We start from the raw sequence: 120,940 nt of genomic DNA, 5'->3' as shown, positions 1-120,940 counted from the left end.
TAGCAACATATTGTTTCTTGCTGTTATAATATTTTAAATATCAAATACTAAATATACTATTTTTCTTACACAAATAAATATGCCATCATAATTGATGACTAATTTATATAGCAAGTAATCGTCATTGCTTTTTGTCGATGGCCAGAATAGTGCTGCGCAATGGTGTTGATATTCAACGATATTGCACATAATAAATATCCGGTCTATTAAAAAAAATACTTCAGATTTTTAGTGCTTGTGTCAAAGTAATAACAGTAAATGAATTGAGGATATGCAAAAATCTGCAGCTTTAGAAATGGGTAAAACTCGATATTACAGGTCGAGAATTATGTTCAAGAATATTTGAATTAAATTTCGCATAAAATGGAATCATTACTGTTTTATAAAAATATATAAAACAAGCTGTTACGGAGTGAAATTGTTTACAATAATGTTGACAGTTCCTTCATCGAAACATCTCGTATGATAGAACATTCGTTTTGATCACATGAAAAGTTTGATAGGTACTTAATCGATACATATATTGTATTCCATAAATTATTTGCTCGGAATAACGGCTTAAAAAACAGCCTAGGTGGATATAGATTTTTTATTTTATTTTATAAATTTAGTTTATGTCAATAATTTCTAAGACATTTTTGAGCGAAGCATTATCAAAACATTGCCGAACGGGGGAAAAACCCCTGAAGTATATCGCTGACAGTGAACTATCTCTTCTTGCCTGAGATGTTTGGAGGGACTGGGCCACTAACAGCGAAGTTATTGTCATCATTAGCAGCTCGCCTCACCGAGGTATCTGGTGATGTCCGTGAGGGTACCTGGCTTTTCCACGTCTTAGCCTCGCCAACGCCCATGGTAATGCGAGCGTGCTGGCTTGCTTCAGTAGGGACAGTTGCATCTTTTGGTGTGCGGCCAACTGAAGCACTTGGTGCTGCATTGTTGTTGTTTGTTTGTTTTTTTTCTCTCCCCTCCCCCTTTTTTTCTAGTTATTCTTTTGTAAAATATATTCCTGCTCATATTTTGAATAAATTGAACAACTAATGCTTATTTCACTGACCAGAAGAAAAACTCATCTAATATCCGAAAATATTTCGAAAGATAATTCATAAGATTGTTTTGAGGTTACCGGTGAATGACAAGAATATGTGCTTTAAAGTAAAGTAGTCCTTTCTAAAGATTATCTACAACTATTACAGAAAATCTATGAATAGTCAAGTGCAAGTTTTTGTCTTAGGTATGTGTGTATGTATTTATGTATGTTTAATAACAAAATTTGGTTTTAACTTTTTTTTTCGTATAATTCTCTAAAGGATGAATGTATTAAGGAAAGATATTTAAGGTAAACAACAGATGTATACAAACTTTTGAAACTATAGTGTAAAATTTAACATTAAAAAGTTAAATGCCTTATCTTTTTATGTCAAGGTATTCTACATTTTAGTAAACTGATAGTTTTTATCTTGAAACTAAAATGAAAGTCAAATGTTCTAGTCTTACGTGCGTAAATATATATTTTATTGTTTTAGTAATTAGACTGCGACCAAGCAGGATCTACCCTAGTAACTTAACCTGGTTCCCGTTTTTAACGATTTCTCTTTACTGACTGGTTGAGTTCACCTATTGAGTTACTTTTAGAGAGTTATCTCCCTTCGGTGGCGTAAACCCTTTACTGTATTTGCGCCTACATCTCTCCTCCACCCCATCGTGTACACATATATGCACACACTATACACGAAGGGCTTCCACACAGTTTTCATCCACCAAATTCCACACGCAATACATTGGCGAACCAAAAACTATGGCAGAAGAAACATAAAGTGCTGTGTTGGGAAAGTGAACCCTAATCAAATAGCCGTGCTTTTAGAGAATGTTAGATATAGGTTTGACAATATTTGGTGGATATTGACAAACATTTATGCTGATAGATTTATTTTATTACTTGATGATATCTTGAAACTACATACTCGAGAATTCTAGCCTATTGATTCACATCGCTACATAGTAGTATCATCATTTTATATCTACTTTCCATATTGGCATGGGTTGGATAGCTCAGTGTAATCCAAGACAGTTTTTATTTGGCATTAGTGCCATGTTAAAAGCACCCAGCACACATAGTAGTTGATGTTAAGAAGGGCATCCAACTGTAGGAGCCAAACCAAATCAGACTGGAACTTGGTGCAACTCTCCTGCTTGCCAGCTCTGGTCAAACCATCCAGTCCATGCCTGTATGGAGAAAAGACATTAAAGGATGATGATGATGATGTGATGGCAGTTTTTTCATATCTGAAGATCATGGGAAAAAGAGGCACGCCCTCAAGTGGTTACAAGGGGTGTTGAAAAGTTCTAGCTTTGGGTAAAAAACAAAATACAGGAGGATCAGTTAATTATGATCTTATTCAACATATTCCCCTCTCAGATTCACATTTTAATGTGCTGATTGTATACTGAGTTTAGATATTTTAAGTTCTGCACAATGGTATTGATATGCAATGACATTGCACATAATAAATATTCAGTTTATTAAAAAAAAAACACTCTTCTTGTTCCAATTTTTAGTGCATGAGTTAAGGTGATAACATTAAATGAATTGAGGTTATGCAAAGATTTGCTGCTGTAGAAGTGGGTAAAACTTGATATTACAGCCCAGGAAATCTGTAATTAAAAATTATGTTCAAGAATATTTAAATTAAACTTCACATAAAATGGAATCATAATTGTTTTGTAATATCAACTCCCAAATTCACACATTTATTGTAGAAGTCCTTCAGTTTTTTCTAAGCTTTGTAAAAGAACTGGGAAGGTTGGACCTCCAAGCAGACCTTTCACAATACCCTTAAAAGCCAGGAACTTTTCAGCAACTCCTCATAATGGATCCTTTCATGCATACTAAATCATCACTGTACTCATTGGTCCGTATCACTTCCCTGGCTGCTTTTCTGTACATGGTGGCTTGCATTCTCTTTCCAACTAGTTTCCCCAACAATCCTTGATGTTGCAGGGTTTTTCCTTCTTGCCTGCACTTGGTAGTTTTAAAGTGAGAATCAGTTCATGCAATCTAATTTCACTCTTTAGACTTGGAGGTCTGACCACAGTTGCTCAGTGGACTAAGACAGCTGTGGTAACCTGCAAGCTGTAGGTTTCACATTGGAGTGGCTTTCTCCTAGTTGAATTACTTTACAGGGCTGGAGAACTCCACCTACCTTGGAATTGCTAGAAGGGCATCAAAGATGTCACCAGACTGCCTGAGGGACTCTACACCCTGATTTACTGCTGTGGTTGACTCCCCTAACCTTTCATTTCCCAAGGCTGTGAGAGTTTATGTTTGGAATTTCTTCCATGACATGCTAATTAACCCATAACTGGAAACCTGATATTTGCTGCTATTCTGGGTCAGAGTAGACCTGGGAACAATAGTGGCTGAGAGGTGGTTCCACACTCCTCCAAACCTTGGAGCTCTCAAACCAGGGTCCCATTACTGGATGCAATTTAAAATCATATTTGTTACTACCCTCTTAAATGGGTCAGATGGATATGTCTCACTTGTGCATTTCATTTCTCGCTTGTTTTCTATGATTGAATTCCTTTCCTGTCACTAATCACTTCACAGAGTGTACTGGGTGCACAGAGTGTACATGGCATTAGCATGAGTAAGGTTGCCTTCTATCACACAAAACAAAAGAGACCTCCTTACTTGGTGATGTGTCTGTTCACTGAAAGCAAAGGGACCAAGGTGGTGGATAGTGGTTAGGGCAATGACAAGGAAAACCAAGATAAGTGAGTGAAGGAACAGCAGTATGATGGTAGAAACAGTGGGATAAGGATGCATAAAGATGAACGTTGGCAAAAGAAAGTTTAAAATCAATAATAAGTGATCTGAGAAGTGGGAATGATGACTGGTACTACAGAAAGACTGGTGATAGTGAATTGAGTACAAATGGATCTGAAAGCAATGCATAGGCCTAGTGATAGAGAAAAGAGTGATATGGTTGATGGTAATAGTAGTAGTATGGGGGCATGTGTTGTAACAATGTGTTGCTGCATCCACCATTTGTTGGTGCTTTCCTACTCCTGGTAGATGACACTTTTGCACCCCTCCAACCTTCCAACACTTGGGTCTGTTTGCATATTTGTTGATGAGGGTTTTACTAGGTCAGAATGCAAAACCTACTTTAACCTCTTTTTGTCACCTTTTACAACATGCAGAGGAAACGTTGGGTCTTTTCTTTGACATTGTCATCTCTACACAGTTGACGAGAGGGTTTAGGCAGCAAACAGATTTAACAGACACGCAGGACTTAAATGTAGATGTACTTCCCAGCCTTCTTCATTACCAACATTTTAATATACTCATTTCACCATACTTGCATGGGTGGGTGAGTCCTTTCCAAGACTGCATGTCACTCATCATTGGGGTCCTTTGTTATCTCTTTGAGGCTTAACATCCTGAGATCAGATTTAACTACTTCATTTCATGTCTTCTTAGGTTTCCCTCTTCCACAGTTTCCATCTATTTTTAAAACATGGCACTTCCTTGTTCAACTGTCATCCCCCATACATAACACATAGCTATTCCAGCACAATCTTCTCTTTTACACTCCATTTGATTCCTCTTATATCCAGGTTTTCTTTCAAATCATTTGCAGTCTATTTATATTAATATTATGCATCCAGCAAAGCATGCTTGCTGCTTTTCGTTCTAGCCTTTGCAAACCCTCTGCATCAGGCCTTGTGCCATATTTTGATGTAGCATCACATTTGTCCACAAACATCATACAATCTATCCTCCCCAAGAGAGAAACATTTGTTACCAGTAAAGTTAATAGGTCCCTGAAATTTTGTCCAACCTCTACTGTAACTTTTTATGCTTTCAAAGCATACCTACCACCTACACTGCTAAATTGGGTCACCTTGGTAACAGAAGTTATCAGCTACTTCTGAGGGACTATCAGAACATTTCAAAGAATCTATTTTACATGTTCTTGATGCTTACTGCCACCACATGTCTACTTTTTTCATTAGACTACTTGTAATTCCACTTTACCTCTTGTGCATCTACAGTTTACACTTAGCATACCCTATAGAATTTTCTACCACTCCTTTTCTACTTATAAAGTACAGCCTTTTCTGGTGGTAGCAGAGTCCTGTTTTCTTTCCTACTTACTAATACTTTAGTTTTTGTTAAGTTTAATTGAAGAGCTCTCAACTCTAGGTTTTGCTTCCAAGTCTGGAATTTCTTCCCTAATTCTTCTACAGATTTAGTTATAAGAAGTAGGTCATCATCAAGTAGGAGTTTTCTTAAGACAACTGATCTTAAACTCCTTTGTTATCACTTAGACTACTATGGTATATAGGGGACTGAGAACAGGCCTGATGGATCCTTACATGCATACTAAATCATCACTGTACTCATTGGTCCGTATCACTTCCCTGGCTGCTCTTCTGTACATGGTGGCTTGCACTCTCTTTCCAACTAGTTTCCCCAACAATCACCAGAGTGAGGAACCGTGACAGAGACCTTCTCCAGGCCTATCAAATGCTGGATGCACTGGCTTACTCCTAGCCAAGAATTTTTCTTACAATTGTCTCACTATGAAGAGGGTATCAGTAGTACCTCTTCCCAGTAGAAATCCAAACTTCATCTCATCTCATCTAATTCTTTTCTTAATCAGTTATGCTATAACTCTATAATTTTCAAAACTTGGCCGTCAGTGTTATGATGTGGGTATACATGTCTGGTGTAAAATGGTATTACACAAATAAATACTTGCCTGTGGTTATCTAAAAATAACTTTCTTAAAAATAAATTTCTTTTTCCAGCACTCAGAATTCCTTTCATATTTTTTAATAAATTCATCATTTTCTGCTTTTAGTTTGATTTCTTCTAATGTAACTGGTAATTCTTGTACAACATTACATAAAACATTTTTAATTTCTTTTTCTGTTCACAATGCTGCAATCACGGTATCCTCAAACACTTCAGTATTTTTTTTTGCATCAATTTTGATAAACAATCAGCATGTCCTAATTTCTTAGATGGTATAAACTGCATCTTAAAATCATAATTTAGTTATATAGTACCCCAGCATTGCAATCTATTAGCAGTATGGGTAGGCATTCCTTTCTTCCACCCATCATCATCATCATTGTTTAACGTCCGCTTTCCATGCGAGCATGGGTTGGACGATTTGATTGAGGACTGGTAAGCCAGATGGCTACATCAGGCTCCAATCTGATTTGGCAGAGTTTCTACGGCTGGATGCCCTTCCTAACGCCAACCACTCCGAGAGTGTAGTGGGTGCTTTTACGTGCCACCCATATACATATAATAATGGATGATGGTCAGTCTGTAGTTGAAAACTTCTACTGTGTAAGAATCTGAAATTTTTTTATGGCAAAAATAATTGCTAGATCCATTTTTGTCAATTTGGTTGTAATTTTTCTCTGCTGGTAGCAGAGAACATGAAGCATGGGCCATGGCCCTCATGTAACCATTCTCGTATTTATGTAGAATTACTGCTCTGATACCAAACTCACTGGCATCTGAAGCTAATAGAATCTCAATGCAGGATCGAAATGTGCTAAAGACAAATCTGATGTTAATATTTTTTTTAATTTTGTCGAATGCCTTCTGACAATTTTCAGACCAATTCCACTTTAAATCTTTTTTTAGTAAATTATTTAGTGGCGCTCTTACCTTGTGCATATTTGATATATAAATCTGATAATAGTTTGTAAGTCCAAAAAAATCTTGTAAGGTAGACCTATTTGTCGGAGGGGGCATATTTTTAATCATATCTGCCCTCGACAGATCTGTTCAATGATCATTCTTATCAATAATTTATCCTAAGTACTTAATTTTAGGCAAGAAAAATTTGCACTTCTCTTCACTCAGTTTGAAACTGTAATCTCTTATTTTTTCAAAAACATATTTCACATGCTCAACATGCTGATCTCAGGATTCACTCTTAATTAATATATCATCCAGGTAGGCCACTGCAAAATCATTCTCTGCAAGCATTTTATCCATCACTTGTTGGAACATAACCGGAGCAACTTTTATGCCAAACGGGAGCTGGTTAAATTTGTACAGACCTTTATGGGTATTAATTGTTAGTAGCTTAGTACATTCATCTTTCACTATTATTTGTAAGTAAGCATCAGAAAGATCTAATTTTGAGAACAATTTACCACCATTTAGTTTCGGGAAGATTTACTCAGAGCTAGATAATGTGTAGTTATATTGTCTTAAACATTTGTTTAGTCTCATTGAGAAATCTGCACATACACGAATTTTATTGTTCTTCTTTTTTACATACACTGTTGGAGATCTGAATAGTTGATCTTTTCAATCACTCCCATTTTTTCCCTTCTGTCTAATTCTTTGTTCACTTATTCCAGTGCTGCAAACGGTACAGTGCATTTGAGTTTGAAAACTGGTAATGAATTTTCTTTTACCTGAAATTTTGCTTTCAATTTATTGCAACTAACCCAACACGTCTGAAAAAAAAACACATCAGGGAACAACCTTTTCATTTCTGTTTATAAATTTTCTGACTCTGTATTTGAACTGGTGCACAACCTCATTACATTTTTACCAAAATTATTTATATGTAAATCCCATAAGTCAAACAGCTCTATCCAGTCAGTTCCAAAAAGGTTGCTTGTATTTTTTAATACACAAGCTTTTGCTTTTATAGTCTTACTGTGGAATGTAACATTACTGATAATTTTGCCTTTAAAAATTTATTTATTCCTTGAGACTCCACATGCAATCTTCAAAGTTTCTGTATTGTAGGTTTCCCAATTGTTTTCCATGTGTTTTTATTAATTAGGGTAATGTCACTACCTGTATCTAACTGTAATTTTACATTTGTATTATTAATTTTTACATACACAAATTTCCTTTGAGTCTTGTTTGTATTTTTTGTCGCTGTTAAACTGTTTCCACGATTTTTTCTGTTGAACCATTCCCTAGGTTTTATTTTACAGTGTGATTCTTTATGACCTATCTTACCAAACTTGAAGCATTTTCGGTTTTTATAAGGACAGCCAAATCTGTAGTGTAATTCTCCACATCCAAAACATGGGTTAATTTTCTGCTTTTCATTTCTTACTTTTGGTTGCCCTGCTTGTATATGAGAGTTAATTTTCTGCTTTTCATTTCTTACTTTCAGTCACACTGACTATATGAGAGAAGTTTCTCATTTCAATTTGCACCGTATCATGCCTTAGGTTTATTATTCTCTGGCATTCCTCAGATATTTCTTGTAGTGTTAGCTTCTGATTCTGTTCTAGTTTAGTCAGAATTCAGTTACAAATTTCCACATCTTTCTTTGCTGTTAAACCTTGCACGAAAATTAAGCATTTAAACATATTTGTTGTTAGTTCATTAATTTTTAATTTCTTGCATTCCCTATTAACGATTCCAGCGTATGTAATAAAATCTTCGTCCTCTTTTTTTGTAATATTCATGCATTGCCAAACGTGTATTAGATAAAGAGCTTTTTCACTGCAACCTTTGATAGAATATTTACCATTTCTTCAAAACAGACTTCACCTGGTTTCTTTGGTAATATGTAATTGCAATATTTCTCATGCTTGACTGGTGCCAACTTTCTCAACAAAAGTCGATTTTTCTTTTCCTCGTCTTGCAATTGGAGCATTCTTCACTAAAAATTTCCTCATACCTTCTAAAGTAAGCAAGAAAGATGGAGTTTGCAACCATGTCAAGGGTTAACAAACTAGATGTATTTTCTATTTCCTTCTGTATCAATTGTACTAACAGTTACTGTTGCTGTTGTTGTTGCTACTGTAATTGAATTACTGAAGCTAGTAAACCTTCCATGTTCCAACAACAATCTGTCCAGTATGAGCTTCGAATAATCTCATCACCAAAAGTGTTATAACATGGGTATACACGTCTGGTATGAAATAGCATTACACAAATAAATACTTGGTTGTGGTTATCTAAAAAATAACCTATCTCAGAAATATATGTTAACACAGAACGCACTCCATACTACTTGAATGTAGGTACTATACTCAGTATTCACTGTACTACTACTGACTGTTAAGCCAACATATGTCAAACTAACACGGTAAACCAATACAGTCGGACTAACACTGTCAAACTATGCTCTTGACAGTTCACTCAGCTCTTATTTATTGTAATCGGTTAGTCCAACTTCAGTCATGTGGGGGTGTTCAGAATTCTTCCATAACAGTCAACTTGATGCTTCTGTAATTTCTTTTGGCTTTGTAGCCATTGATGATGATACAGCTATGCCAATCATGGCTGTGACTGTAATAAAATCTTCCTGATTTACTATGCTCGTAACTAGTGCATGTTCCAATTTGCCAAACATTTCAATCATCTCAGCAACTGTACTCTCATATCTTAAATTGTTCTATCAACTGTACTGCTGCAAGTCTACTTGGAGTAAGACCTCTTTCTCTCATGTACACTCCTCATTCAACAACCTTTTATAATAGTGTTTCTGTCTCTTAATCAGTGTTCAGTACATATGTGCCTCTTTCACTCTGTACATACCTCTCCCTAATGACATTGATTTTCCCCAGCACACTGTCTTGTAATCTAGAATGCCTCTGGTCCTCTTCCTGTTTCTAGTATTCTTTGGTAGCTATTTGGTGTCACTTTCTGTTTCCCTCTTCCAGTCTTGTCTTTCTAAACATGTCTCTTCTCTATTATAACTCTACCTCACTATTTCACTACCATATCACTTTCAATTTGGTTGGGGGCTTTTCTTTGAACACAGATTTGATCAGCAATCCTCAACAGATTACTTTAAAGAAATTTCCGGTTTTGCTCCATTTTATAAATCTCTATCTCCTCTTTTCTGTCATAAGCTACAAAATCTCTGGATTTACAACCAGCTGAAGGCACTCTTAACTTCCAATGTCTTCTCTTTTGAAGTTGCTTTTTGTTTCTACTAATAACTATTTATACAATGGGTGTTGATCTTTGTCAATTTTGTAAATACATTAGCAGGAAAGCAAAAACATCTGTACCACATTCACAGCCTATATCTCATTCCAATACAGCATCACACTTTGTATTCAGGCGTCATACACTCTGCCTCTCTTACTCTCACTCTTTGATACTAGAGCTCACAAAGTGCGTAACATAAGACAAATATATGAACATGCATGTTCCACATACATGTACATCCATAAAATATATGGAGTTGTGCAATAACAATTCTTCCCCAAATTCTATAAATTTTTTACTTTTTAATTTTTTAGAAAATTTCTTTTTATCTTTTATCTTTTACTTGTTTCAGTCATTTGACTGGCCATGCTGGGGAAATGCCTTGAATTTTTAGTTCAATTGACTCCAGTGCTTCTTGTTTAAGCTTGGTACTTATTCCATTAGTCACTTTTAACAAACCACTAATTTACAGGTATGTAAACACACCAACACTGGTTGTCAAGCAGTGGGTGGGGGACAGATACACACACACATATATATGATGGGCTTCTTTCAGTTTCTGTCTACCAAATTCACTCACATGACTTTGGTTGGCCTCAAGCTATAGTAGAAGACATTTGCCCAAGGTGCCATGCAGTGGGACTGAACCTGAAACTATGTGGTTGGGAAGCAAGCTTTTTACCATGCAGCCCCCCCACACACACACACACAATGGGCTTCTTTCAGTTTCCATCTACCAAATCCACTTACAAGGCTTTGGTTGTCCTGAGGCTATTGTAGAAGACTTTTGCCCAAGGTTCCATGCAGTGGGTCTGAACCCAGAACCATGTGATTGGAAAGCAAACTTCTTGCCACTCAGTCATGCTTGTACCTTTAGAAAAGTTCTTTGGCTTTCCATATTTTAAACACTGGAGATTATAATGATTCTGCAAAAAGAATAAAAACACAAATTCTATGTTTTTATAATCACTAAATTTAACTCTAATGCTAACCTTATTCTCAGTTTAATGATTAATACTAAAAACTTGAGCTATTTCTCAGTTGGATTTTTGAAATTGATACTGGCTACAATTACATACTCTTTACTCTTTTATTTGTTTCAGTCATTTGACAGCGGCCATGCTGGAGCACCGCCTTTAGTCAAGAAAATCGACCCCAGGACTTATTCTTTGTAAGCCTAGTACTTATTCTATCGGTCTCTTTTGCCGAACCACTAAGTTATGGGGACGTAAACACACCAGCATCGGTTGTCAAGCGACGTTGGGGGGACAAACACAGACACACAAACATATACACACACATACATATATATATATATATATATATATATATACATATACATATATACGACAGGCTTCTTTTCAGTTTCCGTCTACCAAATCCACTCACAAGGCTTTGGTCGGCCCAAGACTATAGTAGAAGATACTTGCCCAAGGTGCCACGCAGTGGGACTGAACCCAGAACCATGTGGTTGTTAAGCAAGCTATTTACCACACAGCCACATGTAAACTCTTCTACAATTTTTCTCTCTGGCTTTAATTGTGTTTTATCAAATTAAAATGACAATCCAATACCTCAAATTCAATTCTATATTTCTGAAATGAGGAATTTATATATAATGTATACTGTTCATAAAGATTGACCTATAAGAACCCTCTGCTGGCACCACATAAAAAGCACCCGTGCCAGCTTCACATAGTAGTACTTGTGGTGGTGCCACATAAGGGCACTTGTGCTGATGCTATGTAAAATGTATTCATGCTGGCGCCATTTAATAGCACCTGTACCAGCGTCATGTGAGAGCACCCATGCCAGTGTCACATAAATAAAACACACTCAGCACACTCTGTAAGGTGGTTGGCATTAGGAAGGGCATCCAGCTGTAGAAGCCAAGCCAACTCAGACTGGAACCTAATGCAGCTCTTCTGCTTGCCAGCTCTGGTCAAACCGTCCAATTCATGCCAGCATGGATGTTTAAAGATGATATTGATGGTGGTGGTGTCCTTATTTTGATTGTTGCTTTCACTACATTTGTACACGCCAGCCTTCTTCAGGTGTCTTGTGTTGAACTTGGTTGTTGTGTCGGAATTTCAAACCTAAGCCTTCAACGCTGAACACCTGAAGAAGGCTGGAGCATACAACAGCCAAAATGTAGTGAAAGTAACAATCAAGATGAGGGTGTCAGTCTGACTAATATAAACAGTATACATAGCACAGAGTCAAGGCATGTGGCTTAGTGGTTAGGTTATTCGGCTCATGATTGCAAGCTCATGAGTTCAATTCCTGGTGATATGTTGTGTCCTTGAGCAAGGCACTTTATTTCATGTTGCTCCAGTCCACTCAGCTAGCCAGTCTTGTCACACTGAATCTCTCTGAGAACTATGTTAAGGGTTCATGTGTCTGTGGAGTGCTCAGCCACATACATGTTAATTTTATGAGCAGGCTGTTCCATTGATTGGATCAACTGGAACCCTTGTCGTCGAAACTGACGGAGTGCCAGTTTGCATAGCACAAACTCATATATGTACCTACAAAGAAGCGAAAACATTTCTAATTTTAAAAAAAGTCTAGGGTAGCTAAAAACCTTTTGTAGGTCACTGTTTGTGTGTATGTGTGTGTGTGAGAGAGAGAGAAAGAGGTGTTTGAGTAGGTAGTTCCATGGTTCTGTGTCCAATGTAGTGAAGAATCGGGGGGGGGGGATAATTTTTTTACACCTTTAGTTTACAATAATCTAAATTTATTTAACCTTTTAGCATTTACATTATTACTCTGTCAAATGTAATGTTTCTTTATCCCCATTGTTATGAATAAATCTCATAACTTTAAAACTTTGATGATGTGTGTGTTTATTTTTAGAATGACACTGTAAAATAGGTGTGAGAGCCTGGATCCGGTCAGTTTGAAATATAACTAGTAAAATATTTGGGCCAGATATATGCAGCTTAAATGTTAATGGGTTAATGCTTCACATTTTCTTCAATATCTATATCTAGAGACATTTTTGCATTGTTGCGCTTCATGAGTATGGAGGACTAACATATGATTGTTAGAATTATTATAATAGCTGTTTGTGTTACTATTTTATCATTATTATATTCATTACTAATATTGTTATTATCATGCTATTATTGTTGTCATCTTTATTATTAATCTTGTTATCATTATTATTGTTGTTGTTGTTAGTATAATTAAAATTATTGATACCTACTCTTTCTCTTAACATTAATGATAGAAATAACTAGATTCTACATACACTGACCCGAAAACCCAAAACAATACCTCATCTGTGTGTTTATAACCATTCATACTCAAACTTCTTCCAACTACTAAACATTGACCCAAATGGCATTCCCCAACTCCTTATTTTTCCAGCTCTCAACCCCCCCCCCTCTATCCCTTCCTTCTACAGGGAAGCAGTAACAGATGCCAATATGCTATATTCAACACCCACTGCTAGTGAGAACAACTCATTGAAGCTCCTACACAAAGTGACCACCCCTTTTCCCCTTAACAGTAGTTCTCAACCATTTTTTGTAGCTATGGACCCCTTTGATTCCTATTTTATTGGGGTGGACTCTAAAATACCCTATTATTATATTTTATGATTAAATATTATTAGAGATTGTATAAAAGAAATTAAAACATTTTCTGTATTGTAGAAATAGAACCAGTTTATTGTACATAATTTTTAATGAACAAAATCTTATATGGACCTTCAAGGGTCATATGGACTTCACTCGAGAACCACTACCCTTAACCTATCATTTGGTTATCCACTATATTGTTCTGGTTCACTTTGGCTTTGAAGAAATACAGGATCTATTTCAAAACGGGGGCACCAGTATTTTCTTAACGAAACACTTTGAAACTTGGGACACTGGTAGAACGTGTCATATAAAACATCTTTTACTCTTAGTCTTCTTAACAAAAAAACGTACATCGCAAGTTATTCCATGTTAAAGTTGTCGTATTTCTGTAATTTCAACCAATCACTGACGTCTATTCAGCTGAATAGAGTTACTGCTGGGCGGTCATAAAAATGTTATTCCCTGTGACATATTTCATCCGGTTTAATCGTAATTTATACGCATATATTGTTTATATAATAAATTACGCTGTGCGTATCTATGTGTGTAACAATTTTAGAGTTCAGATTCTAGAGTTAGGGTTAGGGTTAGGGTTAACAGTCTAGTTAGGGTTAGAGTTAGGGGATTAATACGATATACACCGTTACAGCGCTAACTGTTTTCAACTGAATAGACGTCAGTGATTAGTAGAAATTATCGAAATAAGACAATTTTTTACATGAAATAAATTCGAATACAAAAATGTTTTTCTGTTCTATAACACAAAATAGATAATTATACGAAGTTTGAAAGTCTTTCGGTACCAAAAACACTACGTAAAACATAAATGAAAACTGGTGCCCCCGTTTTGAAATAGATCCGAAATACAAGTATGTATTAAAACAATTGTATGATTAAAAGGCATCACCTTGTTAATATGTATAATTATACATACAAAGAAAGTATTGGGGTTGATTTGTTTGACTACCTACCACAACTACTGCCAAGGCTTTGGTTGGATCGACACTGTAGTAAATGGTGTCACACAGTGGGACTGAAACCTGAACCATGTGAGTGGAAAACAAACTTCTTACCACACAGCCACGAGCCAAGAGTAATAATTCAAGGTAGCCAATGGCATGTATTTGAACAACAAAGATGAATAAGGGTAAATGAAATATCAAATAAGATAAATTCTTGATTTATTGAAACTTTCTGCTTCCAAAGAAGGTAGAACAATTAATTGCTTGGCAGTAATTGAAACCAACTCTAAAACAAGAAGAAGTAATCTCAGGAATCAAGAATCTCTGAAAGTTGATATACTAAGGAAAAGACAGTTTGATTATCCAGAGACAAAAGAACAACTGTTGACATGTTTCTTCCTCAACAGCTGTCATCAGCATAGCAGTTGCCATGATGTGTGTGGCCCCATTTTAATGTTTGGCTCTTAAACTGATATGTGCATTGAGATATATTTGAGTTGTATGTGGTGAAAATCCCTTTGTATAGAAATAGTATCTAGAAAATGACTTGGGTTGTGTATTGTGATTCATGTATTTTGGCAGTATCCCATATATATTTCAATAACATTGTTATTAATAGCTAATTGGCATAAGACATAAATTCAAACAATTGAGTGTTTTATGAGTACATTATATGTAGAGTAGAAGCTGATGCTTGTGTTGTACCTGTTAGCAAGATTACAATGATTAACCGAATAATTTTTTTTTTTTTTCTTTTTTGGTATGTGGTCCCAGGGCGGCAGTTACATGGTACTGCATTGTGGGGATTATTCTCAGGAATGGAGGAAGTAATACTGTCTAAGGAGAGGTTAGAGATAGGGGTAGATTGGTCCATGTTAGTAACATTATTATTATTTCTATCATTTCTATTATTTATCTTACCTGTATTTGTGGTGGAGGTCAGGATACTAGTATTCGGGATAGTGTCGGTACGATTGGTTGGGTCTTTGTTATGGTCTGAAGCAGTGTTTCTCAACCTTTTCACCCTTGGTAACCCTTAAAATAAATTATATGTCTCAAGGAACCCCTGCACAAAGAAATTATATACTATATCTCTCTCATATATTTTGCATTGTAGTTCACGTGGTAAATATCATGAATATATATATATATGTGTGTATATATATATATGGTTGTTATATTTTTTGATAACATAATAGGTTAGATAGGATGATGTCTATATTACAATAACCAATAATATGTTGTGCATGTATAGTAATATTACGATCATGAAATTAGCATTAGCTTATCTCACTCTTTCTTGTTGAACCCTAGGATTCCGGGGAAACCCCAGTTGAGAAACGCTGGTCTAAAGTATTGGGTTCAATGCTGGAGCTATGTATGTGTTAGGCGCTAGTGTATTCAAGAGTTGTTTTGGTGTATATTTTGATAGTAGAGAGAATCTTTTCGTCTATTAGAGGCTGTTATAATAGACTCTAAATTGGGCAGGGAAAAGTAGGATAGCTTTAAAGTAGATCTATTAAAGATAGAGTAATATTTATGTTGCCAAGAGAAGTTGGAGTCTAATATATTAAAAAAGGATTTGGCTAAGTTCTTAACGTTTAATGAGAAGAGAGACGTATACCATAGAATAGAACGTCCACCACTTTTTTTTTTTTTTTTTTTTTGGTTGCCCATATTTTTAGATATTAGAGGCAGGTTATAGGGCCCATTATTGCTAGCTGTTTTTGATTTTGATTAGTGTTATGTGTGTGGGTGCTAAGTTGTCTTAATCTGTGTTCTCCCAGGGTTCTAGTATAGTGCACATATAGTCTGTTATAATTATGATGGTTAGCATGTCGTGGTGATATAACTTGAGATATATGTTGTTTGAGCCTAGTATTAGTGATGTATTTTATTTGTTGGGAAAAGCCAGAAATTTGGAATTGTGTAAATGTATGAATTTTAAACATACACACACACACACACACAGAGAGAAAATCTACCTTTTATAGATAAGATACGTATTACAATTATGTATATTTTAGTACATGAAAATTGTAATATATTTTATATGGAAACTCATTTATATTGATTTCAAATTTTGGCACCAAGCTAGCAAGTTCAGGCAGAGGATAAGTTGATTACATTGACCCCAGTGCTCTACTGGGACTTACTTTATCAGCTGTGAAAGGATGAAAGGCAAAGTCGACCTTGGCAGAATTTGAACTCAGAACGTTAAGGCAGATAAAATGCTGCTAAGCATTTTGCCCTGTACAGTAATGATTCTGCCAGCTCTTTGCCTTAATGCTTTTGTTGTGATATTTCTGTTGAGATGCTCTGTGTTTCTTTCAATCAATTTTAAATATAACAAAGAATTTAGTAAAATCACTTAGTTATCATTAAGCTAGTGGCTAGGAACATAAATTGTGACTAAGGTTTGGTGGAAGATTTTAATTCAGAACTTTTGAAAACAAGACATTTGTACTACAGAGCCAGAGGTGGCTGCAGTCGGGTTGGTTTCAAAAGGGTTAATCTTTTAGCTTTTAAACCACCTATATCTGGCCAAAATAAAGTCATTGAAATTTAGAAGCTACAATATAACCCATGAATAATTAAAAACAATGTGAATAAATAAGCGTCACATATGACAGAGTAATCTGAATGCTAAAGGGTTAACTCATATTAACCATAGGAAGTATGTGCAGTGAACTATATTGAATAAAATATGTGTATTGTGATGTATATATATATTTCATTGTAATATCTTTAAATGTATTAAAGTATGTCGTAATGTATTAAATGTATGTCATAATGATGTTTTTATTATATTTGTATGGAATGCATGCTACACTGATTATTGATAGTATACACTACTTTTGGTAAATGAGCTTTGATCATAACGTAGCTTGGCTATGTATGTTTTTTAACAAATATATGGAAATGTATGGTATGTTGATGCATTTAGCAAATACCTGTTTTAGCTTGCTTCTTTTAAAAAGTTTTACGGTATGTGAGTATGTATATTCATTATTAAGATTAAAACAAAATGTTGTGATCTACAATTTCTAACTCTGCAGTGGTTTTTATTTTATATTTTACTTCCATTTGGTTTTCATTTTAGTTCTAATACAGTTCTTATACTATTTCATTGTATAGAAGATATTTTCAAACAAAGTTTGTGTGAAAATATACCATGTACACAAACACACACTCTTTTCCTCGCTGGTAGACAATCTTTGCTTGGTGTAACACCAGCACCAGGTACCTTATGTGCTGTTAACAGAGACCAGTCTGTTGGAAGCTTTTGGGTCAGGTTTGAGGATACTATTCTCCCCCTCTGGGGGCGGGGCTGTAAAGTGTCATGAGCTTTGCCTTCTCTCATATGTGTGTGTATGGGGAGGGGACAAAATTAGTAACCAGGGTAAAATGAGTAATTTCTGGTTTCTAGTTATTTTCTCCCTACCTGTTTGAAATCATTAAATCACAAGTATTGCATCATCTTTAGGAGTAAAAATTGGTCAGCATAGTTGCTGTCGTTGAAGTTGAGGGAGTCTGAAACATAGTGAAGTGACGGGTACTTTTTTTTTCAAGAAATTTTTCCTCAACTTTGACCTGATTGTAATAGAGGTTGCTAATAAAATATCTGGATAATTTGGGGTGTTTAACAATCAATATTCGTTTCTCTATTGGATTCCAAGTCAATTTTTCCTTAAGGTTCCAAAAAATAATGTCTAAAATGGGGTAAAATGAGTAATGAATAATTTCTTCTCTTTAACTGCATGGTATGTAAATATATCACAAACAGACACTCCAACACATCATGAAGAAGCTATAGAGAGTATTTTATGCTGAGGTTTTTTTATATTTCATCAAGTTTCATTAATTTCATATCTTGTGTCATTTTTCCCTGACCTCTTTCATTTGACCTAGATATTTTAATTTTTTTCTTTTTAATATTTTGCATTTCTGATGTCTATTGATGTGTATGAGTCTGTTTTCAAATGTTATTCTGGAGAATTGAAGCGGCAAATTTACCTTTCTTTGGCTTACTCATTTTGCCCCCGCCAAATTTGTCTTTTATATGCTCAAAGAGAACGGCAATAATTTTCTGAAATAGTGTTCAGATTATGTTATAATGTTTTTAATGCATTTAGGGAAGGCTATTTGCTTAGCTGATATAGTTTTTTCAGGCTTTGTGCCTTTATTATTATTATTATTATTATTATTATTATTATTATTATTATTATTATTATTAAGATGGCAAGCTGGCAGAATCGTTAGCATGCTGGGCAAAAATGCTTAGTGGTATTTCATCTGCCACTATGTTCTGAGTTAAAATTCTGCCAAGGTCAACTTTGTCTTTCATCCTTTTGGGGTCAATAAATTAAGTATCAGTTGAGCACTGGGGTCGATATAATCAACTTACCCTTTCCCCAAAAATTTCAGGCCTTGTGCTTATAGTGCAAAGGATTATTATTATTTTTATTATTAAGGCGGTGAGCTGGCAGAATTGTTAGCACGCTGGACAAAATACTTAGCGGTATTTCGGCCATCACAACATTCTGAATTCAAATTCTGCCGAGGTCGACTTTGCCTTTCATCTTTTGGGATCGATAAATTAAGTACTAGTGAAACACTGGGATCGATGTAATCGACTCGTCCCCTCTCCCAAAATTTTAGGCCTTGAGCCTTCAGTAAAAAGGATTGACTTTGCCTTTCATCCTTTAGGGGTCGATAAAATAAGTACCAGCTGAACACTGGGGTCGATGTAATCGACTCATGCCCTCTACAAAATTTCAGGCCTTATGCCTATAATAGAAAGAATTATTATTATTATTATTATTATTATTATTATTATTATTATTATTACTATTATTATTTTTAATAAGTTGGCAAGCTGACAAAATCGTTATCGCGCTGGACAAAATGCTTAGCAGTATTTTGCCCATCGCTACATTCTGAGTTTAAATTCCGTCAAGGTCAACTTTGCCTTTCATCCTTCTGGGGTCGATAAAATAAGTACCAGTTGAACACTAGGGTCAGTGTAATTGACTCATCATCTCCCCCAAAATTGCTGCCCTTGTGGGTTTGTGTTTGGGCTCCTGGAGATGCAGGTCAATACTATCAGGTGGTGTTGTTGGACGCTGGACCAATGGACCAATTAAACTGCTCAGGGTCTGGTTTGGTCCCAACCTCCATAAAGATAAGAACTGCGATGAGATGGTGAACATGGTGGCCAGTCTTACCTAGAAATGGGCTGAGAGTAAGCTGTCACTAAAAAGTCAGGCAAAGGTGGCGAATGCCTACATCACCTCTGTTATCATTTATTGTCTGAGCATCGTGCTTTGTCCCGGTTACTACTTGACCAGGTTGGAGCATCTCTTAATTAAATTCTTGTGAAAGGGACACGTTCCAATGGTTAGGTGGTCAATCTGTTGCCAGCACCCTCTGAGTGACAGATTAGGTTTGCCGTAGCTTCTAATGTGCAGACATGCTCTTAAGTTGCGTCACCTGCAATGCTTTCTGGATGGCAAGCGTGTGTGAGCTCCGTTTGGGAGGCACGTATTTCTGTAGTACGTCTCTTTGACAGAGCTGCAGTCCTGGGTGAAGAGAAGACCGAGACTGGGTGCTTGGCACATAAAAAGTCGTCAGGTGCTCACAGCTTCCTACCAGTTGGTCAGTGGGATCGGTGAATGTTCCACTTTAGAAATTTATAGAGGATTAGTGGCAGAGAAATGCAACGACATTCTTGGGGAGACTCTAGACATCGACGAAATCAAATTGGCCAGTCTGTTCCAAAGGACTTTCTGGTCGGGAACTATCATGGATACCTTCCAGCAATGCTACCAGGGTGGGAATTACTGATTCGAGATAAACTTTACAGGCATGGATGTCCTGTCAGACAGGCTTGTCCAAGATGCGTGAGGAGTGACGAAACCATTCTGCACACACTTGTTCCGTGTCTGGGCATTGCTGACTTGTAGGATTATGTCCAACAGCTGCTATCACGTGTCCATAGTGATGATTGCCCTGCTGCCCTCCTTTAATCGGGCAGGCAATGCAGTTTTCCTTTGCCTGGTAGCTGTGGTGAAAGAGGTCTGGTGGACGAGGCTGAAAGGCATGAGAACAAATACATTCCTCTTTAGTAGAGGTCTCATTGACTTCTTCAAATTTCACTTGAAAAGGAAATTGGGGGGGGGGGGGCGCAAGGGAAGTTGCTATTCTCAAGTGAGTTTATTGAAAGGTGAGTGAAAGTTGCAAAAATGGCAAGAGTGGATGGTACCTCTCTAAGTGTAGACCTGTGAATTGGAGAGGGCACTTACCCTTGGTATTCTGGGAGATCTTGGAAATGAGGTTCCTCGGTTACTCCTAGAAGTCATCCTATATCATGAGGACTACATCTCCCCCCCTTTTATGTTGAGCTTTGTATACTATATATATTTCCCTTCCTTTTCATTGTATACCGTGTATACTTTTATTTGTTTATTTATTTTATCATTTTATTATATATAAACTCCCATACTTTATATCTCTTTGTGTTGTCCCCCTCATCCTTCACCCTGGTGGCATAAAAGAAATCATTATTATTATTATATGTTTGACTTTTGCTTTGCATTTGTACAAGTCGGCTCCAAGTCTCACCCAGAGACCTCAAGAGACAACAAGTTAGAAGTTCATGTTGGTGTTATGCCTTGGGTGTCATATATTTGGTTTTGTATATAGTATTGTTCTCGAGAATGTTTAAGAAAACAAGAAAATTATGAGTTTGTTTAAAAATTTGAGATTGCATAGATAGTATTTTACATAGGATATGGGCAGTTCCCACGAGCACTATCTTTTGAATTTCTGCCATTTTGGGGTTTCCTGGTATCTGAGCTAGATAGCAATCAGTCCCTTTTGCTAGGACACCTATAACAACAGGTATTGTTTTAGTCTTCAGGTTCCACATTTTGCCAATTTCTATTTCAAGATCTTTATATTTGCTCAGTTTTTGGTAGGTCTTGACAGATACATTTATATTGATTGGGACAGTCATATCAATGAAGAGGTATGATTTTTGTCTGAAGTCTTTCAATATAATGTCTGGCCTATTTGCATCTATCTTTCTGTCAGTTTGAATGGTTAAGTTCCAGAGGAGTGAGATGTGATAATTTTCAAGCACTGGAGGTGGTTTGTGTTCCAACCAGTTTTTATCATGGGGCAAGTCCAGGTTTTTGCAAATTACCCAGTGAATATATTATGCTGCTCTATCATGCCTGTTGAGATACTCTGTAGGTGCAAGAAGACTGCACATGGAGACAACATGATCAATGGTTTCATTTTGTTGTTGACATACACGACATGTTGGGCAGCTGCTGTTCTTTAATATGTTGGCCTGGTAGTTTCTTGTAGGTAGGCATTGATCTTGGACTGCTATGATAAACCCTTCTGTTTCTGATTTTAAGCCAGAAGCCATTAACCGTTGATGGGTAAGGGCTTTGTCAACATCAGCATTATTAGCTCTCTTTGGGTATTTATTATTATTATTACTTAAAACGTCGCACAGTATCCAATGTCGTGATGTTGTTGATTGAAGATATTGTGTCTACCTGGGGTTTGTACAGTCTGTCAAGTCCACAACAAGGACCTCAGACAGACAGTACTTTACGCAATATGCATGCAGTCCCAAGTAATGCTGATTTTTGCAATACACCTAGATTGTAGGGTATTTCTGAAGTTTTCAGATGTTTTTTTCAGGTTGGGTGGTATTGAACCCAATGCTCCGATGACAATATGGACAACCTTTGACTCTCGTAGCTGCCACTTCTTGGCGATCTCAATTCTCAAGTCTCCAGATTTATATTATTATTATTATTATTATTATTATTATTATTATGGCGAGCTAGCAGAGTTAGCACACTGGGCGAAATGCTTCGCTGTATTTCTCCCGTTGCTACGTTCTCAGTTCAAATTCCGCCAAGGTCGACTTTGCCTTTCATCCTTCCAGGGTCGATGAAATAAGTATCAGTTCAGCACTGAGGTCGATTTAATCGACTGCACCCCTCCCCCAAATTTCAGGCCTCGTGCCTATAGTAGAAAGGATTATTATTATTATTAACAAGGTGGTGAGCTTAGCAACATTTCATCCGTCTTTACGTTCTGAGTTCAAATTCCGCCGAGGTTGACTTTGCCTTTCATCCTTCCTAGTTCGATAAAATAAGTACCAGTTGTAATCGACTGTCCCTCTCATTGCTGGCCTTGTGCCAAAATTTAAAATCATTATTAGTAGTAGTAATGATAATAATATACATATACATACGCACACATATACACATACATATAAATACATGTGTGTGTGTGTGCAGATAGACATTAAATTATCGAGTAGACGTTTGACAAGCCAGATAATTTATTAAACCTGTAGAGTAAATATCAACTGTATCATCAACAGAAAATTAGGAGAAAAAATGTAAGCAAATTATATTCTGTAAAGTTGCGAACGAGAAACAATACGAAAAGGGAAAACGACAATCAGTCTGTGGAAACATTGATTGAAAACCTTGCTGAAGATTACGCTTAAAGTGAAATTGCATGCCAATACTGTTTTTTCATGGACGCAAAATCACTTTCGTATTAAAAATCGATCGTTAGTTGATCGATCGTTCTGAAAAGCAAAAGGGTTTGGTCGTAAATACTAAAAACAAGCACACATCCTGAAAAGTCAACTTTCATTACTATTCAGTGACTGCAAAACCATGCTAGTGTGTTTCACCAACCAAATCTTTATCGGATTTTGGTATTCGATATTTGGGGGAGATGCTTTATAGATTTCTCAGCACCTCCTTATTAACTTCCCATCTCTTGTCCTTTTATAAATGCCGGCTTGACGGTCTTATATTATATCAGTTCTTAAAATCAAGTCAGAGATGGATAAAAATATCTACAATAGGTCAGCATTCTGTTCAATGGAGATTAGTATCTCATACTAGAAAAATTGTTATCGAACTCTCCTTGTGCATCACTTAATGTTCGTGAAAAGCAATCTTTTATTCTAACTATCAAAATAGCGCTGCTAAATAAATTAATAAAGAAATTGACAAAATCTTATCAAGCTAGTGAAAATAATATTTAATGATCTTCATTTCTTTTTCATGCTTGTTTCATACTCTGTCATCATTCTATTTGAATTCTAGTTTTCATTTTGTGAGTCTAAAAATGCAGTGTTTGCGTGTAAAAAAAAATGCATTCATTGTGTGTACTCGTGTTCATTATGTAATGACTTTCATTTCTCTTAGAAAAAGTATTCATTAAAATTTAGAATACACATTAATTTCTTCTGGCGGGACGCAAGCGTCTTTGTAAGAATGATATGGTTGAACAATTCAGCTGCAGTTGGATATTTATTTCAGGATTTTAACTCGGAAATGTTAATGTAGCTAAATATATAGTATGGAAATAGCTCGTCTGGTTATTTAATTAATCATTTGCGCCACTTCACTTAATCTAATAATAATTGTCCTTGTTGCATGGCAAATAGTACTGAAGTGACTGACTGGAGACTAGGGGGTTATCCAGACTGTCTGGACTGTTGCTATGTAGGAGTGTAGTGGAAGTTAAGGCAGGTTTCATTCATTTTGCAGCCTGATTTTTATATATAAGATCAAAAGCTTGTTCGTGCATTTCATATTTCCTTGGGCCAGACAGAAAAGTATTTCTATAAAGAATTGTGTCGTGTACTGAAGCATTTGATGTTGACATGTTTGTATGTAGGTGGGCAATGTTGTCAGTCAAAATTCCAGTAAATTGCAGCTACAATTTATATGGTATCCTTGGTTCCAGACTTGTGCCAGATTATCCGTTTTTTAGTGGATTAGCGGAAGACATAAAAATAATCCGGAATAAAATACTAGTAGACTGCTGCCAGGTTAAACTTCTTTTCTTTTTTTTCGTTACTGAATCTTCACGGCACCCGTTTCTTTATTCACTAGAAAAACATTATAAAGGTGGAAATATGCTTCCAATCCTTCAGCTGTAATAATGTGAAGGTGCAACTATTTAAAGCAAAGTCTAATGCCGTGCTCTAACTTCCTAACCACCGGTACCCTATCTAGAAACATAACTAAAGGGCATTACTTTTTCCATATTTAATAACGAACCATGTAATTCACACTCTGGAAAATGTATTTCTGTAAAATTTCCGAGGGTTCCATTTCACCCCACCCTGTTTTCCGGACCCAAAAAGGGTCACCGGAATTCATTCAACGAAAAAAAAAAAAAAAAATCCAATGCATAGGCACAGGAGTGGCTGTGTTGCTTACCAACCACATGGTTTCGGGTTCAGTCCCACCGCGTGGCACCTTGGGCAAGTGTCTTCTATAGCCTCGGGCTTATGAGTAGATTTGGTAGACGGAAACTGAAAGAAGCCTGTCGTATATATATGTATATGTTTGTGTGCCTGTGTTTGTCCCCACACCATCGTTTGACAACCGATGCTGGTGTGTTTACGTCCCCGTAACTTAACGGCTCGACAAAAAGAGACCGATAGAATAAGTCCTGGGGTCGATTTGTTCGACTAAAGGCGATAATCCCTCTTTTTTTCCGAACAAAAATAAGGGGTTTGCAGCATATTAGATTCCACGCCAAAAATCCGAGTTTTTTTGTTTTTTTTTTCTTAGCGAAAATCGTGCGGGTGTGCTTCCCAATGGGGGTGGAGGGAGTGAAATTTCCAAGGCTTCCACCCCTCCCAAGAGGTCACCGGAATTCATCCAACAAAAAAAGAAATTTCCAATGATTCCGCAATTGAAGGGGGGAGTCCCCTTTTTTTGCTGAGCAAAAATAAGGGGTTTCTAGCATATTAGTAGGTCCGGGTACTTGATACCACGCAAAAAATCAGGGTTTTTTTTTTTTTCTTTCTTAGTGGAAATCGTGCGGGTGAAAGTATCAAATAATACCCAAAGGTGTGTTGCGAAAAAGTTGTTAGTTGATAGTCACGAGAAATTTAAGTGTCCTCACGGAGTTGTGTCCGGATTAAAAGAAGTATTGGACCACCAATTGCCTGGAAATCGGTGGTGTATATGTATAAGCATAAATCACAATTTGTGAGAGGGTCGGAATACCTAATGTTGAATAGAACTCGTTGATACTTATCGTCTATGTTTCATGCTCCGACAACAGAAATGAAGTGATCGACAATGGTTTTCGTCTGTGCTTCAAAGGCAGTTAGTCAGTAGCAGACAGAAGTTTAAGAGGTACTTAATATCTGCTACTCTCGGCGTTTGTGGCAGGGCCAGAATATCGAACTTGCTAAATTCTGAATTGAATGTTTCATACGTATGTAGTGATATTCCCGGTCCTATGAGCAGTTTTAGAAACTTGAACATAGAGGGTTTGATAATATTTATATAAACTGCTTGTTTGGTAAGCTCACCTCATGCAAAATATGAGATTTTTAAAAGCTGTCTCAAATAGGTGATCAAAGTCCTCTATTTCATTCAATATGCCCCACGCGTATCTTAAGAAGCCTGACTCTGTTATAAAAACTAAATGGTGAATGTGTTTGTGACCGCCCCCACTGCTTTTGAAATTTCATGATATAAAAAGGGGAACTTGACATGACGATCAGTCGGACGCTGACACTCGTTGATGCTGCATCGAAGAGGCCAGGGAATAGAAGAAAGAAGACATGCACCCAACACCAGAGCTGAAGACACCTCCGAAAGGAGGGGCCCCGCCACGTCAAAACGGTAGAGGAGTAGGGGCCGAAACCGGACGTGGTTCCTCCTGATGATGTCTTGAGCTAACTGGATCCTATAAAGGAGCTGTTGTGGTAACAGACCACGAAACATGGTTGAAATTCCTCCGTCGGCTCAACAGCGAAAGCATTTTTAAAACCAAAAATCAAATTATCAAAAGAAAAATATTCACATTTGTCATCCATGACACGCAATCTTTTCTACTCTAGGCACAAGGCTCGAGATTTGGTGGGAGGGGTGCAGTCGATTAGCTCGACTTCAGTACGCAACTGGTACTTATTTTATCGACCCCGAAAGGGTGAAAGACAAAGTTGACCGCCGAGCATTTCGCCCGGCGTGTTGACGATTCTGCCTGCTCGCCGCCTTATCCACGACACGTAATGGTATTAACTCAAGAAACCAACATATATAAACATTCGCCGTTAAATATGTGGTTGTGTATGTATGTGTACACACACATATCTTTTATCTTTTACATATTTCAGTCATTGGACTGCGGCCATGCTGGGGCACTGCCTTGAAGGGTTTAGTCGAACACATCGACTCCAGTACCTTTTTTTAAAACCTGGTACTTATTCTGTTGGTTACTTCTTGTCGAACCGTTTAGTTACGGGGATGTCAACAAATCAACACTGGCTATAATAGAAGACACTTGCCCAAGATATCACGCAGTGGGACTGGCACTTCCTGTTTCGCCTACCGGCTCCTTCAACCACTAGTTGAACAAACCAATATGCATAACTTGAAGTCCCAGATCCTCACAATAAATTTAGCTCAACTCTCATTTAAGAATCACACCGTAAGTTCAGTTGTTGATCTTAAAAGCGTTTTTAAATAACTATTTTAACATATATGCGACACGCGCATACATACATGCATGCATACATACATACATACATACATATGCGCGCAGGCACGCACGCACGTAGGTGCTCAAAAGATTCAGAGGTTCGCTTTCATCATAGCTTTGGATCGAACCAAGCTTTGTAAATGACAGTGAATACAGGTAAAAACTGTGCAGGACCTACCAGATGGATTGCACATGCAATTTAAGAGTCCAGCTTTATCATACACTGTGTGAAGCTGGTTCTGCTTAAAGATTGCATTGAGTTACACGTGTCTGTTGAATAATACTCAGTCACTTTGAATCTAATTCAGTGAGCACTTAGTTAAGCGACGGAGATCCTTTTTACATGTCACACATACACCTTCTCGGACCTCAGTCTCTTAACCCGACGTAGCATCGTGGATGTGACAGCTAGTGATTGGAAAGATGTACCAGCACTTGGTTGGAACTCATTTTCAGCTGTGTATGTGTATAGCCGCAGAAATCCTTTAATGTTCGGTTTGGGATTGCCTTAAATGTGAGAATTCCAAAATCATAAGCGAGGTTAATTTGCCACTGCCTATTTAGGTATTTTTTTTTTCCATTTAAAAAAAAATGTCTTTATCTAGTCTGTTATTACACCTTATAAATATCGGTGACCTTACAAAACTTATTTTGCCGTATCACAAGACTCATTTATTATGTAGAAGAATGGAATATTACCGACAGCAATATGTTATTGGCACTTATACCATTAGCCATAGTGAAGATTTGAACTCAGAAAGTAAGGCCTCGAACAACCTCCTTATGTAATACATCTTTAGTCCTCATATCCTAATACGTATTATTTCATGGGCCGATTATTGATACCGATGTTTTTTGTCAAATTTAGAAGTTATGGGGATGACATTAAACTGTATCTAGTAATGGGATCCTGGTTCGGGAGTTGCAGGGTTTTGAGGCGTGTGGAGCCACTATTATTCACAGGTCTATTCCGACCCAGATTAGAAGCACCTGCCAGAGTCCTGGCTATGGGTTAAATATAACACGTAAACTACCAGGTGGTTGTTATCTATTTCGGCAAATGAACTTGTTGTGTCAATGGCGAATATTATCTACATTACTAAGTGGATGAACAGGCTACAAACTGTCAACAGTCAGGATCAACCATTTCAGTTAGCGAACTACAGCTTGCATGTATAGTCGTGTCATGAGGAAATAAGATGTTTCTGCTAGCGAAAGACCAGTGTGTCTGAAACCGAAGTTAGATAGGCAGACATTCATGCTTCATGGCTCGATCGAGACGTTTGGCATGGTAGAGTTAACATTGGTCCGGGCAAGTTGCCCGACCTGGGTGAATGAAACATACATTTGGACTGGGTCGCAAAGCTAACCTTTGTAAGAGAGAGAGGGAGAGAGTTGGTCATTTAATTTACTCTAGTATATTATTATTATTATATGTGCTTGTTTTCTTGATCCTTGTCTTAGCAGCATTTGAACTGAAGTACGGTACTTCACTGTTTCAACTACACTTACCACCCTCCAACATTAAGACTTGGAGGTGTGAGTAGCACCCGAAACGGACCAACTGAAGCGAACTTTACTTATGTCACGTCATCTGAGAATCCAAACCGGGTCTGCGACTGATTTTTAAAACTCGCTCTGCAACGACACTTGTCATATGTGATGTCTAACATTATCACAAGGCCAGAGATGGTAGAGAAGGATTGCTTAAAGTCGCTTCAATCGATTCTCAGTAAAGCTATTTATTTGCTACAGGGGAATTAAAGTCAGTCATGTCCTGAATGATTTGAATTCAGAACGTAAAGGGTCGAAACTAAATACTACAAGGTATTTTAGCCGAGCGCTCGGCCATGTCTACCCTTTTGACTCGTCCATGTGAAGATCAGAAATGCATATTAAGAATATCTTATTTGATGAAAACAATTTATTGTCTTAATTTTTTTTTCACCACTGAAGCTATTGCACGAATGTTTTGTTCGTCTTAATGTTTTCTCAAACAGATACAGTCCCGAGAGAGAGGTGCGGGTAATAAGCTAGCAAGACGGTCATGCTTTTCTCAAGGGCATTAGCGATGTAATTAAAGTGGAAAGCTGGACACGAACTTGTTTCTACTATGTAATCGTGATTAGTACTAAACAGTTTATTTTCCTTTGTTTTTCACTGTTCTGTACACGAAAAAAATATAAACTCCACACTTCTATTTCTGAATGTAAAGATTATTTTCTGCTATAAATCTATTTGAAATCTTTCTTTTAAGCGGCCAATCAGCTGAGAGATCGATATTGTGTTTAACGCATACACAGTAGAGACACAAACATAAACACATATATTTAATATACGTCTGCGTGTGTGTATGTTTGTATGTATCTACATATATATATATATTTGTTTATTTATTCAACATGGCTGACGATAAACGAAAAAGCTATCCGTTGATGTTTAAAAACAGTGTCCTTAAAATGCTTCGTGAAAACAATGGAAACGTAGCTAAAACTGCTAGGGAATGTGGTGTACATAGGAAAAATATTCGGCGCTGGAAATCTCAAGAAGCTTTGATTTCGGACACGGTTCAAAATCGTAAGATGAATGCCGGATTTCGACGAAGGATACGGGATCGAAATTTAGTTCTTCTGGTATATATTTTCTTTATTTCTTTTTAAACATTCATCTTTACTTCCAGACAAAAAAGAAAAATATATATATATATATAGTAATAATGATTATTACTGTTAGTATAATGATAAATGACACGAGTAATTTATATTGGAGTATAATAATTTCTTTATAATGAACCGGTAAGGTAGATGCGTGTATTTATGAACCACGACGTTTTTCAAATTACGAACGTCAAAAGTAAACATTAATAGTCTCATGTGCTTATCTGATACATGTGTTTGTGTATGGTGTCCTCTTAGTTTACATGTACTTTCGTTTTTACAACACACCCACTCATTTTAAAAAAATTATATATATATATATATATATACTTTTATATATACTTGTATATGTATATATATATATATATATATATATAGGAGGGGCCTGCGAAGGTCATGGGGCACGACAACAACTTCCTCCAGACCAAACTACAAAAATAAACAAATAAAATTTTTAAAAAAAACTGATTAAAAAATATGACTAATTTAATTTCTCAGTTTTATTTAGTAACAAAACCGAATGTTTTATCGATTAGAATTACAGAATATTTATAGTGTAGCAATTAATACGAATTGTCTAAAATGTGTCCTTATCGGAAAATCGAAAAGTAAACACAGCTTATCAGACCTTTATCTGTTTTTTTTTTTTTTTTTTCATTGATTTCCACAACTACCCTCATTTCGTCTGCTTTTTGAGTCGACATCGGTTCAGTTAGTTAAACATGAACACTGGGTGATTAAATAATGGTGATAAACGTTTGTATTTGCGGGCAAACAATTTTGACCGGGTTTATAAACTTTTTTTCTGGATTTTTTTTCTTTTCATTTAGTTAAAATATTCAAATGGAAGTACGGATATCCTTATAATGAAGAAAGCTGCTTTGTATTTTAAATGTAATTTACGTGTGTGTGGATATATATATATATATGTATATATAACATATACACGTGCGAATTCACGTACAGTGTGTTTATGTGCATACGTTCCTGATGGAAGTATTTGTATATATGTACAAATGTAAAGATTTCATATAGCCAGCCTTGTACTGGGACGGCTATAGTCGGCAGTGGTTGTGTGTGCATACGAGAGGCATGTGCTTTTATATATATATATATATATATATATATATATATATATATATATATATATATATATATATATATGTGTGTGTGTGTGTGAGAAAGTTGGTATGTATACATAGTGTTTCGATGGTATATGAAATAAACACTGGATTCCGATGCCCTGTTGTGAAGCAGTTTCGGAGCTAATGCTCTTAAAAACATGTACATATTCTCTTCCTATATAGAACCGCTTACATTTTCTGTCGGTAGTTAAAATTATTTTAAAGCAGATATCTGATCCAATTATCAACATTGTTGAATGAATTTTCCTGAATAATAACAAACTCTTTGGAACTCAGATATGTTTTCTCCAAGTACTACCTTCCTTCACGAGGCCAGTGGAGTCATCTTTACATGTAGCATGCAAAATCGAGCCAGTGAGGAAGGCCCTATGCAGTCGCCCAAACTGCTAGAAATAGCAACCATTTCGCCCTCGAATCGCACCGTAACACCAAAAAATTTTTTAAAAAATGGTGGAATAATATGATCCTGTGTGCACTCTGTCTGAAAAATATGTTGGATAAAAATAATTACGGCTGGAATGATTTTAATTATAAATCTGCCTGCTTCATCAGGGTTGATTTGAAGCTAAACGTTTGCTAAATCAGACTGTGCTATTATAGATTTATTAGATTTAGCATGTCTTGGTTCCCGACTGAATGACTCTTATCCGAGATTTGTTTGGGCATCAAAAACTTTTTTATACTAGCACTAAACAATGATAGAACCAACAATTCCTGTAACAGGGATTTGCATAGGTCTATTCCTAGAAATACATGAAACTTCAGACGCAGGTTTCTTCTCCCAGTCAAAACCATTCCTATACACGCGCGCGCATGTATATATTCCTTAACAACACCGCTGCTTTAAAAATACGCACACACACACAAGTTTGGTACAACAAACAGGAGAAATAGAACTCAATACTTGCAAATATGTACATTTTAATTATCATAAAACTACAAGGCTTTGAGTCATTTTTGTAACTTTCTGCTAGTTAAAAATAATAGTATATATATAAAAAAGAAAGTGCGCGCGTGATGCTGTTTGTTGTTCGTCGAATGCACAGGGCTCGAAAGGCCCTCTGCATTCTTTCATGTCACCTGGTATATAAGAAATCGGCTAAAATACTTAGGTACTAGTGTACTTAAGTAAGTACACTAGTATATTTTTTAGCCTGGGTTACAGGTGGCACTATTTGAGTTCAGAACGCACAGAGGCAAAAGCAGCTGCACCAAAAGCGTCTTGTCCTATGCTGTATTTAATCATCACCTTAGACTGGTACTTTTATTTATTGACTCTGAAAGAATGAAAAGCAAAGTTGACCTTGGCAGGATTTGAACGCTGGAATAAATGCTCTAAAGTTTCTTAGCCATTACAGAATTGACTCTACTCATTTGATTCCAGTTTTACACATGAGCGCATGTATGTTGTTTGTAAATATATGTATATGGTGTGTCTGTGTGTTTATATATAGGTATCTGTGTGTATGTGTATAATATATAATATGTATATATATATGTGTGTGTGTGTATAATATATGTTATACATGAAAAATGACACTTGAAAATTTCAGCTTTTAATTGAAAAAATTTTTTACCACTCTACTTTCACTATTGAATACTCTATTAGTGTTTACATTCAAGTATTTACAGACACACATGTGCCTACATACACACACACACACGTTTCGTTTATTTGTGCTTATAATATTTTTACAGAATCATGTTTTTAGGCACAGTCACACTGTGTGTCACTTTCGGGCATCAAGTGTCTTGTCATGCAATTTTTGGTTGATTAAAACCACCTCTTGAGTGAAATCTGATGGATAGAAATTGTACTGGAGCTCATTGTCAGTATTTATGTCCTGTAACTTATGGTTCAATAAATAGAGATAAAAATAAGTATTGGAATTCATAATATTGACTAAATCCTTGAAGTGGTGGTCAAGCCTGGCGACAATCCAATGACTGAAGCCAGAGAATGTGTGTGTGTGTGTGTGAGTGTACACACACCATATATAACACAGACCAAATCATTAAAATAGAATTTTTAAAAATGCAGAATGGCAGGCTCTAACTTGGGGAATTTTATAAGTTATAAACAGGTTGTAGTAAAAAGGAAAAGGTGTAAGATGTATGTGTGTGTATGTTTTTCATTATACTTTTCAAAAAGTACACCTAACTATACTCAATATTAATATAAAGTAACCCTTTGATAGACCACAGTTGCTGGTTGCTGTGTAATGATTATTTACATTTAACTGTTCTAACCATAAATGCTATTTACAGTGAGTCAATCCTTTTGCAGTCTTGAGTTGTTGAAAGCACTTAGTCTGACTACTACATATCACTATTTTAACTAAATCCTTTTGTCAATATGAAATAACAGAGAATGAACCCAGCCTTAATTCATATGAGTTTGCTGCAGAGAAAATTTGGGGTTCTGCCAGCATGAGAGAAATTTGGTACCATGCCAAATCCTATTTGGCATTATTTTAGCATATTTATTGATTTATGTTAATATTGGATATCTCTTCAGAATATTGATTTCTTACATTGGCACAAGGCCAGAAATTTGCAGGGGAACTGTGTAGTCTAGTGAACCAATCCCTGTACATGACTCATGCTTATTTTCTTAACCTTGTAGAGGTGAAAGGCAAAAATTGTTTCCCCAGGAATTTGAACTCAAAACATAAGAAATAACCACTAAACTGTGTAATGCATTTAGTCCAGTTTTCTGTTGCCTCAACATCCACTACTCATTGTTTTCTGCTCTACCACATCTTTATATATATATATATATATATATATATATATATATATAGTTTCATAATATTATCATCAACAAACGAAAATAAACATTTCATTGTAGGTTCTTACTCTCTTCACAAATGCAAGAGAATGAAAAAGCGGGAAGGAATGTGTTGGTGAAGTTTTTGATTTAGATGACTTTTATTTTGTTTTGTTTCTCAACACAGAATCTTATAGGTTTTTGCTTTAAATTTGACACAGGAGGAGAAACTTTTCTATACAGAAATATCTATATGCCTATGTGTGAGTGTGTGTATGTTTGTATTTAGGTGCAGTATGGTTGAATGGTCAAGAAGTTTGTTTTGCAATCACTATGTGGCATCTTAAGCAGTTGCCATTTTCTATAGCTTTGGGTTGACCAATTATATCTTATGAATGAAAATGGAGAGATGGAAACTGGAAAGAAAGTCATCCAATGAATTGTACCTGTAATTCAAAGGTACAACCTTGTCAAATGTGTCACTCTGATTCTGCATGAGAATTACATTAAGGGTACACTTGTCTGTGGAGTGCTCAACCACTTACTGATTCTTTGAGCAGAAAATCCACTTGATTGAATAACTGAATTCTCAGCATTGAAATCAATAGAGATCCATCCATCTTTTACTTGTTGCAGTCATTAGACTGTGGCCATACTGGAGCACCACTTTTAGTTGAATGAATCGACCCCAGTACTTTTTTTTGTTATTAAGCTTGGCACCGAACCACTAAGTTGTTATGGGGGCGTAAACACACCAACACCGATTGGCAAGCTGTGTAGTGGAGGACAGACACACACATATGTATGCATACACACACCATATTCACTCACAAGGTTTGGGTTGGCCCAAGGCTATAGTAGAAAATACTTGCTCAAAATGCCATGCAGTGGGACTGAACCAGAATCATGTGGTTGGGAAGCAAGCTTCTTACCTCACAGCTGCACTTGGCTTGAATAGAAAATCGATGACTACCTGTGAAACATGAACTCCCCATCTCTTGCAGTCATGACAGGAATCCTCACAACATACAATATATATACATACATTTACAGAAATATCTTAAGATTTGATTTGTGGTTTCCTATTGCTTTTATCATAAAGAAATAGCCTATTGTGTTTAGAGTTGGTTCTGTGAATTCTCTTTTACTCTTTTTCTAGAAAAAGTTCCAGTTAATTCTCTTCCATGCTATCCTTTAACTGCAATTAGGTTTCATGGGGTATGTCAGCATCCTACCTCTCCAAATGTACACTTATTGTACACTTTCTACATTCTTATTTAACCTTTTTGATACCAACCCACTCAAAACCACCTCTGCTTCTATGATACAAACTTCATGTTTAAAACGATCTAAATTAAAGCCTTTTAAAATTATGGTTGGGTAGGCGTGGCTGTGTGGCACCTTGGGCAAGTGTCGTCTACGATAGTCTCGGGTCGACCAAAGTTTTGTGAGTGGATTTGGTAGACAGAAACTGAAAGAAGCCTGTCATTATATATGTATATGTTTATGTGTGTGTCTTTGTGTTTGTTCCTTCCCCCATCACTTGACAACTGATGTTGGTGTGTTTACATCCCTGTAACTTAGCTTTTTGGCATAAGAAACTGATAGAATAAGTACCAGGCTTACAAAAAATAAATCCAAAGTATTGAATAACCTTATTTTCATTGCTTTTCCTTGTGTTCAGATAAAGGACCTGTAAGCTGAACCTTTTTTGTGTTACATATTTTCTGCCAACTCTAAGATTTAAACACTTCAGTATGCTTGTATAATGTTATCTCACTGGCAAACACAATCTATCAAGAAATCAATGAAGGAGGCTATACATCAGTTGCTTCCAATTCACAATCTGCAGACCCTCTTTAGGGTCCATAAAGACAATATCTGATATCCAGTTATAACTTTATGGATTTAATGATAGTCTCTCAAACTTGAGAAAGATAGTTGTGCAACTTCAGTCAGAAGTTACTGAACCTGCACAGATGATTTGTGTATAGTAATTCAAATGCTTGTGCTGCATATGAGCAATGTGAGATGAAGTGTTTTGCTCAAGAACACAATGCACTGCCTGGTCCAGGTATTGAACCATGATCATGAGTGCAACACCCTGACCACTAGTTACATACAATTACACTGTTAATACGATTTTTGTCCTAGGCAACTGTTATTTCCTATTTGCTTACCCCTAGAAACTATGTAAAATGGCTAATATTTCCTTCAAAACTTTGCTTTTCTTACATTTATTCATACTCCAAAGAATCCCTCTCAACACATGGCTGTGATGCTCCCCCACTGATCCTGATCAGAAATGCACATATTGTCAGTAACTAAGGGATATGCTCAAGTGGTTACGGTCAAGCAACTGACAAGCAAATCTGTGGTATTGAGTAGAATACCAATAGAATTGTTATAACGATATTTCTGCTTCAGCAACTCAGCACTGAATCTGTCTGAAATGTAATGGAAAATAGATCAGTTTCAAAACATTGATGTTCAGGTCACTAGAGCAAGGTTTGTAGGGAATAGCAGTCATTTTCTTTGGTTTCTAGGTAGAAGCCAAATAGGAAATAGCACTTGCTGGCCAAAGACAAAAAAAATTAAAATTTTGTTGCATAGTGTTAATCAGTTAAAGATACCTTCCAAGTGAGAAAATGAGTTTTCTTTAGTTAATAGAATTGATTTATTGAATAGTTCAACTTTTCTAAAGTCTGGTGGTAGAGCAGTGAGAAAATTCATTTGACTCTAGCTTTCAGATTACTCTGTCAAATTTAATGCTTATTTATTCACATTTTTAAAAATTAACCATGCATTCTCTTGTAGCTTTGAAATTTTGACGTCATCGTTGATTTTTAGAATGACTTTGCAGGGTGGGTGTGAGAGGCTAGATCTGGCAGGTTTGAACATAAAACAGGTAGAATATTTTGGCCTGGTATGGCTACTTTAAAAGCTAAAGGATTAAATAAAAGTAGCCCTTAGTAGTAATTTACATAGTCAGTCAACATGTTAGAAATAGTAGCAAAATCACCTCTAACCCTCTAGCATTTAGACTGGCCATATCTGGCCTCTGCTGGCACCTAAGGGCCTCTCACTCAGGATGAAAGATAGACTGTATGATGCATGTGTACGAACTACCATGCTCCACGGCAGTGAAACATGGGCCATGACTGCTGAGGACATGTGTAGGCTTGAAATGAATGAAGCTAGTATGATCTGTCAGATGTGTAATGTCAGTGTGCATACACGACAGAGTGTGCGCGCCCTGAGAGAAAAGTTGGACATTAGAAACATCAAATGTAGTGTGCAAGAGAGACAACTGCACTGGTATGGTCATGTGTTACATATGGATGAGGACAGCTGTGTGAGGAGGTGTCACACCCTAACTGTGGAAGAGGTAGACCCAGAAAGACATGGGATGAAGTGGTGAAGCATGACCTTCAAATGTTGGGCCTCACAGAGGCAATGACAGGAGATCGAGACCTTTGGAGATATGCTGTGATTGAGAAGATCTGGCAACTGAAGTGAGATCACAGTCATGGCCGATGCCAGTGTTGCATGTCAAGCCCATTTAAAAAGTACCCTTGATGCGTCAGGCAATATGATATGCTTGAGAAGACCTGTTGAGTCAAGTAAAACCAAATTCATAGCTGTAGCACGTAAAAAGCACCAGCCAAACGTGATCGATGTCAGGTCCATCTGACTGGCTCCCGTGCCAGTGGCACGTAAAAGGCACCATCTGTACGTGGTCAATGCCAGTGCCGGTGGCAAGTAAAATGCACTATCCAGATGTGATCAATGCCAGGGCCACTTGACTGGCTCCTGTGCCGGTGGCACGTAAAAGGCACCCACTACACTCTCAGAGTGGTTGGCATTACGAAAGGCATCCAGCTGTAGAAACATTGCCAGATCAGATTGGAACTTGGTGCAGCTGCTGGCTCTCCAGACCTCGGTCAAACCGTCCAACCCATGCCAGCATGGAAAACAGACATTTAAACGATGATGATGATGATATCCTGCCAAAATATTCTGCTTGTTTTATGCTAAAACTGGCCAGATCCAACCTTTCACACCTACCCTACAATGCTAATCTAAAAGTAAACAATCACATAAGCAAAATTTCATAGCTATGAAATAATGCAGACATTCAATCACATGAGTAAAATCTCATTGCTATGAGATAATGCAGATATTCAAATGCTGATAATGCAGGATTAATTCAAAACAATGTGGATAAATAAGCATTACATTCCACAGAGAATCTGAATGCTGAGAGTTCAAATTACTTGCTGTCTGAAAAAAGAAAGGTCACATTAGATGATGTAGTCTGAGATATGCAATGCCATGAGAGTAGGCTGGGCTGCTCATGGTTGGAAGGATTTTGGTAATAGGCCTTCTTGGTTAAGGCTAAACAATACACAAGGCATGGACAACTAAAATTAATTGAAAGTAATTTTTTGTTAGGCATGCCATTAAGAAAGCCCCATGGACTGCAGTTTGCTCATAACTGCAATAAACTATTGACACTTTGGTTGGTTTACCAATACTTTTAACCTGTCCAGCCACAGCTTGAAATAACAATGAAACTATTCTAAAAAAATTGTTTGAATAAAGATTTAGCATTCATGAAGAAGTGGAATTGTTTGGATGGATTGCATGGCCTATTGACACATACTGACTTACTGAGTGGCATATTGACTCATATTATTCAAGCCCCATTAGTCGGCACATTAGTTTTTGTGCTACAATTGATCAAACTAAAGTAAAAAAAACAATTACAATTGCCAATTAGACTATCCAACTACTGCAATTTATGCAAAAATAACTAAATTTCCATTAATACAACAACTGATGCTAAATATATATATATATATATATATATATATATATATATATATATATATATATATTGATTGGAAGGACAACAAAAGAAAGAAAGAGACCTTGATATTATGTAAATAGAAGAATTTATCTGTAAAAATATGTGACACTTTCAATGACCGGATAACTGAAGAGATGTTGGCATGGGTCCCCACCCCAGCATCCGAAACTCAGAGTTTTATCATGGCTACCGAATAAGTGTCACATATTTTACAGATATATATATATATATATATAAAAAAAAAATTTGTTTCAAGATGGTTCTGAAATAATTTTCAGATGTCTTCTTGTATCATAAATATCTAAATTAACTATCGCTTCTCTTTTCAGCCTGGAGCTTCAAGATTGGAGACTGACAGTTTGGGGCCTGTGCCAGTCCCAAATGACAAACTCTATGGAGCTGTCACGGCACGCACTTTGATCAATTTCAACATTGGTGGTGAAACTGAAAAAATGCCGGTATGTAGAATTCTAGTATTCAGTCTTTCTTCAATGCAATGCTTTAAGATGTATGGGAAAACAAAATCCTTGGGTATCCTTACTTGATAAGATGTCACATAATAAAGAAGCCTTTATTTCTGTAAATTCTTTCATTATCAGTCTGTCTGAGACTGCACCTGCACCCATTTGAAGTGATGTGTATGGATGTAGACAGTTGCATACAGAAGTGCCGATCACTTAAAGTGGACGGAATTTGTAGAAGAGGGAAACCCAAGAAGACATGGTACAAAGTATTGAAGGCCAGTCTCAAGACACTGAGCCTTACAAATGAGATGACAAAGGGCTGAGGTATCTGGTGGGTACCTTGCTATACTCAAGAAGATCTACCCACATTAGCAGAATTGATACTGGTGTTGATGCCACATAAAAAATAACCAGTACACTCTGTAAAGTGGTTGCTGCCAGAGCAAACAGTGGAGCCTGGTGTGGTCCCTGGCCTTACCAGCTCCTGTTAAACCATCCAACTCATTCCAGCAGGAAAAACAGAAGTTAAATGAGGATTTAAATTTAAATGAAAAAGGTCATTTTTGTGACTTGAATGATGAGAGATTTCAAAGTGTCTATTTGTGTGTGTTCTTTAGTTTTAGATGTCATGGTCAAGCTGGAGCATCATTGTGTAGTGTGCATGCGTATATTTTTGAGTAGTATTCCAAATAATTATGTCAATACACAAAGAAAGTTAAGTATTTTTTTTTTTCTTGTGAAATCCTTGCCTGGTTATTTTGTAAATTGAGACACATAAACATTCTATTCTTATTAGAAATATAACTATGAAAAGGTAAAATATTTTAGTCAGTTGAATTTTACTATAAACTTTTAAAGAAAATTACTTGGTTTTTGTTTTAATCTTTTGGAATTTTTTTTTTTTTTTTTTTTTTTTTTTTGCTTGGTATAAAATGTAATAGAAGAAATAAGGCATTTTATTTTTTTAATTAACTGTGAACTTCTTTACATATAATTTAGTTGTGATTCTGAAGACTAACAAAAGGATTAAGAATAAATCCAGGAACAAGCAGTTGGAAAAATGAAAGAATGAGAAATAAAATAGATACAACAATCTGTTATAGGGGCACCTGTAAACACTTTATATTCTATCCTTTCTCTAGAAATTGAATTTAATGTACAGCTACTGAAATGCTCTTCAATTTTGCAGCACTCTTGTTGCATACAGCAGTGAGTTGTTCCTAACCTTCAGTATCTGTTTACAACTAGGTAGGCTGCAGTACTTGAGAGTTTACTCTTATAGTCATTGAAGCCAGTGACAGGGAACAAGCCATCAACTTTCTCGATGCTGACTATTAAACCATATTGAATCGATTATCAGCATTTTCCTCTCACCATTTTAGTGTATAACTCTTTTGCCCACCCATCTTATCCATTTCTATTCTAGATGGTACAAAAATGACGTACTCTGAGCGAATTCAATGGTGTAACATAATCCAAGGATAAGGTAATTAAGTATGAAGAAATCCAAGAAATAGGTACTCCAAATCAATGTTGGATCCAATCGCTTCAGCCACATAATGACACACATGCTTTTCTTGGACTATTCTTTTCTTTCTCTCCAGAGCCTTCCTCTTTCTAATGAAGAGCCATATTCAAAATGTCATCTTCAACCTCTTTTTTTTTTTCTATCGTAAACTATCAACCTAATACATTCATAGTGTATGTCCTTTTGACATTTATTGCTTTTGTTTTTATTATTTTGTCTATTCTAGAAGTCTATTCTGAAGTAATGTTAATGAATAAAATAAGGTTAAATTAATAAAGAACCAAGGAGGTAGAGAGTGGTAATAAGTGATGAACTTATTATTTTCCCAAAGTGAAATGAAATAGCTTTTTAATAAGAAAATGTAAGGAAAGAAGTCTTGAAATAAAACTTGGTTTGTATTTTATTTTGTCTGGGGAGTAATGACAATAATAATGCTGATTTTAAAAAAAAAATTTATGTTAGTAGTAAGCGTCAAAAACAGATTGTATGACAGTCAATCCTTTCTCAACATTGTTAATAACATCATTGAAGAAAACAGATGCAACCAGAAAAACTAAACCAAATAGAAAAGTTGTTTAGTTTCAAGTCAGTCTTGGTCGAGCAGTTTTGTGATCATCCTACCAAGAGTACCATGACATCTTTTCAAGTAGTGTCATGCAGGACAACATTATATAACGTGTTCTTCCCCTATTGAGAAAGTTGGAGTTAATTTAAGGAAGATTTAGCTGTTATTTCTAGCAGATTCATTGACTGCCTAGACATACCATCATTGACTCTATGTAGCAAAATAATAATTAATGAAAGTTGGCAAACGATTGACACTCGAGGGCTCATAGCAGCAATGTTAGTAACAAAGGCAATTTTTATTCATTATTCCTTGGTACAGAACTACTAATAGTAGTTGTAGTAAAAGTAACAGCATAATTTGTTTTCCTGGCATAACAACATTGGATACTATGTTGATTGTTTAAGTACATTATTTAAAACAGTAAAGAATAACTGATCATGAATTTTCATGAAGCCACTGTATGGTAGGAGATTACTATACCGGGTTTCTCGTATTGTTTAGATGTGTTGAAAAGGCATGGGCCTTTCACCTGACACTGTATTGATCCCACAAGTCCTTGGTTGATTGCCCTCTCTATTTTCCTGATTTTACTCCTATCTTCTGTTCCCCACATGTGAAAACACTTGGCTGGGAATCAGCATCAGTGATGATGTCATATCTGCTGTTGACTCTTTTGAGCAACAGGATGAAAGCTTCCTCACCAGTGGGATCCGAGCACTGCAGCATAGTTCCACAAGGGACACTATATTGAAAAATAAACCTCATTTGGTCACATTCTGTGAGAATATTACGGTCAGCCTATGAATTTTTCAGCTGACCCTTGTATATACAGTCCACTTTGGCTTGGTGATCACTAAATTACACAAACGGGCATGACTATATCTATTGTGTCTTACATCCATAGAAAGCTTGAGACATCTATTATGTCACACATCAATAGGAAGCTTGAAATCTTAGCTTTCAGTACCTGACAAGATATTGTGAGGGTGGGGGGGATATGACTGACTAAAACCTTTGAGAGTGATCCTGGACTAAAAGAATTTCTTACAGCATTGAACTGTATCTACTCATGGCCTGCACACTATTTACAACATGATCTCAGCTAGTGAATGTTAAAGTAATTGACTTTGTGCAGCTTCCTTATGGGTTGGCCAGTTAACAGTTCTCATAAATAAAGACTGGAACTGACTTTATAACCAATTCTGCTCAAGTTAAATTACAATTTATAGCTAAAGTAATAGTAATATTTGTTATGTACAGCAGAAGCAGTACTAGATTAAATTAGTAATTTGTGCATCATACTTAATGCAAATATATCATGGAAAGCTTAATTAACTGCAATTTTTGTCTGGAGGTAATATCTGTTCTGGACATACTGTGTTAAAAAAATACAAAATTATATTGGTAGCAGATGAAAATTGTCCACCAGTGATGACAAGAATGCTATGTGCTTCTAGCATTTCCACTACCACTACTCAACAATTTTCTTCTGCTACCAATTTAATTTTGTGTTATTCAATACAGCAAGTCCATAAAAGATATTATCTATAGTATCTCCAACTGAACACTGTAGTTAATTCAGCCTTCTATGACGTATTTATATAAAATATGATACACAGATTGCTAATAGTAGTATATATTTTATGAAAAATAAAGAGAGCAACAGAAGCAGTATTAATACCAAAAGATAAAATATTCACCACTTAAAAGTAGATGTGTTAGTATACACAAATACTACATTTACCAAGAGAGAAAAAAATTTTCATGTGGGGGTTTTTTTGTGCATAAAAGCACATAGCTATTGCCAGTGGCAGACAATCACTGCTACTTCTGCTTCCAGGACCACCAGATCACATGATTTCAGCCTTTTTTTTTGGGCCTTGTCAGTGGCAGATACTTTGGCACTGGAAATAGCAGTTACTGCTGTGCTAGCGATATACATAGAAAAACAGAGCCAAATATATTTTATATTTCTTTTTCTTATTTTGTAATGTCAAAGTATTATTTTCTAAAATGATTATCTTATCCACATTATTATGAGATATGCTGAGTGATTGATTTTATACTTGCAGGTTCCACTTATCAAAGCTTTTGGTATTCTGAAGGCTGCAGCAGCCCAAGTGAATCAAGAGTATGACCTGGATCCCAAAATAGCTGAAGTAATAAAATCTGCTGCCATGGAAGTATGTTAGCTTTGTTGTATTTGGTCATTAGGACATAGTTTATTTACCTAGTGATGACACCATGTAACCAATTATATACATTTGAAAATAGTGCAAAAGATATAATTCTTGAATAGAATCAAGAATTTTCTATTCTCAAATTGAAAGTTGTGAAAATGCATGGCCTGGTGGTTGAGGTGTTGCACTCATGATTGCAAGATTGTGGTTTTGATTCCCAGACTGGACTGGGTAGTGCATTGTATTCTTGAGCAAAACACTTCTTTTCATCTTGCTCTGCGATCACTTTAACATTTGACATGTGGCATTACTATACACTTGTATTGGGCAATGTTGATTTGATGACAGAAGTGAGCTAATGTACAACACAAACATTTAATCAACAGAAACAAATCATCTGTGGAACAAATTGTTCAGCAAGAAATTGCAAAGCCCTAATCTGTCATCTATGACAGGTGAGTCTACCACAATTGAAAGTAACTGTTAAAAGTGTGTGTGTTTTTTTAAGTTTTGATATTTCTCTGAATGGTTAAATGGGCATGAAACTTATCAAAACTAATTTATTCATTCTTTAAAATATTCTCTTTTACATGTGACTAAAATTCAACTTGCCTTCATTTTTTAAAATCTTTTATCTATTATTATTATTATTATTATTATTATTATTATTATTATTATTATGGCAGCGAGCTGGCAGAATTATTAACATGCTGGGCAAAATGCTTAGCGGCATTTTGCTCATCACTATGTTCTGAGTTCAAATACTGCCATGGTCAACTTTGCCTTTCATCCTTTCAGGGTTGATAAATTAAGTACCAGTGAATCACTAGGGTCAATGTGAACGACAATCCCCCACCCTCAATATTTCAGGCCTTGTGCCTTTAGTAGAAAGGATTGTTATTATTATTATTATTATTATGGTGGCGGGCTGGAAGAATCGTTACCACACTGGGCAAAATGCTTAACAGCATTTCATCTATCTTCACATTTTGAGTTCAAATCCTGCCGACGTTGACTTTGCCTTTCTTCCTTTCAGTGTCAATAAAATAAGTACCAGTGAAACACTGGGGTCGATGTAATTGACTTCCAGTTACACACTGGAATTGATGTAATCGACTAGCCCCCATCCCCAAAATTTCAGGCCTTGTACTTATGGTAGAAAGGATTATTATTATTATTATTATTACTTTTACTACTTAAGTGCAGTTAGCAATATAATACATGTTTCTTCACATTACAAAATTAAAACAGAGTACCTCATCTTTTCAAAAACTGTGTCATGAATATTAATTATGTGTTTGTCATCTTCTTCATTGTTAATATCTATATCATATCTTGTCATGAGAAGTTTAATAAGGAATACCCAGGGATTGGATCTCCAACAATAATCTACCTTTAACATGACACTAGGAAGGAAGGTAAAAAAACAACAAATATTTCTCAGTCTAACTACACTAGTCATAGTTATGTATATGTAAGGCTGTAAGGCAACGAGCTGGCAGAATCGTTAGCATGCCAGGTGAAATGCTTAGTAGCATTTTGACCATCTTTACATTATGAGTTCAAATTCTATTGAGATTGACTTTGCCTTTCTTCTATTCAGAGTCAATAAAATAAATACCAGTTGAGCACTGGGGTGGATGTAATTGACTTAACTACCCCTGTATATGAATAAAAGAAAAAAACTGCATCTCTCTGTCAAGCCAGTGTGGCAGGGTAGGCTCATCAAACCAGTATGATCTCAAGCTAAAATTCATGGCCTCTACATCAGACCATGATTGATGGAGAGAACATGCTGAGGCCCTCATCTTGCAGTGGACTGAACATGGGCAGTCCAATCCAATCCAAGGTTTCTCCATTTAGCCATATTTACTTGCACTTGCATGCGTAGACACACACACATACAATAGGCCATTTTTTTTAGTTAATCTAATGTTTGATTTCATTTTTCTTTATTTCTGTTCAGGTGAGTTCTGGTGAACTTATGGACCATTTCCCTCTTGTCGTGTGGCAGACAGGTTCTGGCACACAGACAAATATGAATGTCAATGAAGTGATTAGCAACCGAGCCATTCAGTTACTTGGTGGTCAGCTTGGCAGCAAGGACCCTGTGCATCCAAATGATCATGTAAATATGAGCCAAGTAAGTGTCATTTATCTTATCTCTCTTTACTCTCTTTTATTCTTTTACTTGTTTCAATAATTTGACTGCGGCCATGCTGGAGCACCGCCTTTACTCGAGCAAATCGACCCCAGGACTTATTCTTTGTAAGCCTAGTACTTATTCTATCGGTCTCTTTTGTGAAACCGCTAAGTGACGGGGACGTAAACACACCAGCATCCGTTGTCAAGCGATGTTGGGGGGACAAACACAGACACACATACGCATATATATATATACATATATACGACGGGCTTCTTTCAGTTTCCGTCTACCAAATCCACTCACAAGGCTTTGGTCGGCCCAAGGCTATAGTAGAAGACACTTGCCCAAGGTGCCACGCAGTGGGACTGAACCCGGAACCATGTGTTTGGTAAGCAAGCTACTTACCACACAGCCACTCCTGCGCCTAGGTAGATTTTTTTTTTTTTTTTTGTGAAGAGAGTTGGAGCAAGAGTTTGTCTTTTACTGGTACCTATTGACCTTCCAGAAGAACAAAAAATAAGATATCCTCACATTATTTTTCCATGCAGAAATATAAATATAAACAGGATAATTTAAAGCATTGACACCTTTTTCAAGTACAAATTAAAATAAACTTAAAGGAAGTTAAAGTAAACTTGAATCAAATTAAAACATCTTGAAATAAATTAATCTTGCAGTAAATTAACCCTTTAGTATTTAAACTGGCCGTATCTGGCCCAAAATTTTCTACATGTTTTATGTTTAAAGTGGTCAGATCTGGCTCCCCACAATACCTAACAATGTCATTGTAAAAATATAGTCACATCATTGAAATCTCAAAGCTGCAAGATAATGCATTATTAATTTTTTTTTAATGTGAATAAATAAGCATTACATTTGGCAGAATAATCTGAATGCTCAAGGGTCAAATCTTTTTTTTTTCTAATTAGATGATGGCATCTAACCTTATTTCCAATGCTTTTATATAATGAATAATAAATAAACAGTACACACACACACACACACACACATGTTTTAAGTGCAGGCTTTTTGTATGGTCCTCCACTTGTTTCCCTGATTAAAACCTATTATTACTTTGAGATTCACTTTCATCATCCACAAGTAAGCACTTTATTGTAGGTATATGTTGTGACAGGCAACACTTTTTTGGCAGCCATCAAACTGTTGAGAATTATCTGTTTTGGAAATACAATAGGCAATTACTTTGGTTATAAATAGACATTCCTCCTCATCATCATCATTTAAAATCTGCCTTCCATGCTAGCTTGAGTGGGATGGTTTGACAAGAGCCAGCTAGGGAGAAGCCTGCACCAGACTTCTGTGACTATTTTGGCAGGATTTTTACAGTTGGGTGCCCTTCCTAACACTAACGACTCAGCAGAGTGGACTTAGTACATCATTTTACGTGGCACAAGCACTGGTGAGGTCAGTTTTGGCAAGGTTTTTACAGCTGGATGCCTTTCCAAACACCAACCAATTTACAGTGTGGACTGGATGCTTTTAAGTGGCACCTACACTGACAGGGTCACCAATTACTTGCAAGACAAAAAAAAAAATAAAACTTTCAAGAGGGGAGGGGTTATTGGAGGAGGTGGTTTTGTGTTGGATGATGAAAGGTTATAGTGAGACAGAGAGACAGACACAGGTGCCTTGCTGTAGAGGAAGGTGTAGAGGTGTCTTGCTGTAGAGATATCAGGAATAAAGACAGAAACAGGTGTGCTTCCACAAAGGAGATACATGGTTACCCAACCTGAGGAAAGTGCAGGAGAAGGAGAGAGTGAGTGAGAGACAGCAGGATAGAGATGGTAGCAAAATGTCCCCTAAAATTACTGGCCCTGTGCCAAAATTGAAACCAATATTTGTTCTGGCTCTCTATATTCAGGGCTGATTTTGTTTTTCATCCTTTTGGCATTGATAAAGTACCAGTCTTGTACTGAAGTCAGTGTAATAAACCATCTTCAAAAGACAAAACAGTGTAAGGAAGCACACTGTGACCAGTGGTGCATAACAACATCTAATAGTCTGGTCCTCACCCTTTGCAGTTAAGTCCACTTTGTGATTTCTGCAATGCCCTGTCATGTCTCCACTTGTATTAGCCTTCTCCCTGTGCTCTTGAGCATCTGGGCAAAATACAGTACAAGGTCCAAAGAGTTGCTCCACACTACTTGCTAGAGGGGTCTCAATACAGTGTATGTATTTGTGTGTGTATGAATATATATATATATATATATATATATATATATGTATGTGTGTGTGCGTGTGCTGGTGGCATGTTAAAAGCACCATCCAAATGTGATTGATGCCAGGGTCGCCTGACTGGTTCCCATGGCGGTGACACATAAAAAGCACCATCCGAACATGGCCAATGCCAGGCCCACCTGACCGGCTCCTGTGCCGAAGGCACATAAAAAGCATCCACTATACTCTCAGAGTGATTGGCACTAGGAAGGGCATCCAACTGTCGAAACATTGCCAGATCAGGTTGGAGACTGGTGCAGCCGCTGACTTTCCAGTCCTCAGTCAAACTATCCAACCCATGCCAGCATGAAAAAACGGATGTTAAATGATGATGATGATATATAAACTGGCACTCCAGTGGTTATGACAATGAGGGTTCCAGTTGATCCAATCAACGGAACAGTTTGCTCATGAAATTAACGTGCAAATAGTTGAGCACTCTACAGACATGTATACCCTTCACGTATTTCCAGGGAGATTCAGCGTGACACAGAAAGTGACAAAGCTGGCTCTTTGAATTACAAGTACAACTCATTTTTGTCAACTGAGTGGACTGGGGTAACGTGAAATAAAGTGTCTTACTGGAGGACATAACGTGCCACTGGAATTGAACTCATGTCCTTATGATCATGAACTGAAAACCACTCAGCACACACACACAACAGACTTCCACACAGTTACCATCTACTAAATTCTTCCACATGTCATTGGTTGGTTTGTGTCTATATTAGAAGAGGTGCTGTGTAGCAGGACTGAATCTAAAACCATGTGGTTGTAAAGTAAGCTTCTTAATCACACAGTCAAGACTATACCTTTATAGAGTAATGTTTAAAACTCAATTAAATACCAGCAATGAGGACTCACAGCTCTATCTAGAACAGACATAGAAAATGTTTTTTTCGAAATCATGATTGAACCAAATTCGATGACTGGCACCTGTGCCAGAGGAGCGCGCTAAGAGCACTGTCCGAGCGTGATCATTGCCAGAGCAGCTGTCTGGCTTCCATGCCAGTGGCACGTAAATAGCACCATTTGAGCGTGATCGTTACCAGCGTTGCCTTCCTGGCACTTGTGCCGGTGGAACGTGAAAAGACATTCGTGCGAGGTTGTTGTCAGTGCCGCTGGACTGGCTCTTATGCAGGTGGCACGTAAAAAACACCATTTTGAGCGTGGCCGTTGCCAGTACCGCCTGACTGGCCCTCGTGCCGGTGGAACGTAAAAGCACCCACTAGACTCTTGGAGTGGTTGGCGTTAGGTAGGGCATCCAGCTGTAGAAACTCTGCCAGATCAAATTGGAGCCTGGTTCGCCAGTCCTCAGTCAAATCGTCCAACCCTTGCTAGCATGGAAGGTGGATGTTAAATGATGATGATGGAATAAAAAAAAAATTTGAAAATATGAATTCATAATCTATACCAGTGGTTTTCAACCAGGGTCCATATGGCCCTTGGGTGGGGTCCATATAAGATTTTGTTAAATTTATTTGCAATAAATTTGTTATACTTTCACAATTCACAAAATATTTTTTTTTTTTAAACAATTCCTAATAATATTTAATTATAAAAATATCATTTTTTAAACATTGAATTGCTGGGAGAGTCCACCCGAGTAAAATAGGAATCAAAGGAGTCCATTGGTAAAAAATGATTGAGAACTGCTGATCTATACAATAACCAACCAACAATTTAACCATTCTTTTTCTAATTGATGTAATTTTCTCATAATCTAACAAAAAGAAAAATATCTTTTAATCAAGTGTTCCTGTATAAGGTACAAAATACAAGAAAACCGGTCAAGAAGAGACTTCCATATTTTTTATATTCTTATTTATTTGCTTAACCCTTTAGCATTTAAACTGGCTATATCTGTCCCAAATGTTCTACCTGTGTTATACTCCAACCAACCAGATCCAGCCTATCACACTTACTCTTTAATGCAATTGTAAAATATACAACCATATCATCAAAATTTCGAAGTCACAAAATAATGCCTGATTAATTGAAAGCAATGTGAATGTAAAAGCATTACGTTTGACTGGATAATCTGAATGCTAAAGTGTTAAATGCCACACCTGTCTTCAATGTGTTTACATGTTACATGTCACTCTGAGAAAAACAACTCAAGAGCTTTGATATTGGGGTCATTCGCTTATGTTTTGTGATCAAGCATGTTTATTGTCCTTTCTATATCTTACATTGTGACAATTAATTGTTTATTCATGTATTACAGAGTTCCAATGATACATTTCCGACTGCAATGCACATAGCTGTTGCTGCTGAAATCCACCAGCATTTATTACCTGCCCTTCATAAATTACATGAATCTCTCAAAAACAAATCTAATGAGTTTATGGACATTATCAAAGTAGGACGTACACACACGCAAGTAAGTTATATACCAATAATTTTATCCATGTACATTGCATATATATATATAAAGAATAAAAAGTTTTGAATGGTACAACAATGCACTATAATACAAAAAAATGGACTATATACTTGTAATTTAGTTATCTATTTCGAAATACAATTCCTTCTTCAGATCATCGGACTATAGATAACTAAATTACAACAATTATATAATCCATTTTTTTGTATTATAGTGCATTGTTGTACCATTCAAAACGTTTTATTCTTTACAAACAATACACAATGCTTCAAGCAAACTACAATACTCTGTTATATATATATAGGAGAATTCACGAAAAAACAACAGACGAAGACAGGTGGTGTAAACAACAAATGGATGTATTAGTATAACGCTCAGGAATAGAGAAAGTCTTTAATGTTTCGAGCTTACGCTCTTCAACAGAAAGAAACAAGGAGAGAAAAAAAATATGTGTAGTGGTCAGCGATCTATCATATATATATATATGATGATTGCTTCATCTTGACAGATGATAGCCTTCCCATCAGCACAACACAATCCCTCTGTTGATGAGCCCTCAGATGGCTTTTAAGACTAGCTCCTGACTGACAGGGTTTAAGACACAAGTGACAGATATTATTCATCTTTGCCCTTTAGAATCTGAATCTGAAGGAATGTTTTTATGAACTAGCATATGTCTTTTAAGTCCAGATATTGTTTAGCAAGTTTTGTGATATTTGACAATTACACGTATATATATATATATATATATATATATATATATATATATACAGGGGTTGGATAAAATAATGGAAACACCTTAAAATTTCAAACAAATTTTAATATGGAGTCGGACCACAGAAAGCACTATGAGTTCTTGACCTTATATCTTTTTGCAGTTTTGCAAACACAGTCTACAAAATTTTTTCATTCCATTTATTTTTTCCACTTTATGGAAGTCAATATTTTCTCTGTTAACGTTCACCTCAGTTAATCTTGCTTTTCTCCCAGTTCTGTATTTTCTGGAAGAAAAGCCCTCACGTAACTGAGATGCGATGTCAACCCAAAATTTTAAATGGTCGTAGTCTTTTGGTGGCTTTTTACATAAACAGTATATGAATCGACTATAGTTAGGCATAATGCTGGAGATATATGGATCACCATACCTTACATCAAGATTCCAGTAGTTAAAAAAAAAAAACTTCAGTAAAAATAAATAGTCCAATGGTTGAACATTGGGAGGTAGATTGTGTTGTGGTCTAGTCTTTTCTGTGAAATCAGGAACTGTGGTTGATGTGATAATCTTCAATAATGTTGCTGTAATGTTTTCAATATAATTTTCATCACTTTTATTATCAAAATTTTCCTCGTCCAATGAAGATTCATAAATATCAATATCAGATTTGTCCAAAGACAAATCACAGTTGTTTGCATTTATATTTTGTACATCATTAAGAGTAAAACCTTCAAAGTCAGAATTGCTACTTGCTGATGCCATATCGTTGAAAATTAAGATATACACTTCTCTTCAAATGTTGAAAAAAATCAAGAAGTCTCAAAAATTTCAGGGTATTTTTACTTGAATAAAGGTGGTAAAGGCTTTATCTCACATTATCTCAAAACAACGAGAATTCAATAACATGATTTGTTTAATTTTTTAGTGATTTTGTAGAGGAATCAGATACAGCGGGATTTAGCTGGTTCAAACAGATAAAGGGAAATTATTTTCGGCCTGTCCGAACACGAAAGGGTTAATACCACTACCCTGAAATGTTTCCCTTGATATATGTTCCTCATCCTTAATACTGTCCTCCATTCTCACATCCTCTCTACCACTATATGTTTCTCACTCTCCCTATGTGTTACACCTGCCCCTTTCTGCCCCACACTCTCACAACCTACCCAACCACTCATCATCTCTCTCTCATCCTTCCTCTGTCTACTATATCTCCTGTATCTGTTCTGGAACTTATCACTCCACATTTTTATTCACCTTTCAACCCTAGCCTACTCTTCTCCACCTTTCCTACTTATCCACTCAACATTTGTTGTTTATTATAGTCACCACTTCACCCATTCCCTATCTCTGATTCTCCCAAACATTCATGCATCCTTTACCCATCCATACTTCCAGTTCTTTTGTCCCATTCACTTTTAGTCATTTTGTACTTTGAGGGTCCACAAAGACACCTTATCACTGCTTTTTTTATCTCTTCCCAGCTCCACCTGATCACCCCCAACCTCTCTTCCAAAATGTGAGTGCCATGTAGCCCCTCTGTAGCATGAAACTTGCCCTGCTCCAGCCACTTCTCTCATTCTCTAACACCTTAGCATGACTCTTTTCTATTTGGCTTTCACTTTTTCAAATTTTAAAATTAAATAAAAAAAATTTTAATTTAGTACATTGATGTACTTTTTCACACTGAATCTGATGTTGTTATTCACTTGTTCCAGAAAAAATTTTTGAAAAAAGTTACAGCAGTTTAAAGTTTGATTATTTTTACCCAATCAGAAAATAGCATTTAGAAGCAGTCATTTTCTGCAAGATAACTTTTATTAAACAAAATCATCATCATCATCGTTTAACGTCCACTTTCCATGCTAGCATGGGTTGGACGATTTGACTGAGGACTGGTGAACCGGATGGCTGCACCAGGCTCTAATCTGATCTGGCAGTGTTTCTACAGCTGGATGCTCTTCCTAATGCCAACCACTCTGAGAGTGTAGTGGGTGTTTTACATGCCACAGTACTGGCAACGGCCAGGGAAGCAATAAATTACAATGACGAAAGTTGTAATATGTTTTGAAGTTTTGATAAGTTTAAATAAAGTCAAGTAAAATGTTGGAACAGGAAATATAAAAAGGGAAAATGATCAATGAATTTTTTTTTCAAAAAAATTAAAAAACAAACTGCACATTACACTACTGTAGCTTAGTTCATGCAAACATTTAACAGCGAAAGTTTGAGATACTCTAGGACTAGAGTTAGGATTTAGGGTTGGAGTTTAGAGTCAGTTTGACCAGTGGATGATCTGGGGTTAATCAATTGGTAACATTTTTCTAAAAAAAGTTTTCTGCGACAAATGATTAACAAAATCGGATTCAGTATGAAAAATTACATCAATATACCAAATTTGAAAAAAACAATCCTCTTTTTTTGTAGTGAAAATTCAAAAATGAAAGTTCAGAATATAGATACAGTAGCTTTAAGCAGACAACATCTTGGCTTGTTATTATGGAAACAGGCACCAATGTGTCTGTGGCTTACGATTGGCTAAAATTACCCAAAATTTGCACACTTTAAAAATCTATTAACTTTTTATTTATTAATTTATGGCAAAAACAAATGTCATTTCCATAATTAACATACAAAACTACATCAATACACAAAATTTGAAATCAATTGGAACAAAATTAAAAGAATTGAAAAGTGAAAGCCAAACAGAAAGGATCCCCAAACATAAAGCTGATACACACACTCTATTTCACTGCAACTAATTTTGAGCTGAGCATTTTTGTATTTTCACACATCTTTTCTTTCTTTACTGTTTTACACCTATTTTCCTCCCTCCTTATCAAAGGGAGGAAGGCACACACACACACACATTTTGCTGTATGATGATGTTTTTATTGTTCAAATGCTATTTTGCAGGATGCAGTGCCCTTAACACTTGGACAAGAGTTTAGTGGATATGTAGCCCAGTTAGCTAATGGAATTGAACGCATCAAATCAACTATGCCAAGATTATATCAGCTAGCCATAGGTTTGTTAGATATCTTTATAAATTCCAATAGCTCAAGTTAGTCTCTTTAAAAAAAAATTTTTTATTAATATCATCATTCAGTAATAACTGAACATTTAGTAGTTTGTATCTTCTTTCTGTTGTTAACTCTCTTGCAGGTAGAACATTTCATTCACCAATGGTACACAGAGGGACATTTTGGTCATTTTTTCATAGCTCATTGTCAAGCATTCTCCTACTGGTTGATTTTTTTTTTCTTTTTACTTGTTTCAGTAATTTGACTGTGGCCATGCTGGGGCACCACCAAATATTGCATGTTAATTTGTTGAAGCAGCCATGCATTCCTATAGAATTCCAGTGATTTTCACATCATTATGTTATATAATTTATAGCTTTAAATGCTCAAAAGCAACATGATAGTACTCAGTGGTTCATATTGTTTGTTTGCTAAAAGGAGGTCTTCAATCAGTGTAGAGAAAAATGTTTGATATCTCCAAGGAGTCGGACAGTAACAATGACAGCCTAGGTAATGGAAATGATCTTAATTTGTTCTATGTTTAAGATTCAGATAGCAAATATGATGCATGAGCAAGTAATGTAGATAACGAGAGTATGTATGCAGACAATAGAGCTGAATCTAGTAGTAGAAAGGAGTTACATGATGATGATACTTCTGACAATGCAGATGCTGGATACATGTGACTTGAAAACTGATAAACCCCACATCTTATAAATGATTTTGTTAGCCATGGTGGACCTAGATAGACACTAACTAAAACTACGTCTGTTGATTATTTTCATAATTCTTTTTGGCTTCTGTTGGTGCTGGGTTTTTACTTTGGGATTATCTTGTGAAGGAAACCAAAAATATATTTCACCTGCTGTATATAGCGTTTCCCAACCTATTTTCACAAAAACACTCTGCTGTAACTTTCCAGAAAAATGTATGCCCCACTAGTAGTGAGTAAAAAAAATAACCTTATTTTAAATATTTCTAATTATGTATTTTCCTTAAAGAAATATCCACCCTAGGGCATTAGAACAGCACTATACTGTAGCAAACAATCTTCACACAGTATGCTTGGCTGGAGGGATTGGTTTGGCTAGGCTGAGTATAAGTGTAATATGTTACCTGTGAAAAAAAGATTTTTCACAATTCCATGTTCCATTAAAAATAAATAAGAAAAGAAAAAGTAAAAAAGTTTGGATTTCATGCCCCATGTTGGGAATCACTTGTATATGATATGTAGGACCACTTCAAAAATATCCCAGAATTCTTTGGCAACCGTTGACACTTGAAAAACTATGAGCATTTGTCAGTTTGATTTTTGAATATGGTGACTCATACATAAAACACACTCCATAGAGCAGTACTAGAACACATTTTCTAAAAATTATTTACCTATGTCACAAGGGTTTTAAAAAATTATCTACTTATTAAAAGGTTAAGATCCAGATCAGCTCTGATCAAGCATACATATCATTGAAGGAAGTTTTGCTGTGACCATCTTGTCTTATGTTCCAACACAACTTATCTAGGACTATATTCTATAGTTATTATAATTAGAATTATTATTAGTAGTAGCAACACTGATGCTGATATTAGAATATCATCATCATCGTTTAACATCTACTTTCCATGCTAGCATGGGTTGGATGATTTGACTGAGGACTGGTGAAACCCAATGGCTACACCAGGCTCCAATCTGATTTGGCAGGGTTTCTACAGCTGGATGCCCTTCCTAACACCAACCACTCCGAGAGTGTAGTGGGTTCTTTTACGTGTCACCGGCACGAAGGCCAATAGGTATATTTTTATTTCCAATTTTACTTACCTTTGCTGCTACTCTTAGCAGATTTATCAAATAAAGATAGAAGCTTTCTCATGGGCACAACCATTTTTTCCTAAAGTTAGGATTAAGTTGTTCAATGAATATATAACTAGGATGGGGAAATATGTAAGATATTGATAGAGTAATCTCAGGGTATTATGTAAACGCCATTAAATATAATTTGATCATAATTTCACCAGATTCTTGTGATGGTGCATGCATCTAGAAACAGCCAGTGCTAAATGGATAGCAATGACAGTTCATAGGTGATTTAAATTCACGAAAACACTCAATGTTTTCGTCATTTTCAATTATTATCTGTATCACACTAAAGAAATTGAAAGTTAAGTGCCTTTGCAAAAGATACAGTGGCAGTGAGACAAGCCATTTAGCCTTTCTAGCCAGATCAACTTCTTAGTGACTCCAGGCAACTAATGCTCACCCTACATAAGTGAAATACTCAAAGATAGTATTTGTTGTTTTTCTGAAGGGTACTAGTGATATAAGGGAAATCTGTACAACCAAGAATTACTTACAGACTAACCCTTTCATTACCAACCCAGCTGAAACTAGCTCTTGTTCTGAATACAAATGTCTTGTTTTCATAAGTTTTCAATTAAAATTTTCCACCAAACTTTCGTCACAATTTATGTTCCTAACACTAGCTGAATGATAACTAAGTTGTTTTACTAAATTCTTTGTTATATTTAAAGTAATTGAAAGAAACACAGAGCATCTCAAAATAAATACAGTAACGAAAGGGCTAAACTTACGAGTAGCTTATCTCAATTAAGTAAGCTTCTCTATTTTTCCCCCAAGTTAGTACAGGTAATTCAGATACTGGAGATTTCTTCTTGCTCTTCAACCTTCTACTTAACATGATACATTGCATACATTATCAATATCCTACAAAAGTTACTGCACACATTTATGTTCTAGTATGTCTTTTCCATTTCTAGCATATTCCAAATGATTTTTTTAAAGATCTATCTTCATGTGAACTGGAGGTTAAAGCAAACATTGATCCATTTTCTCTGTCCACTATTCCTGGGAGAGTTGTTGGGGTAGTCTTCAGGCACTTCCTCCATAGGGTCCTCTCAGAAGCAATCATCATTAGACTTTCCAGCTAGATTCCCAAGTATGACCAACTGAGACTATGAATATAATCCAACCATTTCATTCTTGGTCTACCCCAAGGTCTCCTGCTGGTTGGTTCAATTTGAATGATCTGTCTTGTGATTTTTTCCTGCTGCATTCTAATAACATGTCCAAAGTCCTGGAGCTGTGACTTCTGAATATGGAGAAGTAACAGCTTAACCTACCTTTGCTTTGATTTCATCCAATAAGCATTTTTTAACCTGCAATTTATTATTTTAACAAGGTGGCACAGCTGTTGGTACTGGAATAAACACAAGAATTGGATTTGCAGAAAAAATTTCTTCTAACATTGCTGAAATTACAGGTAAAGTTTGATTCCTTATGTGGCAAATATTTTCCATTTGTTTTCATGAAATTTGTCTACTAAAATATATTTTCAATTTTGTGAGCATTGTAATTTTTAGAAATGTATTGACTGTCTCAAGTAAGATATAAGCTTCTCAACTGGAGATTTCAACCAAGTGTTACATTTAGGCAATATTTGAAAGGACAATTTTGTATGAATCTACTAGTGTGCTTTTCGATATTTGTCAGTGATTCCAAGCCGATCAGGATACACAGGCAGTGGTTTGTGTTAAAACAAAATCTCCCAGTACGAAAACATTCTTTTTGTTTACATGTTGCTACAATTTTGTTGTAGAAATGACAGGTGTTACAACACAAACATTTTCACTATTTAGATAGAAAATAAATGTGTAAAGAATGACATGTATTGATAAAAAGAAATTTGCTAAATATTCTTTATTTAAATGTACTGTACTCTTAACTTTTCCTTTCACAACAACTCTGTGTGTTACAGGTTCTCTCTTTATATTATCCTTTTAGGGCTTCCTTTCCAATCTGCTCCTAATAAATTTGAAGCACTTGCAGCTCATGATGCACTTGTGGAAGTACATGGAGCTTTAAATGTTGTGGCATGCAGTTTAATGAAAATTGGTAATGACCTACGCTTCCTTGCTTCTGGTCCTCGGTGTGGTTTTGGAGAATTAATTCTTCCCGAAAATGAGCCTGGAAGTAGTATCATGCCAGGTGAGTGAAATGTATATTGAATTTTTATATTAGATTTATCTTTTTGAATTCTGTGAGTTGATTTTATTAGGTGACACAAGCTCACTAGTTGTTCATTGCAGTTATTATATAGTAGCTTTAAACAAGGCTTTCATATGATTGTGACTGGTTCTATGCTAACAGGGATTATGACGCCTGGTGCCAACAACTGATGGTTTTAAGTTCCCAATTATAGTTTTTGTTATATCCTTAAAATGTTAAATTGCTATAATACCCACTTCAGTATACAGTATACTTATACGACTATTTCTGAGTGCCTACTACATACGCTGGTACTTCACATACTTCTCTTTACTTGCAGTGACTAGGTTATTCCATTCATCACATGAGAGGGGTGTACCATTATTACTAATTCCCTACATCTCCCCTTTTAAGTTTTTCTTAGGAAGTATCATTTTATTTAACAATATTTTTTATTCACCCCTACCTCCTCCTTTTGAGTCTTTTTTTTTTCTCTACTGTTTAATATTTTTTATGATTGGCATCTATTCTCAAGAACTCTGTATGTTTTCTTTTCCTCTCACTTGTACACCTGGGTTCAATCACCTGTAGTGGTGTTGGTACTTGGAATGTATTGTACAACCATTCCATCAGTTCCTTCAACTTCTTGGGCTCACTCTCCACAAATCTTTTTTTTTTTTTTTTTTTTTTTTTTCAGTTGGTTCCTGTGTTTCTTTTGTATACCTTTTCTATTTTTTACTCAATACATCATTTTACCTATGCATTTGGTAATCACGCCATCTTCCCAACTCTGCTTTTCATTCTTGTATACCCTCATATACACCTTTTCACCAACTTTAAAGAATCTTGCTATGTCTTCCCTGGCACTTTTTCTTTTCTTGCCAGATAGCAATTTATCAAGGACATATTTTACTTTCCTTGCAAGCATCATCTCTGCAAATGTATTCAGATTTGATGTCACACAGTACACTCTTTAAAATTATTGTAGAGCTACCTCATCCGTGACTTCCTTATTCGATTTTCTAAAGGCTCTTTTGAAGGTATCAACAAAGCATTCTGCCTGTCTATGGCACTGTAGTTATATGTTCTACCACGAACATTTCACAAAATTTTTTTAATTCACTAGACACAAATATCATTTCATTGTCAGACACTATCTCATCTTGGATGCCAAATCTCGCAAAGAAATTGTGTAAAAAAATTATCACAGTCGAGGAGGTTGGTTTTTTTACACTTACAAATTTCTGGCCATTTCGAGAAACTGTCAACTACCACTAAGTACTTAGAACCATTTAAAGGACCAGTCCAGGAATCAAAACCACAATCTTACAATCTAGAGTCCAACACCTTAACCACTAAACCATGCACCTCCTATGAATGGTACATAAGTTTTGCAAGGTTGAAACACAAAAATCAGTCCTGGTAGAATTTTAACTTTAAATGTAGAGGGACATAAGTAAATATCACAAAGAATACTAATAGTTCTGCAAAATAAGTTTCAAGAGGGTTATTCTGAATTGTTTTTGATGTTTTATACCCTAAATATTATCTTAGTTTTGGGGCTGTGATCTATTTTGTTGGTGTCCTAGTTATATTCTAAGAATAGAACAAGTGAAATTAAGTACTAAATTGAGCAAGTTAGATTTTGATGACAGACTAGGACAGTATCTTACCCTATAGCTCACTATCCAATTTCTCCCACGTCACAAAGGTCTATAGAGCTGATTGTCTATTCTGGTTTCAGTAAAGTAAAACAAGTGAAATAAATATATATGGCACAAAATTGAACTGCACTGCAAACTAACAAACAATGAACAAAACCACATGCAGTACCAACCTTGAACTAGATAGGTTTAGTAACTTTCAAAAATTATATGACATGCCAACCTTTTCAACTAGGTCTGCTTATGCCAATTTAATCATTATGATTGGTTAGTATAAGGTTGAACGTGCAAATAAACCACCAAGGAAAGCTCACAACATCATTTCAGTAGTATGTGGTGTTACACCCAATAATTGTTGCTGCATCGAATGCTACAAAGACAGTGGTGATACTCTAGATTAGGAAGAAAACTAGCTTGGATGAGGAGTAGTTCAGCTTTGTGCATCACTGATTGCATAGAGCAAGCCATTATGCTTAACATTTAATACCCTAGGGAAGGCCTTTAATACAGTACCATGCTGTATGGTCTGATGATTGCAAAAAATATCTAGAATAAATGGATGGCTAGGAAAAGCCATGTACAGAAATGCTGTTGACATGGTGAGATTTAGTAATTGGTTTAGTGAGGAGATTAGCATGCAGGTAGGTGTTTCTCAACTCTTGGACCTTGTTTAGTATAGTTCTCCAGACTATAACAGAAAAGTTTAAGAGAACTCCTCTGCCTAGTTTTCATAGTTGAAGATTTATAATGGAAATATAAAATGCAAAATGCTGAAAAGTTGATAGGGATTCCATATATAGCATACCCACTGTAAACTATGGGTGCAGTGGAATCACAGGCAAGCTGAAAGAGAAAAACTTTGTAGCAAATGCACAATAATGGTTAGCAGTTAGAGAACCAATGAAATAACTCCTTTCAAATGTTTAAAAGGTTGCTTTGAAGTTTAGTTGGTAGCTTCTGTTACGTAGGGGACCTAATTAGTAACAGAGGAGGGTGTTCCAAAAGCATAGGGCCAGAGAAAGAATCGGGTAACAAAAAATTCAGGGAGTTATTACCTCTACTGGCAACAAAGGGATTCTCTTTCCAAAGCAAATTGTATGATGCTTGTGTGATGTTGCATGGTAGTAAAACATAGGCATTCAATTTGGAGTATGTGTGAAGGCTGTAAAGAAATGAGACAAACTTGACACATCCATTGCATGTGTAACGTTAGTGTGAATGAACAATGGAGCACAAATAAGCTTTAAAAAAAATTGGATATAAGAGGATTAAGATGTGATGTGCAAGAGAGAAGACTATGGTGGTATGTGATACATATGGGGGATCCTGTAGAACAGTGGTACTTAACCTTTTTCATCGTCTTACCCTGCCAAGCCTCTCATAATAAATTTTGTAATGGTCTTGGAACACAAAGTGCCATGGGAGTTACAGAGCAGGAGCAAAGCACATAGTCATGATACCACTAGCAACTACAATGCAATACTGTAATTACATGAAATAAATTACTTTCTTCCAAACCTTCCGTGACACCCCCAAACCCCAAGGTTAAGAACTACTGCTGTAGAAGGAAAAGATATGGGGAAAAGTGGTGAAAAGGGAGTTGCAAGATAATTAAACCTTAAAAGGGGACACAAGTGTTAAAATGCTGTTTTGAAAAGCTGTCAAAAACCTGCAGGCATGGAAGAATATGTAAAAATAGTCATCATTGTTGTTTTTACATTCACTTTTCTTTCATGCTGCATAGGTTGGATGGGCTTGAGGCAGTATTCTATGGCCAAATGTTGTTCCTGATGCCAACATTTCCTTCTTCAAGTAAGGAATTTTATTCCACATCTTTGCATTTTGAATCACTGAGTTAGTAAACTTTTCTTTATGGACATACACCTGGAGCTATGTAGGTAACACTTGCTCAAGGTGCCATGCAGTGGGATTGAACCCAAAACGAAGTTGTAGCAAAACAAAGCAAACTTTTTAAGCACACCACCACCACCATGTACCCACCTATTGATGCTGTGTTTTCTATTTTCAGGTAAAATTAACCCTACGCAGTGTGAAGCCATCACAATGGTGGCTGCCCAAGTTATGGGTAACCAGGTTGCAGTTACTGTTGGTGGCTCAAACGGCCATTTTGAACTGAATGTCTTCAAACCTCTCATTGCACGTAATGTTCTACAATCAATTAGACTCATTGGAGATGCATGCATTTCTTTTACTGACCATTGTGTTAAAGATATCCAACCAAACAGGAAACGCTTGCAATCCAATCTTAATGAATCCCTTATGCTAGTCACTGCCCTAAATCCCCACATTGGTTATGACAGAGCAGCAAAAATAGCCAAACTAGCTCACCAAGAAGGTACTACATTAAAAGAGGCAGCGCTAAAATTAAATTTTTTGAAGGAAGAACAATTTGATGAAATAGTTCGACCCGAAAATATGCTTGGACCAAAATGATGGAATTATTAATGTACTCTATAGCAACCTGGCCAAAAACTTGTGAGGATAGCTTTAACTTTCCCTCCTTCACTTTCATAGCCAACCTCTTTTGATAGCTGTTGAGCAAAAGTTGACTACAGATGTAATCACCAAAACAGGATAAATATCTGATACGGAAAAAAATTGTAAATAGGTTGAGAAAAAAAATAAAACAAATGAATTTGATAGTTGACATCTTTTACCAATTTATTTATTTATAAATTCCTTAGCTATAATGGATACTGTTAATTCAATTTTTAATATTTTGAAATAAACATATGTACTTGAAATAATGAAATATTTTGTTCATCATAGCAAAGTAGGGGATGTTCATAAAATAAACTTACCAATTCAATTTTGGTCTCTTACATAGGCACAAGGCTTCAATTTTGCAGTAGATTGGAAAAATATATTTTGATGTCCATGCTTTTTGTAAGTGCATGAGACATGAATGAAATGATTTTAGACTTGGGTTGCCTGAACTTCACTCTACGGCACTTGTTACAATTGTAATTCTTAAATGACTTGGATTTTTTTCCCCTAGACACAGAAGCTTCATATTTGAAAGGAAGGCAGAGGCCATTTCACCTCATAGAAATGGAGTTTCAAAAGCAAGTCACAGACTTGGGCTTGCTACGGTTTTACCTTGTGTACTACTTAAATTGGATTCTAACTGAGGCACAAGGCTGATTGTTCAAAGAGAGGGAATGTGTAACTGAATTGACACCCGTGTATTACCAGTATTTATTTACCACAATGGGATGGGTAAACATTTGAACCAAATGAGTTTTAAAAATACTGAAATGTATTTAACCCTATTTATCTCAACTAAAGTGAGCCAGTGAGCGAGTCTCTACGTGTCACTCAATCTGCTAAAATTAGCAACCCAAATTTCTTATATCACAGCCTACCATCTAACAAAAACTGGAAGAACATATTAGATAATGTAATCTTAGAGTAGTATCTAAAAAGACAGGATGGTCATGGCTGGAATGCCTTTGATCATAGGTCTGCTTGATTAGGGTTTAACAATAAGAACAATTATCGTATATATATCAATATAAAAGTTACAGAGAAACATTTCAGATGAAGAGAAGGAATTAAATATTTATAAACTGAATAAGATATTTTTACTTATTTTCAGTCTGAGCAGCTCAATATGACTGACTAGTAGAAGTAATTTTTAAACTGAGGCTGATGAAGAACCCTGAGAACTGATAGTGAAGAAGCAAACCATTCTCACTGTAACTGAAACTAATTTATCCTACTGATCCACTATGTGTCTCCATTAATTTCTTTCAATGAAAGACAACATGTTAGGAATATAAAGTAGGACTGTTATTAACTAATTTGTTTACAAGAGAATTAGTATGGGGGGAAGGGGTAGTAAAATGTCAGAACTACGTGTGAAGAGAGTTCATGTGCAAGAAAAGTATCCTACAATGAGATTTACGTGACTTCAGCTTCCATGTCTTCCTCCTCGTCTTCCTCACTCGAAGTAACATCTGGTTCATCACATTGAGACTGGCATTTTATACATTTGCAATTAAAGAGGTAATTATCCCTGGAAATAAAAATTGAATTAAATTTCTTTTTACTCATTTAAAATTAAAATTTTCTTTGTTAGATTTCTTTAACCCTTTAGCATTTGGGTTATTTTGCCAAATGTATTGCTTATTTTCGTTGTTTTAAATTCATCATGTATCTCATAGCTTTGAAATTTTGATGATGTGATTGTATATTTTGAGAATGATATTGTAGGATTGGTATCAGAGTCCAGACCTGGCTGGTTTGAACATAAAACATTTGAGCTGGATATGGCTGGTTTAAATGCTAAAGGGTTAACAATGTTAAATTATTTTTCTTTTGGAAAAAAAAAAGGTATATAATATTTGTAAATGTAAAAATAGTGAAGAAACAAAGAATGTTATACTTGTGAGATTTAAGTTCCTTACAATATATATATATATATATATATATATATATATATATATATACACACACTCTTTTACTCTTACTTGTTTCAGTCAAGCAAATCAACCCCGGGACTTATTCTTTGTAAGCCTAGTACTTATTCTATCGGTCTCTTATTGCTGAACCGCTAAATGACGGGGGCATAAACACACCAGCATCGGTTGTCAAGCAATGCTAGGGGGACAAACACAGACACACAAACATACACATCACATATATACGACGGGCTTCTTTCAGTTTCCGTCTACCAAATCCACTCACAAGGCTTTGGTCGGCCCGAGGCTATAGTAGAAGACACTTGCCCAAGGTGCCACGCAGTGGGACTGAACCCGGAACCATGTGGTTGGTAAGCAAGCTACTTACCACACAGCCACTCCTGCACCTATATATATATTCCAAGGTCAAATCCTACAATCAACTTGGACCTCTACTTTTCTGGGGTTAATAATCTAAGTACCAACCACACACTGGAGTCAATTCAGAAAAATAATCCACCTTCCTACAGATATATAACCATTCTCCCACTGAAACAGATGTTAGCTGAGTACAAGAAATATTGTTTCCAGATTTTATATACATATATAAGAAAATAAGATGACAAAGGAATAAATGAACTTCATTAGCTTACAGCTGTTTATGCTATAAGATGCAGTGGACTCATATTTGAGTGCTTCATCAGAGCTTCGAATATGAGAGCTTGGTGTGAAGAGAAATAGACTGATAATGATAGATGGAGTAGGAGATTTGTCGATTCATAAGTTGAGTTATTTCTTGTAGCAAATTATATTTTTTTATTACTATTTATGAACGACTGTTTGTGGGACATAGATAATCATAACATAATCGTTTATTTGCTCCCTTATTTTCATATTACCGCTCTCTACTCTACTAACACTTTTTTCTGAAGCACATGTATATTGAGTGTCAGTCTCACGATACCTAAGCAAAATATTAAAATACAGATTATATATATATATATAGATAGATAAAGGCATGTGGCTAGTGGTTAGGGTGTTGCATTGATAATTGCAGTTTCAATTCCTGGGTTATGGTACACCTTGCAACTGTACAGAGAATGTTGATTTGATAAAGGGAGTGAGCTAATAATAGTACAGCACAAACATTTGATCACTATGAACAAATTTGTGCTAGTTGTTCAGCAAAAAGTTGTGGCACCTCATCTGATGTTTACAACAGGAGAGTCTACCTAATATATACACACACACACACATACATGGTACTCCATCAGTTACAACAATGAGGATTCTGGTTGCTCCAATAACTGGAACAGCCTGCTCATAAAATTAACATGCAAGAGGCTGAGCACTCCACAGAATGCAACGGCTGAGCATTACCCTTAACATAGTTCTCAGGGAGAATTACAGGTACTACTCATTTTTTTGCCAGCTGAGTGAACTGAAGCAATGGGAAATAAAGTGTCTTACTCAAGGGCACAATGTGCTACCTGGAATCAAACTTACAACCTTATGTTCATAAGCCAAATACCTTAACCACTAAGCCACACACCTTCACACACATTTCCCAGTCAGGTAAACTGCAAAAAATAGAATTATAGGTTCCAAAGACAAAGAAGCAATTATACTTGGATAAGAAACGCCCCTCCCCTCCTATTACCTATTGGTTGGCAGTCTGATTACTATCTTATTCACTTTTCTCTTTCTCTCTCTCTCTCAGATCTAAAGAGTACAAGTATATAAATATGCTTTAATATGGGTGGTAGCACCCCCTTCAGGTTGTGAGTTCAAAAAGATCTTGTCAAATGGCATTTGACATTTAAAAAGGGCCGTGATTTTTCTTGGAAATAAAATACTTAAATCAATTATATATTTTAAGCACATTTTCAAAAAACAATTTTTTGTTGGGGTGAGAACATGTAGGACATTTGTCATAAGCAAGTAGAAACAGGATTGATGATGCACCAAAGTCCAACATAATTTCATTACTTAAGTCCTTGCTTTTAGTAATTTCCATAAAAATCTCTCCATGCAAATATGAAAAAAGAGCCACATGGGCTAGATGGGAAAATAGAGATTGTAAACTGCTAAGCAAAACTAGCTTCTGTTTAGATTTTTTTTTTTTCCCCCAACATGAGGAACAAGTGTGGCATGTGGTAAGTATGCTTCCCAATACATGATTCTGGGTTCACTCCCACCACATGGCACCTAGGGCAAGCGTCTTCTACAACCTCGGACCAACCAAAACCTTGTAAGTGAATTTGGTAGATGGAAACTGAAGAAGCTTGTGGTATGTATGTATGTATGTATACATGTGTGTGTGTGTTTGTCACACACACCCTCCACTTCACAACCGGTGTTGGTGTGTTTACATTCCCATAACTTAACAGTTTGGGAAAAGAGACTGATGGAATAAATACAAGGCTTAAAAAGAAAAATACTGGAGGTCGATTAGTTCAACTAAAATTCTTCGAGGCAGTGCCCCAGAATGGCCAGTTTAATGACTGAAACAAGTAAATGATAAAAGATGAGTGACATTGGGGACACTTAGCTTTTATGTTGAGAACTACAGATTATGACAAATTTTTTATAGAAAAGGACTAAAAGCATATACAATGGAAGGTACCTTAAATGCTTCTGTCTGCTATGACGACTTCTTTCCAACATGCATCCATCCAAATAACTGATACAGATTTCCTGAAGAAGAAAATATATATATATATATTTATAATCATTTAGTGTCAAATATCTTGCTGTTGTATCATAGCCATGACAATTGCTTCTAACATGAAGAAAACACATGACATTGTGAAAATAAACAAATATATTTTAACAGTTTGACATTGACCTGACAGTGTTTCATCAAACCGAAGAGTATAGGACGAGAGAGTGGCTGTGATAGAATATAAGTTAGACTGCACAATTAAAAATATGTTTGTAGTTCACAATCCTAAGATTTAAATCTTATCATAGTAGGCTTAGCTTTCTGTTCCATCAAGATTCATCATTTTAACATTCACTTCTCCATGTTTGTATGGGTTGAACAGAGTTTGAGGTAGATTTTCTATGGTTAAATGTACCTTCCTCTAGCCCAAGGATTTTCAAACTTTTTGACTTGCGGACCCGTTTATATTTCAGACTTTACCTTGGGACCCCCTTATAAACGCTTATGAAATTTATACATAAATATTTTGCTTAAAATAACATATATTTTTACATGTGTTTATTTAACAGAATTTAACAAATAGGTTTATTGTCAATTAAAAGATTTCGATTAAAAAACCATATATAAAATCAAATTGCCCATAAAAAGTATTTGCTGTCCACGGACCCCAGTTTGAAAACCCCTGCTCTAGCCAACTGCTACCTGCTTCAAAGCAAGTTAACATTTCTCTGGCCAGAATATTGGTAATGAATGATATTCATTAACAACAATCACATGATGTCATATATACACAGATATGATGGTCTTTTTTTTTGGTTTCTATCTACCAAATCCAGTGACAAGGCTTTGGTTAGCCCAAGACTACAGTAGAAAACACTTGCCCAATGAGTCACTCAGTGGGACTGAACCCAAGACTATGTAATTGGGAAGCAAGTTTCTTAACCAAACAGCCACATCTGCATTCAGAAAATAATACCAAAAATATATCAAGAAATTGCAGATTAGCTAAAAACTTATTGTGTTTTTTTAAAAAATGAACAAAATACTTTGTGTTTATTGAAAACATTCAGTTAATGCTGCTAAAACTCCGTTATTTGTGTCTTGTTTGTTGCTAGGACAGCCATGATAGTGCCCTGGTTAGTCTTCTACCAGTTGTTTCTGCAATGCAAAAGCACCCCTTCCCAGTTTTCTTTCAGTTGCTAATTAGGCATGCAGAAGAAATATAATTTGATTACACAGGTGGTATGTCAGGATTTGTCTTGGAATATCATCCGCAAGGGATGTACTTATAACTGTTACAAGAAAAAGATTTCTAGGAATAAAAAAATAAATCCCTGCTCTGACAGTTTTCTCTTGTGGCCCCAAACGGGGAGATTAATCTTCTTTTAGCAAGAGTCATTTGTATATAATCGGCAGAAGCAAACACAATGTTGGCTCAAGCCAGTGAAGAAGCCCCAACTTAGCTTGTTCATCCTGCTAGAAAGAGCACCCAAATCCCTTTTAAACTGCACCCTGCTTAGAAGAGGGAAGAACACATTAGATAATGTAATCTTAGATAAATTGAAAAATATGTGATCGTTGTGGTTGGAATGCCTAGGCTTGCTTGATGTACATTGACCCAAGTCAAAGAAAAAATCCTATTTCATACATTTGATACCCAACCAGTCAATTGCATTCAGTTTTTTCTCCCATGCTAACCTATTGCCACATACCATTCTAATTATATAACATCTCATTTAGCTACCTGTTTAGATTCCATATTGGAAATTTCCAAAGTTGCAACAGCAGCCTGTCATTAGAGGACGTGAATTGGATAGAAAGAAAAACCAAAAAAAGACATTTACATGAAAACAAATAAAAATACATGCTATGGAAAGTGCATTCTCACCTCTCCTGGTACAATATCTTCTAAAGCCACCACTCTTAATTTATGGCAATTGTGAGGGAACTGAACTTCTGCATTAGGCACACAGCTGTGATTACCTGTGTATTGTAAAAAAAAAAATGAATATTATGTGTAAAGACATTCGAGCGAGATCGTTGCCAGTGCCACTGGACTGGCTCCTGTGCAGCTGGCACATAAAATACACCATTTTAAGCGTGGCCGTTGCCAGTACCGCCTGACAGGCCTTTGTGCCGGTTGCACGTAAAAGCATCCACTACACTCTCAGAGTGGTTGGCGTTAGGAAGGGCATCCAGATGTAGAAACTCTGCCAAATCAGATTGGAGCCTGGTGTAGCCATCTGGTTCACCAGTCCTCAGTCAAATCGTCCAACCCATGCTAGCATGGAAAGCGGACGTTAAACAATGATGAACTACATGATGTCTGTGAGGCTACAGCTGTAAACCAAATGGTCATGAGTTCAAAGCTTACTTCAGTTAGTTACGCATTGGAGCACTGCAATAGCTAAATTGCCTTGTAATACTTAGCTCAGTCAATCAGTTAACAGGGTCCATTTCTAGTTTATAAAAAAAAGTGGTTAGCAATAGATGTCCTTAGCAGTAAAAGCTATTTGCTCTAGTAGCAGATGGATGTGCAAATTAGCAAACATCTCATTCAGTGGGTAGTCGAAACTACAGGGCATAACAACCTTGCTGTACATGAATCCCAAGCTGAGCAAGCTCAGGTTGGCAGTATTTGGAATGGGCTCCTATCTGGGGTTATAGATTCTCCCTTATCTTGATCAAGAATTTCTGGGCCGGTATCTGGCATAGCCTGTCCCAGGACCATGTTCAATGAAGAGGGGAGATGGACAGAAGGCTGGCAACCAAACCTTCAGTGTTCAAATCACTACACAAGCAACAAAGTGGGAGGAACTTAGTATGAAAATTGTACTTAAAACAGTTCATGTCAAAAAGGAATGCTTGTCTTGCTATGATTATAGCCACGAATGAAGCTATTGTTGTAAGCATTTGACATAATAATTTTTAATTCCAGAGCAGAATTCTGTTTATTTTGTAAAAAAATTAAATAATTTCATAACTTGACAAAATAAAATATAAAATTTGGCTTCAATACATGGTCAAAAGAAATGAAGATATATTAGGAGCAACAACAATTCTTAGAATAAAAGAAATTCAATTGAATACTTACAACAACTTTGCATTGAGTAAAGACCAGATCCTTCACAGTTCAAGAATGTTCCGGATTCTACAAGATAAAATATTAATAATGTCTTATATAGATACACAACTAGAAATTTATAGGGAAAGAGAATTTAATACAATGTATCTGCCAACTCACCCACTCTAATGGTCAGTTAGAAAATATTATGTTGGCAACAATAATGATGTTTTCTCACATTCACACAAGGCTGTAAATATGAGATCAATTTAATCCTTAAATGTTTAAGCCAGCCATATCCAGCCCAAATATTCTACTTGTTTTATGTTCAAACCAGTCAGATCCAGCCTCTCATACCTACCCTACAATATTATTCTAAAAATATACAATCACATCATAGAAATCTCAAGCTAGAAGATAATGCATGATTAATTCAAAACAATGCGAATAAATAAGCATTATATGTGATAGAGTAATCAAAATGCTAAAAGGTTAAATGACTCCAATACTTACTTAACTAGTAAGTAATTTTACCAATCACAGACAAACAAAAGACAGAGTCATTTGCAGTAGGATGTGAACAACACTTTTATTCTTTTATTTGTTTCAGTCATTTGACTGTGGCCATGCTAGAGCACCGCCTTTAGTTGAACAAATTGACCCCAGGACTTATTCTTTGTAAGCCTAGTACTTATTCTATCAGCCACTTTTCTGAACCGCTAAAACTACGGGGATGTAAACACACCAACATCGGTTGTCAAGCGATGGTGGGGGGACAAACACAAACATACACACACATATAAATATATATGTGTGTGTGTGTGTGTGTGTGTACGACGGGCTTCTTTCAGTTTCCATCTACCAAATCTACTCACAAGGCTTTGGTCAGCCCAAGGGTATAGTAGAAGACACTTGCCCAAGGTGCAATGCAGTGGGACTGAACCTAGAACCATGTGGTTGGTAAGCAAGCTACTTACCACACAGCCACTCCCAAAATATTAAGGCTAAAACATGAAATAATAAAAACAGAGATAGTGGGTTTACTTCACAAAAGCCTAACTAAACCTACTCATTAAAGCCATCTCTTCTTGTCCTATAACCTTCACTCTTGCCCTACCAACAAATTCTTCTGGAAAGTTTTCTTTCCAGCCTGCAGCAATTGAAGCTGAATATCAGACACACCAGTTAACTCTATTTGCTAGCCCAGGATGTCATAACAAATCTATGGGAACTTTCCCTGTTTAACAATCTGTCAATACAGAAAAATGAACATTTTGACTAGCCACTTTATTCGGAGGAGAAAGTCACCTTACTGGCATGTGAAACAACATTCGAGCGAGATCGTTGCCAGTGCCGCTAGACTGGCTCGCGTGCAGGTGGCACATAAAATACACCATTTTGAGCGTGGCCGTTGCCAGTACAGCCTGACTGGCCTTCATGCCGGTGGCACATAAAAGCACACACTACACTTTCAGAGTGGTTGGCGTTACGAAGGGCATCCAGCTGTAGAAACTCTGCCAAATCAGATTGGAGTATGGTGTAGCCATCTGATTCGCCAGTCCTCAGTCAAATTGTCCAACCCATGCTAGCATGGAAAGCGGACGTTAAACGATGATGATGATGATGATTCTGTTGATTAATATAACACACCTATAGGTATGCCCTCAGTTCTTCAATCTTTGTCATAAGTTATTCTCTCACCAATCTAGACATATATAGGTAACAAAAAATTATTTATAAACCTGTACTCATAAACCCAATATTTAAATCTAGACTCAACAGTGTTAAATGTATGAAAGAGAAGGATCTTCCCATGCATAGGTTACTAATCTATTACAGATAACACTTGCACAAGATTTGGTATTTATTCCTAAGTTAGAAAAGCTGAAGAACAGGCAGTTGTAATTAGATAAAAGCAGAGTATCACAAGTACAAAATAGCTAAATTGATTGGATAAAGAATTAGTTTGTTGATTGTGAAATTATTTGAAACCCAAATGTTTTCTTGATTTTGGACAGAACACCAGCAAATTAATTTGTTTACCATTATAAGAGTTAACAGCAATGCTAAGTAAGAAACAAAAACCAGCTGTACATACCTCTTTCCAAGTCAACATAAAGCTGGTCTATGAAATTGTCAATATTAATCCGTTCATCTGGATGAAGGTCCATAGCATCACAATTTTGACACCACACACTAATAGAACTAAGAAAAAATAACTGTTCTTTACCTATTTGAAAAATATCAATGCTCATATACACTCTCTCTCTCTCTCTCTCTCTGAGAGACTATGTAATAATGTAAGTAGCAGTCAATACTGTTGTTGGCACTCTGTCGCTTACGACGTTGAGGGTTCCAGTTGATCCGATCAACGGAACAGCCTGCTCGTGAAATTAACGTGCAAGTGGCTGAGCACACCACAGACACGTGTACCCTTAACATAGTTCTCGGGGATATTCAGCATGACACAGTGTGACAAGGCTGACCCTTTGAATGACAGGCACAATAGAAACAGGAAGTAAGAGTGAGAGAAAGTTGTGGTGGAAGAGTAAAGCAGGGTTCACCACCATCCCCTGCCGGAGCCTCGTGGAGCTTTAGGTGTTTTCGCTAAATAAACACTCACAATGCCCGGTCTGGGAATCGAAACCGCGATCCTATGACCGCGAGTCCGCTGCCCTAACCATTGGGCCATTGCATCTCCACCAGCAGTCAATACTGACATATCACAATACACAACTTGCTGAATACATAACTAGTTTTGGCAGTAATTGCCAGATGATGTGAAAGTGAACAATTTTAACTCAGTGGATAGAATTATAGGTTCCTCATAGTTTATTAAAGTGGGTTGGCAACCTAACATAGAATTGCCATAGAGTAAATTAATAAATATTTTGTGTTGTTTCAATCATATGGAAAAATTCAAGAATCTTACAATAGTGTTGTAGAATGAATTCATAAGAATTGTTTAAGATTTGAGGTTAGACACGAAATTTGTGATAGTATTTAGGAAGCTGTCTGTGGAATATTTTAATTAATGATTTTGGATAATACAAATGTACTATAGTATATATCCTACTTAGTTGTACAAGTTGAGTTTTTTCTCAGCCATCACAGCAGCAGGTAATCAAATACACTAAACAAATATAAACATGTTTTTGAGAAGTTTTTGTTTTTTCTAATATCTCCATGGCCTTGAAAACTGAGATTGACCTGACCAGTTTCAATCCTAGTTGGGATTCTCTTCAAAGAGACAAAGCAAAGTGTGAGGTACCCAAAGAGAATACCAATTAAGATTAAAACCAGTCAGGCCTACCTCTCATTTTTACTATCTGCAGAGAGATGAAAAAAAAAGTCATTTATTTATATTTACTCAGTGTATTTGAGTACGCATTGCAGTCATGTTTAAAAGACCTTATATTGCTGGACAAAGTATACTCTTTACTACATATCCATTGTAAAATATTTTGGTTTTCTTTGTAGATCAAGGTGTAGCTGTATGAACATGTATGTATGCACACCCCTTTATGAATGTACAGCCCTATTACGATACAAAATATGCTTCAAATGCTTTCTATCCTGTTGTAATGTCAGTTATAAAAGTGTTCAGGTTGGGTGTCGGAGCACGTGCCATTGCAGCGCTTTGCTGCATCTACCATTTATTGGTATTTGTGTGGGTTGTCTTGTGCAACCCTCTGAGCAGTGTCCCAGTCAGTCCTCATCTCTATGACATACCTCCTCATTCGCTGTGACCAACCAACACAAGCCATCACCCCAGCCAGATCCTCTGAAAAGAGAACACAGTGCACAGGATCTAACTCAGAAAATTGAGCAGTCGGATCAAACAATCTGAGCTGACTCTCCCGAATCATACAAGTAAGATTCAGATGATGGTATTGATAGTAATTAACTGCCAACATTCTAGATGAGTTGTTAACCTCTAGACCTATGTGTTATATACAATCAAGTATAATTTTTTTTTTTAATATTTCATTCTAAAATATTCCCCTCACATCCAGAAGTAAAAATTTAATATTTACCTAGTACCAATTCCTTGACCATTACGACCAATGAGAGCAAACAAGGATTGAAACCCTTCATAAGTGAACCACTGGAAAATTGAAAATGATTGTTTTTTTAGTCAATTTGTTTCCTTCCAATAAAAAATACACACATACACGCACACATAAACAATATGTAATATCAATTGCTACCAAAGGCACATTTAAGCAAAGAATACAGTTGAATAATTCAACCACAGTATTTGACTGGTACTTTTTCTTATTTCTTTACTGCCCACAAGGAGCTACACACAGAGGGGACAAACAAGGATAGACAAACGGATTAAGTCAATTATATCGACCCCAGTGCATAACTGGTACTTATTTAATCGACCCCCGAAAGGATGAAAGGCAAAGTCGACCTCGGTGGAATTTGAACTCAGAATGTAGCAACAGGCAAAATACTGCTAAGCATTTCGCCCGGTGTGCTAACGTTTCTGCCAGCTCACCGCCTTTTGATTGGCACTTTTTCTATCAACCATTAATATAAGTTGGCTTGTCTAGGATTCGAGCCAAAACTATTTGCACCCTAATTAAGGAGCATACTCCTTGACAATTGTCTAAACAATAAAACATGTTAAATTAAATCAACCAAAAAAAAAAAAAAAAGGATAATAAATTTCAAAAATGTAATTATTTAAAGTTTTAGTTCTGAAAATGAAAAAAATATAAAACTTTAATATTATCATTGTTTCCTTCAGAAAACAATGATAATATTTTCAAATAATTCATCATACAATTTTTAAAGCTAACAATTATAAATGCAATAAATATCTATTAATAGTCTAACACTATAAAGGCAAAAATTGCTACATGGATATAATATTTGATTACCAACATATAATTCCTAAGTTCCAATCAAAAGAAGAGCAGTGTTTGAAATTCCTCAGCTTAGCTAGCCGTTGGAAATTCTGGGAAAATTACAACAAACAGGTACCCTATTCAGATGTTTCATTTGTTTAACCCTTTAGCATTACTTTGTCAAATGTGATACCTATTTATTCATATTGTTTTGAGTTACTCATGCATTATCTTGTAGCTTCAAGATTTTGATCATGTGATAATGTTTTAGAATGACATTGCAGAATTGATGTAAGGCCAGATCTGGCCAGTTTGAAATACAACATGCAGAATATTTGGGTCAGATTTGGCTGGTTTAAATACTGAAGGATTAAAACTATAGAAACCAGAATTAGACAATAGTGGTTATAGGTCATTAATGTTTATGAAAAGATTAATTTAATAATCTGAGAGTAGTGATCTATCCAAGGAAAAATATTCAACTTTCACTTGCCTAAAATGCAATATGAAATAAAGTAATAAATTTAGTCAAATGAGTCCTGACTTGCTAGAATTAACAACCAACTATCCCTCAAAATCCCACCCTAAACATCTTCTCCATTAGGAAGGATAAATGATAATGTAGTCCTACACTCACTGCAGCCAGTTAAACAAAAAACTGGTTTGGTTCCAGTTAAAATATCTTTGATTTTAGGTTCTGCTCAATCAAGGCTGATCTGAGCCTAAAATGCTGCTGCTGCTACTACTACTACCACTACATGTGCAAACAATTACTGACATTTATTGGGAAAATGTAAGTAACACAAGCATTTTTGTTGTGACTTCTGTTAGAAATTGTCTGCAAAATGAACTGACATTATTGTGAATCTTCCAAATCTTTTTCTTGTTTTAGAAATAACAATCTCAGATTGTCCAACCCTTTGTTAGATGATTTAAGAAACAAAGAAAAGATCTGACATGGACATGAAATAAGTAAAAAAAAAAAAAATACAAGTACAACATCAATTTTCTAGAACTTTTGGTTCCAAAGCCGTTCTGGAAAACTAACTTTTCCAAACCACGGGTAGTCACTTTGGTCAACACCCTCTAAATTAAACAAATATTAAATTCACTTAACCCTCTCATTACCATACTTCTGTTGAAATACACTGCCTTTTTTCAATTAATTTTGAAAGTAGTAAAAAAAATTATTACATTAACTGACGTTATTCAGCTGGGGTTTGGAACATAAATTAACATGAAATTTTAATTTAGATTACTTTGAAATGGGAAGTTTGTATCAAAGGACCAATGGTGGTTTCAGGTGGGTTGGTACCTAAAGGGTTAAATAATTAAATGAAATACAGGTATTTGTACAATAGAATAAATGATACAAGTTTATGAATTCTGTACAGTACAAAGTACTAGCCTGTGCAAGGTACCAGTTAATAAGTCTAGCAGCTGTGAGAATCTGAAGTTCCTGTTTATAAATTAGTGCAGATTATAAGAGGCTCTGATTCCAGACCACCAGTATTGAGTATGTCAGTGTTGTAAAGTGCTGCCTTTAGTAATACGAATACAGTTAACTGAATAACCAACATGCAACAAACATTAATAATAGAATCCTAGTACTACATACCTGTGGGATGTGCTCATCATACAAACTTAACATAACCATTGACCTGAATGTTTCTAGCTGTTCCTGCGTAAGAGAAAACATGTGAGTGGTAGATGTGTAGTCAACAAAGGTTGTCCACAAACTTTGGACTTAAGATGTAATGGGAGAGTTAACTAAATACATTTTTTTATTTATTATCAGAAAATCCCAAATGAGGTGAGAAGCTACTTAGTGTAAGGGTCTATGAAGAAGGAGAAATGAATTTACTTCTGACTTGAAAGAGTTCAGGTCAAAAGAAAGAAGAAAACAATGAGATGGAAGAGAGTTCAAAACCCTGGCAGTTCGAGGGGGAAAAGCTATGACTGTAGAAAGACTTCCTTATCCATGGAAGCACGACAGTACTTGGATGAGGACACTGAGTTGGTGAAATAGTGGTTCTATAACAATGATTTCAGTGATGAATTTAGTGTGAGGGTAGGCGTTCATCAAGGTTCAATCTCCAGTCCACTCCTGCTCATCATAGTCTTACAGGCCATTACAGAGGAGTTTAAGACTTGATATATATGTATACATATATTAAGTATAAAAAAGTAAAAATAAAGATAAATAATAAAGGAAACATAAAAATTGTTTATTTACTTTGAACTGTGGCCCCAGCAACTTGTGCATAATCTGTTCTTCTTCATTCACAGTTGAGTTAGTAAACTGAGAAAATGCTTTCAATACTGCTTCAGGGTCATTAGCCTGTATGAAATATTAGTTAAAAAGAAAATAATATAATAATAATATAATTATAAAATAATAGTAGTATAATAATAATTACTTATGATAATATTACAATAATAATTGCAGGTATACCTCAACTTATGGTAATTAGTTCCAAGACATGAAATCCCGACTCAAAAAATGACAACACAAGAATTTTAAAAACTTTATCAGCTTATATCTGTTTTAATAAATGGTTTGTACATATTTTCACATGTATTTATATTTAATTTTCTACTTCACTATTAGTTTTTAGGATCTTTTTTTAATTTTTACACTTTTATATAAGGTTGCCGAGACTGATGTAAAAGTCAGATAACTTGATTGAAGTTGAGGGGTATATTATTTTGATTAATTTCTTTAAGAAAACCCAAAAACAATGTAATGTCAAAAGAGACTTAACTTGAAATTATCTAAGTTGAGGTAAGCCTGTATTTATAATAATCTAATTATAGAATAATGATAATTACTCCTTTTATTGACCATAAGAGTCCAAGATGTTGGAGACGTACAAAGAGGAAATCCAAATGAAAACAGAAAACAAGAAACAAAAGCAGATTTACACATAAAACAAGTGAGATCAAACAAATAATAAACACATCAATAAATAAATAAAAATACAGAACAAAATAAGAACAAGGAATGATCTTCATGAAGGATGGATGGTTGAGGCAACCCACATGCAACCCAGGATGACCCTGACAAATCAAAAGCTAATTTCTCCCTGTTCTTGCCACCAGCCTATTGCTGAGCAGTATCCGTTAAGACAATCCTGCCACTTTCACCCATTTTTCATAAAATTTACAAGAGACCAACACCTCCCCTTCATCTTTAAGTGGTACTTGAAGAAGTAGATGGGGGGATGATTTGAGGACAGCATTTTCTGGGATGATATGCTATCTTCAATCTTTTCAACTGCATCCACAAGACAGTGGAAGCCTACCCATTGCTACCCTTGCCAAAAAAGAGATGGTGAAATGGTCTTCCTACAAGCCTTGATTGATAGCCAGAGCCATTTCCATACATGGTAACAACTGGTCAATATAAACCCCACAAATCAACAATGCATGAACACTGAACATGTGACATGGTTTCATTACTTTCCATACATCACAGACAAGTGTGGTTTATTGCAGCTCCAACATAGTTACGGCTGTAGAATATATCCCAAACAAGCAAGGCCCTAGTAACACAGTTAGATGAAAGACGTTAAAGTCCTCCAGAAAAGATAACTTCTTAGTCAATAACCAAAATCATTCTCAAGCTACAGTCACTCTTACTCTAGACTTACCCTCTTTAAAATGTGAGAAATGATTCTTTAGCAGTCCAGCTGGTAGAATGCAGTCACTTACAAACATTCCAAGTGCTAAATGCTCAACTTTGGTATGTGCTTGAACCTACGACTGCAGCTTCATCAAAAGAGATGAGTTGTGTAAAGACAAACTGCATGAACGGCAACCACACTTGTTTAGCAGAACTTTCAATTGAAGCAGCAACCTCAGTGCTTCTTCCCAAGTTTATGTTCACTCGCGAGGTCAAGTCCAAACCAAACCCCAGACACTTTAATTGGAGCCCTTGGACTTGTCTCAGTAGGACTTACCTCTCCAGTTGCTAAGGGCAAAACCCACCAATTTTCCAAGCTAAAGTATACTCTAATTACCTAATGATGCTCTTCCAGAATGGTGCCAACCACCTTGATTTCCCTTGTGTTTGACACCATGATGACGACATCCACATGACTCTCTTGTGTCCCAGTTTAAGTAGGATGCTCCTCAACATCTCCAACCTTAGACCAGTACTCAAATGACTGCCATCCGTGACTTTCATATAGTGTGTGTGTGTGTGTGTAGTGTAGTATCTTACTTTTTAGTTAGATACACTGGAAATAGAAAACTGTACCTTATCAAAGACCATAATGGTACTGACAGAATTTAGGTTCTGTAGCACAAAATATACACATACACAGAACTTCATAATTGTAGACAAGTAGGAAATGACATTCTTATGACACTGTAGTGATATATCTTTCCCACAAGTAGTATTAGAATGATAGTAGTTTCCTTTGTTGGTTCAGTGTTATATAATATAAAGGAAAGCCAGTACCGCCTGACTGCCCTTCATGCTGGTGGCACGTAAAAGCACCTACTACACTCTCGGAGTGGTTGGCGTTAGGAAGGGCACCCAGCTGTAGAAACTACCAAATCAGATTGGAGCCTGGTGTAGCCATCTGGTTTGCCAGTCCTCAGTCAAATCGTCCAACCCATGCTAGCATGGAAGGCGGACGTTAAACGATGATGATGATGATGATGAAAGAAATCAAAATGCCAAGAAGTAAGAGTTGTAGTCATATCAAGAATAAGCTTCAGAGATATAAAGAAACAAGGCATTATGATGTTTAACCTATTCTTAACAATATCGTGACAAATAAGGGAGGCCATTCAAACATGGTATTAAAACTAAAGCATAGAGTTTTTTTTAAATCACTAAGAACTTACCAACACTGCACAATGTAATTATAACAATAGAGATACTTGCCTGTTTTACCATGCAGATCATTTTTGCCAACAGCATTATACTGCAGGATTCAGGGGGGAAGTGAATGTTCCTAAAATAATGAGAAAGTCTTTAGTTTCACGTAACATGAAATAAAAGGGCAGTTGGCTGTGAACAGAGCTTTGAGAAAACAGTTTCAACACAATTGGCTACATACAGACCTCCATGCTACTTGTAACATTCCCAAGGGATGGGACTCATCCTCCCTGGAAGGTCCCATACAGAGTGTGCAATGGTATTTTTTCCAGGCAGTCTCCATGCATTCCTTGCTGCAGTAAACAACCTGTGTGATAGCCAAAAACACACACACACCTGAACAAGTGGCATGTAGCATAAGCAACTTCAAATTTAAATCAAACAAGCTTACATGAAACCAAATTAATTCACAAATCAATTAATAACAGGCAATCAGTACGTATGAATAATGTAATCACAGTAATTTGGTCAATTTTATCAAAAAATGTGTGAGAAGTTTGAACAAGCATTTACCAAAATCTTCACTAAAATTCATATCTAATATTTTCATTCTTAAATGGGTTTTATGAGTACCTTATTGTCCTTACTTCAATAATATAGATTGTTATATAATGGTGTGTAAACCAAGTAAAAACCAAGACATAAACAAAATCATTATGCAAACCACAGTGTAGGGTTCATAAAACAAGAACTGTCTTGAGAACTAAAGTTCTCCTATATAAGAGGCTAAGAAATTTTTCCAATGTGTTAACTTGAAGAATTAATTATTTTAAATAGCTTCTCCACAGAGAGACAAATGACCAGCATTAAATATGATCTCTCCCTACAAATTTGTAATCCAAGTCCTACCTAGTCTACCATTTCGCCCCTACTTTAACCCTTTAGCATTCAGATTATTCTACCAAGTGTAATACTTATTTATTCACATTATTTTGAATTTATCCTGCATTATCTTGTAGCTTTGATAGTTCGATTATGTGACTATTTTTAGACTAACATTGTTGGGTAGGTGTGAGAGGTTGGATCTGGCCAGTTTGAACATAAAACAGGAAGAATATTTTGGCTGGCTCTGGCCTGCTTAAATGCTAAAGGGTTAAGGTTGGAAAACTTCGCTAATTCTAGGCAATAAATGGGAAAGGAAAATGAGTAATGACGAAGAAGTACATCCATTAAAAACCAAACTATCTACTAATGATGATGTTATACAACAAACATACAACCATCAACAAATGAAGAGGTACACACAGGGGTAAAATGTCTGATGGAACAATACTAAGGAATTAAACAGTGAAGGGCCTAAGAATAAACTTGCACTTGGTTTTTAATCTCTTTGTAAACAACCAGATTGAAACTCTATTTAGTCTTACAATTGAAAAAAAAAGGATCATTTTGAAGTGTTTTTATTTGAATCAAACCTTTCCAACATGATCTAAAACTTTTGTTAAGTTGTCCAGCTGAATAATAAAGTTACTTTCTCTTTTTACTAAATCCCTGCAAAATTCTTAGCTCCTTTTAAAATTAACTGAAAAAATGTAGTGAATTTCCGCAGAAATGTGGTCACAAAAGAGTTAAAGTAAATAAGTGTACAGAGTAAGCCAATAGTTCTCAAAGGTTAAATGTTTGTAACAGTAATACATTGTCCTTCATATTGTTTCCTTTCCCTACTGTTACAGCAAGTCCCTTACAAAGACAACCCAATTCTCAACAGCCCTGTACTATGGGTTGGTGTTGCTATTGTTTAACCCCAAGAATCAATCAAACGTAAAAGTATTACAAAGGTGATCATCTTGCCTTTTTCTATGCCCTGTCAGTAGGGTGTGCTTTGAAAGAGACCTGACTGTTATTCCCAGCAGACTGAATGACAACATAAAATCTATCCTATGATTCATCATCATCATTTAGCATCTGCTTTCCATGCTGGCATGAGTTAGGTGGTTTGACTGAAACTGGTAAGCCAGAGAGCTGCATCAGATTCTAATCTGGTTTGGCATGATTTCTACAGCTGGATACTGTTCCTAACCCCAACCACTCCAAGAGTGTAATGGGTGTTTTTTTTTTTTTTTAATGTGTCAGTTACATGACACCAGGACTATAAAAATGAAATGGCTTTGTGAGTATGGTATTGGGCTATGAGGTCAAAGGTACTGAGTTCAAATCTACTGGAAGCATATCATTTGCGTATGTGGACAATATACTTAGTTCAGAGCATGTCAGTATACCTAGCTGTTGAGAATAGGTAACCAAAATCATCTTGGAATGTTACCTATCCAACTATTGAGCAGAACTTTTGATACGTTGCATAAAAGTATTATAAATTCCAAAGTGATGCATGGCATTCAAACTTTAATGCAGTTAACCAAGCACATATTTGTAAACTAAAATAAGTAGCAACATTATGAGATGTGTGGTACCAGTAACACAGCAGCTATGACCAGTGTAGCATAGAAGGAATATTATATATCATTGATCAATGTCCTATCCTGGAGATTTGATTTTCATCCACTCAGTGCTATTAAAAACACCTTGAGGCTTGAAGGACATTAACATTTTTACATATTACTGCTGTGAGTGTTAGGGGCCATAGCTGCACTGAAGTTAAATCTGATGATGAACAAAAGTGTGGACAGATGTTCTTCAGGTCTCTACATTACCACTCACTCTGCTACCAAATTGCCTTCAAATCAAACCCTACCGTCTTAAGTAAATAAAAGCATACATTAAATAATATAGTCTTAAATACTGCTAAAAGAGGAGGTAGTAACAACTAGAATGCCTTTGTTTATACATAAATGACCTCAGTCAGGGCTGACCAGAGACTTCACATACCTGTGGAAGGGGTAGACCCAGGAAGATGTGGGTTGAGGTGGTGAAATATGATCTTTGGTTGTTGAGCTTCACAGAGGCAATAACAAGTGACTGCAACTTCTGGCAATTTGCAATGCTCGAGAAGATATGTCAAGCTAAGTGAAATTGTAGTCATGGTCAGTGCCGGTGACATGTAAAAGGCATCTATGCCAGTGACACATAAAAGGCACCCATGCTGGTGGCATGTAAAAGACACCTAGTACACTCTCTAAAGTGACAGATGTTAGGAAGAGCATTGAGCTATAGAAACTAAGCCAAAACAGGTGACTGGACCCTAGTGCAGCTCCCCAGCTTACCAGTCCCAGTCAAACCGTCTAACCCATGCCAGCATGGAAAACAGACATTAAATGAAGATGATGATACGAAAAATTGTCATCAGATGATTAATTACTATGTGAACCTTTCTTTGAAAGAGAAAAGGCATGAACTCCCTACAGTGTAAATCAGTGTTTCTCAACCATTTTTTTACCTATGAACCCTTTTGATTGTTATTTTACTCTACTGGACCACCATAGCTATTTGCTGTTCAAAAAAATTCTATTATATTTTTATAATCAAATATGATTAGAAATTGTATTTAAAAATTTGTTAAAATATCTTGTGTATCGTAGAAGTATAAGCAATTCATTTTTTTATACAGACCCCGCCCCAACCGAGGGTCATATGGATTCTGGCTGAGAACGACTGGTGTAAATGTAGGACATTTATGTCATAAAACAAAACAATGTTATGATCCAATGGGTTGTGTAAGTTATGTAGAGATGGGAGATGAGCAGTGTCAATGACCTTGACAGAACTTCATATGCTGCTGAGATTGATACGCAGTCTGAACTCTTGTAGGTCAATATCCACAGGATAAACGTGATGTACACACAAACACATGTTAAATCTAGTAACATATATGCCTAAGGCAACAGTTCTTAGCTGTAGGCAATAATTAATTAACAACAAGATTAATATAATAAGTAATCATTACATTAAAGAGAAAATATTATGTGAGATTTTACAGATTTTTATCTCAATTAACCTTACAGAGGACTAGATAGATTTTTCTGTTATTAACTTCAAAATAAATATAATATATACATGATATAGTGGAAGCACAATGGCCCAGTGGTTAGAGCAGCGGACTCGCGGTCATAGGATCGCGGTTTCGATTCCCAGACCGGGCGTTGTGAGTGTTTATTGAGCGATAACACCTAAAGCTCCATGAGGCTCCGGCAGGGGATGGTGGCGAACCCTGCTGTACTCTTTCACCACAACTTTCTCTCACTCTTACTTCTTGTTTCTGCCGTGCCTGTAATTCAAAGGGTCAGCCTTGTTACACTGTGTCACGCTGAATATCCCTGAGAACTACATTAAGGGTGCACGTGTCTGTGGAGTGCTCAGCCACTTGCACATTAATTTCACGAGCAGGCTGTTCCGTTGATTGGATCAACTGGAACCCTCGACGTCGTAAACGACGGAGTGCCAACAACAACAACAACATGATATAAAAAATATAAAGGAGTAAATGTAAGACATTATATAAATTTAATGATATCATGGTTAGAAGTTTATTTTGAATCCTATGGAATGGTGTTGTGATCCTCTTATAACAATATGGTATATTGTCTCCTGTGTGAATATGCATAATTCCTATCATTAAAACATTGTCATTCTGCTATTGTTCTCTATAAATCTAATTACTTTCATGATTTTAGTGCCTCACTTGGTTTTGATAGACAACTTAGCTCATCTAATTAACCTAATTTTCTACCGAGGAACTGATATATCTAAACACCTGTTAGCATTATCTCTCCTCATTCCAATTAATAAAAGGAAAGAGGCCTCTAAATAGTTACTCAACCTGCTAAAAATTGCAACCAAATCTCTCACCATTGTCATTAAAAATTAAGGTGCGTGGCTTAGTGGTTAGGGCATTCAGCTCACAATCATGAGGTCGTGAGTTCAATTCCCGGTGACACAGTGTCCTTGAGCAAGATGCTTTATTCACATTACTCCAGTCCACTCAACTGGCAAAAATGAGTAGTATTTCAAAAGGGCCAGCCTTGTCACATTCTGTGTCACACTGAAGTTCCCAGTGAACTATGTTAAGGGTACACGTGTCTGTGGAGTGCTCAGCCACTTTCACGTTAATTTGACAAGCAAGTTGTTCCGTTGATCAGATCAACTGGAACCCTTGTCGTTGTAGCACTAATTTATACTGAGACATACATTCCTGATTAGAGGAAAATTTAGTGTTTACATCATCAGCCAGATTTACTTATTGGTCAGTACAAAATCAGCCTGGATCTGAAGCAACAGACAAGTAAAAAAAAAGAAGGTAACAAAGTTCTCAAAGACCTTCCAGTTAGCTAAAAAATTTCAAAAAAAAAAAAAAGAAAAAGAAATGATTGGGAATATAAACTAGAGAATTATAACCAAGGATGATTTGATATTCCTAAAGAGTAATCAACTGTATGCTACTGACTACATCTATGAATAGAGCAAGGTTCCCAGCTAGGCAGCAGGCAACATAGTGAAATAATAATGGCTAGGGCTATAAGAGCTCAGTGAAAGGTCTGCAAGGAATAGATGAAAGGGAGTAGGAATGCATGATATCAAGATATTATACAAGGTACCAAGTCTTTCAAGCCAGGAAGAAATCTGAGGACAGGAGATTCATTTATGTTCTAATAGGAAGGATTAGATGTTTTCTAAGTTACTAGGTCAACCATCAGCAAAATGCTATCTCCAATAACAAGGATGTTATCTTTGTCAACGACTACAAAGGGAAGAGAAAAACTAGAGAAGGGTAATTACAGAAGCTTCAAATTAATGAATCAAACCTAATAAGTAGTTGAGAAAGCTTTAACAAAGTTCGGAATAAAGTGGCTAAACTCTATTAGATACTATGTATGTTTGTACATACTTAGTGAATAACAATTATATTTTGCATTTGACAATCAAAAGAAGGTGTTTAATTAAGCCACTCAGTCTCTTGTCTGCTGACTACTAAGGAAACTAGGTACAGATAAATGACTTGTGAGTGCACACATAAGTGGGGCGTAATGGGTCATTTGTCAGATTTTCATTAGTTTCTACCCATTCCAGGATGTACTGCAGATTTGGACTTTTTGTACTAGAGATATGTTCAGAGTATCTCCTTTGCCCATGTTATGTTGGATAAAGGAATTATCCTTGGAAACACTGAAATTCAAAAGTGGGGCATAATGAGTTACTTGTTAGTTTGTGGGGGTGGAGTATAATAGGTTACTTAAAATATAGCACCATAGGCTTCTATAAATAGAAGAAAAGACAAATTAAAGAAGTCAAATATGTGCCAGTATCTGAAAGTGTTATGGCAGCGCTGTTTCATGTAACTTGTTATTTACACAGGATAAAGGGGCAGGTGATTGTATTGTTATTCCAAGAGGAAAAGAGAAGAGTGTGCAGCAAAAAATGCACTAACGAAGCAACTAAAGTCTAAAAGTGAAAAAAATGGAAGGAGGGTCACTTGCTCCAAAATGGCAGAAAACAGCTAGTACAAAGTGTGACAATAGTGATGGTAACCATCACTAGTGCAGATGATTTGGAGGCAGATGATGCTGAGAGCTCCATCTGAAAAAGATTCTGGAACAGATACAAAGGCAGGAAGAATGAAGTTGGGCTGCTGTGTGACCTTTGTTAGGATGTCTGTTCTAAGCAGATTCCAAAGGGAACAGATGTTAACCAAGATTTCTTCTGCAAGAAGTGTACAGCTTTATCTGTGCCAAATGGAGGACTTTATTATGATTATTGTTCAGTAAACATGGTTGTCATTTTAAAATTTTGATGAAGATTGAGGGACACTCGGATGTCTCTCATATGTTTCTTTATTGATTGTTTCCAACATTCTCTTTTACTTGTTTCAGTCATTTGACTGCGGCCATGCTGGAGCACCACCTTTAGTCGAACAAATCGACTCCAGGACTTATTCTTTGTAAGCCTAGTACTTATTCTATTGGTCTCTTTTGCCAAACCGCTAAGTTACAGGGACGTAAACACACCAGCATCGGTTGTCAAGCGATGGTGGGGGGACAAACACAGATACACAAACACACATACATATATATATATATATACGATGGGCTTCTTTCAGTTTCCATCTACCAAATCCACTCACAAGGCTTTAGTCGGCCCAATGCTATAGTAGAAGACACTTGTCCAAGGTGTCACGCAGTGGGATTGAACCCAGAACCATGTGGTTGGTAAGCAAGCTACATACCACACAGCCACTCCTGCATATTTGTCATATTTTTATCCAAATACTACTCTGCATTTCATTCTATATGTGGATAACCCATTATGCCCCACCAAATATTGAAATTTCAGGTTTTTACTATATTTCAAATATAACTATGTATTTATGATGAGTATTCAAAATTGCCTCATAATCATGATACACTTTTTGAGATTATAAATCCATGTTAACTATTACATTTTGGCTTTTATTTGACATTTTAAAAAAACTTTGGAAAAAAATTGACCCATTATGCCCCACCCCACCCTACATCCTGTAGCAAGTTTAGGGTCTGCAATGAATTTAGTGAAGAATTTAGCATTCAAACTACCATTTTCTAATTCAAGTTAATGAAGTTGCAACATGTTAAACCAATTCTTTTAGGACTTATATAAATTAAAGAGTTAGAGAAAAATGTTCCAAACAAAAGAGTTCAAATCCTTAAATGGTTAATCGTTAAGAGAGAAAACAATGAACAAGACTTATCTGGAAGGGGGCTTTGCCTGATATGGCAAAAATAAATAGAAACACAATGGCAAGAGTAGAGATAATTGATAGGCTTATAAAAGAACCATAACTTCAGATGTAATATGTGTACATTAGAAGTTAGTAGTAGTAGGAGCACACCCATGCAATGAAAAATCACAAACCTCTCAGACACTCCTTAAACACAGTTCTTACCCAGGTAAATTAATGAGCACAGAGGATGAACGTAACAAAATCACACTACTTTGGGTGAGTAAAGGGAGAAGAAAAGATTATGTAGTTATTGCTTCTGTTGGCAACAAAGAATTCCTCTCTTCATGCAAAAGACACTGCATTACAGGTAAAACATACGGTGCTGCACAACAGTGAGATGTTGATATTGAGTATGGAATGATCAACACAGGCTGGAGGGAAATTGAGTTTGATAGTTTGATCTATTGGAGGTTTAACCCTTTAGCATTCAGATTATCCTGTCAAATGTAATGATTATCTATTCACATTGTTTGGAATTAATCATGCATTATCTTAGAGCTTCAACATTTTGATGATTTGATTGTTTATTTTTTAGAATAAAATTGTAAGACAGGTGTGAGAAGCTAGATCTGGCCAGTTTGGATATAAAACATTTGAGCCAGATATGGCTGGTTTAAACGCTAAAGGGTTAATATTAACCTGTACAAGTTAGCTGAGAGATTAGTTACACATCAAACGTATCAGCTGACGTTTGCAGTTGATTGGTTAGTAGTAGCAAAGGTATCTAACTGTAAAAAGTCACTCCAACAACAAAAACCATCCCGCTTACACAAACATGGAGAAATTGGCTGTAAAATAATAATTAAAAATGTCTTGTACTTTTCTTTAGAGTTAACAGTATAAAAGACTTTGTCATACATCTATGAGTTGACACTCTACTTTACAACAACTAATGTGAAACCCATTTTATTCTATATTTCATATCCAAAGCAGAAATACTTCAATATATTCAGAACAAATCTTTCTTATTATGAACATGTGCTGTTAAACAATGAAAATGCTTAGATAAATATTTATGCAGCAGATAAGACCCTGATTATACGTAAAGAGGCTAATTAAACAGCTTAGAAAGAACTAAATCTAAAATAAGGTGGAGATAATTCCTAATTAATCACACTGTAATGATTAATTTCCAACTTAATACCCAGTGGTTAAAACTTCTAGGAAAGTTCTCTACCAAATTGATGAATAAGTCATAAAACATCTTAAAGCTGAAGCAATGCATAAATTTATAATTCCTGTCTGTTTTTTTCATTATTGAGTAAAAGATGACTCTTGGAATTGCGTACATGCTTCCTTTACAGAAAGATAGACTGAAGTGGTTCCCCATCATAAACAACATCAAGCATAAAAATATTGTTGGGTTTGATAGCAATTCCCAACAGACAGGTAAAATAGAAGCACAGATTCCTGCTTCCTCTTCAAAAACACAAGAAAATAATTGCTGTAAATTCTGATTTCACAATACATATTTATATCACATACAGTCATATTAGAATATGGGACAAATGTTGTGAGATATCAATTTAATAACCTGGGCCCCCTATCAACACTATATTTCTGTATAATATTTCCCTCTAATTATGTGGGTGAGCATGTGCATGTTTTTTTTTTTAACATATCTATTGATATACATATATAATTTACACATAGTTATACTCTTTGAGAAACTAACATATGCTTTCAACTAGAAGTGGGAATAGCATTAAACCATTAAACTTGAAAATAAAGTGCTTAATGTCAAACTTGATTACTTCAATTTGTATTTCTACATTATTCAGAAATACCCGCAATACACCTGTTTAAAGATGTTCTTACAAAAAAGAAATCAAGACTTCGATAATTATCATTAGAAAAACTTCGGATTTAATTTTAATGTGTTTTTTAAAAAAATTATACAACATAAACATTAATAAGATATATATATATATATACACATACATACATACGTGTGTGTGTGTGTGTATGTATGTATGTATGTATGTATGTGTATATATATATATTATATATATATTATATATATATATATATATATATATATATATATATATATATATAAATCACTTACAATTTAAAATTCTTGAAAATATTTAGAGTGAACTTATTCTACAGTGATTTAAGAAAGGATTTTGTAAGGTGTTGCTTTCTCCAACCTTTTGGATTTAAAGCTCAGCACTAGCAAAATTGCTCCCTACTGTTCTACAGTAAGGTGGATAGAGTGACTGAAAGAGTGCTAGGATACAAACTGATTATTTCTAGGTTGATAAGCCTCCATCCTATTGATATGAACAGTAACAGCCTTATAGAATTCAATTTACATGAAACAACAAAGTGTATCTAATCTATACGAAATACACACCAAAAGGTTTACTTTAATTTTGAGGTAATAGGTAAATATTTTGAGAAGTTTCTGGAGATGAATAAATTTAATGAGAAAAGCTGCTTTTACCTGACAATGTGGACAGCAGGTATATTGATCTGGTCTTACTGTGCAATTCTGCTTTTGGGGCAATTCCAAGGTGGAAATCGAGGTAAGGCGCCTGGCCATATTTTCAGCAGTCTCCAAAGACTTGAGGCAAAACTCACAAGCCTCATATTTGTAGAATTCATTCCATAAAAACTGGGAGCATACCAAAGGAACTTCTTCAAAAATCTGGTCCCCTTTCTTGAATGCTTGGCATGCAAATAATCCTTTGCCCTGAAAAAGAAATAGAAAGACTTATTATTTCACACTTGATGTTCTTGTTGTCTAACCTGAAGTCAACACTGATTGAGCCAACATATGATTAACCCTTTAGCATTTAAATGTAATGTTTGTTTATTCACGTTGTTTTGAATTTATCTTGCATTATCTTGTAGCTTTGAGATTTTGAATATACGACTATATTTTTTTAGACTAACATTGTAGGGTAGGTGTGAGAGGCTGGATCTGGCTAGTTTGAACTTGAAATAGGAAGAATATTTTGGCTGGACATGGCTGGTCAAAAGCATTTCAGCCATGAATTTGTACATTTAATACATTGTCTAATGCACCCATTCTTTTAAAGATGGTAGGGCGTGATTCAAGGGAGACTTGACAGTCATTTAAGTAAGTTAAGCAATAAAGTAGAGGGTCCCTTGACAGCTCATTCATCACTTGGTTGATATTGAAGACAAATTCACTTCTTGGGGAGTGTTATAAGATATGATTTTTCTTCTGTAGGACATGAAGATAAAATCTCAAAAAGGATTATGTAATTCTTCTGAACGTAATCAAATGGGAGCAAAGCCATGTGGCTTAGTTGTGAGGGGTACTCAGCTCACAATTGTAAGGTCATGAGTTTGTTTCCTGGTGGCATGTGTCTCTTGAACAAGACACTTTATTTCATGTTGTTTCAGTCCACTCAGCCGTCAAAAATGAGTTGTACCTGTATTTCAAAGGGTCTGCCTTGTCACATTCTGTGTCACGGTGAATCTCCCTGAGAACTGTTAAGGGCACGCATGCCTGTGGAGTGCTCAGCTGCTTGCACATTAATTCCACAAGCAAGCTGTACCATTCATCAGATCCTAACCAATGGAGTACCAGTTGTTAAAAATCAAATAGGAGATAATCTATAGCAGTGGTTCGCAACCTAGGTGATAGTATGCATTGGACTGGCTACTGCAGATGCTAGATTTTTTTTTAGGGGTGATAGGTGGTTGTCAAGTAATTAGGGGGTATTTGACTTGATGCCCATAACTTTTTAGTGACAACAGAACTAGCTATGAAATCAAGGCTAATTTCACTAAAATAAAACAGCAACATGCATTAATAACTTGGCAAATAATAGACCTGCTAGCCACTGAGATTAATTGTGTCAGCAGTACGAAAAACATAGAGAGATACATTTTTTCCTAGCTTAAATTTTATGATGAGAAATAAATAAAACATAAATGTCTCTGGAGAGAATATTGTGGTCTAATGCATGTGACATTAAAAAAATGACTTGGTACCTATTCCTGGTAACCAAAGGTATTGAGACTAAAAGAAGAATAGTGTTTTACCAAGAAATACAATAAAACACCTGCATCAGGTTTGACCTTTCAACTGTATGCAAATAATGTAATGAATTGACTCAGCCATTCAACTTCTTTTGGATAACAGAATCGTTAGCACGCCAGGTGAATTGCTTAGCGGTATTTTGTCAGTCTTTACATTCTGAGTTCAAATTCTGCCAGATGCACTTTACGACACGGAAGCTTACGACAGAGTGGCAAAAGCTTGAAGTGGGCATACTAATGGGGTGCACCATTTCGCCACTGATCTTTGTCATTGTGATGGAAGTTGTTACAAGATCTGCAATTCCACACCTCGAGGGCATGGTTAATGACATAGGTGAAAGAATACTAGTCTGTGCCTTCACGGATGACCTGATGATCCTATGCCCAATGCATAAAAAGACGGTTGACGGTTTGCAGTGGCTGGATGAGCTGGTCCAATGGGCACAAATGAGATTCAAACTAAAGAAGAGTTGGAACCTGTCCTTGCAAGCAGGAAAGCTGCAACAAATCTACTTCGGGGTTGCTGGAGAGAAGATACCAACTGTATGCAATGAGCTGGTGAAGAGCCTGGGAAGATGGTACTCTGCCAGCATGATAGACATCCATTGCGGGATTGAGAGCCAGCGGCAGGCAGACGATGGGATCAGGGCGGTTGACAGGTCGACACTGCCTGGGCATTTCAAGTTGTGGTGCTGTCAGTTTGGCCTACTACCAGGACTGCTTTGGTCGCTTACAGTATATGAAGCTGCGTTATCTCATGTAGAAATTATTGAGCAGAAGCAGAACATGGCATGGAGAAGATGGTTGGGAGTTCCGAGAATGCTGATGGATGTTGCCTTGCATGCACACTCATCAAAAATGCAAATCTCAAAAACTACAAACTATTTGAAATAAAACTGTAGCAATCTACACATACATATTCATATATCACTTCTACAATGAAACCTAATTATAAAGTATCATAGGCTGCATAGATATAATAGAAGCATGTTATTAATGATCTAAATTAATTTCAAGTCACCATTGCTCCAGAAATGACATGCCCGCCTACCCACAAAAACCCAGTCATATTATCAGCAGACTAGAACATGACAATATCACCCAAACCAGACAGCCAATACAAATAAAGTGCAGAAGGCCAAATTAATAGCATACCAAATGATCAGAGACTAGTATTGCATGAGTTCGTCATCTCTCAGTCTACCTAACTAAAAACAAGCCTCACAGGGTAGGAATAATGTAAGCTGCAATAACAAAGTTCAACCCTATTGTGACCAAATTTCTATGGAAATACAATGCTCATGTTCCAATTAATTTTGAAAAGAATAAAAAGTTTGGTACTTAGTGAATAATTATCACTTTAATTAGATTGATGGTACCACATAAAAAGCAGCCAGTACACTCTGAAAAGTGGTTGATATTAGGAAGAACATCCAGCTGTAGAAACCATGCCAAAGCATATAACTATTTTAAAAATCAAATTGGCAGTCACCTTAGTTTGAATGCAGATATACAAAATATATGCAACACTACCACATTAGCATAACAATGTTATCACAGCCTGGGTAGATAGTGTGCAAATGTCAACCAAAAACATTTACATATTAATAATAGAATACTATAAAATATAACATTATTTCAACCATGAACGATAAATTATGTAAGTCAATATATATTTTGTAACTTCTGAATTAACCATTGTGATTCAGTAGCTTTAATGTGGTGGTGGTGGGGTGTATGACATGTTAAATTACTGTGAGGATTAGCATGATTTGGCAGAATGGGTAGTTTTAGATATTGAATATTAGCAGTAGTAATTGGAAAAACTAATGTTGCTGACCAGTTAAAAACAGTGCTACAAGAGACCACGAGACCAAGTGGTAGCTCTACAAGAGATCTGGTTGATATCATCAGCCAGATAACCATATTTAGCAAGATGTGCTTGAGGAAGAATATTTCAGATCTAGTTATTCAGTTGACACTAACTGAGCTGTTCAATCTTGGTCATGTTCTGGTCAGCATAAATCAAATAATGTACATCCTACAAGAAATTTCATTACATTATTCTTGTAATGAATCATTTGCCCAACCTCATAAAAGGTTTACTGCTATTCTGACAAGTAATATTTCAACTGACAAAACTTGCCTACATTATTAGGTGCACCATTTACGCTATGATGACTAACAAGAACCTTTCGCAGACACTCATCAAACTCTCCAACTGATGGATTTATAATCTTTTAATGCAGACTTAATTGTTCGCCCAATTCTGCTGCACCATTAAATTTTGGTTTGTAGGTAGGACTTTTAATTTTCTTGCAATAAATTTGGTTGGACCAGTCCTTTAACTGAATGAAGTTTGGTGGAATGCCAAATCTAGATAGGAAATAGGCACTTGCTTATGTTTTTTTAGCTAGGACATAAAATACCTTCAAGATCAACAAGTGCCCAGCATCTTCACTGTATCTCCTGTTCATAAGTAACCTTTCTCAAAGCTGTGATTTGTGCCACTTATCAGTACAAGAAATAGTTTTAAATCTCATTTTAGCATAGTCATTTGACAAACTCCTTTTTCAAAAACATTGGTCTAATTCTGGCAATAAGATTCTTTAAGCTAACATAATGAGTACATACGTTAAAATGATTTTTGATGTCTTCATCTACATAAGCACCTGTAAAAATTAATTCATCATTACATATATCAGAATGTAAAGAGAACTGCGCCATACAAGAGCATAAATATAACTGACAATTTCAGCAGGCAAGTGAATGATTTTGAAACAATATTAAGATAAGGGCCTAAGTAATTCACAGAGAGGCTCACTTGAAGACATCAAGATTTTTTAATATATGATACCACTGTAGAGAATTTGCATTCAATATTAGAATATTTCTCTAGAGTCCTGCCAAATGTATAATTAAGATATGCTATGGGCCTTTCATTTTGAGACATTATTTCTGCTACAGTAAATTTAGCAACTTAATTAACTAAGTTTGAATCGTAAGAAGTTTTATCTTCTTAAGACGATGACGATGTTTATCTCAATTTAGAGATAAACAATTTGGTTTCATATCCAACAGATCGATCATGCTACAACTAAATGATAAGTGGACAGCGGCTGAAAAGTTGGTGATATTCTTGGATAGATTGAAACATTCTTGACAAACCAGAAACAAAGAGTTGTTGCTGATGGGGGAAGTAGTCGGGGTGTAGTATGTGTGGGTGCTTGATTCTTTGTTATATATGTCAATGACCTGTCCAAAGTGATTAATAAACAGTGAGATATTCTTCTACGGAGATAAAACGAAAATATTCAAAAACATTTGTGAAAGAAGAGACTGAAGTCAAATACCACAGGACTTGAATGAGGCTGGGAACATAGAAAATTACTGCTGATCTGGAAGTGAAGATAGACAACAAACAGAAGTTTGGAGAGCAATAGACACATAAAATAAAGACAAGCTATTGGGATTTGCACCATTTGGGTGAGGCTTCACTTGGAATACACATAAATCATATCTGGTACCTACATCAAAATGATAGAAAATGTACAACGAGGCGATACAAAACTTGGTTCGATATTAAGAGAATCTTTCATTTGCAGAACGACTGAGGAAAGTGGTTTTACATACACCGTTGTCTATAGAAAAATCAAGCGTATACATTATATAGTTTTAAGAGCAAGAAAGAACCTACGACGAAGCTCGTAAAATGTGAATAAATTACAAGGAGGCAACAAGTGCGACTAAACAAAAGGAAACATTCCGTTTTGAGAGTTGTGAATAACTGAGAACAGTCTCCAGTAAAATAAGGTGAACTCAAAATCAGTGACGGAGTTTGAAAGTGGGATAGAACTTGCCTGGTAAAAAGATATCAACCCTAAGACAAAACCACATAACCACCGTGACCACCACCATATAACATTAATTTTCGTTATCTTTATGATGGTGTCGCAGGCTTGAAGTCATACAGGTGTCAGTCATAACTGAGCATCGTAGGTCATTGACATTTTATAAGGAACATTGAAACGTTAGTCAACTTAAATAGTCCTGACCACATGCGAGCAAGCAAAATGTATGGATCGTCACATCAGTGTAAACACTATCATAGATGTAGTAAGTAGATAAATAAATAGAATGTGTGCAGATGTTGACAAGATTCGTTTAGCTACTGTATTTCATGCAGATGACGCCCCATAGTATTATTTATCTTCGCCACCAACAACAGTTCGACTAAGCAAGAGATGTTGGTAGAACTAATTTGAAATACGTGTAAAACAAACTGGAGCATTCATTCTATAATGCTAAAACTTTGATACACTAATTAACAAAGCATGACATACTGAAAGAATACTCCAACTAATCAGTTCGAACACATTGAGACAACGAAAAGCCATGTTGGAAGGAATATCGATAGGAAGAAGAGATAACAATGTCACGTTGGCTAACTAGTTTGAGCCGATGGTAGAGAGAAGACGTCTGCGAGAAATTATGACTAATAACATCATATATATATTATTTCTAATTATTTATTTTTTAAGTCGCGATATAGATTATTACATTATTGATATTATTGTCTTCCATCAGGATAATGATTTACATTTTTTTCTATTTCATTTAACCCATCGATAACCAAACAGCTGGACACCAACCACGCTTTCACATTAATCCGTTCTTTTTTCTTCTCTTATTTATTCATCACTCTGATCCACATAGAAATAAACACATTAATTTTAAATCCAAACTTTTATATCCAATCTAAAATTTACTGAATTATAAATAATGCTAAATTTGCAGAGGATTGTTATATTTTTGCTTGTCTCATTAACGCTACCACATGTGGCAAGAAGTTCCGACCACCATACAGAACCTAATCTAATAATTTTTTTCTTTGATTTATCCAATGTGACATCTATTGTCTTTACTTGTAGAATAATTAAAATACAATGGTCGAGTGAAATATTAATTGGTTCGTTGATAGGAGCTTTTAGCGCACAAATCCTTAATTATGCTGCGGAATTTGCCGCCAAAAACAAAAATCCCTTCGGATAATGCAACTAAATTGCACTGGAAGAAATGAATCAAGAAGACAAAGTGAATCAGACAGATACAAAAAAGAGAAATAAAATTGCTGACAGTTGGAATTCTTATTTTTAAACATAGTTATTCATGAATATTTAAATGTACGGACTGAAATCATGGAGATTTCCCATACTTGAATTTAATTTTTTTTTTTTTAATTTTGATAATTAGCGTTAGTGAAACGATTTTTTCAACCCACTGAATTATTTGTATCAATAAATAAATGTAGCATAAGATGGCAAGAGCTGACAAAGCAAAAACGGACATAAAATGCACCTAATTCTTTTTTTTTTTTTAAACCAGGTTATGATTATTGATTAAATGGTACCGTAAAGATCGTTTAAAGTGGTCAACATAAGACAGAGGATGTAGAGATGTTTACGTTGAAAGACGGACATTAGCAAACACTTCTAATCAAATAGGAATTAAATACAAAATACCTACCTTATCCGAGTTGACAACCTTTACTTCGACACCTTGTACTTGGTCCGTTGCCATCTTGCCAAATGTGTCGTCATTGGAAAGTCAACAAGTCTAAAACAGTAATTATCTCCCTTGCTTTCCTATCTCCTTCACTAGATTTTCCGAATTATGAAACCTAACTTACAGAATATTTTAGGAGAAAACCGTCTGTTCTTTTTAATGGTTGTTGGTTTCCTACAAAAATACAATGCTTCTTAATTACTTTAGGGTGTTAAATTCTTTCACGTTTGTGTCTTTTCTCAAGAGCTTTAGGGATGTTAGAGAAGTGATGGCTTTGACTCAGAATTGAAACTGGGTCGTGAATTCGGCTCACTGGAAGATTACCGCTCTGCAGGGAAAACATTGCTCTTTCAAATTTGTTATTGAAAATTAGAAGCATTGTTGTATTCTTCTGTTACGTCCCTTGTGTCGCACACATTCTGTCCCATTTTCTTTCTTTTCTCTCTTTTTTTTTTTTTTTTTTTGTAAGATTCTACCATGAATTGAGTTCTAAATCTAAATTGGTAAATCAACTGAAAAAGTGACAAAAGCGTGCTTACTTGATGGGCTACAAAAATAGCAGCGTAATTTCCCTGAACAAATGATTAAATTACTTACCTCTCTCTCCCCTTGGGTTGTTTTTTTTGTTTTTTTTTTATAAGACAGAAACAAATTAGAGAAATAACTGTCTGTTTCTCATCTCATCTTTTAACATCCATTCTCCATGCTGGCATGGATTGGATGGTTTGACAGGAGTTGGCCAGCTGAAGAGCTGCTCTGGCTCCATTTGTCTGTTTTTGCAAGGTTTCTACAGCTAGATGCCCTTGCCAACGCAAACCACTTTACAGCATGTACTGGGTACTTTTACATAGCACTAGCATGACTGCTTTTACATGGCACTAGCACCCATGAGCCCACATGGCTAGGATCTCTTAACTGAGATAAGGATGTTGTGCAAGTACCTGTACACATGAAAGGTCACAATTTTAATTAGCTTGAAAGAATCCCTCTCAACACATGGCTATGATACTCCCCCACTACTCCTGCTCATGATCAGAGATGCACATATTGTCAGCCACTAAGGGACATGCTCAAGTGGTTATGGTCAAGCAAATCTGTGCTATTGATCAAAATATTTGCTATAATGATATTTCTGCTTCAGCAACTCAGTGCTGAATCCATCTGCAATATAATGGAAAATAGATCAGTTTCAAAGCATTAATGTCCAGGTCACAATGCTTGAAGGGAATAGTAGTCATTCCTTTTGACTTCTAGATAGAAGTAAACAGGAAATAACACTTATTGACCAAAGACAATTGTTACACAGTGTATTACAGTCAAGAGAAATTCTTTTTACCTCTTCAAAAACTTTATCACAATAAATTCTCAGCAGTAAAAGAAAAGCACTTTAGAACAATGCGATATTCTTTAGTCTGCTATACATATCTATCCAGAACCCGGAAAGTGACTTGGTTGAGATCTTAGCACATGAAATACTACCTTCCCTTTTAGAGTTGGGCGAACTTCAATTGCCATATAAAGCCTAACTATCTGAAATGATTTGGTTTTCCAGACAACCAAAGCCACCTTCTATGAATATGCTGACAAGATATTTATTATACCTTACATGAAGAAGCAGCTGCAAGTTGTCATGAGAGTGAATGAGATATGCATATATATATACAAGAAAGGGTCAAACAAAATCAAACTGCCAGGCAGTTTAGATGGACATCTGGCATGACCCAGTCATTAAGAAAGAGCCTTTTCCCATTTTGACTATCAAGATTCAAGATAACAATTTGCTTTCAGCCCAATTTGTGCATGTTATGTCAGGGTAAGCTGTAATATTGATAGTTCCAGCATTTCCATCCAAAACAATAACCATGAGTAGGTGAACACCAAGATTATAGTTCATGTACTGCATGTAAAGGAGCATAGGGAAAACACTATTCAACTAGGTAATATAGACACAGACATAATCATTCTGGCAGACATATTCCATGATGTGACAACAGCTCTACCTTTGGCGGACAATAGTGGCTTTGGAATGAGCAAAAATTACATGTTTTACCCCACCAAATAGCAAGAGCACCAGAAGCATCACAAGAAGCCTAGAAGTGTTATGATTATGGACATCATTTACAGTCCATGTATTTATAGATTGTGATACAATCTCTGCTTTCAACAGCAAGAGCAAGCAGTCAGTGTAGAAGGCCTGACAGATCTATAAAGACACCATAAAAACTGGCAATCCTTAGGTGTTGGCTTTAACCCTTTCAAGAAACTTGAGATTCACTGCTGTCCTGTTTCACAAAATCAATCTGTTGAACTCTTGTCAATGAGACAAAAAGAAAACTTCTTTTTCAGAATAATTGAGTAATGAACAAATTGCTATTTACTAGTGATGTGCTTCTCCGCAAGATTTTCACTGAACCAAAGTATTAGAGTCATGGGAACCACTTTGAGAAACAATCTCTGAAAATTTCCATAGCATGAAAGGTGTGGATCAAGTGTTCCTGCAAAGAATACTTCTCTGAGTGAAAGTGTGCCAAAATTTGGGCTGCTCATCACTTTGCAAGTATAAATGTACTCCAAAGAGAATTGCAAACTGCATGTCAATGATAGAAACACTGCAAATCAGTACCACTCACTTAATAACAATAATTGATGTGAGAGTTGTTTGTATGAAAATAAAGTTCTGACAATGAAATTTAAATGATTGTATCTTTTATCTTGCTTAAGTCATTTGACTGCAGCCATGCTGGGGCACCACCTTGAAGGGTTTTGAGCTAAACAAATTGACCCCAGGACTTATGTTTTAAGCTTAGAACTTTTTCTATCAGTTTCTTTCACTGAACTGCTAGGTTATGGGGATGTAAACACACCAACACTGGTTGTCAAGTGGTGTTGAGAGGACAAACACTGACACACAGATATATACATACATACATACATGCATATATATATATATATATGTGTGTGTGTGTGTGTGTGTGCGTGTGTGGGTGTGGGTGTGGGTGTGGATCAGGTGATGAAAGTCATGGAGAGAGTCATAGCCCAACTAATTAGGGAGAGAGTTAGTTTAGACGAGATGCAGTTTGGGTTTGTGCCAAGGAGAAGCACCACTGATGCTATATTTCTGGTAAGACAGCTGCAGGAGAAATCCCTAGCCAAAGATAAACCTCTGTACTTGGCTTTCGTTGACATGGAGAAAGCCTTTGACAGGGTCCCCCGATCCCTTATCTGGTGGTCAATGAGGAAACTTGGGATAGAAGAATGGTTAATGAGAGCTGTGCGAGTCATGCACTAGGACGCTGTCAGTAAGGTGAGGGTTGGCAATGAGTATAGTGAAGAATTCTGGGTAGAAGTAGGGGTCCACCAAGGACCAATCTTCTGCCCCTTCTTATTCATCATAGTCCTCCAGACAATAACAGAGGAATTCAAGACAGGCTGCCCCTGGAGCTCCTCTATGCTGGTGACCTTGCTCTAATAACTGGGTCACTACTAGAACTAGAGGAGAAGTTTCAGGTGTGGAAGCCCTAGAATCAAAGGGCCTTAGAGTCAATCTAGCAGAAACTAAAGTCTTAGTAAGCAGGAAGGCAGACAAACCACAAATCCCTTCATAAGATGTACTTGGTATAAGCTATGGACACATAAGAGGTGCAGCAATATCAAAGGAAGGTTAACTGGGAAGACGATTTTTGTGTGTGGCAGATGCATAGGAGTAATAAACACTGAAAATGTACAGAAAACAACTTCCATTACATGCCAAGTGGAAAAACTATAAGTAGTTGATAGTCTGTTACCTAGGTGACCAAGTCAGTAGCAGGGGTGGATGCTCTGAGAGTGTAGCTGCTAGAATAAGAATATCCTGGGCAAAGTTCAGAGAGCTCCTACCTCTGCTGGTAACAAAGGGCCTCTCACTCAGAGTGAAAGGTAGACTGTATGATGCATGTGTGCAAACAGCCATGCTACATGGCAGTGAAACATGGGCAGTGACTGCTGAAGCTAGTATGCTCCTCTGGATGTGTAATGTCAGTGTGCATGCACAACAGATTGTAAGTACCCTGAGAGAAAAGTTGGACATAAAAAGCATCAGCTGTGGCATGCAAGAGAGAAGACTGTGCTGGTATGGTCATGTGTTATGTATGAATGAGAACAGCTGTGTGAAGAAGTGTCACACCCTAACAGTGGAGGGAACCTGTGGAAGAGGTAGACCCAGGAAGACCTGGGATGAAGTGGTAAAGCACGACCTTCAAACGTTGGGCCTCACAGAGTCAATGACAAGCGACCGAGACCGTTGGAGATATGCTGTGCTTGAGAAGACCCAGCAAGCCAAGTGGAATCGAAGCTGTGACCTACGCCAGTGTCACATAAATGGCCCATTTAAGAGTACTCTTCAATCATAGGGCAATATGCTGTGCTTGAGAAGACCTGTTGAGTCAAGTGAAATCATTGCCTGACTGGCAGCTCTGCCTGTGGCACATAAAAAGCACCATTCGAGCATGGTTGATGCCAATGCCGCCTGACTGGTTCCTGTGCCAGTGGTACATAAAAAGCACCATTTGAGCATGGTCAATGTCAGTGCTATCTGACTGGCCCCATGTGCCAGTGGCACGTAAAAAACACCCACTACACTCTTGGAGTGGTTGGTGTTAGGAAGGGTATCCAGCTGTAGAAATCTTGCCAGATCAGATTGGAGCCTGGTGTAGCCTCCTGACTTGCCAATCCTCAGTCAAACCGTCCAACCCATGCCAGCATGGAAAGTGGACATTAAACAATGATGATAAAGATGATGACAATAGTCTTCTATCAGTTTTTGTCTACCAAATCCACCCACAAGGCTTTTGTCGGCCTGAAGCTACAGTAGAAGACACTTGCCCAAGGTGCCATGCAGTGGGACTGAACCCAGAACCATGCGGTTGGGAAGGAAGCTTCTTACTACACAACTATACCTGTGCCTACATAACCACACCTGCACCTGTAGTTATTTTAATAAAGAATTCATGTCATAAATACCTGGCATCCATGACGAGAATTTATTTAATAATTTTATTTTGTTTGCTTTTGGTTTGTATGTTTTTAATGCATATTTAAAAAAAAACTCCATTGGACTCCTTTGCTAATATTTTTAATAGCACTTAATGGAATCTGATGCTGAATATGTTGTTTTTATCCACCCTAGTAACTGATAGTAACTTTCCTAAGCCACTTGACTATTTGGGTTGTGACAGCATACAGTTAGTAAATTTAAAGAAGTATAAACCTGGAGAAGAGACAGCATGATAGTGATGGTAGTGTTTGCTGACTGTTGATGATTAAAAGCTTACCTATAAGCTGGATGACTCTCTTTTAGATGGCAGTAGCTAATGCTGCATATGTAGCAATTTATGTCAAGTATTACACAATGCTAGCATGTCAAATTATCACATACTCATGTTTTGAGAGAAGGAGAAGGCTTAGAAATCTGCAGATATAATGGATGTACACGTGTATGTTTTAATATAATCCTCTGTGTTTGTGTATGTAATGGATTTTCCATCTCAGTTATGTATATATGCTGATGCAAAATAATACTATTGTCGTTGAATCTTTATCATCATCATCATCATCATCATCACCATCATCCTTGTTTTATACCCGCCTTCCACCCTAGCATGGGTGAGACAGTTTCACAAGAGCTGGCCAGGCAGAAGCCTGTACCTAACTCCTGTGACTGTTTTGACAGGATTTTTACAGCTGGATGCCCTTCCTAACCACAACAAATCAGCAGAGTAGACTTAGTGCTTTTTATGGGGCACAAACACAGGCGAGGTCAGTTTTGGACTGGGTACTTTTGAGTGGCACCTACACTGACAGGGTTACCAAGTACTTGCAAGACAAATAAAAAAAACTTTCAAGAGAGGAGGGGGCATTGGAGGAGGTAATCTTGTGTTGGATGATGAAAGGTTACAGTGAGACAAAGAGACAGAAACAGATGTTTTGTTGCAGAGGAAGTACAAGGTTACCCAGCCGGAGAGAGAGAGAGAGAGAGAGATCAGGAATGAAGACAGAAACAGGTGCACGACCGCAAAAGAAATACATGGTTACCCAACCTAAGGGAAGTGCAGGAGAAGGAGAGAGTGAGATACAGCAGGATAGAGATGGTAGCAAAATGCCAAGCATACTCACAAGGAAGGGGGATCAGAATATAAATGGGAAGGTTGAGTAAAGGAAGGGAGAGATATAGATGGTGGAAAGTGCCAGGGCATACCCTTGAGGTTCAAAGGCCATAATACAAGTGGCAGAAAAGAGTGTTGTGGCAAGAGTCATTGACACCCCTACAGGATTGAAAGAATGGACTAGCTGATCTCTTATAAAGAGTAGTGTATTGGTTGAGATAAGAGAAGTCGTAGGAGTCATTGAGAGTTTGTATTTATAGGAGTATGGTGTTTAGTGGAGTAATTTGAAGTACGTCGTGTGAAGACCACTGTGTCTATCCCTGCTTCGTGAAATCTATATATCCTATGTGTTATGTCTCAAGCTACTGCTATCAGCACCTTCGGATGATCTCTACTCAACCGCTACACAACTGCTACTCCACTCACCTACCACGGCCAGACTACCTCTATTTATATGTCTTGGGAGATCCTACTTCTTCGCCCGGGGGCGTCGACACAACACTATGTATAGAAGGTTATAAAAGAATTATACTTGTCTTTTGCCATTTATTTGTTTCAGCCATTGGACTGTGGCCATGCTGGTGTACAGTCTTGAAGGGCTTAGTGAAACAAATGAAACCCAGTACTTTTTTTTAAATTTAAAGCCTGGTACTTATTCTGTCAGTCTCTCTTAGCTAATCAATAAGTTATGGGGACACAAACAAACCAACATTGGTTGTCAAACAGTGATGGGGACAAACAAATACAAAGACACACATGCATAGATGCATACCTGTACATATATATGCATACATATGCATACATTTACACACATGCACACACATACACACACATGTGCACACACATACACACGCACACACACAAAAGGCTTCTTTCAGTTTCTATCTACTAAATTCTCTCACAAAGTTTTGGTCAACTTGAGATAATAGTAGAATCCATTTGTCCCAGGTGCCGTGCGGTGGGATTGAACCTGGAACCATGTGGTTAGGAAGTAAGCTTCCTACCACACAGCAATGCCTGTGCCTCTAGGTTTAAATCTTCTAAATAAATCACTGAGGAAGACAGCATATATTTTCACTCTAACCAGTTGGATTTGCTCTTAAGAATGCATAGTAAATAATAAAGATAGATAAAATATGGGAAATCGTGTAACTGTATACAAAGCAATAAGTCAGACACTCTGAAAGTCTCTTGGATGGTTATTCATTGGGTCTGAAAATATAAATTTATTACTCTTTTACTCTTTTACTTGTTTCAGTCATTTGACTGTGGCCATGCTGGAGCACCGCCTTTAGTCGAGTAAGCCGACCCCATGACTTATTCTTTGTAAGCCCAGTACTTATTCTATCGGTCTCTTTTGCCGAACTGTTAAGTTACGGGGGACGTAAACATACCAGCATCGGTTGTCAAGTGATGTTGGGGTGACAAACACAGACACACAAACATATACATACACATACATATATACATATATACGACGGGCTTCTTTCGGTTTCCATCTACCAAATCCACTCACAAGGCTTTGGTTGGCCCGAGGCTATAGCAGAAGACACTTGCCCAAGGTGCCACGCAGTGGGACTGAACCCAGAACCATGTGATTGGTAAGCAAGCTACTTGCCACACAGCCACTCCTACGCCTATACTTTAACTTTCTTTTATGTCTGTGACATTAATTTTGGGAAAAGTTTTGGGGTTTGTGGATAGCAATGAGCATTAAATTCTATTCACCATAACATCTTTACAGTAGTGATATTGAGGGGGTTTTGGCCTGATGGTTCTCGATGATGACAAACATTAAGCTCTTCTTGAGTGTTATTGGCCTGTAGCTACATAGAACTTAAGTAACCCTTCCATAACTTGTGCGCTGCATAAACTGTGTGCATATGTGTGTGAGTGTGAAAGAGAGTGAGAGAGGAGGAGGAGGAGAGAGATATGTGATGGCCAGAATTAAGAAATTATGAAACTAAAAAAGTACCTTGAAGATGAAAAGGAAAAAAAGAGGCTAAAATGCAGTTTTTATCAATCTTAGACATATATTGTTGTTGTTTTATGTACACTTCAATGTCTCTGACTTCATTACTTCTTCGTTATAAATAATCAAAAGGTACAGGACTCAACAGTTCTATCTCTTTCTCTAACTGTCAAATAAATACATGATTCTCTCATTTTTATCTCATATTTACAGTTAAATTTTGTTAATATCTTCTCCCTTGTGTTTGTTGTTTGTTTTGCATCTTATTTTTCTTTTCGGTTACATGTACTTTCTTACATGAATGCAGATTTTTGAAATTACTGTGTGTGTGTGTGTGTGTGGTTGTGTGTGTGTATGTGTGTGTGTTCATATACATACATACACACACACATATATATATATGAAAATATACATGTAAATACTTATATATATGTTCAAATACACACATGCATATGTGTGTATGTATATACATATATATATATATATATATATATATATATATGTATGCATATATATGTATGTGTGTGTGTATATATATATATATATATATATATATATATGTGCGTGTGTGTATATATATATGTATGTATGTGTGTGTATATATATATATATATATATACATACATATATATATATAAATATATATATGGGAGAATATACAAAAAATAACAACAGACGAGGACAGGTGGTGTAAATAACAAAAGTATATATTAGTATGACGCTCGGGAATACGGAAAGTCTTTGACGTTTCGAGCTACGCTCTTCAACAGAAAGAATACGGAGACAAGGAGAAAAACACGGAGAAAAAAAATTGAATAGTGTTCAGTCAACGGTCAAATATATACATATATATATATATGTGTACATATATGTATAAATATATATATTTATATATATGTTCATGTACACACATATACATACATGCACACATGCACACACACACACACACATTTATGCTTGTATGCATGCATGCATGCATAAAAACAGGTAACGTTATTTAACAGACTTATTGAGAAATATTTAGTAAACATTTCATTTTATTATTTTGCTTTAGCATTCCACTCGTTTTTCTAATATACAGATTTGCTTGTTTATTTTAAATCTTAATAGAATGTAAATCAATTTTATTGTATTTTATTTGGCTTTTATATGGTTTTGCTTTCCATTAAAAATTTATTTCCCTCACTTACTCCCCAACCAACAGAAAATAAAAAAGGAAGAAAATAAAAAACAGGAAGAAAATAGAAGAAAGAACAGAGCATTTGTCTCACCTCTCTCCTAGTTTCCCACTTCCAACATTATGGTCTTATAATTTATCAGTTTGACACAGACATTATCTTTTGGCAGTGAATGCCAGTTCAGTTGATGATTACAATGTTATATAATTTTATTTGAATATTTATTTCTCTATTCAGATGGGTTTCCTATGATTTGTTTCATATATTTTTTTTTTTTTGCTTTATTATTGTCTGTATTCCAAAGACAACATTTTGTTACTGTTGTTGTTTTTTTTAAGTATGGTGACAGCTTACAGAATCTTCAATTACTCTTTACTCTTTGCTTGATTCAGTAATTTGACTGTGGCCATGCTGGAGCACCGCCTTTAGTCGAGCAAATCAACCCCAGGACTTATTCTTTGTAAGCCTAGTACTTATTCTATCGGTCTCTTTTGCCAAACCGCTAAAGTGACGAGGACGTAAACACACCAGCATCGGTTGTCAAGTGATGTTGGGGGGACAAACACAGACACACAAACATACACATACACAAACATATATATATATATATATATACATATATACGACGGGTTTCTTTCAGTTTCCGTCTACCAAATCCACTCACAAGGCTTTGGTCGGCCCGAGGCTATAGTAGAAGACACTTGCCCAAGATGCCACGCAGTGGGACTGAACCCGGAACCATGTGGTTGGTAAGCGAGCTACTTACCACACAGCCATTTGTGAAAAATTATTATGATCATTTAAGATCTTTACAATAATGATCATCACTGTTATGTATGGTGCAATGTTATATAGCATAGAAGAGTTGTGTAGTACTGTATGGTCTAGATCAGTGCTCTGCAACCAGCATGCTGCGGCACACTGGTGTGCCACAAGACGATGCTAGGTGTGCTGCTATGTAACCTGAATATAATTTTATCCCCTACGTTTTTCGTAATATTTTCAGTTCAGGTGTGCTGCTGAATTTTGAAAAGAATATAAGTGTATTGCAAGTTGAAAAAGGTTGCGGAGCACTGGTCTAGACATATGGTGTACACTTTTTCCATGACAGTAGATAAATTTTTTATTCCACAACGTATTTGTAGCGGCTTCATGCTGGCGTAGCTTGGATTCAATCCTTGATTGACAAATTTCAATTAACACTTCAACAGAGCTTTTCTCACGGTAAAACAAAAGTTTTTCTGTGAATGACAGCAGTTATACATTTCCCAGATGCCTTCACTAAGCAGAATAATGTCTTTGCCTCTCACCAACCTCCGACAATCTCTCCCTCCTCCAACTGACAGTTTTTTGTACTTTTTCGTCATGGAAAATACACCTTTTGTGGCAGTTATAAAGGAATTGCTTTCTTATATCAGAGTAATAAGGCATTTCAATAGAACATCTTTACCCCCGGGAATTACTGGGTACACCAGCTAGTATATATATATATATATATATATATATATATATACATATATATACATATATAACGTTGACCACTAACGTGGACATTCAATGTGCTAGAAATAGATCACATCTTGTGTCTATTAAGACCTAAATTGTTCTCAAAACATATATATATGTATATATATATATATATATATATATATATATATATATATATGTGTGTGTGTGTGTGTGTGTGTGTATTCTTTTATTTGTTTCAGTCATTTGACTGTGGCCATGCTGGAGCACTGCCTTTAGTCGAACAGATCGACCCTGGGACTTATTCTTTGTAAGCCTAGTACTTATTCTATCGGTGTCTTTTGCCGAACCGCTAAGTTACGTTGACGTAAACATCAGTTGTCAAGTGATTTTGGAGGAGGGGACAAACACAGACACACAAACATATACATATATATACATATATATATATATATATATATATATATACGACAGGCTTCTTTCAGCTTCCATCTACCAAATTCACTCACAACGCTTTGGCCAGCCCAAGGCTATAGTAGAAGACACTTGCCCAAGATGCCACATAGTGGGACTAAACCCAGGACCATGTGGCTGGTAAGTAAGCTGCTTACCACACAGCTATATATATATATATATATATATATATATATAAATTTCTGTAGGAGTAAATGAACAATTTTAAATTTCAACCTAGCTTTCTGAAAAAAAAAAAATTTAATTAAAAATTAATTATTTTTTCTTCTTATTTTGTAATCAAATTATACTTCCACAACAGATTTCTGGCAAGACTTTCACCTGTACCCTCGCCAAAAAAACCACCCTTAAAAAATTTTTTTTTTCGAAACAAACCCCACATTTTTGGCTATGGGGAATATGATTCTGCAAAAAAAATTGGCAAAATTCGACATTTCTAAATTACCCCACCTCCACCCCATTTCCTTAATTTTGAACTTTTTTCAGAATTTTTTTCAAACTATGCGAAAAAATACGGAGATTATGATCCTGAAAAAAATTTCAAAAGATCTTTGTAAAATTTTTTTTCTTCTAAATATGCAGAAAAATACGGTTATCATGATTCGGACAAAAATTTCAAAATATTTCTGTACTTATGGTTAGGGTTAAGGTTTTAGGGTTAGGGTTAGGGTTTAAGGGTTAGGGTTACGGTTTTAGGGTTAGTGTTGGTGAAAAAAGTAAAAATTGAAGTTGTGGGGAGGCTGTGTCGTAAGTTTAGGCGTAGGAGTGGTTGTGTGGTAAGTAGCTTGCTTACCAACCACATGGTTCCAGGTTCAGTCCCACTGCGTGGCACCTTGGGCAAATGTCTTCTACTATAGCCTCGGGCCGACCAAAGCCTTGTGAGTGGATTTGGTAGACGGAAAGAAGCCCGTCGTATATATATATATATATATATATATATATATATATGTGTGTGTGTGTGTGTGCATGTTTGTGTGTCTGTGTTTGTCCCCCCAACATCGCTTGACATCCGATGCTGGTGTGTTTACGTCCCCGTCAGCTAGCGGTTCGGCAAAAAGACACCGATAGAATAGGTACTAGGCTTACAAAGAATAAGTCCTGGGGTCGATTTGCTCGACTAAAGGCGGTGCTCCAGCATGGCCGCAGTCAAATGACTTAAACAAATAAAAGAATAAAAGAATGTCGATTTTTGGCAATTTTCCGTAACCTCCGTATCCGAAAAGGGGGATTTCTGGCCCAAAAATTACAAAAATGAACAAATCTGGGAGAAAATGAGGCGGGGACGGGCGGAAGTCTTTCCATATTTCTTTTAATAGGGAAGAAATAAAATACAATATTTGGAATCAGATATTGGTTGTGACACTAATATAAAAAGCTTTTAAAACTTGACAAAAGCTTTGACCAACCCGTTTTCCCCAGACACGCTTATGTATATTTTACCCAGTGCTCTATGAATGCTGTATAAAATGGTTAAAATCTAAGATATGGAGAGTGAATAGATGGATAATAGAACCAAAGAATTAATTGCTAAAATTCAAACAAAAAATATTTAATTAAAAAGGTTTCAGATACGTTGGAATTAGGTTTTCATTCTGTAAAAAATGAAGTTTCAACACATTTTGTTAGTATCAGTGTAGCAGCTTTCAAGTAAGGGATACATTTTCGAGTTGAAATAAACTTTAAAAAGGAAACTTCGAAGAACAATGTATGAGCGTACATATAATATAGCATAACATAATATAATATAATATACAATATATATATTCTCATTAATGTATATTGCCATAAGAAATAATGCTTTTCTGCAAGATGAAAATCAAGATTAAACAAAACAAAAATAAAGAGAATATTTTATTGACTATCAGCAAGCACGTGTTAAAAGGGTTTTTACGACGTCGCGTGTTGAACATTTTACGTTGAAATATACAAATATATACAGAGAGGCGAATTATTTCAATTCAATCGTTAACATTATGGTAATTATACGGTGCAATTAAGCAGAAGTATAATAAAGCTAATTAAATCAATATTCTGATCTGAAGATAAATATTCAAAGGATAGAGCGAAAGTTGCATTTTCAATCTAAAAATGAATGAGAGGAGACGGAAAAGTTAATCTATATTCAAAAATTAAGCTTGTCCCCCCTGCCCTCGCTTTGACAGTTACCAAATACATGTAGAGCTAACATCTTTTAATTACGAAACTAATACCGCATAAAACCGTAACTTTCAGACTTGTCAAAAAATGAGGATATTTTCAAGTAATTGAGCGAATTTAATATTTATGTTTTGAATTTGGACTATCGCTGATTGACAATTTATTTGTCTATATGGTCACGTTGGTAAACGTATTGTCATTTGTGAACTTCGGAGGTGGTACAGAATACAAGTGTGAACTCTAATGGCGGTCGTCATAGAGTCGGCTGCCGTTCAATTATCTTCGACTCTCAATAGTTTGCCTAAAATCCTGCCTTTTGCCTGAGGAATATGGTAGGAAGAAAGAAAAACACCACTGGGGCAACTGAGAAGAAAATAGATGTTAATCTGGCATGCGTGGAGGAGTTAACTTCGCTTGATAGGATCGGTCCGAGAAGAGCAGAGAGTATAGTGGAGGCTCGGAAGCGTTTAGGAGGATTCACTTGTGTCGATGATTTGTGTAAAGTTAACGGCATCACTACTGAATGGCTTGAATCGAACAAATCCAGTCTAGGTTGTGTACCTTACGGTGTGAAGTCTCCACGGCGACCCAGACAATCTACGGTGAACAACAGTAACGAAGTAAGTGATGCTAAAGAAGAACATCAGTGTATAGAGACTTCCTCTTCTTCTCTTTTCACTACTTCGTCTTTTACTTGTGCATCTGTACTTAATACAAGTTCTTCGAATAATACTTGTTTTAGTTCTCCATCTACATCGTCACTATCATCTACTTGTACTATTACTACTACCTCTCCACCGGCGACAACTACTATTCCAACATCATACGCCATCAATTTTAAATGGGACCCTTCTACAAGCAAGAATAGGTCCTCCTCCACCTCAAGTGGCCTTCGTGTAAATCGTTCAAGTGAGAATCTGTGTAATTTGGAATGTTCTGAAGGTGCTAGTAGTGTAACCAGTACTGCGACCAGTTCTACCTCTGACCAAGACCGGCAGATTTTGGTGGTCAATGAAGACGCTTCTCAAAATCCTCCTGCTGCTGAAGATATAATGACTGTCCAAGTATCCCAGAAGGTAACAACTAATGATATTATTCAAGCCGATTCGGATAATTGGACTAACAATAACCCCCCTGATAAATCCGAAGCCTGTACTGCATCAGCTAACGAGTTGGGCAAAGGAGAAGGTGGGGAATGTGAAACTAATGATGGTCAGAGCAATGATCGGAATGGCACAGGAGGAAGTTTAGAGAACAGTTGCAGCGATGGTAATTCTGGACTAGGGTCGTCATTGGTCTCCTCTATTAGTCCACACCAAAGTTTATTTTCTAGCCATCCACTGAAATCTCGTATTCCAGTGCCTATTCATCAACACAAGGATAAATATATAATGAAAAGAAAGCAAGACATTGGTTGGCAAGAAGAGGAAGAAACAACACCAGGAAAAAAATTCTGTCGTTCTTCAGCAGAACTCTTTAATTCTGATACTTTGCGCTCTCATAACCTGTCAACTTTAAATATGGGTTTTACTAGAAAAAAAATTCCATCAAAAAGCAACCCCCCTCCAGAACTTGCTCAATGGTTACAGACATTCCAGTCCTGGAGTAACCCTGAGCGATGCTTAGCTTTAGATGAGATGATAGAACTTTGTGAACCCACCCAGGTCAGACATATCATGCAGGTTATTGAGCCTCAGTTCCAAAGGGATTTCATTTCATTGCTTCCAAAGGAATTGGCATTGTATGTTCTATCCTATCTTGGACCAAAGGATCTTCTCCGTGCAGCGCAGACTTGTCGTTACTGGCGTGTTCTTACCGAGGATAATTTACTTTGGCGGGAAAAATGTAACGAAGAAGGAATTGATGAATCTTTAGTATTTGGATATAGTGTAAGACGACGATCTCAAGGTATGTTGAGAAGTCCCTGGAAAACTCTTTACATGCGACAACATCAGATCGAACAGTATTGGAGATGTGGTAAAATTCGTCCACCAAAACTCCTCAAAGGTCATGAGGATCATGTGATAACCTGTTTAGAATTTTGTGGTAGCAGAATTGTGAGTGGGTCTGATGATAACACACTAAAAGTTTGGTCATCATTGACTGGGAAATGTTTACGAACACTTATTGGTCATACTGGTGGTGTGTGGGCATCACAGATGGCTGACAATATCATTATTAGTGGATCTACAGACCGAACACTCAAAGTTTGGAATGCAGAAACTGGCCAGTGCATTCATACTTTATATGGTCACACATCAACAGTGCGTTGTATGCACTTGCATGGGAATAAAGTTGTGAGTGGTTCGAGAGATGCTACACTTCGAGTTTGGGACATTGATACTGGTCAGTGCCTGCATGTTTTGATGGGGCATGTTGCAGCAGTTCGTTGTGTTCAATATGATGGGCGACGGGTGGTCAGTGGAGCCTATGACTACACGGTTAAAGTGTGGGATCCAGAGACTGAAGCCTGTCTCCACTCTCTGCAAGGACACACTAACAGGGTGTACTCACTACAGTTTGATGGTACACACATAGTTAGTGGCTCTTTGGATACGTCAATCCGTGTCTGGGATGTTGAGACAGGCACCTGCCTACATACGCTCATTGGTCACCAGTCGCTGACTAGTGGTATGGAACTGAAAGAGAATATACTTGTTTCGGGCAATGCTGATTCCACTGTTAAAGTTTGGGACATTCGCACTGGTCGTTGCCTTCAGACACTGCAGGGTCCGAACAGACACCAGAGTGCTGTCACATGCTTGCAGTTTAACAAGAAATTTGTGATAACTTCATCAGATGATGGAACTGTAAAAATCTGGGACTTAAAGACTGGTGAGTTTCTACGGAATTTAGTGACACTAGAAAGTGGTGGAAGTGGTGGAGTTGTATGGCGGGTACGCTGCACCAACACCAAACTTATATGTGCTGTTGGCAGTCGGAATGGTACAGAAGAAACAAAATTAATGGTATTAGATTTTGATGTTGATGATCGGAAGCAACCTGTCTAAAAATATAATATATATCTATATATAACATTAAATTATATATATATATGTATATGTAACATTATATATATATGTATATATAACACATATATATGTATGTATATATATATAGAATGTATATACACACACATACCTGCTCTTATATATACATAGGGATACATGCATACATCTATATAAACAGGTGTATGATTTTATATATATATATATATATATATATATATATAAAGTGTGTGTGTGTGCACATTGATGTTTACATAAATGTAATGTATGCACATATATGTATACTTGCATATATATAATAGAGATATAGACATACATACATGTGTGTATATATATATACACACATACATACACGTGTATGTATATACACACACGTATGTATATAAATATATATATATATATATATACACACGTGTATGTATATGTGTCTATATGTATATATATGCATGAATACATGTGTACAAGCATATATAAACATGTATGTATGTACATGCTCACATTTTGTGTGTATATGTATACATGTGCATATGTAAATACATAAATGTACACATATATATGTGCATATATATATATACACACACACCCATGCATACATTCTTTAAGCAAAATACTAGAGTCAAATGCAACATCTATTCTTTCTATCTTTCCTTAATTCCAAAACATTCTGCTTTTTTTTTTTTTTTGAAAACTTTCTTCTACATATTTTCTTGTCTTTTCTTTCTATTTATTTATTGATTAATTTTTTTTTCTTTTGTTGAGGAAATGTTCTTCTCCCTGCCCCCACCCCACCCCACCCCGTTTTTGGCCGCACTGATTTAGGTTTCATTTATTGGGCTTTGTCCTTACATTTAAAAATATCTAATTAGAGCAGAACATCGTATTTTAGGGCAAACAACAAAAATATTAAGAGATCAAGAAATATATATATATATATATATATATATATATATCTTCTTCTTTGCTAGTTTCAGCTCGAGAGCTGCGACCGTATATGTATATATATATATATATATATATATATATATATATATATATATATATATATATATATATAATATATATATATATATATAATATATATATATATATATAATATATATATATATATAATATATATATATATATATATATGTGTGTGTGTGTGTGTGTACCGTTCTGATAATTTCTGTATTCTTTACATGTAATTCTCACCCACCCGCTTTTACTTTTCTCAAGCCTCCACCCAAAAAAGGGAGAGCGAGTTTTATTACATTTTGTTACTCCATCACCACTCATTATTCTTCTCCCTTATTTTCTTGATTAATTTCATATTTATTTATTGATGATGAAGAAAAGAGAAGTGAAAAAAAAAAAAAAAACTATATTATTCTCTTTTTTTGTTGTTGTTGTTTCTTTCTCTTGTTTTCTTGGTCTTTCTCTTTCTTTACCTCATCGCTAATCTCTCTGACAACCCTCCTTCCGGATCTGTTAGCATAAAAACAGAAAACATTCACACATCCACCTTGTCACTAAAATAACTCAATTCACCACACCTTTAAGGCTTATTACCTTAGGTTCCCCACCCGTTAGTGAATGCTTCGTATCTTTTTCATATTTTTTTTTCCTTTTTTCATTTAGTGTTTTTTTTTTCAAATTCTTTTTCATACTAATTTCTAGTTCATTTTAGAATAATTTCATGCTGTTTTTCTTTCTATATATACACGTATGCATCAATGTATGTGTGTGTTTTGTGTTAACGTCTGATAGCTTCCTTATATGTATACACGTATACACACACACAAATATATATACATATGTATGTATGTTTTACACACACGTATATTCAACAGACTCACTGTGCAGATATATATTAGATACGAGTTTATATATGTAATAAATATAACAACATGTGCACATACACTATTTATGAATAATATATATATATATGTGTGTGTGATGTGTTTATATATGTAAGTACATAGATATTGTATATGAGTGTGTATATATATTTGTATTCACACATGCAAAATTCAATAGCTTACACAAAAATGAATGTATGTGTGTGTGTATAATTCTGTGTTGCACTGAGGGTAGTAAGTGGTTTGATTTGAGATGGTGTTAAACTTAAACTAAATCGCATTTTGGTAGAGTCGTGTGAGCCATTTCTAATATACACTGTTACTTTATTATTACTTTGTAATAATAATATGTATGCCTACAGCTGCATCAAAAAAAAAAAGCCCTTCATGTACATGAGCGACCTTAGTCTCTGACATACAGTTAGCTAGACCCTCAGTTATCAAGTTGTCGATGTTTTAATGAAAGCCTTGGTATTTCATGGTATTATAAGATTTAATATAAACAGTGTATGACTTCCAACACATTGCAATTGTTTTAGACAGATCAAATCACTGGACTAACAAATAAAAAAAGTACAATACAGCACTATATATATATATATATATTTAATTACACACACACACACACACTCAGAAATGTGTCTTTGTCAAACGCTTTTCTTAAGTATAGTTTTTATAAGTCTGGTGTTGCTTATTTTCTTGGTAAAATGTTCAATTTTCCAATGTTGATTGATACCACAGTTGTCAGGCTGTTTGAAATAGTTCTATACCTGAACCATCTACTAGCTAATTGCAGTAATGTAGCTAAATTTGTATATATATGTACACATATACACATCTGTCATGTGTATATAATATGTGTGTGTATGTATATAGTGTGCATTTGCATATATAAGTATACGTATTTGTGTGTGTGTGTATATATAATGTGTACATAAATGTATGTAATATAATGTGAAACGTGCTTGCAAATTTATGTATATATGAATATCTCTTGAGCTTTTTGGGGGTTACTTATGTTTCATAAAACATCTTCCATTAGCAAATCTTCATAAGTTTGTTTAAACCCTCCTTTCTTTGAAATAAGTTTATGGTGCTTTTAAAAGATAATCTAATAAACTAAGTCACTAGAAGAACATCTGAATTCATCAGAAAGTACATTTAAAAAAAAAAATGAAATTTTAATTCTATTTTAGATGTTTTGTGTTTGTCAGTTTTATATTTAAGGAATCTGAAATTTAGTTCTACTATTAGGTTCTGTAATTTTTACAATTTATTGAGGACGTGTTTAAAGATTTAAATCACAAATTTGTTGTCAATTTCTATATTATTTGGTAAATTTTTTGTGTATTCTTTCGTTTTTTACTTATTACTTTTGTTAATCTTTTCTGCAGGTTGAAGTTCAGAAATTCTGTTATTTTCCAATGGAATGTACCAATGTTGTACTGTGTGTTGAAATGTTCTCCTCAATGTCATTGGAAACAATTTTATTTTGTTTTGTTTAATTTCAATTATTAATAAGTATTATACTTATTGATGTTTGCAGTGCTTTCATGGTTTAATTTCAACTTTCAGTTTTACTTGTGGCATTTCCAGAACTGTCACAGATTGGTTTTAGTTTGTTTCCATGCCAGGTCCCTTACACTCAGTAAAAGCTGCTGATCACCTCTCCTACTCTCTTGATGCATCTCTTCTTGTTTATATAAGCCCGTATATATTTTTAGATTGCTTTGTTCATCTTTAATGAAGCTTAGTTGAGTGGATTAGGTCTTGGCTTAAATTAAAATTGCATCTACAAGTGCTTGGCTTTTGGCACTATAGCTTGTGCTCCACCCACACATGGGACTCTTACTTCCATTTATCTTACTTAATTAACAAATTTGGATTATTGGGTTAGTGTCCACATCTGGGGAAAGTAAAAATATACAAGTAAACTAGTATCTTGTCCAGGAGAGTTTCATTTTCATAGCACTAATTTTGTGGGCTGCTATTGTGTGCAAAAGGACATAGCAAGTATCACTTCTTATTCTGGAAAATCATTGGACAAATAATAATTGTTTGTTATTGTTAGTAGTTGTTGTTGTTGTTGTTGAGAGTGGGTGTGATAATACAATAGGTAGAGAGCCAAGCTGATTGTATTGTGGTATGCAGAGATGGGTGCCTCGCTGCTGGGAATTCAAATCCTATTCTGTGTATTTAGAAGAAATGCTTAAGGTATTAGATTACCAGTTCATGATTTGTTAGCTCTGCTGTCATTTTCTTGAGTCTCTGGGCAAGACACTTTATTCTGCATGTTTCACTTAACTGTGGAAAAATAGTTTTCTGGGAGAAGAAAAGTTTTTTTTTAGGATAGCTTAGCATTTTCCTATTCAGAGGAAAAAAGAATCTGTAACATTCCTGTTTACGAAAGGATTAACTATTATAATGTCTTTATATTTTATCTCATCTGTTTGTTTGTATTTAAGCTTCATATGTTTAGATTTTTTTTGCTTGTTTTTTTTTTTATTCAGAATTAACCTAAAGTCAGTTGTAGACAACATTAAATACTTACAGAAAAGGAGAGAGAAAATAATTCAATCTCTTCTCTTGAAGTGCCTTGCAATCCAGTCATTATATTAGATCATTAAAGTATTGTTATGGCTGTCAGTTTTTAAGAATTTTCTGTAGCTCTCTAAGTTTCCCAAATAAAGTAAATTTTTAATCAGTAGAAAGCTTTTTCTTTTAGATTACACACTTGTTTATTGAACTTACATTCAGTTTTGGCCCTTATAAGAGTTGTTGTTGTTTACCTCCTTGTCAGATCTCATTGGGTCTACATTTACTGAAGATAATATTTCATTGATGACATCTTAGCAAAATGACTAGTGATGGTGAGGCATTAATTTATGAGGCTCGTGTAGAAGTCTTCATTGCTGTCCACTTTGTATTTCACACTAATTTAATCAGCCTGTGGGGTTAATTTACTGCGATATCTGTTGAAAAATTTAAAACAAGTGGGCAATTGTCATAGCGATATCAGTTGGTGCTTTCTTTGCTTTGTGCAGCATCAAATGATAGGTACTATTGTATATCTTGTCACTTATTTCTGTTGTACTTCAAGCAAGACACTCTGCAGAAGTATCTTGCTTCAGTCCAACAGAAATATTTTGAAGCCAGTTCCATCACATTCCTTTTGTTCAAAGGTCTCCATTCTATATTCAGTAAATGTATAAGCAACTATATATATATATGTGCGCTTCCCTTTAATGTATCATTACAGAACACATAATGCATATGTATGTACCAGTTATGGGCAACCTGCAGCCTATGGCACTTTCTGAATGGCACATCTAATGAAAAATTACCTTAGATTTTTTTAGTTGTGCAACCTTCCTGGTCATGAACCATGTCTTATGTGGTCTGCTTCTTGAAAAAAGGTTGCCCTTATCTGGTATATACTTAAAGACTGTTGCCACCAATTTGTTCTGAATTTCCCCTTTTAGTACCAAGAGCAGTAATGTTTTGTAGTATTGTTGTCTTTATATTCCATGTCATGCTGATTTTGATTTATAAGTTCTTGTACAAATTGTTTTACTTTGTGTGCCTACGTATAATAGTCTATTAGAAATGGCTTTAATATTGGCAATGTCAAGTATGTTGGACATTGATGGTGCTATCTGTATTTCTTTGACCCCTTATAAGATAGTGGGTCAATTTCTTAAGGATCATATTTGTCATTGACAAGTGCTCTACTACAAATTTTGGGCCATTTTGTCATTCTATTAAATATATTTTTTGTTACTAAAGAAAGCATTTGAAGTTTCTTTAAATTCTGTTTTTACCCTATCTTTCATTTAAAACTGATTCCCTTTTTCATTATGTTTTGGTGTTATGTTTAGTGGCTACAATCTGAATTTCACTAGTTATTGTTATGCCTTCTGTTTCTACCTTTTAGCTCTGTGTTCCTTGTTTGTTAATCATGCTGGAGTTTATAAATTCCTGGTTGATTAATAGATCATTAATATTGACTGTATCTCTATATATCAAGCAGTATTTGTCTAATGGAATCTCAAGTTCGATGTTTCACTTGTTTCTTAATCATTTTACCTGCTGTGATGGATGTGATATAGACACATCTCTTGTTAAGCTAAATTTCTCTGAGCTGTTAATACAAATTCATCTCAGCAGCAAACAGACACATATACTATGTATTTTAACCTTCCTTACTCCTGGAAAGCTTTTAAAAATCATTTTTCTGGGGCTCTGAAGGAGAATATTCCATATTCTGAAATGCCAAAATATACACATAACTAAAGCTAGCTGGTCATTTCTGGATATTTTAGGCAGCTTGTTTAAGGAGTTGCATTGTTAATAGTTTTCTTGTCTTCCAGTTTCTTTACTGATGCTCAAGATCTTTTGTTATAATAAAAGTTCATTCTTACCTCAGCATTCTGTAATTCTGTTTTTGCTTTGTTCTTCATCAGTGTTTGTTAGATTAGAGTACTTTTCACTTGTCCCAGTATACAGCTGTGAGTGTTCTATTCCTTGTCTTTTTTGTTACAGCTACTGTTTCTTATTAACTGTTTGTCCTGCTTTTTTAAACTGGTGTCTTGGTAGACTTGCAAACCACACAATCATGTCTAGTTTGAAGCCATGAAATATAGCCAAGAGTTCTTCTTAATGTCTAACTCAAAATCAAAATAGTATTTTAAGGCCTTTATGTACAACAGTTGATTAATTTTGCAGCTTTATATTTTGAAGTCGGTTATGGAAGCATTTCAACAAAATGCTAAATGGAGGCAGCTAGGTGAGGCAAAAAAGCTAGATAATATGAAGTACTCTAGGAATATGTACATCTTGGTATTGGATGTGATTAATTTATGTGATTATCTTTAGTAAGTCAATTGTAATTCATATGACATAGGTAACAGCCATTGATATGCTTTTTAGTATTCATGTTTCTGGTAGCATCAGTTTCTTTAGTTCGCAAGTGATTTTATTATTTATTTATTTTAGTTGTAGGAGCTAAACTTTATTATTATTATCATTAAGGCAGTGAGCTGGCAGAATCATTACTGCACTGGACAAAATTACTTCATCCATCTTCACATTCTGAGTTCAGATTCTGCTAAGATTAACTTTGCCTTTTATCCTTTTGAGGTTAATGTAATTGACTAATCCCCCACCCCTGAAATTACTGGCCTTGTGCTAAAATTTGAAACTGCTATTATTATCATTCCCCATGCAGTATCTGTTACTCACACAATAAGTTCTATTGATTTAAGTTCTTGCCTGGTTGTTGGCTATCCAAATATAGGTGTATGTGTGTGTGTGTGTGTGTGTGTATATATATATATATCCTATGGTAATAGCAGATATATATGATAGATGTATCCTTAGGCAATAGTATTTTAGCCCCATCTTTACTTTTTAGTTAAAAAAATCACTACATAGAATATAAATCTTACATTCATCATGATATTAATAACTCTTGTTATTAATATGATGGTCATCTCTTAAAATATTTGAATATGGTCAAGATGTGAGGCTTTTTAATTTGGAAAGAATAATGTTATTTGTGCAGACAATTGAGAACCAGCCTAAATGTTTTCTCTTTAGTTTGATACCACATTGTTCTGGTTCAAATTATATTGGCATCTTTTTAGTTTTTAACCCTTTAGCATTCAGATTCTTCTGTGAAATATAATACTTATTCATTCACATTGTTTTAAATTAATCGTGCATCATCTTGAAGCTGTGAAATATTTGACGATGTGATTGTTTCTTTTTAGAGTGACATTCTAGGGTAGTTATAAGAAGCCAGATCTGGCTGATTTGAACATAAAACAAGAAGACTATTTGGGCTGGATATGTCTGGTTTTAATACTAAGGGGTTAGTTAACTTTTCTAAGGTCAATAAAAAAGTGTAAAAATAAGATCTTATGTTCGAATTGACTGTTCATAATTTTGTTTTGCAAATCTTGCATATAGGCAAAAGATCTTGGTTATTTTGTATTAAGTCCTGTAATGTGCCATGTTGCAGGTATATGTACTAGAAAAATCTAAAGGCTAGACCCATTTCCCGTTATGAATTAGACAACCCCTTTTCTTTGTCTCTAAACATCTTACATCATTATTACTATTGTATAAGAAATTTAGTTTCAGT

The 120,940-nt window shown here is 35.9% G+C and overlaps 3 protein-coding genes across 3 annotated transcripts; 2 read left to right on the top strand and 1 right to left on the bottom strand.

Annotated features, from left to right (window-relative positions):
• Positions 1-28,083: 28,083 nt before the first annotated feature.
• LOC106880656 (fumarate hydratase, mitochondrial) lies at positions 28,084-63,514 on the top strand. Its single transcript, XM_014930700.3, has 9 exons — positions 28,084-29,698; positions 38,840-38,968; positions 43,143-43,253; positions 45,217-45,393; positions 49,862-50,017; positions 53,652-53,763; positions 56,956-57,036; positions 57,558-57,761; positions 61,455-63,514. The coding sequence occupies exons 1-9, from the start codon at positions 29,468-29,470 to the stop codon at positions 61,877-61,879; spliced, it is 1,626 nt and encodes a 541-aa protein (XP_014786186.1). The 5' UTR covers positions 28,084-29,467; the 3' UTR covers positions 61,880-63,514.
• LOC106880658 (protein-lysine N-trimethyltransferase SMYD5) lies at positions 62,082-96,605 on the bottom strand. Its single transcript, XM_014930703.2, has 12 exons — positions 96,523-96,605; positions 89,426-89,674; positions 79,514-79,635; positions 79,335-79,404; positions 76,674-76,778; positions 76,056-76,118; positions 73,616-73,686; positions 71,677-71,783; positions 69,609-69,665; positions 68,403-68,497; positions 66,476-66,546; positions 62,082-63,464 (listed from the first exon to the last, which is right to left on the bottom strand). The coding sequence occupies exons 1-12, from the start codon at positions 96,574-96,576 to the stop codon at positions 63,350-63,352; spliced, it is 1,179 nt and encodes a 392-aa protein (XP_014786189.1). The 5' UTR covers positions 96,577-96,605; the 3' UTR covers positions 62,082-63,349.
• Positions 96,606-110,101: 13,496 nt separating this feature from the next.
• Positions 110,102-113,922, top strand: LOC106880653 (F-box/WD repeat-containing protein 7). Its single transcript, XM_014930697.3, has one exon. The coding sequence runs from the start codon at positions 110,279-110,281 to the stop codon at positions 112,958-112,960; it is 2,682 nt and encodes an 893-aa protein (XP_014786183.1). The 5' UTR covers positions 110,102-110,278; the 3' UTR covers positions 112,961-113,922.
• The last annotated feature ends 7,018 nt before the right edge of the window (positions 113,923-120,940 follow it).

The sequence above is a fragment of the Octopus bimaculoides genome, chromosome 14 (assembly GCF_046866305.1).
Source record: "Octopus bimaculoides isolate indiv1 chromosome 14, ASM4686630v1, whole genome shotgun sequence".
Lineage (NCBI taxonomy): Eukaryota > Metazoa > Mollusca > Cephalopoda > Octopoda > Octopodidae > Octopus > Octopus bimaculoides.
Note: the sequence above shows the minus strand (reverse complement) of the source record. Positions and strands in the feature narration are given on the sequence as shown.

Excerpts from the sequence above, each read along its gene's own strand:
- LOC106880656 (XM_014930700.3), top strand. The coding sequence starts at position 29,468 with ATGGCTGACGATAAACGAAAAAGCTATCCGTTGATGTTTAAAAACAGT. Across the intron at positions 50,018-53,651 it reads TAGGACGTACACACACGCAA|GATGCAGTGCCCTTAACACT; the intron begins GTAAGTTATATA and ends GCTATTTTGCAG. Across the intron at positions 57,037-57,557 it reads TAACATTGCTGAAATTACAG|GGCTTCCTTTCCAATCTGCT; the intron begins GTAAAGTTTGAT and ends TTATCCTTTTAG.
- LOC106880658 (XM_014930703.2), bottom strand. The coding sequence starts at position 96,576 with ATGGCAACGGACCAAGTACAAGGTGTCGAAGTAAAGGTTGTCAACTCG. Across the intron at positions 89,675-96,522 it reads AGGTTGTCAACTCGGATAAG|GGCAAAGGATTATTTGCATG; the intron begins GTAGGTATTTTG and ends TTTCTTTTTCAG. Across the intron at positions 79,405-79,513 it reads ATGTTACAAGTAGCATGGAG|GAACATTCACTTCCCCCCTG; the intron begins GTCTGTATGTAG and ends TCATTATTTTAG.
- LOC106880653 (XM_014930697.3), top strand. The coding sequence starts at position 110,279 with ATGGTAGGAAGAAAGAAAAACACCACTGGGGCAACTGAGAAGAAAATA.